This window comes from Helianthus annuus, chromosome 4 (assembly GCF_002127325.2).
Source record: "Helianthus annuus cultivar XRQ/B chromosome 4, HanXRQr2.0-SUNRISE, whole genome shotgun sequence".
NCBI classification, from domain to species: domain Eukaryota; kingdom Viridiplantae; phylum Streptophyta; class Magnoliopsida; order Asterales; family Asteraceae; genus Helianthus; species Helianthus annuus.
Window position 1 is genome coordinate 2,907,045 of NC_035436.2, and position 144,179 is coordinate 3,051,223.

The 144,179-nt window shown below is 37.3% G+C and overlaps 4 protein-coding genes and 1 non-coding gene across 7 annotated transcripts; all 5 read right to left on the reverse strand.

Annotated features, from left to right (window-relative positions):
* Nucleotides 1-33,226: 33,226 nt before the first annotated feature.
* On the reverse strand, nt 33,227-35,441 carry LOC110935530 (cysteine protease Amb a 11.0101). Of its 2 annotated transcripts, none has more exons than XM_022177911.2 (4): nt 34,908-35,441; nt 34,070-34,308; nt 33,575-33,715; nt 33,227-33,497 (listed from the first exon to the last, which is right to left on the reverse strand). In XM_022177911.2, exons 1-4 carry the CDS (start codon nt 35,350-35,352, stop codon nt 33,435-33,437), a joined length of 888 nt encoding a protein of 295 aa, XP_022033603.1. In that variant the 5' UTR covers nt 35,353-35,441; the 3' UTR covers nt 33,227-33,434. The 2 variants fall into 2 exon arrangements, with proteins under 2 accessions (XP_022033603.1, XP_022033602.1); XM_022177910.2 differs by having other exon boundaries at nt 33,227-33,508; nt 34,908-35,440.
* A 6,931-nt stretch (nt 35,442-42,372) lies between these two features.
* Nucleotides 42,373-43,215, reverse strand: LOC110935419 (disease resistance protein RUN1-like). Its single transcript, XM_022177802.1, has one exon. It carries the CDS (start codon nt 43,213-43,215, stop codon nt 42,373-42,375), a length of 843 nt encoding a protein of 280 aa, XP_022033494.1.
* Nucleotides 43,216-66,642: 23,427 nt separating this feature from the next.
* Nucleotides 66,643-66,749, reverse strand: LOC118491986. Its single transcript, XR_004892430.1, has one exon. It is a non-coding gene; the product is annotated as a small nucleolar RNA R71 (small nucleolar RNA).
* Nucleotides 66,750-82,727: 15,978 nt separating this feature from the next.
* Nucleotides 82,728-104,397, reverse strand: LOC110935529 (disease resistance protein RUN1). The gene is made up of 4 exons (XM_022177909.2): nt 103,360-104,397; nt 85,039-86,134; nt 84,652-84,948; nt 82,728-84,016 (listed from the first exon to the last, which is right to left on the reverse strand). Exons 1-4 carry the CDS (start codon nt 103,857-103,859, stop codon nt 82,823-82,825), a joined length of 3,087 nt encoding a protein of 1,028 aa, XP_022033601.2. The 5' UTR covers nt 103,860-104,397; the 3' UTR covers nt 82,728-82,822.
* A 14,229-nt stretch (nt 104,398-118,626) lies between these two features.
* Nucleotides 118,627-128,836, reverse strand: LOC110935528 (disease resistance protein RUN1). Of its 2 annotated transcripts, XM_022177908.2 has the most exons (6): nt 128,290-128,836; nt 125,960-127,064; nt 125,652-125,864; nt 120,143-120,304; nt 119,438-119,644; nt 118,627-119,252 (listed from the first exon to the last, which is right to left on the reverse strand). In XM_022177908.2, exons 1-6 carry the CDS (start codon nt 128,763-128,765, stop codon nt 118,965-118,967), a joined length of 2,451 nt encoding a protein of 816 aa, XP_022033600.1. In that variant the 5' UTR covers nt 128,766-128,836; the 3' UTR covers nt 118,627-118,964. The 2 variants fall into 2 exon arrangements, with proteins under 2 accessions (XP_022033600.1, XP_022033599.1); XM_022177907.2 differs by having other exon boundaries at nt 119,438-120,304.
* Nucleotides 128,837-144,179: the final 15,343 nt, after the last annotated feature.

The following is a 144,179-nucleotide window of genomic DNA, read 5'->3' on the forward strand; positions in this document are numbered from 1 at the left end:
CCGTGAAATCACCAAGATCTAAGTATTCTTGGGTGATGTCATCATGGTGTGCTTGAAGAACACCAAACTTTGGCCTCATTCAACCATGAATAGCTTAGATCTGACCGATTTCCATATAAACAAACTAAGATTCTTACAAATCTTAACATTTTATGAATAATTTCCAACTTTCTTCAACCTTTTACACTCAAAACCTTAAAGCCGTTAGAAACGGAGCTTGAACCGGCTAACTAATCATTCTAACAGTTAAGAGGTTCAAGATTCGGATTCTATATACTAGGTTCACCGACGATGGGTTAAACTCTAAACCGACGTTCCGAACCGTTCACCGGCCGGACTTGGGTGATTCCTGTCCGAGTCGAAGAAACGAGTGGGAACGGAGGATATCATAGTTCAACTCGTTATCAAAACTACCTCGATATGACGACAAGTAATTAAACAGCCAAGAGTTAGACGAAAGGCCGACCAGGTCAGACTTGCTGGCCGAACGGCTAGGCTGTTCGAACAGCCCAGCCGATCGGACATGCCAGCCGATCGACCGGGCCAGCCGATCGGCTAGCACATGGTTCCACACTTTTCGAATTTATGAAGTATGCTATTGACGAAGTGATGTTCGATCGAATACGTTGCTCGATTGATAAACATTACTCTTCAGATCATGAGATACTATGCTTCAACACTTAATCATTTTTACAACTCGTTCGTAGTATGGAATGCCAGCCGATCGAATAGTCCGTTCGATCGAGCGACATCCTGTTGAGCATCACTCTAAGGTTCCCAGCCGATCGGTTAAGCCGGCCGATCGAATCGATCGACCTGAAAGGTAAGGACATTTTTGTGTTCTCATATACTACAACGAAAACTTCAAAAGTTCAAATCCTCAAACACAAACACACCAGAGGAAGAAACAATCCACTCGAATGGCCCAGCCGATCGAGCCTACCGGCCGATCGAACCGGACTGTCCAAACGGACATACTAGCCGACCGAACAGCCCGTTCGATCGAACCTGCAGTTTGATCGACCAGCCCATTCGATCCATTCACACTTGTTTTATTTTCCACGTTACTCATTGTTGTGCTATCGAACTATTCAGGCTAACCCTACTCTCAGTGCTCCCTTCAATCCATAATCAATCACTGTGAGTATACTCGATCCCTTTTTGCTTTTAGCACTTTTGGGTGTTACATACGTTGCTTATATCAAAACACAAATGATCACACTACTCAAACTATTGAACGCTAACCAATATGCATGTATTACGTGACTTAATGAATGCTTGTTGATTGTGTTTACACGTGGAATGCTGTCTACCTGCCTTAACGACGTAGTACTATAGTTTGGACTCAGCATCCGTTCACACGGGGGTTGTTAAGGACAATTCCTTGCATGGATTACGGTGGTAATCATGTATTGAGAACCGTCTCGGACGGTCAACCCTCAGTCATTGGTATCGATAGGTCCATGTCGATAATTAACATGCTTCGTTTTCCTCTGTGTACGTGCTGGTTATGCGTAAACTATTCGAACTCTATATGCTATTATCAAACTTGTATGCTCACCTTTACATTTTATGTATTAACTTTATTTTAACGTATGTGACAGGTAATTAGGATGCTTATTTGCTAGGAAAGCGAGGCTAGAATAAGTTTCTAGAAGCCCCCAACAAATAGTTGTCTGCCGAGAACAAGCGTCTAGGGCATAGTTGTCTGTAGATCTTGTCCTCTGGCATTACAGCCAGAAAGTCAACAGAATAGGGGTCTAGAAGCAGATAAACAATTGCTGTAATAATATTTGAATCTGAGTTGTCGGAACTGAAATTCTTGTTTGGATGATTATCTATAATGACATGTTTGTTTATTCGGGATACAGTATTGGACGTATCTTTAACTGGATTATATAAATAGTTGTTATGGAAGCTTCTAAACAATCTGTTTCGCTCAGTGCCGCGCCCCGATGATTCCGCCATCGGTTGGGGTGTGACAGATTGGTATCAGAGCCATAACTATAGGGAATTAGATTAGACACGACCTAGTCCGGGTCGCTGTCTTAGAGACCTAGACTATAGTTAGGAACCATCAGACCAAGTTTATGTGCCTTATTCTGCAATTCTTCACTATCACTGCACCCGAATTTCCAATTAAAGTTAAGTGATTTGGTTGGGAATAGGTGTGAAAGCCGCAAAACTCCTGACCAAATTGCCTGACTGATGCTGATTTCATCTATTTATTCATGCTTATCACATTGTTTTCCAAAATGAACGAGGAGAATTTTCATCAAGACTAGGTGTGAAAACCTTGAACTCTCGACGAAATTATCTGCTCAACCTCCTTAAATTTTCTTAAAACAAGGAAGAAATTGCTAAGCCAAGGGGTGAAACCCTAAACTTGGCAGTTTGTTCTGGACTTTATTTATCTCACCAAGGCCTCGACGGACTCCAACGACCTGAACTCACAAGTATGACCTAGGGAACGCGTGTGGAATGCCCAAGAATCGAGGCAGAAACACGACCTCTAGAGTCGAAAATGATGACAAGTCTACTGTGAATAGTCGAGTTGCCTAGGGTAGTCGATGTCTAGTAGCCGCAGACAATCTACCTCTCGATTTTATGTGTTTCAATTCTGAGAACCGCAGTCGCGTACTCGGATGACTCGTTGATTTTACGTGTTCCTGTGTGCTTTACGTGTTTACGTGTTTATATTTTGGATATTATTCGATTTTACTGCCATTTCAATTAACACACACGACTCGTACTGTTATTCTATCCCCATTCGATCTCCAGTTGCTGCAATCCAGACAATGTTATGCTATGTTATACTATGCTATACGAACAAGTTAGGCTAATACGATGCTATTCGATATGCTATACGAACGACACACGAGCTTTGAATGATAGGATCTTGAGGCAGTCAGAATGCTATATGTGCTTATAGGGGAATTACGTGACATTACCTGCCTCTGTGATTTAGTGCGTATGTGCCCTCCGTGACTATGTGCTTCTGTGCTCTACTTGCATATGTGCTTCTGTGGTATGTGTCTGTGTGTTTATGTGATACGTGTTTCGACGTGTTCCTAAGCTTTAGTAATCTAGACGTGTGAGGTGAGAATCGATTACGTTGTGTTGAGTCCTGTGACGATGTCTATTGCAGACCATGTCGTCGTCTGGATCCCGACACCAACTGACTCGCCAAGAAAAGAGAGACCGACATCTCGCTGCTATCATCTCCAAACAAGTGGCGAAAGCCGTGAGTGAGGTGTATGAGAATGCCAGCAAAACGACTGAAGAATCCCGAGCTGAGAACCCTAAGGATACAAGCAAGACTGCTTTTAGCTTCAAGCAGTTTAAAGCATGCGGACCGAAGGAGTTCACCGGTGAGGATGGCCCTACCGCCATGTTTCATTGGTTCGACTCAGTCGAAGTCACTCTGCGACAAAGCGGATGCCCCGAAAATCTCCGCACTCTCAATGCTACTGGCGTCTTCCAGTCCCGTGCTCTAGACTGGTGGATTGCTGAACGAAACAAGCGTGGGAATAATGCAGCTTACGAGCTGACATGGGAGGAACTGAAGGCAATTATGATCGATGAATTCTGCCCTCCTCATGAACGCCAAAAGCTGGAGGATGAATTTTGGGTCATCAAGCAGAAAGACGGAGACAACGCTGCTCTCACTGCTCGCTTCAAGCAGCTCAGTAACATCTGTCCCGATCAAGTCAAGACTCCAGAAATGACCATCAAGAAGTATATCCGAGCTCTGCCAGACTGTGTAGCAGATTTTGTTCACGCCTCCAAGCCAGGAACGATCGAGGAAACCTACCTACTAGCCGCTGAGATTAACGACAAGCGGATAAAGGCCGGTTTCTGGGATAAGCAAACCAAGTCTCTGCACCAAGCTACAACAGCATCCACCGACAACACCGCTGCTCAACCCTCCAAGACATCAGAAAGGAAGAAGAAGCACAACAACAACAGCTCCAGTAACAAGAGCTGTGCTGCCGCAACCACTGCTGCTCCTCTACAAGCTGTACCAGCTCAACAGCAGCAACAGCACCGCTCAGCTCTAGTGATCAATGCACCGCCAGCAAAGCGTGCATACACAGGCCCTCACCCACTCTGCCCAACGTGTTTGTATCATCACCCGGTGGGTCTAGCCTGTTGTTTTTGCGCTCACTGTAACCTTTACGGTCATTTCACTGCGAACTGTCGCTATGGTCCCCGTCAAGCCCCAATTCAAGCTACTGTCAACCAAGCCCTACTTCCCGCCCCCAAGGCCAACAAGCAGCTCAAGCACCTGCAGCCAACGCTCGAGTCTGCTTTGCATGTGGTGACCCTAACCACTTTGCAAACAGGTGCCCGAACAGGGTGGTTAAGCAAGAGCCCCAGCAGCAACAACCACAACAGCAGCCTCAGCAACAGCAGCAAGCAGCCCATGCCCGAACCTTCAACATCAATGCCCGTCAGGCTCAGGCGGATAACAACGTGGTTAATGGTACGTTCCTTGTGAATGGTATTTATGCATCATGTTTGTTTGATACTGGAGCCGATAACTGCTTTGTGTCGTTTGAATTCGAGAAGCTCCTTAGTCGTAAGCGCTCTTATCTGTCCTCGTCATTCGAAGTCGAAGTCGCTATGGGAAGAACTATTGCCGTTAATTCAGTACTCCGTGATTGTACTCTCGAACTCAACCATCACATTTTCCCAATCGACCTTATTCCAATGCAACTCGGAAGCTTTGACGTCATAATAGGCATGGACTTTCTTCGCGAAAACCATGCTGAAGTTGTGTGCTTCGAAAAGATGATTCGATTCTCGCTCGCGAATGGTGATCTATTGTGTGTGTACGGTGAAACGGCGTCAAAAGGTCTCAAGCTCATGTCTTGTATTCAAGCCAGCAAGTATCTCCGCAAGGAATACCGAGCCTTCTTGGCCAACATTGTAGTAGCGGAGAAGGAAAAGAAAAAGAAAGTTGAAGTCAAAGACGTTCCAGTGGTTCGTGAATTTCCTCAGGTGTTCCTTGACGATCTTCCGGACTACCACCAAGTCGTGATATCGACTTCCGCATTGACCTCATTCCTGGAGCTAACCCCTTTGCCAAAGCCCCTTACCGACTCGCGCCTTCCGAAATGAGGGAACTCTCGAACCAACTCCAGGAATTACTCGAAAAAGGCTTTATTCGCCCAAGCACCTCTCCTTGGGGCGCGCAAGTCCTTTTCGTCAAAAAGAAGGATGGATCGTTCCGGATGTGCATCGATTATCGGGAATTGAATAAGCTAACCATCAAGAACCGATACCCCTTGCCCCGAATCGACGATTTGTTTGATCAGCTACAAGGTGCAGCATGCTTCTCTAAGATCGATCTGCGTTCAGGATATCATCAGCTACGGATTCAAGAGGAAGACATCCCCAAAACCGCTTTTCGAACCCGTTATGGCCATTACGAATTTGTTGTTATGCCCTTTGGCCTAACCAACGCACCCGCGGTCTTTATGGACCTGATGAATCGCGTGTGTAAGCCTTATCTTAACCGCTTCGTCATCGTGTTTATCGACGATGTCTTGATTTATTCCAAAACGAAAGCCGAACACGCGCAACATCTACGTTTGGTTCTCGAGTTTCTCCAGGGGAACCAACTCTATGCCAAGTTCTCCAAGTGCGAATTCTGGTTGGAGGAGGTTCAGTTTCTGGGTCACATTGTGAATAGCCAGGGTATCCATGTCGATCCCGCGAAGATTGAAGCCGTCAAAAGCTGGATTACGCCTAAGAACCCGTCAGAAGTTCGTTCTTTTCTTAGACTAGCGGGCTATTATCGACGATTCATTGAAGGATTCTCCAAGATCGCTGTGCCACTTACCGCTCTTACGCATAAGGACAAGCCTTTTGTGTGGGGAAACGCACAAGAGACTGCCTTCCAAACCCTCAAGCATATGCTGTGCAACGCTCCGATTCTTACGCTGCCCGACGGAAGCGACAATTTCATTGTCTACTGTGATGCTTCTAACCTTGGTCTCGGCTGTGTCCTCATGCAGCGAGACAAGGTTATAGCCTACGCATCTCGTCAGCTCAAGATCCACGAGAAGAACTATACAACCCATGACCTCGAGCTAGGCGCGGTTGTCTTTGCATTGAAGATTTGGCGACACTACCTTTATGGCACTAGGTGTACAATCTACACTGATCACAGGAGTTTACAACACATCTTTAATCAGAGAGAGCTTAATATGCATCAACGCCGATGGGTAGAACTTCTCAACGATTACAACTGTGAGATCCGTTATCACCCAGGCAAGGCGAATGTGGTTGCCGACGCACTCAGCAGAAAGAGTTACGTGCTCAGTATCCGAAACATCCAAGCCCAGCACAACCTCGAGACCCTTATCCGCGAAGCTCAACATGCTTGCTTTAACGAGCGTAAATTGAAGAAAGAAAGGATCTTTCACGATGGAGCTCAGTTGGTAAGCAAATCCGATGGGATATTCTATTTTCTGGACCGAATTTGGATCCCAAGGCGGACCGATTTGTGAAAGATTATCATGAATGAAGCCCACAAATCCCGGTATTCTATTCATCCCGGCGCAGATAAGATGTACCAGGACCTACGCTATAAGTACTGGTGGCCGGGCATGAAACGAGATATCGCCCTCTACGTTGGAAGTTGTTTAACTTGCGCAAGAGTCAAGGCTGAACATCAAAGACCTTCTAGCTTACTCGAACAACCGCCGATACCTATATGGAAGTGGGAGAGTATAGCTATGGATTTCATAACAAAACTCCCGCCCACGCCATCAGGTCACGACAGTATTTGGGTTATAGTCGATCCTCTAACGAAATCAGCCCACTTTTTGCCTATACGAGAAGACTACAAGGTGGAGCGACTAGCCCAAATCTACACCGACGAGATCATTCGTAATCATGGTACGCCTCGTGACATCATTTCAGACCGTGACGCTCGGTTCACTTCACGATTGTGGGAAACGTTTCAAGCGGCCATTGGTACGTCGCTTAATCGGAGTACTGCATTCCATCCTCAAACCGTCGGACAGACTGAAAGAACGATCCGTACTCTTGAAGATATGCTCCGAGCGTGTGTCATAGATTTTGGTGGTAGTTGGAACAAACACCTGCCACTGGTGGAATTCTCGTACAATAACAGCTATCATGCCAGCATCCAAATGGCACCTTTCGAGGCTTTGTATGGTAGAAGATGTCGATCGCCTACTGTGTGGCACGAGATCGGTCACTCGCAACTAACCGGTCCCGAGATTCTACAAGAAACGACTGACAAAATACACCAGATTCAAGACAACTTGGTGAAAGCTCGGAATAGACAAAAAAGTTACGCCGATAAAAGACGCAAGCCCCTGGAATTTGAAGTTGGTGACTACGTACTCCTAAAGGTATCACCTTGGAAGGGTGTAGTCCGATTCGGCAAGAAAGGGAAACTCGCGCCTCGATATGTTGGACCTTTTAGGATTCTGGAAAGAATCGGAAAAGTTGCCTACAGACTTGAACTACCTGAAGAACTCAGTAACGTCCACCCGACTTTCCACGTCTCTAACCTCCGAAAATGCCTTGCTGATCATGATCTAATTGTACCACTCAACGAACTTCAGGTCAACGAAACGTTACACTTCATGGAAAAGCCTGTCGAAATCATGGATCGCCAAACCAAGCAACTCAGGCGCTCTCGCATCCCGATCGTAAAGGTCCGATGGGAAGGCAAACGAGGCGCGGAGTTCACTTGGGAACTCGAAAGCGACATGAAGGCCAAGTACCCGCAGTTGTTTAAATAAATAGATCTGAAGCATCAAATTGGTAAATCACGGTGTTGTGTAGCCTTCGACCTAATTTCGGGACGAAATTTCCCTAAACAAGGGGAGGCTGTAACACCCCGTGTTTTCGAATGTCAAAGTCAAAGTCCAAGTCAACTTTGACTTCTTTGACTGTTAATGTTTCTCTTTACTTTTTGTATTATGTGGAGTAAGTGTTGTCTAAATGAAATGATCGAATGTTCAATCAATACGACCGATTTACGACTGTGAATAGTAGGAAGTAACAATGCGATAAAGTTAATCAATCAATAATCAAGCTAATCGATTCATCAATCAAACTCGAGACTCGAATTATGTGAACCCTGGTATTGTATTACGTGTGTGTGTGCCTTACGTGTTACTTGTGCGTGTTTATTTATATGTTTGGTGTGGTATTCAAGCGAATCAATCGAAAATCGAATCGAACTCGAAAAGCAATCGAACTCAATCGAAACCGACATCGAAACATGAAATGTAGATGCTTGTATGTAGATATAGTGATTGGGACTGAAAGTAATTTGACTAGGAACTCTATCGTATTCGTATCATCGTCCATCGAAATCGAAACATCGAAAATCGTCGCGAAATACTCAAAGTGGGTCGCGGATCGAACAGGAGGCATCCTGATCGAACAGGCCAGCCGATCGGCTAGCATCTTCCTAGCCGATCGAGCAGCCCATTCGATCGGAGCTCCTGGCCGATCGGCTGCCACTTTCCTCTTTTGGAGCCTATAAATAGGGCTGTCATTGTCACACTTTCCGTTTTTGGAAAGCTCTGACCGAACTAGCCTTCTTCTTCACTTTTCCTCAGATTTCTCTCAACTCCGGTAAGTTTTTACTCTAATTCTTGTATGATTTTGATCATTGCATGATTCTACACCTTTCTATCTTTCAAAACTCGATTTCTAACCGTGAAATCACCAAGATCCAAGTGTTCTTGGGTGATGTCATCATGGTGTGGTTGAAGAACACCAAACTTTGGCCTCATTCAACCATGAATAGCTTATATTTGACCGATTTCCATATAAACAAACTAAGATTTTTACAAATCTTAACATTTTATGAATAATTTCCAACTTTCTTCAACCTTTTACACTCAGAACCTTAAAACCGGTAGAAACGGAGCTTGAACCGGCTAACTAATCATTCTAACAGTTAAGAGGTTCAAGATTCGGATTCTATATACTAGGTTCACCGACGATGGGTTAAACTCTAAACCGACGTTCCGAACCGTTCACCGGCCGGACTTGGGTGATTCCTGTCCGAGTCGAAGAAACGAGTGGGAACAGAGGATATCATAGTTCAACTCGTTATCAAAACTACCTCGATATGACGACAAGTAATTAAACAGCCAAGAGTTAGACGAAAGGCCGACCAGGTCAGACTTGCTGGCCGAACGGCTAGGCTGTTCGAACAGCCCAGCCGATCGGACATGCCAGCCGATCGACCGGGCCAGCCGATCGGCTAGCACATGGTTCCACACTTTTCGAATTTATGAAGTATGCTATTGACGAAGTGATGTTCGATCGAATACGCTGCTCGATTGATAAACATTACTCTTCGGATCATGAGATACTATGCTTCAACACTTAATCATTTTTACAACTCGTTCGTAGTATGGAATGCCAGCCGATCGAACAGTCCGTTCGATCGAGCGACATCCTGTTGAGCATCACTCTAAGGTTCCCAGCCGATCGGTTAAGTCGGCCGATCGAACGGACCGTTCGATCGATCGACCTGAAAGGTAAGGACATTTTTGTGTTCTCATATACTACAACGAAAACTTCAAAAGTTCAAATCCTCAAACACAAACACACCAGAGGAAGAAACAATCCACTCGAATGGCCCAGCCGATCGAGCCTACCGGCCGATCGAACCGGACTGTCCAAACGGACATACTAGCCGACCGAACAGCCCGTTCGATCGAACCTGCCGTTCGATCGACCAGCCAATTCGATCCATTCACACTTGTCTTATTTTCCACGTTACTCATTGTTGTGCTGTCGAACTATTCAGGCTAACCCTACTCTCAGCGCTCCCTTCAATCCATAATCAATCACTGTGAGTATACTCGATCCCTTTTTGCTTTTAGCACTTTTGGGTGTTACATACGTTGCTTATATCAAAACACAAATGATCACACTACTCAAACTATTGAACGCTAACCAATATGCATGTATTACGTGACTTAATGAATGCTTGTTGATTGTGTTTACACGTGGAATGCTGTCTACCTGCCTTAACGACGTAGTACTATAGTTTGGACTCAGCACCCGTTCACACGGGGTTGTTAAGGACAATTCCTTGCATGGATTACGGTGGTAATCATGTATTGCGAAGCGTCTCGGACGGTCAACCCGCAGTCATTGGTATCAATAGGTCCATGTCGATAATTAACGTGCTTCGTTTTCCTCTGTGTACGTGCTGGTTATGCGTAAACTATTCGAACTCTATATGCTATTATCAAACTTGTATGCTGACCTTTACATTTTATGTATTGACTTTATTTTAACGTATGTGACAGGTAATTAGGATGCTTATTTGCTAGGAAAGCGAGGCTAGAATAAGTTTCTTGAAGCCCCCAACAAATAGTTGTCTGCCGAGAACAAGCGTCTGGGGCATTACAGCCAGAAAGTCAACAGAATAGGGGTCTAGAAGCAGATAAACAATTGCTGTAATAATATTTGAATCTAAGTTGTCGGAACGGAAATTCTTGTTTGGATGATTATCTGTAATGACATGTTTGTTTATTCGGGATACGGTATGGGACGTATCTTTAACTGGATTATATAAATAGTTGTTATGGAAGCTTCTGAACAATCTGTTTCACTCAGTGCCGCGCCCCGATGATTCCGCCATCGGTTGGGGTGTGGCATCTGATCTCCCCCTCAATGTAAGAACCCCTATTTCGAGAATCCGACCAGTCACTAACTTGGAAGAGGTACCAAGAAGACAAATCTTCTCTACTCTAACCGGCATACGATATAGGCATGACCTTCAACTAGTTGCCAAACGAACAATTTGCTTCATCACGTCAACACTTGATTAAACCTCGAACAAACTTGACAAAACTCAATCATACACTAGCTCTAACTTGCTTGATGTTACACTTCGCCACCGGTAAGATTAATACTAAGTTAATCTCAAAGATAGTAAACATGAACTTGTTTCGATATAGCACCACGAGCTTTTGGTTTACAAAGAAAACAGGAATTTCAAAATTTTTACTCCCCCTTTATCTTTGTAAACTATACAAAAATTCAAGCAAGTCTTATTCTCTTCACCTCCTCACTTGATCCGGACAACATAAGTACCATAAAACTTTTCGATAATCCGAAACCGACTTCAAGTTTCCAAACTACACATAATTCCGACTCTTAGTTCGTTATCCGGTACCCCAGGTAACCCGAAATAACTAGAAAAACTCGGAACATGCACAACTCGAAACTTCCGAACAACACAAACTTCTAAATTTAGCTAAAAATCCGGTACCCTAGGTAACCCGAAATTCTTACCAAATTTGGAACCCATAAAACCCAGAAGCTCTTGAAACCTTGGATCAGATCATCAGAACAGTATGTAAAATACAAAGGAAACTTCTTCACTATGTTTAAAAACTCCGAACAAACACAAAGTTTGTTGATTTTATAAAACTCGGAAACTCTTTACTATGCTTAAAAACTCGGAATAAACAGAAGATTTAAAACGCAGACTGTTAAACCATTAACGAGTATCAAACCTCAGATCTTCAAAAATTGAAAACTCAGAATATAAGAAACTCTGAATATAAGAAACTCTGAATATAAGAAACTCTGACCTCATAAGGGTGTAAAGAAAAACTCGGATAGAAAGAATAGGCTTAAAACTCGGACTCAAAGGAAACTCGGACCAATTAAATGGAAACTAAAACTCACAGTTAACCACAAAGGTCAAACCTCAGAACAATTTTCTGTTTTAAAAACTCTGAAAACCAAACAGTTAAGAAACTCGGAACAGAAGACTCTGTTCAAACTGTTCAAAAACTCCTCTTAAACTGTTCAAAAACTCGGATCAGTTAAGAAACTCGGAACAGAAGAGCGTTTGAACAAAAATCGGAGCTGAAAAGTGGTTTCAACAAAACTCGGAACTGAAGAGTTTGTTTAACTTTTGAACAGTGTTAACAACACTGAACTGTAGAAAACTCGGACGGACACCCTTTTAATAAGACTCGGAAGTGAAACCTTTTGAACAAAAAAAACTCAGAAGTGAAATTATAGGCAGTTCAACAACAAACTCGGAACAAGGAACTATATAAAAAGTCGGACCATTAACTCAAAAGTCGGACCATTAATAAGACTCGGAACAACAAACATGAATTTGTTTCAAAAGTCGGACCATTAACTCAAAACCCGGAACTGTTGAACTATATAAAAATCTCAGAACAGTTGACACAAAGGTCAGACTTAAACCTCAGACTTAAACTATATCAAAAGTCAGACTTAAACCTCAGACTTGAAAAACTCGGAACAGTTGACACAACTGCCAAACCTCGGAATGTTAACTAAGCCAAAAATCAGACAAGTTGAACTTGTTAAAAACCTCGGAACACAGTTTGAACCTCGGAAACGTGAACCTGTTTAAAACTCGGACATACAAACTTGACCTGTTTAAAACTCGGAAAAACTCGGAACATCTGTTTAAAAAACTCGGAACTGAAGAATGTAATACTCAGACTCCATGAGGTGGAAAGAAACTCGGATAAAAGGGCATAAACTCAAACTCGGACAAGCTTCAGTAACTAGTCTCCGGACTATCTTCCCAGTGTGACTTCACACTGGTTCACCAAAAACCCCGGAAACACAAACACAGAGTTTTAAACTCAGACAAACCTTTTTGGATCAAAACCCTAGATCTCCAAAAACCCAGCAGTTCTCTTCAACACACAGCTCGAATATCTTCATATCTGGACCAAAATCTTCACGTCTTCAAGATGTTTGGCGGAAACAAACATCAAATCAAGAGCAATGGTGATTCGAAAGGCGGTTAGACCATTCCGAATCGGTAACCATGCTCTGATACCACTGTTAAAGCACCGGATCGATGACGAACATCAAACATTGCACTTGATTAGAGACATGAAGAACAAAAGATGAACAAGATAGAAATATGTAGAAGATGAATCTCTTTATTGATGAATCAGTCATCACAGATTACACAAACCAAAGGAGTATACATCATCTACAAGCTGGTTTAGATCACAAAGATCTAAACCTAGCTTTCTCTCACTAACACATAGTCTCACTCTCTCTCTAGAATACACACAGTGATGGAGAATGGATGGGATCTTGTGAGAGGTGCACCAAGCACTCAAGGGTTGTTGTTGTTATGTCTGTATTGTGTATCGTTTGCCCTAATCCAATACAACACATATATATAGACTAGGGACTAAAACTCAGACAAACCAATCTACACAAAAACCCTGACTTTTGTCCTAAACAAAAACTCAGACAAAAGTCTAGCCTTAAACTTGGACAAAATGTCCAAGGATAAACCTTGGACTAAGTTTCAAGACATGTACAATAAAGACCCTAACAATTGGAAGGCATGCACTTTTCACCCAAAGTGCATTAACAAACTCCCCCTTGATCAGTGCATGGTCTTCATGTGGTCTTGAATTCTTCATTATCGTTGACTTTAACTTGGACTTCTGCTTTGGTTGACCAGAACTGATAAGCGACAGTTACCCTGCAGGAACTACACTTACAATCTCCCCCTTAACTGTTGCTATCAGTTCTATCTGACATTGATATCTTCAGTCACCACCGGATACTGCACTTACACCGTGAAGAGCAATGAAGTGGCCACCCTTCGAGTCAGCATGGGTTTTCCTAAACTCATGGTGAGTCATGGTAGCAAACTCGTTTATTTGCAACTTGTATCCCAGGTTCATCTTGTTTTTCTTGTGAATATTTCGTACGTTGTGCTTGAATACATTGAACCGTTGGGGGCTTCTATCGGTCACTTTGTGGTGTTCTCGCCACCTGTCGTACAACCCTTGGAATCCCTCCTCCGATTCGAGTTCTTGCTAATGGTAATTGAAGCTTTCCACAACTCCTAGTATCAAGACCAAAGAAAGTGAAAAAATTATAAAATTGTTGATCTTCATTTGGAGGAAAATGGTGTATGAAATGAGATTGTTATGATCCAAGTAGTACGCATTTAAAAGTGCATAGTCTTGCTTGTTTTTAGGATTTATATGTGGAGGTTTTTTTATGGTGTCAAGGGAATGTATGGATGGATGGTTAAGCTGATTTGAATGTAAAAACTAACTAAATTTAAATAAAGGACACCTAGATACCTTTTGAAAAAGCAAATATTAAAAACTAATGCATTTATTTATAAAAATAAACAGTAAAAGTTGTGTATGCCACCAACTTTGCATAATGTATGTATACATAATTTGTTTACATATGCATTAATAAAAAAAGCAAGTAAAGTTACACCTATATAGGTTTAATACATTATGATTTTATAATTCCAATTATGTTAGTTATATAAAAGTTGTAACATTATCTTAACAACCTGAAAACAAAGTTAAATGATTAATTATATATTATTATTCATTTTCGTCTTAACTATATGTATATTATTCTTCATCTTCATCTTCATCTTAACTATATGCAAATGCAAATTCTCTTGACTTTTTTATTCAACTTTATTTTCGAGGGTTTGGTTTGTATTCATGTAACAACTCAACTTTTTAGGTAATTTTTAGGAATATTTTGTTCTAATTTTTTTAAGAGAGTGTATGATGCCCTTACAAGGATTCAATAAGTTTACAAACCTTTGTTTAGGTTGGGTGGTGTGGGATAAAACCCTTAGGGTCTTTGTCACGCCACATCCGCACCACATAAATGAGGGGCTTTATCATTAACTTGTATGGTTTAAGATAACACTTTTGTACCTTTGTTCGTCAAACCAAGCGTCTCTAGATACGATAATAGTGTTAACCGATATGAGTACATTCGGTTCTGTTACCATGAACTTAATTAAGGTTTTGCTCTGTTGACCATAACGCAATAATATGCATCCAATACCTTTGTCGCCTAGTTTCCTTTTCTTAGATTCGCGATGTCGAAGTATTGTTCGACAAACCCATACCCGAAGATAATGTAATGCTGTGGTCGTTCCATAATTCATAAGAAATTTTGTCTGGTATGTAGTTTTCGTATAGAATTTTTTTAGGTATATACGTTTTCGACCCCCGGTTTTATATTTTTTTAGGTATATATGTTTTCGACCACACAGTCAAAAATCTCAAGCTTCGCCACTACATATTAAAAATGTGTTTAGTCTCATATATTTGGTCCAAAAGGGATGTGAGTCAGTCTATTTAAAACAAAAACATTTAGGGACTACAAATTTCTTACAGGTTACCTTTTTTTTGCTGCATCTCACCTCGAAATTACTCCATAGGTTCCGTAATCTTTATTGTGTCAATCTTTTGGACCGGATAACGAGTGAAAATTAGAGATCATGGGCCTAAAAGCCTATGTATGTACTCATATAAACTTTTTAGAATTTTTAGATTAGATTATCAAGTTTCACTATTTGGGACGATAGTTCTAATGTCACTTGTTGTAGTTAGATAATTATAATATTGATAAGTATGAAAATTCGAATGTTAATTTATTTTGTCATGTTTATAAATCGTTTATCACAAGTTTTACCCCAAGTATTAACATGAAAATACGTTAACAAATTTCACATATCTACATTATTTTCATATACAGACAATTCACATCCAAAAAGACAAATGGGTCACTTCTCCTTAAAATTAGATACGAGGCGTGATTTAAAAGTGCATAGGTCTAATTTTGTATGTTTTAATACATCTATGATGATTCACAAGTAAGCAAGAATATTCAAGTATTTCATGGAAATAAATGTAACCACTTATTTGAATAGACAGTAGTGTTTTAAACATGCCTTAAAGTAGACACCTTTATGATATTTCGTTAACAAAATGATTAAACTTGAAAGTAGTTATGTTGTTTTATATGCACTCATACATAGTTATATAATTTTGTTGTCTGCAAGAACCCCTCATATATTAATGATTACAAATATTGTTCTGTATTCACTAGTTATTATGATCATTGCATAAGACAACATTAGAAGTAAACTTTGTCAGATGGATAAGGTCCCATGCATAATGGAAATCATTAAGCCAACCAAGCAAATTAAACTAGGGCAAATTATGAGTCACATAGGAAGACAAAGATCCAATCCAAGACCTAGGTGCATGTGACCCGAACAAACCAACCCGAATAAGTCTGTTTATGTATTTCCATCAAGGATAATAACTCGAATATGGACACACGTAAATCCATGTAACTATAATACGACATATGTAGCACGTCTATTTAAAGGATCAAACAAGTTGGCAAGTCATAATGAACAACATTGAAATAAAACCTGTCGTAAACGTACATGTTGGATTTTAATAATTATAAACTTTTCAGTTTTTAATTCTAATTTTTTAACAAGTTAATATATCTAGTGTTGGCTCACACGAATACGACTCAGTTTTTTTTCAATAACTCAATCCACTCACGCCATGGTATGTGTTAAATTTGATGTCATACACCTATCAAATTACTTTATTTCATACTCCTACCAAATTACTTGTAGGTATAATAGATAGCTATTAGTAATTGTTTTTTGTTGGGGTGTTCAAAACCGGATATCCAAAAATTTAGATATCCAAAATTTTTGGATACCTGATTTCACTATCCACGTCCATATCCAAAATTTCGGATATCCGGTCCAATAGTGAATGAGAAATCTGAATATCCAATTTTTTTATTCAATTCTTATTTTTTATTATTCGGAATCAGATATTTCGGTTAGTTTTGGATATCCTATAAAATAAAAATTAATTTTTCAAAAATTTCGGATTGGATTTATGGATACAATACAAGTATTTTTGAACACCCCTAGTTATTTGGCTTAAAAATTTAAATTGTGAAAAATAGAAATATATTTTGTTGTTTCTCATAAGAAATCAAAACACAAGAAATATGAGAATAATTGTTATTTTATATTAAAGAAACTGTTAAACCGAATTAAGATAAATTACTATTATACTTATTTTTCCACATTAAATTGGATAACTTGTGACACAAAAGTTATAATAAACCAATAGAGTGGTCAATTTTGATAAAATGGGTTTCCCTTGGAAAGTCCAACATCCCATTTTCTTAGATAATTGTTTTGTAGGATTGCATAAGGTACAATGGTCTCATGTCTCCCATGCCCTCTTTACATCACATCATATATTTTGGCTCATGTATTCTAATTTCTAAGATAATGGTCTTCTCACATGTCATTTAGTGAAACTAACTCACATTATTTGTTAGTCTTTTATATTGTAATTTGTTATATAATAAGTTCTTTTAATATATTATACATAAAGAAAATAAGAATATCATATTCGAGCTTCGAGTGGATCGGTGTCATCCAACCATGGCAGCATTGTTATAAAGTCAAAAACTAATTACGTTACCAAACTATAAATAATCAACATGTTTATGCATAAGGTAGTTGTATTGTTAGCCTTGGGATTTTTTAAAAAAAAAAAAATTCATTTCTAACCTTAAAATTCCAATCTTTGACAATTTAAGTCTAAATATTCAATCTTTAGTAATTTAACCCCTTTAATTAATTTGATTTTTCACTTCTAATTCAAAAGTGTTCACCTTTTGCAATTTAACCCCTTGATTATTTTACTTTTAACCCAAAGTTTTTCATCTTTTACAATTTAACCCAACACTTTTTACCTTCAGTTTTGATCCCTTATACTTTGCATCTTTCGCAAATTTTTCGTACGTTTCGTTCTAAATTTTTCAAGTTAACACCACAACGCGCATGTGGAGTTCAACATTTTTTCATCTACTTTTCCCATTTGACAGGTCCATCGCAGCGTGTATATTTTTTCTTTTGATAGGTCTGTCACAACGCGCAGGTTAGGGATCCCGATTTAATTATTATTTTCTATATATGTTTTACACATGCTCGCGGTCATGTAAAAAACATTTGCATTTCATCTAATCTATATACTTAATAAAGTAAACCATTGGGGGACACATGTCACCCCATGGTTTCACCTCAGACGAATTTCCCGCCTAAATGAAAGCAACTAAATGTATCACCGGAATTCTAATGGATAGTCCACAAATCTCATTTCCAACTTTCCAAATATACCTTATTTTACAACATATGCTTCAAAAGAAAACCCTAATTCCCTGTCACGGCGATTAAGATCCCTCCAACACTTTCGATCAACAAACATCGGATTGAAAGACATTAAATCGACGGTAATGTCTAGTATGTGCTTCGATTATTCTTCTTTGTTAAATGAGAACGCTAAATATTGTGAGAACCGTAGAACAAATACTAAACCCTAAACCCTAATTCTAAACCCTAATGCTAAAACCTAAAGCTAAAGCTAAACCCTTAATGCTAAACCCTATGCAAACCCTAAAGCTAAAGTTAAACCCAAAAGTTAAAACTAAACCTTAATGGTAAACCCAAAAGCTAAACCCTAAATACTATTGCTAAACCCTAATGCTAAACCCTAAAGCTAAACCCTAAGGCTAAACCCTAATGTTAAACCCTAAATACTAATGCTAAACCCTAAATAACACTTATTTTTCAATTTTAAACATGTATATACATATATGTATATTTGACAATATACACATATATATAGTTAAAAGATTAACAATATACACATGTGTATAAATCTCAAAAAATAAAAATTAAAAACAAAATTTAAAAAAAATAAAAATTAAAACCTTAAAGAAAAACCTCTGATTTTCCAAAAAAAAAAATTTGCATTTTTTTACATTTTTTTGCTTAGGGAAAATGTGTGGTCCGGAATGCTTCTCAAGTTTCTCAATTAGCCTAGTACTTCTCACATGATCCCTATCCTACATATATATATATATATATGTATATCTATATACGGTTTCATCCAATTTTGGTTAATAATCCATGCTCAGAGTATGATATTGAAGCAACCAGAGATCTTCTTGATGACGTAGCTGCTTCTGAAATGCATTATGAGGAATTTTAATTAAATCTTTATTTCCCGTCTTGTAGCTTGCATTATGTTATGTTTTTGTATACTTTTATTTTCTCCTAATCAGTTAGTCTGTTTTGTATGATTTGTTCTCGAAGATGTTAACAGGAAGACGTTGAGAAAACATGTATTTTAGGTATTGAAACATGGTTTAATGATATTATTGTTGAGACGTTAAGATATATTATACACATGCTTCATGTGGCTGATGGATCGAATAATAGCTTTAGTCATTAAAAACTCTGTTACAATCAGAATTTTGACCTTAGTATGTTTTGATATATTATATCTTAAAGTAAACCTTAGTGAGGCCATTCGATCTTCTAGCTCTACTTAATGTATTTAGAACTGGGGTTGCGTTTTGCAGGATGATGTGCAACTCGAAGATGTTGGAATTCAGCTCGAACCCTTCAATCTTGAACAAGAAAGGAATGAAGGTTATTTTGACCAGACAGGAATGAAGGTTATTTTTACCCTCATTCTTCAAGTATCTTTGTAGGATGCATGGCTTGATAGCATCGATTCTAATCCAAATCTTGCACAAAGACAATCTATGGACACATACATTAAAGTTGAAGCTGCTGACCTTACAAGTCATTCTATAGGGAAGATTAAGAGACGGATTGTTGATGTGCTTGAACCAGGGGAAACGCTAAGTTTCTTGAGATGACACAATCACGTTAAATTCATATTATCATTATGCCAGTAATCTCATCTCAAGGATAATTCTCTTTTTAGGTTCTGCAAGCTTTAAGAAGGCTGAAAGGAGTTCTGGTAGTAGAAAGGAAAAGATGTCAGTTGTAACAAAAGTTGTGTTTGATCAACTAACTGAAGATGCCACGAAACTGATGGAGGATTCTGATTACAGTTGAGATGGTTTTCTTTCAAGATTTATTTTACAAACTTATTATATGAATCTGTTAACATTCTGATTAATGGTAATTTCTTGCTGCAAATATATACCATGAAAAACAGGAGGTCTTCCAGAGGGAAGCAGGTTAGAACTATACTTAGCCTGAATCAAGTGTTCATAAAAAAATTGATTAGCACAATAACAGTCTTATTGTTGATTTATTTTTTGTCTTAAAAAGAGGGATTTGAGAAGCTAGCACGGGCTAGATGGGAAGGCTCTTCTTCAAGTTCAGCAAACGTGCAATCCGATTACTCCATGGCCAGTGACTTCAATCTTAATGGAATACAAGCAACAGAAAATACTTCGAACAATATGAGGTCATGAAAGAAGTTACATGTTAAATAATGGTCCTTTAAAGGCAACATTAAACTTATACTATTTCACTACAAGAAAGGGACACCTTTAGCGGCGACAGGTGTCACCGGTATTGGTCCAATTTGTCGCCGCTATTGACCTTTACCGGCGACCTGTCGTCGCTAAAGGGTCGCCGGTATTGATAGGCCGCTATTGGCCACCTGTCGTCGCTAAAGGTTGGCGTCGCCGGTATTGCTTTTGAACCTTTAGCGACGACAGTTGTCGCCCCTAAAAGTCTTTTTTTTAATACAGCTGCTGTATAGCCATTTTTTCGGCCGAAAAAACAGAACCTGCCTATTTCAAACAACCTAAACATACGCCACGAACATATACTAAAGGTAATATAATTAAAACAACGCAAACATACGCAAACTACGTTTTAGTCGTAAATTATAATCCTACAACGTTTAATTAAATCAAAATCATACATTAAAACAAGTCAATCTTCCTCGGATTCTCTATCGTATAAGTCGTCAGAATCGTAGTCATTTGACTTTCCTTTTTCTTTCCCTTGTGAAGCAAGATAGTTGTTAAGTTGGCTCAAAAATGACGGAGTTTGGAACAAGCTGTTAACAAAATCCTACAATAATAGATATCAAAACATATATTAGCATATTAATTAACGCTACCAACATATATTTAACAAGGAAACATGCGTTCGTTTGTCATTTTATAAATTGCGTAGTTTACCTCGGAAAAGGGTTCTTGCATCCAAGCTTGCGAAGACGACATGTTCGAGGACGTGTTGGAAGAAGGTTTAGGACCCATCCTGCGGTACCATCCTCGCCGCTCTCCCAACGCTTCTTGATACGGGGCAATTGGAGGACCATCGCCGCTCCATTCATTTGTGGCCTGTTGTATGTTCCGCTGTATTTTACGAAGATGATGATTAAATATATATGTGTGTATATATATATATATATATATTTGTTATAGAAAATAATACTTAAAAGAAATACTTACGTAATTTTGTTCAGCAACCGGATCAACCTAATTCCCTTGATTGTCCGTGTGGGTTTTAGCATACGTAGGTACCCAATCCAAATTCTGTTAAACATTATACTTAGATTAGACATTAAATAAACAAAAGCTTACACACACGCACACATACATAAAACATTACATTTTTATAGGCGGTGCTACCGTACGAAGATGTCCCCCCACGGTATGGGAATTGTTGTTTCTCGCGTACTTGTTTACAGGCCTTGCTTTTTTTAATATATTTTTCTTGCCGGAAACCTTCGATGGTTCTCAACCAGTTTTCATAGGGCATATCCACGGGATGGTATGCCCTTGCCCTCTCAAGATTATCGTAACCTCCTTGGTATCAAATAATTGTCGAGCTTCATACTTGCGGTCAAAGTACCGCTTCATAAGCACAGTCCTCATACCACCCTTCAAGTTTTTTGCCTCATAATCACGTTCCACTTCATCAAGATTGAAATTTTCCTACAAATTAAATAAAAAAGTTAAAATATCATATATAAATTAGATTTGCATGTGCTATAACATTTTATGCATATAACTTATTTACCCGTAAGTGGTTCATGACGGCATCCTTGTAATGTTGTTCAACATTATCCCATCCAATTTTATCAAACGGGACGGTCCGCCACATATACAGGCCGGCGTACCATGAAAACATGTCTCTTTATTTACCAACAGGGGTAAACGTGACCTGTCGATCAAACGTAAGCGACACAGCCCCCCCCCCCCCCCCCCCCCCGCTTTTACTAGACGTCGTAGTTTCTTGTTTTTAGCTTTCCCCCTAACCTTCTTTGGGGGAACCGCTGTAATTAAAACAAAAATAATTAGTAACAACATTTATAATATATAAAATATAAGGACTACAAAATAATTTAGTAAAAGACTTACCGTCTGTCTCGTGTGTGCCACGAATCCCACCAGGAGGAAGCGGTGGATCACCAGCGCCGTCACCCCCATGTCCCCAGGGGGCCACATCCGCCATTAAATAAGCGAATATCAGCAATATCAAAAACATAATCCCTATAAAGTTACAAATGTTACAGCATGTGTATCTAATAGAAATTAAGGGAAAATACAACAAGTGTAACTCAAATTCAAATAAATATTTCAAAGAAGTGTTTATCAATTATAAATCAATATAAATTACAATAACTTTTCTTTTAGTCAGACTCCACATAATCGGGATCATCCTCATCACAATCAGCCTCGACCTCATCACAATCAGTCTCGACCTCAAACACTTCATCGACAGTAGCCGTTGGGGGATCAACTTCAATTGAAGGCTCACCCGCAGTAACATGAGAAGATCCAATTTGAAAGTATTGGGTCAAGTCAATGACAAGTGGGCAGTCAGATGAAGAGTTGTTATCGACAACGTCATTATCTTCTAAGCCTTTGTCAACATTTTGAACCTTATTGACGCGGTCATCATCACTTAATGGCCAATCCCAAGTTCTTCGATGATTAACATTTTTGACTACCCACCTATGTTTGTTTTTTTTGGTTTCGGGACGTTTCTTGGATGAAGAACACTTGTTTGGCTTGCGAAGCAAATATGAGTTGATCGTCTTTGTCCCATTCATGTTCAGTGCTTATACTGGTGATATTATTGTCATGGTTTACACCCCTTCGAGTATCAAACCACTTGCACCGAAATAGGACAGTGGAATAATTATTTGTATAACGCAACTCAATAATTTCTTCTAATTGGCCATTAAATTTCACACCGTTCTCTCCAACCACTTCCACCCAGAGTTTTGCGTTGCGCATTTTGTGTCACGTTCAAGTGTCTTAAACCTAATACCGTTGAGTATGCAAGCAGTGTAAGTGTAAGCAGTCATTTTCGCACAAATTGAAAGAGCATACAACTCCGGGTGGAATTCTGGAGAATTTTGTGTTTTCATCGAATGGACCTAACAAATATAGAGTAATAATGTTTGTTATATGTGTATTACCTAGCAAGTGTAGAGTAATGAGTGTTATATATGTATTATACCTTATGGAGAAACCATCCCGAAAATTTGGTTTTAAGATCATCTTGGGGATGTGTATGTTTGAATTCACTACATTGATGACAAATATAAGAAAGGAATGAAAAATACCAATTAACAGATTATGAAAAGTTAAAGATAGAAGCACTCACTTCATGTACTCCCTAACTTCTGCGCAGTTTTCGAGGACAAACCATTCCATCTTGCTTTTTTCGATGAATGATACATATTTGTCCTTTGTTGGGCCAACCGGACGACATTTGGACTCAAACACCCATAATTTTCTTTTTTCAATAACGACATCATCGTTTCTATCTGGGCGATTGAACTTAGTCTAAACATCTTTAAGGTACATTGAACAAAATGTTAGAGCTTCTTCAAACACATAACCTTCAGCTATACAACCTTCAGGCCTTGCCGGGTTTTTGAGATAGTTCTTTAGTTTTTTCATGTACCTTTCAAATGGATACATCCATCTAAAAGCTACTGGACCTCCCGCAATCGCTTCATCAGGTAAATGCACAAGTAAATGAACCATAATGTCAAAAAAAGCAGGTGGATAGATCATCTCTAACTTGCATAAGATGGTAACAATGTCATCCTTTGCTTTCTTCATATCATCCACCGATAGTGTTCTAGAGCAAAGTGGCTTAAAGAACATATAAAGGTCTACTATTGGTGTAGATGTATCTTTAGTCAAAAGCCCTCTAACCCCAATCGGTATCAAACGTTGCATGAGGATATGACAGTTGTTTTGGTCAAAAATTACCGAAGCAATTAAGTGATCAAATTAGTTAAGTGAGGTAGTGTGTTAAAAAGTGTGTTGAAAATGTGTTGGTTAAGTTGTTTAGAAAAACAGTATTCAGGATACGGCTCAGGATATTGAGCTGTATCTGCAATCAAACAATGAGCAAAAAGTAAAGGGGTTGACACGAGATGTACGAGGAAAGCCCTTGATCAATCTAGATCTCCGGCATAAAACCTCGGGAGCTGACAATCGCAGCTGCCTTGTTCTTCTTATTGCTTTCCACTTCAGGATATAGCGCAAGATATGATGCAGATCAACTAGGTGTTACAATGAAATTCGATTACAAGTGTTTGTGTTTAGTGATTGCTAGGAGCTAGAGAGTAAAGTGTGCGAGTGAAAGTGTGTGGAAAAAGTTGTGTCTACCTATGATCCGATCAATCCCTTTTATAGTAAAAGAAACTAACAAACTATCATATTATTCCGGTATACTTTGGAATATTCCATTCTGAACGTTGGGGGCTGCTTCTACTCGTTTTCCACGCGCATATTAACCATAATTCCGGGATTTAAGCCTCCATGACCGTTGGAACATTAATATCTTTGACCAGCTCCCATGAAACATGCCTCTCTTCAATGACGACCGTTACAAGAGCTATTCTTCCGCCATCAACGTCCTTATCCTGACTAACTTGAGCGGGTCTTCAGGATAACTTGGTCCTCATGAACGTTAGTCCCTTGTAATCAACGTTTATAAGCAAATCATTAGTAATAGTCAGCATACTGCCCCAGGATGTTACCAATATCCTGGCCTGGTATCCTGATCCGGTATCCTGATCCGGTATCCTGATCATATACAACTAATAAAAAATCAAGATACAAAGTCAGGATATGGGCTCAGAATTTCACCCATAACAACAGTCATGAGATTTCAACCCGGTAATGTTAGCATTGTTTTCTGTCACCCTCTTACTGATATTAGATCCAAACCCATCTGGCAATTTAACATTTTTTATAAACTGACAAAAAAGTTTTTGATCATCGGACTTGAATGAGTACTTTGGGTGGGGACTTAAGAACTTGCCACCCGATTGTTTCAGCCATTGTGTCGGCCGAATGTTTAGTTTTTCCAAGTCGGACCACGCATTTGGCGTGTCTTTGCTCTTATCGTTCATTAGAAGAGTATCGAGCAAGCTGTTGCACACATTTTTCTCTATATGCATTACATCTAAGTTATGTTTCAGCTGCAGAGAAGACCAATACTCAAGGTCAAAAAATATGCTTCTTTTGGACCAGTTCAACTCGAAATCTGACTGGGTTATCCTCCCACCTCCAAAATCTAGATCCTTGCTTGGTAGACGATTAATTAAACGACCGAGTTGAGCTTCTATGTCAGCTGGGCTAAACTGTCTCGGAGGGTCTCGTGTCTCGGGTCTCCCGTTAAAGTCGAGACTTGTTCTCCAAGGATGGTTGGCATCTAAGAACCGGCAATGACCAACATAAGCACATTTACCAGTTACACGTATTGAAGGAATGTCTTGGTTACAAGTTGGGCATGCCATATAGCCTTGTCCGCTCCAACCTGATAGACTACTACGGGCTGGAAAGTCATTTATGGTCCATAACAACGCCGCCTTCATTGTGAAGTATGTGTTTGTTGCTGCGTCTTTAGTACGTACACCTGTCTGCCACAATTGCTTATGCTCATCCACTAACGGTCTAAGGAAAACGTCCATGTCTTTCCCCGGTGATTTAGGGCCAGGAATCAACAAGGTCAACATGAATGTGGACTCTCGCATGCATAGCCAGGGAGGCAGATTATATGTGGTGAGTATAACCGATCACGTGCTATGAGTCGAGGATCCACTACCGTTGTTAAAGGTATTAAAACTGTCAGCTGCAAGCCCTAAGCGAACATTTCGTGGCTCAATCACGAAGTTTGGGTACTTTTTATCAAAGTCTTGCCATGCAGATCCATCAACTGGATGACGCATAGTCCCATCTTCCGATCGTCCGGTACTATGCCATATCATATCTTTCGCTGTGTGCCTTGAACAATACAAACGTTGTAGTCTAGGTGTCAAAGGAAAGTATCGTAACACCTTACGAGCCACCTTCGTGCCTTTTGTGTCTTTATCGACCCATCGACTCTCATTACAAACGGGACAATTTTGCATGGACTCGGTTTCTTTCCAAAAGAGAGCACAATCATTTGTGCACACATCTATCATCTCATATGCCAAACCAATCTTCTTAAATGTCTTCTTAGCTACATAATACGAAGGGGGAATCTTGTTGCCTTCTGGCATTGACTCTCGCAACAACGAGAGGAGTCGATCTACTGCTTCATTTTGCAAATGGTACGTATCCTTTATATTCAAAAGCTTTGCTAAAAAGTTGATAGAAGAAAACTTGGTACAACCAGGATATAATTCTGTTTCAACTTCCTTTACCAGGTCTTCAAAATCATCAACAACACCGCTACTATCTCCATTCGAGTTCTCTTGGTTAAGGTGTGTATCTTCTTCCATACGCTCCCCCTTAATGTCTTCAATAACGTTTACCATACCGTCTTGTGGCGCAACATCGTTTACTTCTGCAATTGGGGTCGTGTCCCCGTGATAGGTCCACTTCGTGTATTCCTTCCAAAAACTGTTAATTACCAAATGGTATTTCATTTCTGCTATAGTTTTTAAGCCGGAATTTTTACATTTGGTACACAGACATCTAACTTCATTGTGGTTTTTTATCACTTTTTCACACATCTCGATAAATGACTTGAGTCCTTGCTTGTAGTGAGGTGAATGACGTGGGGAATCAATCCAACTTTTATCGATAGGCATTATGCAACTGAAATAAAATCTAATTTAGGATTAACAAGACAAGAGTAGGCTGCTAAACCCACTTTTTGAACACTTTATCTCATATGTGAATGTGTATTACATGATTGTTTGTTTAAGAAAAATTCGGCAACATTTCCTCTTAGCTCCCAAGTAAATAAGTAATGATATATATACCCGAGGAGCAAAGAGAAAATGATAACCGAATCCTTCTTAAACAAACAATCATGTAATACACATTCACATCCTAAATGAGATAAAGTATTCAAAAAGCAGTCCCAAGATAAACGGGGACAACCCGAAATTAATTTCTAAATCAATTTCGGGCGGGTATTTCTAAGCTCGTTATGTTTAAAATGATTAATTCAAACACAGGCACAATTTTTTAAGCTTGTTATGTTCTTAATGATTGTTTTAAATTTTGGGCAGAACCTTAAGTTTTAAATCATGATTTCAGTTTTGATTGGGTATTTTCCTAGCTCGTTATGTTTGTAATGATGAATTCAATATCAGACACGACTTTTAAGCTCGTAATGTTCTTCATAATGGTTTATATTTCGGGCGGGTATTTTCATAGCTCCTTTTGTTTTAAATGATGATTTCAATATTGGCGGGTATTTTCTATGTCCGTTATGTTTTAAATGATGATTTTAATATAAAGAGGGTATTTCCTAACTAATATATATTTGTCAAATTTAAATATAAATGTTTTAAAACCTAAACACAAATATACAAATTATCAAACTTTAACATTTTTTTCAAACCTACACATTTGCATCCTTACACACACATTTGCATACTTTAGACAAACATACATACTAACATACACATTTTTCACCAACATACTAACATACACCTACATACATATATTCACTCATACACTTACATACCCACATACATGCTTACATACACCTACATACACAAATACATAGATTTTCATATACACATTTTCCCCAAATACACTTACATTATACATTTGACATACTAACATATACCTACACTATACATTTACATACCTAAACAAACAATAATTCATTTACATACAAATATACGTCTTTACATACACCTACATACATATACATACACCTACATACACAAATACATACACCTACATATACTCATTTTCACCAAATACACCTACATTATACATTTTCTCAAACATTTACATACAAATATACATCCTTACATACACCTACATACACATACATACACCTACATACACAAATAAATACACCTACATATACTCATTTTCACCAAATACACCTACAATATACATTTTCACAAACATTTACATACAAACATATAGTCTTACATATACATTTACATAACTAAACAAAAAATTATACAATTTCTAAACTTTGAAAAAACTCATATAAAACTAACTGTAATTTCAAGTTTACAAGTAGATGTAGACCGCAGAGACGAGGTGGTGACCGGAGAGGTGATGGTGGTGATCCGAATTTTCTTCCATAAACATAAATATACACAAAAACGAGCAAAAATTAAAGTCTATAACATGTAAATAACAAAATATAGAAGAGATTTAACAAAAAAATTACTTAAACTAAACGATTTGGTGAAGAAGCTCGGTTCTCCGGCGGTAAGATGAAGAGTTTGGGGGGAAAAGTGAAGGAGGACGGAAGAAATGGCGCTGTACAGTCTTTTTACGGAAACACTTTTACCGGCGACGGTCTGTCGCCGGTACTGGTTCCTTCGTCGCCGCTATTAGGTTAACCAGGATAAGATATGTGTGGCTAAGATATGTGTGGTTGGGGATTAAAGTGGGACACCTACCTTTAGCGGAGAAAGGATGTCGCCGCTATTGACCCTAATTTATCGCCGGTATTACCTCTTTAATCCCCAACCGTTAGATCAAAATAATGATCAACGGCTGGTGTATGGGTTTGACGCGGATCGGCCAATAGCGGCGATAGCTGGCCTGTCGCCGCTAAAGGTGTCGCCGCTAATAGTGGTCCTTTCTTGTAGTGTTTGTGTTTTTGATGCTTAGGAGCAACAACAAGATAGTGTGCATAAAGAAGGTGGGCATGAAAGAGGTACTTTAGTCGTTGGGTAAGCAACCTCTGTTCTGATTATTTATAAATACAATTTTTAACCTGATTCAAGGTTTTTGTTCTCATCTAAAATTTTGTATCTCATTTTTCACTAGAATTGTCATTTTTGGTCATTTTATATGTTAAAGTCTTTAATAATCAAAGTTTGTGGTGGAAAAATGGCCGGTTGATAACGGGTCAAAACGTACTTAGGCATATTTGTTAATGAAATAATGTTAGAAAGACAAACCTATAGTAATATCAATATTTTTGTATTTTCTTCTAGATAGTCTTTTTGAGTATGCATTATTTGAGCAAGTTCACTAATTATTTGTTATACATGACTAGATAGAGAATTCACTAAATCAACAATGAATGGAGAACCTTGATTGTCCGGGAAATTAGCTCTCAGTTGTATGATTTGAGCTAGAAGTCGGGCAAATGCTACATTTCGAGTAGGTAAAAGACTCGCATGTGACCACCTTGAGGATACGTCAATTAAGACCAACAAATAACGTAATGGACCACACGGAGGGTGAATAGGCCCACAAATATCCCCTTGGATTATTTCTAAAAATGATGGGGTTTCATGTATCAATTTAGTTTGTGAGGGCCGAGTAATAAATTTGCCCAGAGAGCATGCTGCACATGATAAGTCTTGTGGTAGCAAAACTTTTAAGTTTTTAAGAGGGTGCCCGGTTGCACTTTTGATTATTCGTCTCATCATTATGCTACTAGGGTGACCTAAACGGTCATGCCATATATTGAATGTGTTTTTATCTAACAACTTTTGGTTACTCAACATGTATGATTCGATACACGATTGATATTAGTACAATATAATCCAGAGGATAAGGCTTCTAATTGTTCAACAATGGTTTCTTGACCATTTTGGCTTGAAGTAATTTGAAGATATTCAATTTTATTTTCAACTATTGTTTTTAGGTGGTAACCGTTTTTTCGAATATCTTTAAAGCTGAGCAAATTTCTTCTGGATTTACTAGAATATAATGTGTTATCAATACTTAATTGGGTACCCGAAGATAATTTTATTTGTGCTCTACCGGAGCCTTTGATAAGGTTACTGACACTAGATATAGTACCAATCGGTGTCTCTACCGGAGACAACTCAGAGAAAAATCTCATATCTTTGAAAATATTATTAGAACTACCGCTATATACCAGACATTCATCACCAGTAATACCTCCACTGGAGCTAGCATACATATTTCTTTAGGAAATAAAAATAAATAAAAGTTAGTGCAAAGCAGTAAAATGAAACATTGCAAGAGTTTCAAATCAAAACCAAATACAATGGTCACAATGTGAAAAGTAAAACATAAAAGGTACATTAAATATGTTTAAACATCACGAACATTTTCAATGAAATCGCATGCATCCAAATGAACGTCTGGTATCAACAATCATATTAGTTTCAACATTCTTTCCTTTTTCTTTCATCATGCGTTGATATGCCTCAACGAGGTGTTTAGGGGTGCGACATGTGCAGGACCAATGATTTGACATCCCACATTTATAACAAACGTTGCTTTGGTTCCCGCTACTTTTCCCTTTTGAAGGTCGCCCCATATTATGTCGACTCGATTCACCATCGCTATTTTAGTGTTCTAGGACTCTCGATGCCATGTATATCCTAGTCCTCGACCACGACCACGACCTCTGCTGGTGCCGTGGCCTCTACCTCGTCCGCTTTGATAATTGGCCACATTCGCTTCAGGGAATGGGCTTGCACCGGCGGGTTACGATTAATGGATTTGTAGTAGGAGCTTGTTAGAAGACATGATATCAATTCAGAATATTTAGTAAATTTACGTTCCCGGTATTGTTGCGACAGGAGCATGTTTGTGGCATATAACATTGAGAAAGTTTTTTCAAGCATGTTTTCATTGGTTATTTTTTCACCACATAATTTTAACTTAGAATTATATTCACTAACAGTCTTAAAATCATGTATTCGTAAATGAACCCATTCATAGCGGGCTTTGGGGAGTAAGACCAACTTCTGGTGATCAAAACGTTCTTTGATGTTTGTCCATAATTCAAGGGGGTTCTCAACAGTTAGATATTCCCGCTTTAAATCTTGGTGAAGATGATCGCGGAGGAATATCATAGCTTTCGCTTGATCTTGAGGTGAAGTTTGATTACCATCAATAATTGTCTCCCCCAAATTATTTGCTGTCAAATGAATTTTAGCATCAAGAGTCCATGGGAGGTAGTTGTTACCCGAGATGTTAAGTGCGGTGAATTCAAGCTTTGATAAGTTCGACATTTTATCTACAAAAGAAAGAGACATGCATTTAATAACAAGCATGTGTATATAATGGATAGTCTAGGAGAACTTCGGGTTCTTTATAATTAGAACTTCGGGTTCTATACAAGAAGACAATTTTCATATGTAGTGATGAGTTTGTGTATAATAAAATGAGAGAAATATGAGAGGTGTATTCTTATTCATCGAACTCTATCTTTATATACATGTACATATGTAGTGGAAGATGTAACAGAAAATACAACCGGAGAAAAACCAGGACATATTATCTGTATTCATAACGTCCGTATTAATCTTGACAGCAGGAAGTTGAAAGTTGGTGTTAGTTTTTTAGGGATATTGTATATGGAAGCCACACATGTACTAAAACTACTTTATAGGTGTTACATGTCAAAACAAGTAGAGGGTCTTATGTGTAATTGTTGTATTCTTAGAGGGTATATTATTAGAAAAAAAAAGTAACGAACTGAATCAGATCGTTATAAGCTGTTGTAATCAGTTGTAAAGATCTTATCTCGATAATGAATTGACTCTTGTTCCTCTTATGATTCTTCTCAATTTCTTATTGCAACGTTGGTATAGAGCTGTTCGATTCTCTGGACGTCCTTGAACTTAAACCCTAATTCATCAAATTCGGCATTCAAATCGATCAATCAGCTTTCGTACAATTCACTGAAATTGAACACTCTTCCGATCAATTTCAACTCAACTTCATTTCAATTCACCGAAATTGATCACTCTTTCGATCAATTTCACTTCGAACTCATGGATTTTGTTCATCGTTTTCGTTTCAATTCAAGGTTACGGCAATCTACAATTGCGTGTTTTTTCTATAATCGAATTGGGAAAATTAGGGTTAACTCAAGACAGCGCAACAGTAATTGAAGGGCAACAAGCAATTTTAGACCAGAGCATTATTGCAGATTAGTATGACAACATTAGTTACTCAAATGGCGGAGATTAACAGCAAATTGGGTAATGATAGGGGTACAGGACACCAAGATCAACGGCCGTTCGCACGGTCGGCTTGATTTCCCAAAATTTAATGGTGAGGAAGTTTAAGGATGGATTATTCATTACAACCATTTCTTTGTAGTAGACGACCCCTGAAAACGCTAAGGTTCATTAAGCTGTTATCAATTTCGAACTGATGTTTTAGGGCATTTGATTAGAACATGATACAAGTTGATTGATGTAAAACTTATCTCGAAATGGTGCTCCAAACGACTTAAATTTTAGGCAAATTGGATTTAAATAATCCCAACTCACTGTTATTGGCCAATAATAATCCCAACTCATTTAATCACCAATAATAATCCGAACTATTCACTTTTGTTTGTAAAATACTCCCAGTTAAAAAAACACTAACAAGGTTAAAAAATTGCTGATGTGGGCCACATCACCTGCCACATCAGTTGCCACGTCATCAAAAATGCCACGTAGATAGCCACATCATGAAAAATGCCACATCAACTGCCACGTCAGCAAATTTGCTGATGTGGCATGCCACGTCACCTGCCACATCAGCAATTTTTTAACCTAGTTAGTGTTTTTTTAACTGGGAGTATTTTACAAACAAAAGTGAATAGTTCGGATTATTATTGGTGATTAAATGAGTTGGGATTATTATTGGCCAATAACAGTGATTTGAGATTATTTAAATCCAATTTGCCTAAATTTTATCAATTGGAAGTTTAAACACCCGAATTGAAGCACCGTTTCCGTCATTTGGAACACCGTTTCGAGGTAAGTTTTACATCAATCAACTCATATCCTCGAAATTCAGAAAAAATTTTTGTTAAATTTGTTTATATTGGAGATGTAGTGAGAAAAAAATACTTAAAGGGTGGGACTGCTAGTGGTAATATTCAAAGGTGATTATGCCATTGGCCAACCACCTCTTGGTGAGATTATTAAAATCCAATTTCCTCTTTTTTTAATTGGTGCTCGTTTGTTTTTGTTTACGCTTATTCACTTATATTCATGCGTGTTCGTTCGTTTATGCTTGTGAACCGTCTGTTATGTGTATTCTTTGATGTTATATAATCTCTCAAGAAAATAAATCTCATAATCGAAACATAAAGTAACAAAAAAAAATCTCATTAGACATATGTTTTATCTCTCGGATGGTTACATATAAAATGAAAAGTGAACATAATTAAAATTGTATTCTAGAGTTCAACATTTTTAGTTTCGGGAGATTTAAGAGGGAAATTACTATGCCCATACATGTTGCAAACCCCTTGGATACTCGTACCGCGCAGCATACGAACGTATCCCTTCTCGCCCCATCCTTCGCCCCACGAGTTCTTAACAATCCAGTACTTGGTTCCGTCAGGATCCTGATCGTATCCAACTATCAACATCGCGTGCATCAGCTCCATTCCACATGGTCCACTAAAAATTCCCTAAACACCATGAACTATTAAACAACATATCGATAACAAATGAATGATGCGTGATTGAAATGTTACCTCTTTGTAGAACATGAAACCGTCACCGCCAGGATCCATTTGAAAAGTTACAGGCTGATGTGCCACTGCTTTCAATAGCGCTTCTTCATCGTGTTCTGGCAAATACTCGGTTCCATCAACAGTTACCGAGTGATGACCATACTAGTTTCAAAACACAGATTGTTAGAATCAAATACAAATAGCTTTTAACATGCGAATGATACAAAAAACTAAAGTACGTATGTTCAACTAGAAGAATTATTATTACGGTACAGTTTTAAAATAGCGTTAATATTACTCTAGTTCATCTGTTGTAGACTAATAAGTATTACACTTCAACAAAATGAACTATGGCATTTATTATTACGCATTTACGCAGTGTAATAATACTTATAGTGGTTCGAACATAATTGCTATGATTATTTGTAAAATTCGTACGTTAAAAGTTGTTTGTACTTGATATAACAAGCATTGTAATCTAGTTATCTACACTATATTCATTAGTTTTGTTTGTACCTTAGATGTATCGCATATTTCCCTTTTACCTACATAAGGGTAAAATTCATCTGTAGCTATACCTCCATGCTCTTTGACGAAAGTAAATACGCCACAGACCTGCCCTCCATCGCAATGGAAGGTTCTGTCGCTCGAATCACAATCAAGAAGTTGTTGTTCTGATAATGATAAGAGTTGACCTGTTCTGATGGCGTTTATTCCTTCAATTGCACCCACCGCAGCAAATGCGAAACAACTTCCTGTAAACTCCTCGACACCAAAGTTATTTGTAACTATGTGTGCTAAATATGGTTACAAAAATATAACATCATTGTTTTGAATATAGATAATTGTTTGTGTTATATATGGTTAAAAAAATATATATATAACATTATCAATTTGAGTATAATTGTTTATGGTTACAAAAATATAACATTATTGAATATATAGATAATTGTTTGTGTTAAATATGGTTACAAAAATATTTGTTTTTGAACAGCAATTTTTTAATCTCTGTTTTGGGACTTGAATCCAATACTTTCCCTTTCTAAACACATGTGTTTAAAGGCTTTGTCTTTGTCAATGGACCATCACCCCATTGGTTGATTAGAAGAATATAACGTTAGTGTTTTGAATATATAGATAATTGTTTGTGTTAAATATGGTTACAGGATCATATCATTACAAGGGTAATCTAAAGTTACTATTTTATGTATTAATTTCAATATAAATATGTAATTAACCAACCTTAGTTATAGAGACAAAGGGTGATGTTAAATTTACCCTCTTCTCTCACAAACTTGGGAGAGGGCCCACCCCAAAAGACTAACTTGTATGTAAATGAGACAAAACGTGTTACCGCACTGTCCTTGATTTTTCACAGGGGTGACAGCGTTATGTTCCCTCCAATCCATCCTCGGTGGAATAGCGTTTATATCGATGTCATTATAACTGGAACTCAAGTTGGTCTTACGAATCCCGTGAAGAGCAATGAAATGGCCACCCTTCGAGTCGGCATGGGTTTTCCTAAACTCATGGTGAGTCATGGTAGCAAACTCGTTTATTTGCAACTTGTATCCCAGGTTCATCTTGTTTTTCTTGTGAATATTTCGAACATTGTGCTTGAATACATTGAACCGTTGGGAGCTTCTATCGGTCACTTTGTGGTGTTCTCGCCACCTGTCGTACAACCCTTGGAATCCCTCCTCCGATTCGAGTTCTTGCTCATGGTAATTGAAGCTTTCCACAACTCCTAGTATCAAGACCAAAGAAAGTGAAAAAATGATAAAAATGTTGATCTTCATTTGGAGGAAAATGGTGTATGAAATGAGATTGTTATGATCCAAGTAGTACGCATTTAAAAGTGCTTATTCTTGCTTGTTTTTAGGATTTATATGTGGAGGTTTTTTTTATGGTGTGAAGGGAATGTATGGATGGATGGTTAAGCTGATTTGATGTAAAAACTAACTAAATTTAAATAAAGGACACCTTGATACCTTTTGAAAAAGCAAATATTAAAAACTAATGCATTTATTTATAAAAATAAACAGTAAAAGTTGTGCATGCCACCAACTTTGCATAATGTATGTATACATAATTTGTTTACATATGCATTAATAAAAAAAGCAAGTAAAGTTACACCTATATAGGTTTAATACATTATGATTTTATAATTCCAATTATGTTAGTTATATAAAAGTTGTAACATTATCTTAACAACCTCAAAACAAAGTTAAATGATTAAATATATATTATTATTATTCATTTTCGTCTTAACTATATGTATATTATTCTTCATCTTCATCTTAACTATATGCAAATGCAAATTCTCTTGACTTTTTTATTCAACTTTATTTTCTTGGAGGGTTTGGTTTGTATTCATGTAACAACTCAACTTTTTAGGTAATTTTTAGGAATATTTTGTTCTAATTTTTTTAAGAGAGAGTATGATGCCCTTACAAGGATTCAATAAGTTTACAAACTTTCGTTTAGGTTGGGTGGTGTGGGATAAAACCCTTAGGGTCATTGTCACGCCACATCCGCACCACATAAATGAGGGACTTTATCATTAACTTGTATGGTTTAAGATAACACTTTTGTACCTTTGTTCGTCAAACCAAGCGTCTCTAGATACGATAATAGTGTTAACCGATATGAGTATTGCCATGAACCTAATTAAGGTTTTGCTCTGTTGACCATAACGCAATAATATGCATCCAATACCTTTGTCGCCTAGTTTCCTTTTCTTAGATTCGCGATGTCGAAGTATTGTTCGAAAAACCCATACCCGAAGATAATGTAATGCTGGGGTCGTTCCATAATTCGTAAGAAATTTTGTCCGGTATGTAGTTTTCGTATGGAATTTTTTTTAGGTATATAAGTTTTCGACCCCCGGTTTTATATTTTTTTGAGTTAATTACTATTTTCGTCCCTGTGGTTTGTCAAAAATCACTATTTCAGTCCATTAGTTTAAAAATTGTGATTTCAGTCCCTGTGCTTTCACTTTCGTAACCATTTCAGTCCCTGTGGTTTCACTTTCGTAACCATTTCAGTCCATTTATTCTGTTAGTACAGGGACTGAAATGGTTACGGTGTGGATTGAAATGGTTACAAAAGTGAAACCACAGGGACTGAAATCGTAATTTTTAAACTAATGGACTAAAATAGTGATTTTTGACAAACCACAGGGACGAAAACAGTAATTAACTCTATTTTTTAGGTATATATGTTTTCGACCACACGGTCAAAAATCTCAAGCTTCGCCACTACATATTAAGAATGTGTTTAATCTTATATATTTGGTCCAAAAAGGGATGTGAGTCGGTCTATTTATTTAAAACAAAAATATTTTGGAACTACAAATTTCTTACAGGTTACGTTTTTTTTTTTTTTTTTGCGGCATCTCACCTCGAAATTACTCCATAGGTTCCGTAATCTTTATTGTGTCAATCTTTTGGACTGGATAACGAGTGAAACTTAGAGATCATGGGCCTAAAAGCCTATGTATGTACTCATATAAACTTTTTAGAATTTTTAGATTAGATTATCAAGTTTCACTATTTGGGACGATAGTTCTAATGTCACTTGTTGTAGTTAGATAATTATAATATTGATAAATATGAAAATTCGAATGTTAATTTATTTTGTCATGTTTATAAATCCTTTATCACAAGTTTTACCCCAAGTATTAACATGAAAATACGTTAACAAATTTCACATATCTACATTATTTTCATATATAGACAATTCACATCCAAAAAGACAAATGGGTCACTTCTCCTTAAAATTAGATACGAGGCGTGATTTAAAAGTGCATAGGTCTAATTTATATGTTTTAATACATCTATGATGATTCACAAGTAAGCAAGAATATTCAAGTATTTTAAACATGCCTTAAAGTAAGACAACTTTATGATATTTCGTTAACAAAATGATTAAACTTGAAAACAGTTATGTTGTTTTATATGCACTCATACATAGTTATATAATTTTATTGTCTGCAAGAACCCCTCATATATTAATGATTACAAATATTGTTCTATATTCAATAGTTATTATGATCATTGCATAAGACAACATTAGAAGTAAACTTTGTCAGATGGATTAGGTCCCATGCATAATGGAAATCATTAAGCCAACCAAGCAAATTAAACTAGGGCTAGTTATGAGTCACATAGGAAGACAAAGATCCAATCCAAGACCTAGGTGCATGTGACCCGAACAAACCAACCCGAATAAGACTGCTTATGTATTTCCATCAAGGATAATAACTCGAATATGGACACACGTAAATCCATGTAACTATAATACGACATATGTAGCACGTCTATTTAAAGGATCAAACAAGTTGGCAAGTCATAATGAACAACATTGAAATAAAACCTGCCGTAAATGTACATGTTGGATTTTAATAATTATAAACCTTTTAGTTTTTAATTATAATTTTTAAACAAGTTAATATATCTAGTGTTGGCTCACACGAATACGACTCATTTTTGTTCAATAACTCAATCCACTCACGCCATGGTATGTGTTAAATTTGATGTCACACTCCTATCAAATTACTTTATATCATACTCCTACCAAATTACTTGTAGGTATAATAGATAGCTATAAGTAATTGTTTTTTGTAGGGGTGTTCAACGCGCAGGTCAGGGATCCCGATTTAGTTATTATTTTCTATATATGTTTTACACATGCTAGCGGTCATGTAAAAAACATTTGCATTTCATCTAATCTATATCTATATCTATATCTATATACTTAATAAAGTAAACCATTGGGGGACACATGTCACCCCATGGTTTCACCTCAGATGAATTTCCCGCCTAAATGAAAGCAACTAAATGTATCACCGGAATTCTAATGGATAGTCCACAAATCTCATTTCCAACTTTCCAAATATACCTTATTTTACAACATATGCTTCAAAAGAAAACCCTAATTCCCTGTCGAACACGGCGATTAAGATCCCTCCAACACTTTCGATCAACAAACATCGGATTGAAAGACATTAAATCGTCGGTAATGTCTAGTATGTGCTTCAATTATTCTTCTTTGTTGTTACATTCGCCTAATTTCGTTAACGTTCTGATTTTTTTCGATTGTTCTTATTTTGTTAGCAGTTCAATGATTGTTAGTTGATGATTGATTAATGTATTCGATTTAGTATTCTCTGATTTACTTTTGTTTTGGTACTGATTTTGGATATATATATATATATATATATATATATATATATATATATATATATATATATATATATATATATATAGGGAAGGATTTAAATGAGAACGCTAAATATTGTGAGAACCGTGAGAACAAATACTAAACCCTAAACCCTAAACCCTAAAGCTAAACCCTAATTCTAAACCCTAAAGCTAAACCCTAATGCTAAAACCTAAAGCTAAAGGTAAAGCTAAACACTTAATGCTAAACCCTATGCAAACCCTAAAGCTAAAGTTAAACCCAAAAGTTAAAACTAAACCTTAATGCTAAACCCAAAAGCTAAACCCTAAATACTATTGCTAAACCCTAATGCTAAACCCTAAAGCTAAACCCTAAACCCTAAGGCTAAACCCTAGTCTAAACCCTAAATACTAATGCTAAACCCTAAATAACACATATTATACATATATGTATATTTGACAATATACACACATATATAGTTAAAAGATTAACAATATACACATGTGTATAAATCTCAAAAAATAAAAATTAAAAACAAAATTTTAAAAAAATTAAAAATTAGAACCTTAAAGAAAAACCTATGATTTTCCAAAAAAAAAAAAAAAAAAATTCATTTTGTACATTTTTTTGCATTTTTTGCTTAGGGAAAATGTGTGGTCCAGAATGCTTCTCAAGTTTCTCAATTAGCCTAATACTTCTCACATATGATCCTTATCTTACATATATATGTATATGTATATATATGTATATATATACGGTTTCATCCGATTTTGGTTAATAATCCATGAAGCAACCGGAGATCTTCTTGATGACGTAGCTGCTTCTGAAATGCATTATGAGGAATTTTGATTAAATCTTTATTTCCCGTCTTGTAGCTTGCATTATGTTATGTTTTTCTATACTTTTATTTTCTCCAAATCAGTTAGTCTGTTTTGTATGATTTGTTCTCGAAGATGTTAACAGGAAGACGTTGAGAAAACATGTATTTTAGGTATTGAAACATGGTTTAATGATATTATTGTTGAGACGTTAAGATCTATTATACACATGCTTCGTGTGGCTGATGGATCGAATAATAGCTTTAGTCATTAAAAAATCCGTTACAATCAGAATTTTGACCTTAGTATGTTTTGATCTATTATATCTTAAAGTAAACCTTAGTGAGGCCATTCGATCTTCTAGCTCTACTTAATGTATTTAGAACTGGGGTTGCGTTTTGCAGGATGATGTGCAACTCAAAGATGTTGGAATTCAGCTCGAACCCTTCAATCTTGAACAAGAAAGGAATGAAGGTTATTTTGACCAGACATGAATTGAATGAAGGTTATTTTTACCCTCATTCTTCAAGTATCTTTGTAGGATGCATGGCTTGATAGGATCAATTCTAATCCAAATCTTGCACAAAGACAATCTATGGCCACATACATTAAAGTTGAAGTTGCTGACCTTACAAGTCATTCTATAGGGAAAATTAAGAGACGGATTGCTGATGTGCTTGAACCAGGGGAAACGCTAAGTTTCTTGTGATGACACAATCACGTTAAATTCATATTATCATTGTGCCAGTAATCTCATCTCAAGGATAATTCTCTTTTTAGGTTCTGCAAGCTTTAAGAACGCTGAAAGGAGTTCTGGTAGTAGAAAGGAAAAGATGTCAGTTGTAACAAAAGTTGTGTTTGATCAACCAACTGAAGATGCCATGAAACTGATGGAGGATTCTGATTACAGTTGAGATGGTTTTCTTTCAAGATTTATTTTACAAACTTATTATATGAATCTGTTAACATTCTGATTAATGCTAATTTCTTGCTGCAAATATATACGATGAAAAACAGGAGGTCTTCCAAAGGAAAGTGTAAGTGCAGTTCCTGCAGGGTAACTATCGCTTATCAGTTCTGGTCAACCAAAGCAGAAGTCCAAGTTAAAGTCAACAATAATGAAGAATTCAAGACCACATGAGGACCATGCACTGATCAAGGGGGAGTTTGTTAATGCACTTTGGGTGAAAAGTGCATGCCTTCCAATTGTTAGGGTCTTTATTGTACATGTCTTGAAACTTAGTCCAAGGTTTATCCTTGGACATTTTGTCCAAGTTTTAGGCTAGACTTTTGTCTGAGTTTTTGTTTAGGACAAAAGTCAGGGTTTTGTGTAGATTGGTTTGTCTGAGTTTTAGTCCCTAGTCTATATATATGTGTTGTATTGGATTAGGGCAAACGACACACAATACAGACACAACAACAACAACCCTTGAGTGCTTGGTGCACCTCACACAAGATCCCATCCATTCTCCATCACTGTGTGTATTCTAGAGAGAGAGGGAGACTATGTGTTAGTGAGAGAAAGCCAGGTTTAGATCTTTGTGATCTAAACCAGCTTGTAGATGATGTATACTCCTTTGGTTTGTGTAATCTGTGATGACTGATTCATCAACAAAGAGATTCATCTTCTACATATTTCTATCTTGTTCATATTTTGTTCTTCATGTCTTGAATCAAGTGCAATGTTTGATGTTCGTCATCGATCCGGTTAGACCATTCCGGATCGATGACGAACATCAAACATTGCACTTGATTCAAGACATGAAGAACAAAATATGAACAAGATATAAATATGTAGAAGATGAATCTCTTTATTGATGAATCAGATGTTTCATGTCTTGTAAAAGCACCGGATCGATGACGAACATCAAACATTGCACTTGATTCAAGACATGAAGAACAAAATATGAACAAGATAGAAATATGTAGAAGATGAATCTCTTTATTGATGAATCAGTCATCACAGATTACACAAACCAAAGGAGTATACATCATCTACAAGTTGGTTTAGATCACAAAGATCTAAACCTAGCTTTCTCCCACTAACACATAGTCTCCCTCTCTCTCTAGAATACACACAGTGATGGAGAATGGATGGGATCTTGTGTGAGGTGCACCAAGCACTCAAGGGTTGTTGTTGTTGTTGTTGTGTCTGTATTGTGTGTCGTTTGCCCTAATCCAATACAACACATATATATAGACTAGGGACTAAAACTCAGACAAACCAATCTACACAAAAACCCTGACTTTTGTCCTAAACAAAAACTCAGACAAAAGTCTAGCCTAAAACTTGGACAAAATGTCCAAGGATAAACCTTGGACTAAGTTTCAAGACATGTACAATAAAGACCCTAACAATTGGAAGGCATGCAATTTTCACCCAAAGTGCATTAACAAACTCCCCCTTGATCAGTGCATGGTCTTGAATTCTCCATTATCGTTGACTTTAACTTGGACTTCTGCTTTGGTTGACCAGAACTGATAAGCGACAGTTACCCTACAGGAACTACACTTACAGTCTCCCCCTTAACTGTTGCTATCAGTTCTATCTGACATTGATATCTTCAGTCACCGGATACTGCACTTACACAAGATCATGACTGTGTTGCCAATGGTATTTTATGACTTCAATCTTGTCATTTTCCTACAACAAAGAAGGAAATAAAGTATGGATTGTGTATAATTCAGTTTACATATAATATAATGTATTTGAGAAGCTTAACATTTACCATTGTTGCGTCCCCCAAACACATGTTATTGATATCTTCACTTTTCCAAATTCTGCTACGTTTGTTCGGATTGTTAGGATGTTTCACTCTAAATGTAATGTCCCATTTCTTGAACTAGATCATGCATATCAAGCCTACCATCCACAATACTTACGAGAGCTTTTTGTCTCAACACCTCTATCCCTATTTCGGGGTGAAAATCACAAGCTTCAAGTATTTCCATTGCCTCATCTTTCTCCCACTTTCTGAAGAAACATGCAATATCTAAAAATATTTCTTTTTCCATATCTTTAAGTCCATCATAGCTAATTTTTAGCATTTCCACAATCTTAGTATCTGGAATATCTTTTAGTCTATCCAAGGAACTCATCCACCCCTTCTTCTTTTTGTCATATAAAAAAGAACCTAAAACCTTAAGTGCCAATGGGAGCCCAGCAGCATAAGAAATCACACGTAACGAAAGTGTCTCATAATCTTCCACCGGGTCTTTTTTGTTATATGCATGTTTATTAAAGAGCTGCATTGCCTCGTCATCTGATAATAATCTGACATGAGAGACCTCATCTACCTTGTGGGTTCTCAGCAAATGTGCATCTCTAGTTGTGATTAGTACTCGGCTCCCACTACCAAACCAACTATGTGATCCGGCTAACGCTTCCAGTTGGCTAAGGTCATTGACATCATCAAGAAGTAGCAACACTTTTCTACGACATAACATACTTTTTATCATGTGTTTTCCTTGCACGATACTGTTTACTTTCACATCTGTTTTGGAAAAAGCTGACAAAATATTTTCTTGCAATTTTTTTAAACCATGTTTGCTTGTTTCCTCCTGAACATTCTCAATAATGTGATGAACTTCAAAATAGCAAGAGACTCCCATATAAAGCGAAGATGCAATAGTAGTCTTACCACCTCCACCAACCCCCATATCCCAACCATGGACACACCATCTAACCCAATTTCTAATTGTGATTTCAAATATTGTACGCGGGTCGTCATCCCAACAAGATCTTCATTAGCTTCTGAATTTAAGGGGGACAATCTGTGAACAATAGTTTCAACAATTTCTTTGATGATTCTCGACTCATGCCTGCAAATTAGATATATATGGATGTTAAGTCACATAGAGGTAACTTAACCCATAAATGTGAAAGGATACTCCTAAACCATCTTAACGTAAAAGAAAAAATCAAATTAAGAAAATTCTATTTCGTAACCTTTTTTATTATTGAAACGTACACTCATTATCAAGGATCAAACAATTATAACCGGTTCAAATATTCATTACTTCACAAGCCTAGCTCAAGCAGAGTGTTGCCTCATTTAGGTTCGTCTAGCAAATAAGGCAAGACCGAAACGATATAACCTATAAAACTAGCAAAAGGAGTGAAGTTCTAATGATACTAATGCTTCACATTGAAGTCTAAGGTAGGGCTGTCTAAACTGCTCGACGATCGAAGATCGCTCGACGATTGCTCGAAAAATGCTCGAAAAATGCTCGTTCGATTCCCGCTCAGTTTGTAAATGAGCCGCTCGGATCGGTTCGATTCAAATTCAATCCAAGCATGAGCAAAGCTCCGCTCGCTCGTCGATCGCTCGGTTTCGCTCGAATTATTTTTATTAATAATTAATATATCATTATATTATAGATTTTATAGATTAAAAACCAAAAAAAATATAATAGCCCAAATAAAATTAAAAGCCCAAAAAATATTCAGCCCAACTTAATATTTAATATGAAAATCTAACCTTAAATCCTATTCCTAAAACAATATTCAGTCATATCATAATTCATATTGTTAAGAACATTTTTAGAATTATGATTTGAGTTATGTATTGCTTTTGTTAGTAAAGTGTTGGACATATTTTAATTAAGTTAGAATTTGTTTTTGTTGAACAAAGCCTTATAATTCAATCGGGTGAAACCGAGCGAAAACGATCCGCTCGATTTCTTTTTAGGATTTGATAAAAACCGAGCAAAACCGAGCGAAACCGAGCCGATCGATTCAAATTCAATCCGAGCATGAGCATCACTTTTGCGCTCGGTTTTGCAAATTCGATCCGCTCAGATCGGATCGGTTGTAATTCAATCCGAGCATGAGCAGACCCTCGATCGGATTGGATCGGCTCATGAACACCCCTAGTCTAAGGTCACTTTGTAATTAGTAAATAGTAACTTTAGTTTGTAGTTGTAACTTATGTAATTATCTAGGGATCAATTGTGTTAAGTTTAAAACCTAAGAGCGTTCACATCCCTTCTATTAGTTTTTGTGAGGGTGTTCTTTATATTATAAAAAGTGGTTGTGAGTGGAGGAGTGATAAAAGTTACAGTACATTTGTATATTTGAGAGCATTCACATCCAACACTCTAAAAATATACATACATTCCACTAAAAAACAACTCATATATCAATATATTTCCAATAAAATAAAATAGTTTTTCTCTCTCCTTTTCAATTAAATAATTTTTTTATACATTTATCATTACATTTTTCTCTCTCCTTCACTCACAACCACTTTCAATATATATTAAAAAAATATAGTGGGTGAATAGTGTCCCCCCAAATATACAGATGAACAATAACATTTTCTCTCTTCTCCACTCACAACCACTTTTTATACTCTTTGTATTTTAAAAACCCTACACACAGATTTTGATTCCAAGGATGTGAATGCTCCGAGGGTACATTATTCCGCCTCTATAGATTTTTAATATATTTTGAAAGTAGTTGTGAGTGGAGAAGAGAGAAAAAATAATGATAAAATGTAACAAACGTATTACTTAATTGAAATGAGAGAGAAAACTTAGCTGTCTTTAGTGTAATTATATGGAAAAATGGTAGAAGAGATGTGAATGCTCTAATAGACTAATACCCATCAAAGTGAGAAGCTATGTATAGATGCATCCGTCCACCATAGTCACATCGATTCAGAATGGGTGCCAAGACATCTGAATTCCAAAACGTTGCGACGATTAGAATGTGTAGTTACAATGTATATATATTGGGTTTAGTATTTCAATTGTAAACGTTAGGTTGACACATTCTACGCAATTAAATTCAAGTTAATGTCAAATTCATTCTTATTTCATCTTGTTTTCAATATTAATTGTAAGATTTGGGCCAACAACTGGTATGAGAGCATTAGGCTCTTGATATTTATTCATCAACTGATCAAATTCGCTAATCATAATGTAGGAGGCAAATCGCAATTAGGGTTTCATTGTAAGGGTTGTTATGTCATTTTATGGCAACGATCGGGTTTTTGATTTGTGGGTATAATGAACCAGGGAGAAGAATAAAGGGTAAGGGTTGTCACGTTTTTTCGTTCTCAAAGATTCGTGAATTCAGGCTTTGTTTCGGTTAGTTTTTAAACGAAATTATTATGATTTTATTTTAATTCGCTGTCATATTACTGTGATATTCTGTTTCCTTTTTCATGTTTCCTTTTTCATGTATTTAACCTCTTGTACGAGGTCTTTGTTCTTGAATAGGCCTGTAAACGAACTGAACGAACACCAACATGGGTATGTTCATGTTCATTCATTTAGCTTTAACCGAACATGAACACGAACACGAACACATAATCAAACACATTTTTTTGTCCATGTTCGTAAATTAAGAAATCGGGCATGTTCGTGTTCGTTTATGTTCGTTCGTTTAAATCCTAAACGAACAGTTCACCAACATTATCGAACACAAACGAATAAAAAAAAGATAACTGAACATATTTGAATAAACATAAACAAACATTAATTAACATGAATGAACAAACATTAACGAACAAAAATGAACATTTGAACAAATATAAACAAACACAATTTAACATTAGTGAACACAAACAAACAAGTCTAATATATTATAGTTCACCCGAAATCTAAGCTAGGGTTCATAGATGCTAAAATTAAGTTTTTTTTATAAATATTAAGTAAATGATCAGCTACAATCTAAGAAAAATTTTAAAAGTTCATTTTTATTACTAGAGAACTCAATCACCAATTAGTTATATTTATATAAGTAATTAAAAAACCTAATATTCAATTAAGTATAACTATTTATGTATACTAAAATTTAAACGAACATAAACGAACGTTTACGGACATAAATGAACGAACGTTCACGAACATAAATGAATGAACATATGATGTGTTCATGTTATTTCATTTAATTAAACGAACAAATTTTGTTCGTGTTTGTTCGTTTATTAAATAAACGAACATAAACGAACTTCCCGCCAAACAAGTTCACGAACAGTTCATGAACGTTCGGTTCGTTTACAGGCCTATTCTTGAATGAAAAGAAACCCTAAATTGAATACCAGATTTTATATGGTATCAGAGCAGCAGGCTACTATCTTGCTCGACAAACAAATCCGAAACTCTACTATCTCACTTTGATCGACATCCATGGGAGACGAATCATCCAACGATTGGATAGTTGATTCGGGTTGTACCGAATACATAACGTACCAAGCTGAATGGTTAGAAGACATGATGGTTTCCACTTGTGAACCTCCTGATTCTATACCTGTCATGGGTAAAGGAAGTTGCTATTTACCAAGTGGAAGGAAAATTAAGGAGGTGTTGCATGTTCCAAAGTTTAAGTGTAACCTTTTATCAGTGAGTCCTTTAACGAATGATCATCAATGTGCGGTAATTTTCCTTCCCGAATTTTGTTTCATACAAGACTTGCGTTCAAGGGAATTGTTGGTGCATATGTCTGTGGACTTCGTCTTGTATCGAGTCTTGTGTCTAGATTGTATAGTATGGAGCTCAGTAGGCTAGTTTATAGGATTTTAGAGATGTTGGACCAGTTCGCACGAAATGGAAGAGGCCAGTTCGTACGAAATGGACATTGTCCATTTCGCACGAAATGGGTCTTGTCCATTCCATGCGAATTGGTAATCCCTATAAATACCCGAGCTTGGTTGTCATTTGCAACAGTTGTGATTCCAGAGCCGAAGTGCTGCTGAAGTGTCATTTTATCTGTAACGCTTTCAAATCATTAATCAAGACAGTTAAAGTGAATCCTAGTGTGAATCAAGTCCAAATCACTGAATTCCGCCTTTGATCTGGATTAGAACTCTTCTGATAGACTCATATAGATCGAATCTCGATCCTACATGAATTGATTGGAATGGGTAAATGTGAACGTGGACTATACCGGATCAAGATGGTGGAGAATAGAAGAAAGGGTATGATGGCTTCGGTGGAGGTATAGCATAAAAGGCTTGGTCATACTTCTAGTAATAAACTTTCTCATTTTGATTTTGCCAAGAATGCTTCTTTTAAAACTGTTGATTGTGATTCGTGTGCTAAAGCTAAACACACCCGATTGCCTTTTCCTATAAGTTCTATCAAAAGCAAAGAATGTTTTGAATTGTTGCATTGTGATATTTGGGGAAGATATAGAATTCCCTCGCTTTTGGATGTTCAACAGTGTTGCCATTTGTGTTACATTAAAATTTGTTTAATATCACAAAAGCAGATCTGCAATTGATATTCTGTTAAAGGCAACTGGATACCATAATTGTGCAATAAGGCAGATGCTTCCTCAATTTCCTTCTGAACACAGGTTCATACTTCGTTAATTTGGGCCTTTAATCAGTAATGATGCATGTGTTTTATGGTAAATAATTTTACAAAATATTTGATTTTCGTTTAGGCGAGACATGCCAGTGGACCTTGCTAAAGGGGTTTTGAGAGCAATTTGCCTTGGGTAGATATTGTCTCACTTTGCTTTTCTACTTATAGAGCTTTTGACATCTTTCAAATCTTCTATTGTAGTTTTTCAAGAGGTTGTGCTTTTCGACCCATTTACTTATGCATGAGTGATGGAAAAAGTCTCTCTTGCATCATAAACAAATGATTACTTTTGTAATTCTACAGATGGGTGGCAGATATTGCAGCGCTGACATGAACACGATTTTGTGAGTTTTCATTTTTCATCTCATATACAAAAACCCTAGATCTGATTATGTATTTCAATTCTTCTCTCAAACGATTCCGGCCAGCTAGGGTTTCCTCCGCAACTGGTGGAGATGGCTGATGATAATAGAGATGACAGTGGTGGTGGTTCTGGCTACGTTTATGATGACTGTCGGTACAATGTTAAAGGTTAGGATGTTTTGATTTAAAACAAATATTTTTTATGACTCTAATTTAGAATTGTGAAATCGGAGTTCCATTGCATTAAAGTTTTGATTCAAACCAGGGGTTTTTTAGAATGGGAAATACGATGAATATTTTATGTTTGATAATTTTATTGGAATCTGTTTATACAATGTTTGTGCAAGTAATTAGTGGTTGTATTATATATTTTATATTTGAATCTATATATACAAGCCACATTCACAAACCCTAAAACAGAAGGTTGTGAATAGAGGTTTAAGCAAGAAATTACAAAGGTGAGAGTCGGAGATGCCGATTTGGGCAAGAGAGTCATAGCGAGAGAGATATGACTGTTACACAGACTAATCAGATTCACCAATGATTTGCGAGTGTCGAGATCGAGGGGTACGAAGTTCTGAAACTCATTGGTGGAAAGAAGATCGTTTGGGTGTCAGGGACCTCAAAGCCTAGCGCGACGACAAGGGTTTCGGTGAGATTCTTGCTACTCTTTTTACAAAACACATTCCATAACAGTGAAGACCAGCGACATTAAGGTATGTGTTAACCATCTGACCCGTTTCCGATTAAGGTTTTGCATTCTTCGGCGGTTCGTTTGCTTTCGAGTATGAGACCATCTGTTTTATTTTCTTTGATTTCCATTTTGTTTTAGTTACATGATAGTTCGATTTCATTCCCCCGGACATGTATGTATTGGTGTAAAACTGCAATTGAAAATCGTATTTGGTATTAGTGTTTGATACTGATTAGAAAAAACCTAGGTTAACGTTTGGATTAGGAATGTGTTTTGGAAATACGGAATGATACCTTGACTGATGAAAATTGACATGATATTGTTGCTAATGCATTGATAAAAATTGAAAAGCTCTTTGTGTGAGTGTGTAGATAACTTTAGCATGCTACAGAGAATTTGCCTACGTTGCAGCCTAGCTCAAGCTATAGTGTTGCAAGTAGTGGAATGAGATATGTCTTTACCAAATTTCTTAGGAATCTATGGAAATGGTAGTCAAATGCTTGGATTTGTGGGATGAAATGGGACATTTAGTAATGCAAATGGTGGTGTGAGTAAGAGTGGCCATGTGGGAGGGATGGGTAATGGTGGCAGTTTGACGGTCGGTTAGATTATAAAGATCCCACATTTGCTTCTTCGTTTATTTTAAAATTGATTGTGAACTTGCCTTCTTATTTTTCATAGATTAGTTATATCATTCTAAAACATAAATAAGTTGTCTACTTGCACAAATTTGACTTAATTTTGTTAAAAAAGGAACATGACATTTAGAAAAGGAAAGACTTTCTTAGACGGCTCGCGACAGTTGGCTAACTAATTTGGACACATCGAGTCGTCTATGGGTTTATGATACTAATTGAGATACTAATTGAAACGGTAATGACATACTACATGTGTATAAAAAAGTATGCTATGATTAAAGGATTATTGGTGTATAAAAAGTTATTTAGAATTATTGGTGTAAAGTAGAGTAGGTGTAACTTTTGTCGTTTGAAAAAGTTTGAAGGATTTTGGGCGGCATTTTTTTTATCAAAACCAGCTATTTATGCGTTCTGAATTAGTATTCTATTCTAATATTAATTATTAGAGTTACCCAATGTTGTTGGCTGAATTAACCAATACCAGCAAGCATTACCTTCTAGCATATTTGTCTCAGCTATAAGTTACATAAACCATTTACATTTCTTCCAATTAATGCAGCAAGTAGGTATTGACTTGAACACTGAATGTATATGTGTGTTGATCAGTCTCTGGTTTAAATGAAGAAGTTTCATGTTTTTTCAAACCTAAGTGACAAGCATGACAAAATTGAAAGTGACTGTATGTTTTTTTTTAATTTCGATGCTGCATGTTTTAACTTAAAGAATATTGTTAGATTTTGCATGATGATGAGAAGTTCTAATCTAAAGAGTACTATTTCTGCTTATATGTCACACATGTTCGAGTTGTAATATTTGTAATAATTCTCCCTCTTTCATTCTTTGATCTAAATCTACTTTAGATCACATCTGTTAGAAGTGTATGTAGTAGTGTTTGTTTGTATGTATATCCATATAGTTACACAGAGATCTCACTTTCAATGATTTTGGTGGAGATATGCCAGATCTTAGCAGACTAAAATAAGCTGGAAAAAATGCAAGAAATATTAGAATATAAGCTAGATAAATATATATTAGATAGTATAAGTTTTATTATTAGGATATAATTATTATGTTATTATTGGTTATTATAAGTTTTGGCAGTTACTCTTTTATTATGCCATGTATATATATCTCATGTATTAACATTATTGATTACAAATTTCGAATACAATCATATCATTTTCTCTCAAAAGATTCGAAACCCTAATTCATAGTTTACGTGATCTGCAACTTTCAATCAACAAAGTGGTATCAGAGCCACAAAGATTCACACATAAGATTTCTTCTCTTTCGATCTGTTCTTATTTATCCTTTGTTTGTCTTCATCCCATTAAACCACCGTCATCATGACAACATCCAATGGAGGAATTCAATCTCAAATTCCAAAATTGCTAGGGCAAAATTACTATCATTGGCATATCCAAATGAAAGTTTTATTAGAATCACAAGACCTCTGGTCAATCATCGAGGATGGATATAGTGAAATCCCTGCCAATGCTTCAGAAAACGATCAGAACACATATAGAGAGAAAGTCAGAAAGGATAAGAAGGCGTTACATGTAATTTTTCAGGCAGTAAATGAAACTGTGTTCGAACGTGTGGCAACAAGTAAAACATCTAAAGAAGCGTGGAACATTCTTCATAAAGCATATAGAGGAGAACGCAGGGTTAAAACGGTAAGGCTTCAAACTTTACGATGTGAATTTGATGCATTACGGATGAAAGATAGTGAGTCAATAGAAGAATATATCAATCGGACCACAATTATAGTAAATCAATTAAGACTAAATGAAGAGGAAGTCCCAGAACAACGAATAATAGAGAAAATACTTAGAAGTCTTACTCGAAAATATGAATCAGTTGTGGTCGCAATTGAAGAATCTAAAGATCTGAATACCATTACAACAGAAGAATTATTAGGAATTCTGCAGTCTTATGAATTAAGATTAAAGCAATATGATGATTCACCAATGGAACAAGCGTTTCAAGTTCAAAGTCAAGGACTGGAACATTCAAGATCACTTAGATCTGAGAATACAGAAAGAGGAAGGGGTAGAGGAAGAGGCAGATATAATGGACATATTAGATGTTTTAACTGTCAACGGTTAGGACATATAGCGAAATTCTGCCAAAGGAGAGACGATACGGAAAAGATCAACAATGTACTTATGCATGAAAAGGAGGAGGATGAGGAAACTATGTTTATGATCTTTAACATAGAAGAAACAACGAAGGACGGTTGCTGGTATTTAGATAGCGGATGTAGCAACCATATGACAGGCGACAAAAGTTTATTCGTCACACTAGACGAGTCGGAGAGAAGGGAAGTTAGGACTAGGGACAACAAAAAATTAGAAGTGTTGGGTTGTGGAGATGTTTCGATCAGATTCAAGGGAGTAGAGAAAAGGGTACCGAATGTATTTTTTGTTGAAGGGTTGAAACATAATCTTCTAAGTGTTGGCCAATTAGTGCAGAAAGGATATGAAGTTAAATTTCATAATCATGAATGCACTATAAAGGATCAAAAGGGCATGAGTATAGGGAAAGTTCAAATGACCGGAAACAAAATGTTTCCGTTAAATTTAGAATATGATGATATACCAAGGGCCTATAGCATGATGATACAAGATACCTCTGTATTATGGCACCGAAGATATGGCCATGTTAACTTCGAAACCTTACATATGATGAGTAAATGCAATACTGTAAAGGGTTTACCAAAGATATCGAACTTCTCAAGTAATATATGCGAAGGATGTCTATTTGGAAAACACACAAGGAAGCCATTTCCCAAAACAGCAAGATGGCATGCAACAAAACCTCTACAGCTGGTACATTCAGACATATGTGGGCCCATGAGAACACATTCGATAGGCGGCTGTAGATATTTTATTACGTTTATAGATGATTACTCGAGGAGGACTTGGGTATATTTCTTGAAACTGAAGTCTGAGGCTCTTACACATTTCAAGAATTTTAAAAGATTAGTTGAAAATCAAATAGAGTACAAAATAAAATCGCTTCGAACTGATAGAGGTGGAGAATTTTGTAGCTATGATTTTCAGAACTTTCTCAAAGAAAGCGGAATCCATCATCAACTAACCACAAGCTACACACCCCAGCAAAATGGGGTTGCTGAGCGTAAAAATAGAACGCTGATGGAACTTAGCCAAAGCATGATAAAAATGAAACAACTGCCTCACTCGTTTTGGGCTGAAGCCGTAGCCTGTGCAACATATATATTAAATTGAACTACAACGAAAAACGTTCAAGATATAACTCCTCAAGAAGCATGGAGCGGAACGAAACCGAGTGTGGATCATCTCAGAATCTTTGGGAGTATAGCCTATGCTCATATACCGAAGCAACAGCGAGGGAAGTTGGATGACAAAGTAGAAAGAACCATTTTTGTCGGGTATAGCGAAAATAGTAAAGCCTATAGACTTTATAATCCAATCACAAATAAGACTATCATTAGTAGAGATGTTACATTTGATGAAAGTCAAGATTGGGGGTCTGTAACTACAAATGTGGATTCTAACATCATTCAAGTGAATCAAGAACATGATTTGGATCCAGAAATGGAACAGGCAACTCAAGAACCAACTGCTGCAAACATGCCACAACATATCGCTCCTCTAGGTCAAAGTCAATCGGAGATACATCCACATAATGAAATAAACAATGAACAGGATAATGCCATGGAAGATGACACATCTTCTACTACATCAGAAAATGAAGAATTAAGGACATGTGATATCAGAGATATATATCAGCATTCATCACAATTGACTGATGCCCAAGTGAAACAACTATACGAACAGAATCCGACGATGTCAACTAATGTCGCCAACTTTGCCCTCTACACAGACGCTGACCCAACTACTTATGCAGAAGCCGTAAAAGATATCAAATGGCAGGAGGCAATGGATAAAGAAATAGAATCTATACATAAAAATGGTACTTGGGAACTGGTGGAACCAAAAGACAATCAAAAGGCAATCGGAGTCAAATGGATATTTAAGACAAAGTACAATGAACACAGAAAAGTTGACAAGTATAAGGCTCGTTTGGTAGTGAAAGGCTATAACCAGAAATATGGAGTGGACTATCAAGAAGTTTTCGCCCCGGTAATCAAATTTGACACTATAAGACTCGTTCTTGCCTTGGCTGCTCGTCACGGTTGGCATCTACATCAGATGGACATTAAAACAGCATTTCTTAATGGAAAATTAAATGAGCAAGTTTATATAGAACAACCAGAGGGGTATGTCAAGAAAGGAGAAGAACGAAAGGTTTGTCTTCTTAAAAAGGCGTTATACGGACTAAAACAGGCCCCTAGGGCTTGGTACAGCAGGATTGATGAGTATTTCAGATCCAATGGTTTTAAAAGAAGTATATACGACCATACGTTATTTATAAAAATATCAAATAACTCGAGAATGGTGATATGCCTATATGTTGACGACTTAATCATTGCAAGTGACTCGCTGGACATGATAGATCAGTTAAAGAGCTCTATGAAAAGGGAATTTGAAATGACTGATCTCGGGAATTTACATTACTTCTTGGGTATGGAGGTGCAACAAGAAAATGGAAATATTTTCATATCACAACAGAGATATGCAAATAACTTATTAGATAAGTTCAATATGAAACAGTGCAATGCAATTTCTACCCCTATGGAATATGGTCAACGATTATCCAAAGAAGATCCAGAAGAAGAAGTAAACGAAAATATATATCGAAGTTTGGTCGGAAGTTTAATGTATTTAACCAATACACGACCAGATATTATGTTTGCCGTCAGAAAGTCAGTTGGTTTATGGAGAGGCCCAAAAGAAGTTACTAGGAAGCGGCAAAACGAATACTAAGATACATAAAAGGAACAGTAAATGAAGGTATAACATACTCAAAAGGAAGCAAAGGAAAATTATTCGGCTTTAGCGATAGTGACTACGCAGGAAATGTGGATGACAGTAAGAGCACGTCAGGATATATTTTCAATCTAGGATCTGGAGCTATAGCTTGGCAATCAAAGAAACAAAAGGTCGTGGCACTTTCTTCTACAGAAGCTGAATACATCGCTTTATCTATGGCCGGTTGTCAAGCTCTTTGGATGAAGGGGATACTAAATGATCTATGTTTTAATATGGACTGTCCACCTACTGTCTATTGTGACAATAAATCCACCATATGCTTGGCTAAAGATCCTGTTTATCATGGTAAGAGCAAGCATATAAGAGTCAAGTATCATTTCATTAGAGATCTTATAAAGAATGATGAGATAGAAGTCTGTTTTTCTCAACGAAAGATCAAGTGGCCGACATTCTCACCAAAGCTTTGCAACCCAAAGATTTCTACCACTTCAAAGAACTCCTTCATGTTGCAGTTATCTAGCTTACAGGAGGGTATTAGAATATAAGCTAGATAAATATATATTAGATAGTATAAGTTTTATTATTAGGATATAATTATTATGTTATTATTGGTTATTATAAGTTTTGGCAGTTACTCTTTTATTATGCCATGTATATATATCTCATGTATTAACATTATTGATTACAAATTTCGAATACAATCATATCATTTTCTCTCAAAAGATTCGAAAACCTAATTCATAGTTTACGTGATCTGCAACTTTCAATCAACAAGAAAGATATCCTTTTTATGACTTTTACATGTTTTCAGCCCTTTTCTACTCTGAAATATATGGCATCCCCTTTTTCTTTACAAAATTACAAAATAAAAAAAAAGGAAAATGAAAGAAAGGAGAAAATCATAAACGATAACGTTCCAGGCTTGCTCACAAGTGAATATAATAATAAATAGTGTACTTTATAAAGCTTCCTTTAATATTTGGTGTTCATAAAACCGGATTTCAGACACACACATGCTAAATGCTGTAAACTTTTTTGTATTATTGAATTTAAATTTGACTTTTAAGGCTATATATTATTGGAAAATTGGTTTTTAATAAACCAACCTTTGTCGCGTTGGTAAATAATAATCTTACCTACGTAATTGGTATACAATAATCATATCTATCAACATGTTGGTACTCAATGAACTTTCGTTAATTTTTTTTTAACTGAAGTTAGTTTTTAAGTTTTATTTATTACCAAAACAGTCACTGTAGTTGTAATTTACTAGTTTTAACTATTTTATAAAATTTAATTACATGGCCCTTGACGTTTTTTTGTTTTACAAAATAGTTAAAACTAGTAAATTATAACTACAGGGACTGTTTGTGTAATAAATAAAACTTAAAAACTAACTTCAGTTAAAAAAATTAACGGAAGTTCATTAAGAACCAACATGTTGATAGGTAGGATTATTGTATACCAATTACGTAGATAGGATTATTATTTACCAATGGGGCAAAGATTGGTTTATTAAAAACCAATTTCCCTATATTATTGTTAGGTTTCTAATTTGATTGTTTTTCTTTTTCAGTCTAGAGGTGGTCAAATATCGTCCAACATCGGTTGCTGAGTTCATGGAGGAATACCTGATAAATCTGAAGGCTGGTTTCTTATATCCATGGGGTGCAAAAGGTGGCTTTATAACCTCTCCTGAAGTAAGCCAAATGTTTTCAATTAAATTTTGAAATGCTAAACTTCCCATTATTGTAGATCCTTAAGTTTCTTTGGCAAAGTGAAGATTAAAAATACATAATTATTCACATTAAGAGAAGCTAAATAGTCTTTTTTATAAACTATGAGTTGTACCATCTATCTAACTGTGACTAATGATGTCTTTTAGGTTCTTGAATTTCTTGAGTTGTGTAGATGTCTTTATGAGTACTTGGTCGTTTATGATGTGAAAGCGAAAATGGGTGAGATGAGGAAGTTTGCTGGTCAGCCCTCTTCTTTTTAGTATTGAAGTACTTATAAGATATTACAAGTGGCAATTTTGAACCTTTTACTTATGACTACACTAAGCAAATGATATTCCGTGCAACTCAAGGATCAATGGAATGACATCTATAATTTTTATTTCAATATCATTATAGGTTTATATTGAAAAATTCTTTCATTACAAAGTTTATCTCAATGCCAATAGATATTAGGGTACTCGGGGTACCCACCGATTTCCCATCGGTGACCCCTCTTGCCGAGCTAGGTGAGCACCGCCAACATAGCGGTAAGGTAGAGAGAGGGAGTGAAACCGGTGAGGCTTCACCGAAGAGAGGGGGAGGAGAGAGGGATGAGGGGACCAATCAAAAGTTTCCTTTTTTTTGTTTTAAAAAAAAAAAAAACCAATTCACCTAAGAGGGGAGTGCCGCCATCAATTTAGGGTGTTAGGGGAGTTTAAGAGGGGACTTGACGTGGCACACGAGGATTGGTTTGGCGTAAGAGAGGGGACTCACCTCTTAGGTGAGCACCCCTTACACCCTTAGATTTTTATGTTAAGCCACCCGCGAAACTCGCGAGATCTTAAACTAGTTATAAATAATGTTGCACTATTAATTTACAATTATAAATAATAAATAGGACGAAAAAGAAAATCAAAGCCTTCTGGTGAAATCAATATACTTCATGCTACAGCCATAACAGATTTGTTGGTAAAAGTACAAAACACGAGGAAGTAAAATGTGGATAATGATACACTTTGTTTATATTACATCTTTCAAAGTATGGGGGATAGAAAAGTACATACTTAGAGCCGACCTTGATTCATGTTGAATATTTAAGGTAGGTGTATAACCAGAAGAATAAATTGTTGGTGTTTCATTTATACCACTTCTACTTTTCTTGTCAACGAGCCTAACTCCAAAACCTTCACACTCCTCCTCTTCTTCAGTGTCAAATGAAAGAGCTTTGTATGTTTGATCCCACCATACACTTTGTCTCAATGAACCAAATGAAACATACACCATCCATGTACATTTATCAACACTGTTACCATCACTCTCCTCCCAAAACACATCACTTTGAGAATCCGTATCATTCGTCTCGTCACTCATAGTTATCCTTACAGTTAGACCAATGTAAGAATTGGGCAAAATGGCACACATTAAGAAACCAGAATAGTCATTGCACCAGTTCTCTAGTAGTTGCAGGGTACATTTACTCCCTCTAAGTAGAGGGGTGTTCCCCATTGCAATCTGTTGGTCCCGTTTTTCCGGTGGATCGATAACGTAAACCTATCCTTGTTTATCACAAACACGGTAACGGGTGCGGAATCCCCGTGACGGTGCAAACCAAACAAAATGTACAACACACGCGTAACCAAAAGATTCAATATCTATTGATTAGGGATGAGTACAACCAGAAACATATACAAAAAATGTTTAAAGACTCTCTCTCTCAAAGTCTCGGCTCTCGTCACTCGTCCAAGTTTCACACAGAAACTATGAGAGCTATTTATACTAAACAGACACAGACAATGACGAAACAGAAAATGACTCGGCGAAACACCTTTGGACCAAAACTTGGGTCTGAAGAAGCCCAACAGGCGACGAAACACAAAAGTGTTTCGTCGACAATGCACAAACAAAAGGAATATTTGCATGCATTTTCTACAACTATGACATCATCATGACATCACAGTGATGATGTCATGGTGATGTGTCATGGGACTTTGGTTTGCGGCGCTCCGTGCTTCGCGTGTCGAACTCTGGGGCGCACGATGGAGGAATGTCATGGCGTCGGGCTTGAGCCGGACCTAACCGTGTCGAAACCAAGTTGAACCGAACCGAGTCGAACCGAGCCGAGTCGCGTCCACACAAAGTGTATCAACAAACTCCCCCTTGGACGCTACTTGTGATGGTTCGTCTTCTGTGATGGTTCGTCTTCTGTGTCTTTCATGTCGGAGGATCTTCAAAGTCTTCACGCGTCGTAAGAAGAAAGTGTATCAACAAACTCCATTTTCATTTAGGAAGTGTGTTAACCAACTCCCCCTTAGATTGAACTCTCCATTGAGTCATGCTCGTGAATCTTTTGACTTGTCAAATCTTCAGATCCTTGTGGTGTTGATGAGGGGTCATCGGCAACTCTATCATCATTATCTTTTGAGTGCCTCCACGTTGTGTCTTCATTCCAAAGCTTGTCATCGAACATGTTCTCCTCGCCTTTAGCATCTGCACATGCAAGAAATCTAAACGCATAATGAGAACAATTGCTTGGAATATAGTTTCCATAAACAAACGACACATGTGTGACCATATCTCAATCAAACACCAACCGACAACAGTTTGAAAGTTTAGAAAATGATCAATTTTAGTCCTTTAACTTTCAAAACTTGTTAACTTCGACTGTTTATGAAGATGCAATTGTTTTCCAGCTTACGATCAGGATTTTGGGTAGGATAGACTCGAGTTCCAACATCGGTCAATCAAAAATAAACTAGAAGCAAAATCTTTTTGGCTTTTATAAAGTTTAAATTAAAACACACCTAAAATCTTTTTGGTATTTTTTATTTTTCAAATGTAAAGACGGAAAACAATAAATAACTATATACAAAGATTCTTTTTGCGAGTTTCGAGGGTAAGAGAATCATATCAGTGTATATGGTCATGCCAAAACGCTCTTTTTGTTCAATTAGTTAACATTTAGATAAGCATCCTATAACAATTATCGGTATTGTTGTCCACATAAGCTCAACTTATCAGATGTAATCATGGTTAGGGGATACGTTAAGGTATGATTTATACTTACCGACCGGTGTTCATCCACACACGACACATTCCCGTATCAAGGTATGCACGAGAGTTCATCTTACCGGTGAGTGTACCGTTTATCATCTGTTTGACCGTATATGATGTGAGAAACTCACTTATTTTGATTGAAAACAAGCCCTATGTGATATAATCACTTATTGATGAGGAACTTGATTTTCGATGCATGAGGGCACAGGAGCAAGTCCATGAACAGGTCAGTACTTTCATACAGCAAAGAGACGAACTTGACTCCCGGATAAATGTGATATATTATCACTTATTTTGTTTGGACATGTGATTGTTGATCACTTTTTGAGGTCGAATGCAATATGTACACGTATGTATAGTATCATGGAAGATCTAGACTTGCGTCCCCGTTTTTTTTTGGTAAAAGATAGAACTATGATACCTAGATGATAAGCAGCATAAAGACCGAATATCTCAGAACCTCGGCAATCTCTCAAACGAAATTTCGGTACTAAGACCATATGCCAATTTGTGGTTCCCACCTGGTCTTCAGTCGATTTAAGACTTATACCACCCTGCACACTTAAAATGATTGTGAGCCTACCGATACATCTTATATAGGGCTGCTTATCATTTTTCATTTTAGGTTGAAAAGAGATTTGGACAGACCACTGATGTACTATCATTTTCTCTTTTTCTCGCCAGGAAACTCATTTTTGTTTTTCTATTGTTTTTGTGTTTTTGAAATTTTTCGATGTTTTTGGATTTTTCAAATTTGGATTTACTCCCCCTAAAATCAATAAACTAAGATAAATTTAAAAGACACAAATATATTTACAAAAACGATTTCCCGATGTCGGTTAACTCATGTTTTACCTCAATGTCGTTTACCAAAATTAATTTTAATCAGAAATGATTTTATCGAATTTTGGGAAAATGAGTTGGCACGTTGGTAAGCGGTGCGAACCATGACAACATTGACGAGTTTCATAATGAAACAATCACGTGTGAGGTGATATTTGAGATCAACATGCCTGGCCAAAGAGTGCTGTACGAGATTATAATAATTCATGAAGCAGCTTAAATATCGACAAGAATAGGAGAGATTAGAAATTCAAAACAGTATCCTACAACTGCTTCGTGCATTGCAAGGAATCTGAGTGCTCTCCCAAACTGGATATCCACCCGGTGTGGATTTCAAAGTCGATTTTGTAGCTACTGAAAAATCTCTTCACAACAACACGATCAAAAACCTTTGGTTCCGGCTGGTCTTCCACATTGCACCAGCGAAGGTCTTTGTCTTTCTCTTGAGAAGTAGTGTGCGGTTGTTCAATCCACGCCAAGGCATCCGCACACCCGGTTGGTTTGTTCAACAAACACATTTTCTTCAATCACACCGCGAAGAAATGTACACCGCACGTTCATCTTGTTAATTGTGAATTTCAGACGTGCTGCAGGTGCGTACATTTTGATTGAATCTATCCCGGGGACCCGATCAAAGCCTTTAACAATCACACTTTTGGAATGATTTTTCATTTTGTCGAAGCTTTCAATATCTTTCATCAGACAACTCTGTTTCCCCTTTCTTTTTCTCTCCATCAAAGGCAACAATTTCTTCTGTCGCCTATCTTATGCAAGGACGTTCCACTATCAACAATCCTATGACTATCGATAGTTCCTCCCGGAACTTCCTGCACACTCTCTCAGAGATTAGTTGGAGAGGGGGACCCAAGCCTTCATAGACTTGGGTTGCCCCTGAGAATCAAGAAATGTAATTTCAATTTCTTGAAGGTTTTCAAACACAGCACCTCCCCCTGAACTTTCACCCGATTTAGGTTTCCAAGTTTGTTTTTGTTTACCAGATTGTGTATTATGTACAGTTTCTGGTTTTAATGGTTGTGACAAACTAGGTTTCCTTTTAACGGTTTTGACTTCAGATTTTAAAGCCTTTTCAACAGCCTTGGCGTTTTGACGTCATTGTTTTGTTTCTTGTTCTTTAACAGTTCGTTTATCATGTTTTGGTGAAACAGGACGACGTTGTGGGTGAACCTTTTCAGGTGGTGCTCTTTCAACAAAATTTGGTTTGGGCGAGTTTGTGCAGTCTTTAATGATGTGCCCAAACTTCCCACATTTGAAACACGTTCTCCTTTCAACAAACTTAGGAGAATTTGATCGACGAGCTGACGTAGAAGTTGTAGACACAGAGGTACTAGCTTCACACCCGTTTGTGTGTTGGGTGTAATTGTTATCACTATTGCGTTTCAAGATGTTGACCTTTTGAACAAAATCGGTATTTGACTTATTTTCAAAAGTCTCCACTTTATCAGTACCTTTGGAGGCCACAAACTTAACGTCTTTTATTTTCTTCTTGTAACGAGCTCCTTTTGAATCAACCTTAGCCTTTGGCTTTGGAGCTCGTTGTTGTTGTTTACCCTTAAAAGCAATTGGTTGTTGCTTTGTCGGTGATTTCTGTTTTCCAAATTGTTTTCTGATTTTAGCCTTTGGAATTGGATCACATTGAGTTACAGTAACTCCCGGGATCGTCTTTCCCAAAAACTTGCTTGTGTTATCTTCAAAAACTTTATCAATCAAAGATGGATTGACATTTGGAAAATCTTTTTCTGAATAAATTTTAACATCTCCGACCAAAGTGTACAACAAGTTATTGCTTTTAACAGCAGACACACTTTCCTTGTCATTCTTGACAGCTTTGACAGGATCTATCACTTGCTTGGCAACTGGTTGCACGGCAGGAGTAGGAGGATCACAAAGAATATGATTCTCTATTAGAATTTCTACTCCTTTCGTCTCATCAAGTGATTCATCTTGGTCACTTACATCTGATTCATCATCTGAAGAATCATAGTCCTCAATGGTTGGAGGACTTTGATTTGAAGCACATGATGACTTTTCTTTGTTATCAGATGAGCCCTCCGATGAATTGTCCGTTTTGAAACCTAAACCAGTTGTAATATCCTCATAATCGAGAGGTACAGATGGTTCAAAACGAGGCATATCCTCTTTATCGGGCATTTTGGTATAGTTGTGTCTCAAAGGAGGCGGACACGACTTATACCCAACGCCTTTCACATTACCTTCCAATTTTTGAATGTCTATAATGTGATCGAGCACAAATCGGGAGTCAGAATAACTCTCCAACTTTTGCTTGATAGCATCATGCTCGCATTTGGCAATGGCTAACTCCTTTTTGGTTTCCTCAACAATGTTAATATAATCGTTAATACTAACTTGTTTATGATAAACAACTTTGTTCAATTCGGAAACACTTTTCTTTAGGGTTTCAATTGCAGATTTAAAATCCTTTTCGTTTCGAGTTAACGCCACGTTTGCCTCTTTGCACTTAGACAATTCAATAACCAAACTTTGATTGTGACTATGAACCGTTTCAGATTCACGTTTCAATTCGGCACATTCATGTTTCATCTTAGCACAATCACTACATATGCTAGGAGTTTCAGATTTTTTACCTGACTTGTAGAAGCTGTGACATTAGCCCTGACGGCAGTCTGAGAAGAGAAAGATCCATCTTTAGTGAGAATCTTCTCCATTTCTTCTGATGTAGCAACAGCTTTCTTGATCAAGTCAGATTTCTTGTTAGCATCATTCGGCAAATTATCAGCTTTAGAATCAGTTCTTTTAGTCAAATTCGATTCTTCATCCGAACTGCCACTGTATCCTGACGTGATGTCGTGGTCACAATCAAATTTAATCCCAATAACAACTATATAGATAGTGGCAAGTGGGTATCGAACACAGGGAGTTTGTGGAAAATGTGCTATTTCAATTGTTTCTCTAAATTAACTAAGTTAACTAATTGTAATAAAAATAAATTTAAGAGTTGGTTTGATTGGATTGTTTTTTTTTAAACTAAGAATGCTAATTAATTTGCGAAATGAGAGTTGGGTTTATAAACAATTTGGAAACGAATGACCATCCTAGGGTTCCAGTTTGCTTCAACAATTGTAATATCATCCACTAGAAAGAACTACATAGACATAGTTCGTGTGTAATTACTTATTGTGATAAAAGGGAACGAAGTACTCAGATTCCTAGAACGTGAGGTTGTTACCCGATGACCAATCCACCCTTACCCAATCCTAATTCTACCCATGATATCTCAATTGCCAACGGCACCAAGAACGTATGGTTTCAAACTAGAACATCATAAGAATTAACAACTTACAAATAAGCAATCACACACCATGATAAACAAGACATAGATAAAGTTCACCATTCTAAGAATATGGAATCAAAACTCAATTGTTTCATACAAACCTTCACCCTAAGATGACCATAAAGAACTTAGCTACTCATGGCTTGAACAAACATTGTAGCAAAATGGAAGGAAATTATTGTTCACAAGATTCACCAACAAGAACTAGATAGAGATTAAGTGAAAGATAGTTCAAAAGATGTGTTTTCATGACTCCAAGTCCCTAGAAATAGTCCCCAATCTCGTTCCTAGCAGCTTGTAACCGAAAAACCCATGATAAGGGTCATAAAACTCGATCAAAATGGCAATAAATGCCATAAGTTACAAATGCACTCCAGTCGGTGCCGTAAGCTACGCCACCGGGCCGTAGCTTACGGCAGTCAGTGTATGTTTGCATCGCCTTGAGGCGCCGTAGCCTACGGCTGGCGCTGTAGGTTATGGCACTTAATGTTCTTTACGGTACTTCCTTCCTGTTTTATGGAAGCTTCTTTTGGCATGAGATGGGGGCCGTAAGCTACGGCCTGGTGGCGTAGCTTACGGCGCTGAGCTTGCTTTCTTTTCCATTACTTCGCCAACTCTTCATTCTTTCGCTCTTTGACTCCAACAACTTCTAGCATTCCTTCTGATGTGTGTAAAATGCAACATATAAAACACATCAATTAAGGCATAAAACTAACCCTTTTTAAGTACTAATGTTGGAAAAAGAGTGTTTTTGTCTTCTTTTTGTATTTTCAGGATGAAATGAGCTCAAAATCACAAAAGAAGCAAAAAGACCACTAATTCTACCATAAATACAAGAAAAGGAACAAAAGTAGACTGCCCGGACCCTCAACGGCACCTCCCAAAGCAAAAAGGAAGAAACAGAGTCTGAACACGCCCCGTGTCCAGCGAACACGGGGGCGTGCCCAGGAAGCAGCAGAAAAGACAAACCAGTAGAAGCTTCCATTGCCCACCACGGGGCCGTGTCCAGCGAGCACGGGGGCGTGGTGAAAGTACAGCAGGCGCATTAATTGTAATTCGCAATTACAATTAATGAGGAGAGAGAGTGTCAGGCGGGCACGGGGCCGTGTCCAGCGGACACGGGGCCGTGTCCAGCCTTCTGTTCAGCCTATAAATAGAGGAGCTTGGCTTCATTCTCTCTCATCCCTTGGCACACCACCTCTCTCACACCTCATCCACCACCCACCACCACCATAACACCATCATCCACCACCATCATCCATTGTCCATCGTAGAGTGTGTGAGTCGTCTCGGGATCCAAGATTGATCGTAAGAGTTCTTGACAATCAAGGCCATGTTTGCCTAAGTCTCTTACATCACTTGGTGAAGACAAGTGTTTAGTATAATACTTTTTATTTTTAATCTTTTGTACTTTTTATTTGGTTTTGTATTAATGACTTTAATAACTAGTTACTTATGTTGAAGGTGATCTTTCCTTATCATTTGTCCGTGGTGTCTTGGCGTTATTTTACTGTCTATATAAAATAAAAGATTTTCACCATTCATATCTCCACGGTCTATATGGAGGTATGTTGGCTACCTGGTCGGGGGTTAAGGGAACGGTTTGGTAAAGGTCTTGCCCTTGTTCAGCGTTTAGAGGTCCTGCTTGGGACCTGGGTCAAATTTAGTAGGATCTCCTTCAATGCCCATAGGTATTGGATGGCGGGGATCCAAACTCTTTGACCCCCTCATAAGTTAACTACTATTAATACTATAACCCGGCTATTTAGGACTGTATCCCTGCTGACTCAGACTACTTAGCCGAGGGTAACGTCACCGCCAGAAGCGGGGCCTACCATAATTTGCATTAATAACTTAATTCATTATCTTTCAATAATCTGACCCTTTAGGATTGTATCCTTGCTGACTCAAACTACTGGGTTGAGGGTAACGTCGCCTTCAAAAGAGGGGCCTACTACAATAACTAAGATAATCTCTTAAACAAGTGCAAAAGTGCGAAAATAATCAAAGGTTATACTAATACACGTGTCGGATCCAAGTGATTCATCTTGTCTATCTGTTTTTATTTTATTTTTATTTTCAGCATTTAGTTAGTTTTTATTTTTCTTAGTATAAAATATTTTTCTAACCTTTTTGATTTGATTAGACGTTGAGGATAAACCGGTACTAAAAGCTCTTGTGTCCTTGGACGACCTCGGTATCTTACCAACACTATACTACGTCCACGATGGGTGCACTTGCCCATATGTGTGTTTAGTGTTAGTGAATATCGTGTTTTATAAATTTAAAACTTGGCTAAAAGTGTAAAAAGGGCTTAAATACTCATCAAACTAATATTACACCTAACGCACATCAAGTTTTTGGCGCCGTTGCCGGGGACACAAGGATTTTAAGAAAGTTAGGAATCAACGGCCTAATCGTATTTTTATTTTTCTTTAATTTTTTAGGATTTTTTTTTAGATTTTTAGCTTCTGCAGAGCTCAGCACGGGGCCGTGCCTGGTCGGACACGGGCCGTGCTCAGCAAAGTTACTGGCAGTTTTTGTTTTTTCAAGTTACAGAAGGCTGACCACGGGGCCGTGCCGGTGCAACACGGGGCCGTGTCCAACTTCCAGTAACTGGGATCTGGAAAACAATCACTGTATTTCCGACCACGGGGCCGTGTTCGCTCAACACGGGGCCGTGGTGAACCTTCTGACCGACATTCTTTTTTTGTTTTTATTGCAGGACTTGGAACCCGACACCATCCTCACGTAGTGTATGAGCTCCAGTTCCAATAAAGACATAAAAGAACCGCTAGAAGAACCCGAACGCTTTCTCAGAAAAAGGTTAAAAGCCAAAAACCAAGAGAAGGTTTCGGGTGATCCACCCCCAATGGCGGACCAACGTACCCTTATGGATTATCTACGGCCCACCGTAGGTAATCTAGGCGCCGCTATCAATGCTCCGAATGTCGAAGCCAATAACTTCGAGCTTCGACCGCATTTGATACAAATGCTCCAAAACTCCGCAACCTTCCACGGGCTTGCGGACGAGGATCCTCATCTACATATAACTAATTTCTTAGAAATATGTGATACCTTTCGGATCAATGGAGCATCAAACGACGCCATACGCCTCCGTATGTTTCCGTTCTCACTAAAAGACCGAGCGAAAGCTTGGCTCAACACCCTCCCAGCTGGATCGGTAAACACCTGGGATGAACTAGCCCAAAAGTTTCTATATAAGTATTTCCCTCCTTCTAAAACTGCTAAATTAATGGCTGAAATTAACACATACTCACAAGAGGACGGGGAATCCTTATATGAAACATGGGAAAGGTTCAAGGAGCTATTACGCAAGTGTGCCCATCATGGCCTCGCAATATGGCAACAAGTATCCACTTTCTACAATGGATTGTTGCCACACACTAGGCAGACACTTGATTCTAGCTCCGGGGGACTTTTAGGTAATCGACGCCCACACGAAATATATAATCAAATTGAGGAAATTGCTCAAACCAATTTTCAATGGCACACTCCCCGGGGAAATAAGTCTATCGCCCCGGGCGCCCATAAGGTCGACGAAAGCACCTCTTTACAAGCCCAAATCGAGGCCCTTTCTTCAAAAATAAAAAAATTAGAAATGACAAAAACAGTCTCGGTTATGGCTTGTGAAGGGTGTGGTGGGTCACATGAAAATTGGAGTTGCATGAAAGAAACGGACGATCAACAAGAAATGGTAAACTACATTGATAATAGACCTAGGCCGTCGGGTCCTCCAACGGGAACTTACAACCAAGGATGGCGAAACCACCCAAACCTTGGTTGGAGGGAAACCGGCAATAGTAGTAACCAACAAACCCAACGAACAAACTTTCAGCAATCAAGAAATGAGTCACAAAATTTCACTCAACAACAAGGTGGACGAGAAAGGCTCGAAGATACTATATCTCGCCTCGTCTCCGACACTGATAAGAAAAACTCGGAAAGATTTCTACAATTAGAATCTAATTTTAGGAATCAACAAGCTAGCATTCAAAACATAGAAAAACAAATAAATCAACTAGCACAAAATTTTTCCGAGAGACCGCAAGGCGCATTACCTAGCAATACCGAAACAAACCCAAAGGCGCAAGTTCACCTCATCACACTACGAAACCGCACCGTAGGGCCTGCAGAAGTACCTCCACCAACGGAAGAAACAATGCCAACACATCTGCAGGAAAAGAACTCTCCCCCATCACCAGAACCTACCAAGGCTCCTCGAGTTCCATACCCCGGTAGGTTAATTCGTCAAAAAACCAATGAGCAATTCGCAAAATTCGAAAGTTTGTTAAAACAATTGCATGTCAATATTCCTTTTATTGAAGTCCTAACCCAAATGCCCAAATACTCTAAATTTATGAGGGACTTCCTTACACATAAAAAGAAAATTGAAAATTTGCAATTAGTTAATTTAGGCGAAGAATGCTCTGCCCTCGTACTCAATAAACTACCCTAAAAGAAAATCGATCCCGGAAGTTTCACGATTCCATGTTCAATAGGGGAATCACCCGTTCGCAATGCCTTGGCCGACTTAGGGGCTAGCATTAACCTCATGCCCTCATCAATGTTCAAAAGGCTTGGCTTGGGAACCACGAGCCCTACAAAAATAAGCATACAACTCGCTGATCGATCAGTCATGTTCCCACAAGGTGTCATCGAGAATGTCTTGGTAAGGGTAAGCAAATTCGTTTATCCCGTTGACTTTGTCATACTCGACATGGAGGAAGACACCGAGGTCCCCCTTATCCTAGGGAGACCCTTCCTTGCCACAGCACAAGCAGTGGTAGACATGAATGAAGGGACACTGACTTTGAGGTATGGGGACGATGAGGTGAAGTTCGGAGTTGGGAAGAAAATAGAGGACGACGACCCAGTCAATTACATGAAGGTTATTGATTCAAGCTTGGATGCCGCTCTCCGACGGTGTAACTTGGGAAGCAAGGCACTCCACTCAGAAGATATATGACCAGAAATCGGGTCTAGCCAAGGACCCTTATAAACGTGGCGCACCACGGAGGCATTCCGCGGATCTATCCTTAGTTTAGTTTAGTTTAATCTTTTAATTTTTGCAGAATAAAACACACTCATGGTGGTAATGGATGAAAAAGGGAACGAGAAAAAATGGAACCATGCACGAAGAACAGAGCAACCCGACAAAAATCTCCATTACAGAAGGCTCAACACGGGCCGTGCCCAACCAACACGGCCCCGTGCTGAGCCCCTGCAGAAAAATCACCCAGTTCAGGTAACTGGACACGGGCCATGTTCAGCGGACACGCCCCCGTGTCCAGGCTTCTGTTTCAATTCTGTAATTTTTGTTACTGGCACTTGACCACGGGGCCGTGCCCGGTGAACACGGGGCCGTGTCCAGGATGCCAGTAACAAAAATCTTTGCTTTTTAACATACTTTTATGCATTCTAATCAACCAAAAATATTATTTTTGGACACATTGAGGACAATGTGTAATTTAAGTGTGGGGGGATGCTAAAACCTTGAAATTTTGCAAAATCCTAAACACAAGCCTTACACAAAACTCTATTGGAACCGCTAAACACCCCAAATTTTTTCAAAAACTTTTTCATTTTTTTTTATTTACTTGTCTTAGTTTAAGTTGGGAAGAACAAGTTCTAAAAAAGGTTATATTTTTACAAGTTTACAACCGATAGCGTCGTGATAAAAAAGGAACCAACATAAGAAAATTATGAAACGGCATAACAAGTCTAGTTTAAAATTCGATTATATATGCTTGGTCACATTAAAAACCCATTCCCACAAAAGTGAGTTTTGAGCCTTTATTGAGCATAAAAATACACATATTTAGATCAAATGCTCATTTTTCGTTTCTTGTGTGAATAGCCGCTCGGTCCTTACAAATCTAGAACTTGCCACGACGATACATTCCCGGTCCTTACCAACTTAAACCCAAGTAAGTAAATGATGGAGGCATTAGGACTAACTATTTTTCTTTCAAAACCATTATTTTTCAATTTTTTTTACCTACCCAAAATCCCCCTAGATAGCCCCTTTGAGCCTAAACCTTTCATTTCATTACCCCAAAACCCTTTCTACCCACCAAAAACCTTTTTATTTATTTTTTTTAGTAACAAGTTCGCTTTTTCGTAAACTCACCTTTCTATGTGACTATCAAAAAAAAAATGATGATGAAGTCAAAAACAAACAAAAGCTATAAAAGCTTGTTTGGAGAAATACTTCAAAATAAAAAGTCACTAAAAATAAGGTACTTCACGAAAACTGACGCTTGTTACGATTTTCGCCCTTTTTACTAACCACTAACCAACCACCCACCTTTAAACCCAAGCCTTCACCCAAAAAAAAAGTCCTCTTGATATTTACAAAGGTAAAAAGTTAAAAAGGAGGAGGATTGATTGCTTGGCAAGCCTATGGAAAGACGTAAGCTCCGTGCCGCTCTCGAGCGATTCACTAAAATATACACCTTCGGCCGAGTGTTGAGTGATCTCCCGTGAGGTATGTGAACTTGTATATAAATGGAATTTTAATAAGGCATGCTATGCCCAAATAAGTAATTTATCTTATGAAAAGTTCAAAATAAATCATAACGAATAGGATTGTAAATAAATAAAAATAAAGCCTATAAAAAACCTTGGATTCCCGACACTCTAGGACAAGCTAAAAAAAACTTCTCTTCTACCTATTCCATTTGGGAGTGTAAGCCACATTTAAAGAGTTTTGCTTGAGAACAAGCAAAAGTTCAAGTGTGGGGGTATTTGATGTGTGTAAAATGCAACATATAAAACACATCAATTAAGGCATAAAACTAACCCTTTTTAAGTACTAATGTTGGAAAAAGAGTGTTTTTGTCTTCCTTTTGTATTTTCAGGATGAAATGAGCTCAAAATCACAAAAGAAGCAAAAAGACCACTAATTCTACCATAAATACAAGAAAAGGAACAAAAGTAGACTGCCCGGACCCTCAACGGCACCTCCCAAAGCAAAAAGGAAGAAACAGAGTCTGAACACGCCCCGTGTCCAGCTAACACGGGGGCGTGCCCAGGAAGCAGCAGAAAAGACAAACCAGTAGAAGCTTCCATTGCCCACCACGGGGCCGTGTCCAGCGAGCACGGGGGCGTGGTGAAAGTACAGCAGGCGCATTAATTGTAATTCGCAATTACAATTAATGAGGAGAGAGAGTGTCAGGTGGGCACGGGGCCGTGTCCAGCGGACACGGGGCCGTGTCCAGCCTTCTGTTCAGCCTATAAATAGAGGAGCTTGGCTTCATTCTCTCTCATCCCTTGGCACACCACCTCTCTCACACCTCATCCACCACCCACCACCACCATAACACCATCATCCACCACCATCATCCATTGTCCATCGTAGAGTGTGTGAGTCGTCTCGGGATCCAAGATTGATCGTAAGAGTTCTTGACAATCAAGGCCATGTTTGCTAAGTCTCTTACATCACTTGGTGAAGACAAGTGTTTAGTATAATACTTTTTATTTTTAATCTTTTGCACTTTTTATTTGGTTTTGTATTAATGACTTTAATAACTAGTTACTTATGTTGAAGGTGATCTTTCCTTATCGTTTGTCCGTGGTGTCTTGGCGTTATTTTACTGTCTATATAAAATAAAAGATTTTCACCATTCATATCTCCACGGTCTATATGGAGGTATGTTGGCTACCTGGTCGGGGGTTAAGGGAACGGTTTGGTAAAGGTCTTGCCCTTGTTCAGCGTTTAGAGGTCCTGCTTGGGACCTGGGTCAAATTTAGTAGGATCTCCTTCAATGCCCATAGGTATTGGATGGAGGGGATCCAAACTCTTTGACCCCCTCATAAGTTAACTACTATTAATACTATAACCCGGCTATTTAGGACTGTATCCCTGCTGACTCAGACTACTTAGCCGAGGGTAACGTCACCGCCAGAAGCGGGGCCTACCATAATTTGCATTAATAACTTAATTCATTATCTTTCAATAATCCGACCCTTTAGGATTGTATCCTTGCTGACTCAAACTACTGGGTTGAGGGTAACGTCGCCTTCAAAAGAGGGGCCTACTACAATAACTAAGATAATCTCTTAAACAAGTGCAAAAGTGCGAAAATAATCAAAGGTTATACTAATACACGTGTCGGATCCAAGTGATTCATCTTGTCTATCTGTTTTTATTTTATTTTTATTTTCAGCATTTAGTTAGTTTTTATTTTTCTTAGTTTAAAATATTTTTCTAACCTTTTTGATTTGATTAGACGTTGAGGATAAACCGGTACTAAAAGCTCTTGTGTCCTTGGACGACCTCGGTATCTTACCAACACTATACTACGTCCACGATGGGTGCACTTGCCCATATGTGTGTTTAGTGTTAGTGAATATCGTGTTTTATAAATTTAAAACTTGGCTAAAAGTGTAAAAAGGGCTTAAATACTCATCAAAATAATATTACACCTAACGCACATCACCTTCATACCTCCTAAAATCTACATCTTGGTAGCTTTAACACCTGCACATCAAATCATCTAGTGGTTACCAAGTTCAAGCGATTAACCGAATAAAGCATGGAATGTGCATATATTTAGACCTTTTAAGGGTTGTCCTATGGACCACCCGTCACATCCCCACACTTACCTGTTGCTTGTCCCAAGCAACCCATTCGAAAACCATTCTCAACCACAAACAACTAATCACACAAACCCAAGCTAAAATGTGCCGACCTTTTACTAACTTTCAATCGTACCACAAGACACACCCCTCACAAGAACCTCTCGATTACAAGAATTACTAGCATGTAATGCAAAACCACTCAATGCGTGTGTGTGTGTGCGACAATAAGCTTGTATAAGAATCAAGTTTCCTCCTAACAAATATCTAGCATGCTTATGAATCAAAGGGACTTACGGGTTGTAACGGGGCTAGGTGCAAAGGTAGGAAAATGGGAGAATATATATGCGAGAGCTAATTGATTTGACCCGGTTTTTATTTCTACTACAAAACAAAGCAAACATCAATTATATACACAACTTCTTCAACATTGTCAACTACTATTGCAACTAAATACTTTTTTTTCATATTTTTCTCTTTCTCTCTTTTTTTTTTAACATAAACTCAACAATATATACAAGAACATCAACACTACCAACTAAATTCCTAAACCGGGTCGTCTCAATAGGTATAGTTTTGTAAGAAGTAGGTTTGGGTCGCAACCGAATGGTTTAAGGCTCAAACATGGCTTTCTAAAGACCAAACCCCCACCCCTCGCAATACCAAGCTCATATTTGTAAGGAATGAGGTCCAACCCACCAATCCCGCACTCTCACACTCATGGTTGTAGAAATCGCTAGTCGCTAGTCGGTCGGTGAGGTGGGGACTAGCGATTAGTCGGGATTAACCGGGGATTAATCGGATATAATCGGAACTAATTGTAATTAATCGAAAATTAATCAAGATTAATCGGTGATTAATCGAGGATTAATCGGTGCCTAGTTGGGATTTTTACAACCATGCTCACACTTCTAGACAAGGCTTCCTAAAAGTCCCCTATCATTTTCAAAAGCATACTAACTCTAGGATTTAACAAGAATTCACACACAAGTTCTATTAACACACAACACACACCGCCACTCAAACAAAGAAATAACTCTCATATGTGGCTCAATTCCTCACCAAGAAAAAACTAGGAATGGGTGTCGGTGTGTCAAGTGGAACCATATCAAGTTTTCAAATTTTTGACAATTTTTCGCTTGGATTTACAAAAATTTTAATTTTCTCAAAAATTTCCCCCATCCCCACACTTGGGATACATTGTCCCAATGTATGGTTTTGAGGAAAAAATCGCTTTAACCAAAAACATCAACGATTTGCTTATACTCTCAAACCCCAAATTTCTTTTTGTATTTTTATATTTTATTTATTTTTTATTCTAATTACTAGAAACACCACCAATCCTTCACAACCCATAAACTAAACACATCAAAACACCACCCAACAGCCCAACCAAAAACTTAAACATGAATATATACAAAGGTGCACAAGATGAGAACAAGACATGACCTGATTAGTAAATTAGCAGTGTTGGTAGTTATGAAGCTGCGGTAATTGGACCGGTTCAAAAACATCTTTTAGAATCGCCGATATCTCAACAGGGATGTTGCCAAACATCCCCACACTTGAATTATTGCATCCGCGAGGGTTGAAACGTAATAACCTGCCAAAACACAAACACAACACCAAAACAAAACCAAACAAAGCAAAGCAAAACAAAACAAAACACAAATACAATACTCTACATCCTCGGGCTACCTCCCGAGAGCGCTTTTAAAGGTCTTCAGCCAGACCATACCTGATATTCGTTATGGTGGTCTTAATGCACATTTACCTTTTTCGTTGTTGATGTAAGCACGGTGTTTGATTCTTCTATCGTGTGTGTGCTTTGTCACGTCCCATCTTTCTTTGCAAAATTCTTTAAATCCACATTTTCCTACCGAATTTCCAACAAATGCTCGGTAGTTTACTCTCCACTTCACTACTTCGTTTTCTGTGCCCAACAAATCCAAACTCTCCCATAAACATAACTTATGAATGAAATCTCCCACATCATGAAGTGCCACCTTCCTAATTTCTAAACATGCATCCTTAACACTCTTGGTTTCCATAACCACCGCAGCCGGAGAGTTGTAATCAACTTTGATTGGTTCATCAAGTAAAAGGCCCTCAACTTTGCTCTCCATAGGTGGTTCCTCCACAATAATTTCAATTGTATATTCCTCATTTGGCCCTAATAATTCAGTTTCAAGTTCGGGAGGACTCACAACCTTTTCTTCTACATCACCCATAGGTGTCATTTGTTCAATCTGCACATATATCCAGTGTTGTTTTGCTTGACGTTTTTCCAATATCGACATCCCTGGCCTCATCTCTTTCACCTCTTTTGGTAACAAATCATATTTCCATTCCAAAAGTTCTACTCGTTCTTCCATTGACAAATGAGGTTTTATTAATTCTTTTTCAACATGAACCATGTGTCTCTTTCTCATCATCGCGTCAAGACTTTTAGATTTATGTGACTGATAGTGCAAAGTAGGTTGTTGGGTTACCCATTGATAACCATACTGATCAAATGTATACTGAGCATGATAATAGTCTTGATCGTACATCTGAGGGCCTTCATATGAAAGTTGGGAATATTCATAATAATCACCGTAATCGTACTTCTCTTGGTAACTCATTTTTTTTAATCCCCTTAATGTTCGCTCAATTTCCGGATCAAACTCCAATGGTGATAGCTTGTGAGAGCTCCTAGTACGCATGCACCTGTCAATACCTGCACACTAACACACCCAGCGTAAACCAGAAAAATAACAAACTTAAAAAGAAGAGCAAAAATAACACACGTTGCGCACTACTCCCCGGCAGCGGCACCAAAATTTGACGTGCTGTCGTAGGTACACGCAAATTTAATCCTAATACCAACTATATAGATAGTGGCAAGTGGGTATCGAACACAGGGAGTTTGTGGAAAATGTGCTATTTCAATTGTTTCTCTAAATTAACTAAGTTAACTAATTGTAATAAAAATAAATTTAAGTGTTGGTTTGATTGGATTGGTTTTTTTTTTTTTAAACTAAGAATGCTAATTAATTTGCGAAATGAGAGTTGGGTTTGTAAACAATTTGGAGACGAATGACCATCCTAGGGTTCCAGTTTGCTTGAACAATTGTGATATCATCCACTAGAAAGAACTACATAGACATAGTTCGTGTGTAATTACTTATTGTGATAAAAGGGAACGAAGTACTCAGATTCCTAGAATGTGAGGTTGTTACCCGATGACCAATCAACCCTTACCCAATCCTAATTCTACCCATGATATCTCAATTGCCAACGGCACCAAGAACGTATGGTTTCAAACTAGAACATCATAAGAATTAACAACTTACAAATAAGCAATCACACACCATGATAAACAAGACATAGATAAAGTTCACCATTCTAGAAATATGGAATAAAAACTCAATTGTTTCATACAAACCTTCACCCTAAGATGACCATAAAGAACTTAGCCACTCATGGCTTGAACAAACATTGTAGCAAAATGGACGAAAATTATTGTTCACAAGATTCACCAACAAGAACTAGATAGAGATTAAGTGAAAGATAGTTCAAAAGATGTGTTTTCATGACTCCAAGTCCCTAGAAATAGTCCCCAATCTCGTTCCTAGCAGCTTGTAACCGAAAAACCCATGATAAGGGTCATAAAACTCCATTAAAATGGCAATAAGTGCCATAAGTTACAAATGCACACCAGTCGGTGCCGTAAGCTACGCCACCGGGCCGTAGCTTACGGCAGTCAGTGTATGTTTGCATCGCCTTGAGGCGCCGTAGCCTACGGCTGGCGCCGTAGGTTACGGCACTTAATGTTCTTTACGGTACTCCCTTCCTGTTTTACGGCAGCTTCTTTTGGCATGAGATGGGGGCCGTAAGCTACGGCCTGGTGGCGTAGCTTACGGAGCTGAGCTTGCTTTCTTTTCCATTACTTCGCCAACTCTTCATTCTTTCGCTCTTTGACCCCAACATCTTCTAGCATTCCTTCATACCTCCTAAAATCTACATCTTGGTAGCTTTAACACCTGCACATCAAATCATCTAGTGGTTACCAAGTTCAAGCGATTAACCGAATAAAGCATGGAATGTGCATATATATATAGACCTTTTAAGGGTTGTCCTATGGACCACCCGTCATATCCCGAACTATCATCTTTTCCTGAAGATTCACCATCATTGACATTCTTGATAATTTCAGCATAAAATGCAGTCCTTGTCTGATCACCGTTTCCCAACTGTATGGCTGGACCACAATTGACACTTGGATTGAATTGAGATTGTGTTGTGGAAACTTGAGGTTGTGATGGAACAGGAATATAAGCCCTCGGATCGAACTGAGGTTGAGTAGTATTAACTTGAGGTGGAGGTTGAGGTGTTGGAATAGGAATATAAGGACTACTCAAATGAGGTGCAGAATAAGCCTGAGCTTGAGCACTCATATGCGCTGGCGGATAATAGGCACTCGGATCGAAAACCGGAGGAGGAGCTGATTGTGGAAACGGAAACGAACTCGACATTGAATTGTTGTTTACAAATAATAACTTGAAACACAAAATGTGAAGCCCAAATGAACGACAAGGCCCAAACAACCTTCAATTGTTGAGGCCCACACTTAGTGAGATATAATCCAAAATGAAATTACCAGCTTATAATCTTAATCAGCCGACAACCTTATAAATTTTGCGAACACCAACTTCTAACAAATTTTGTTGATCTAGACCAATGTTCACAAAGCCCCAACTTCTAATTCTTTTGATGCACTCAGGTGGGCTTTAAAGAAAATAATAACCCACTCACTTGGAATTTGTTAAAATCCCACAAAGCCCAAAAGAAACAACTATGGCCCAAATAAAAATACCCAACTTTCTCCTTTTCTGCGATACACACATCCAAAAGTCAAAACCCTTAAAAAATATCCAGCTTCATTTCCCCAAATACTCCTCTCTCTCTCTCTTCTTTAATTCAATTGAATCTCACCTTTAACAGCCCCTATCAGTTTCATACTCTTGTCTCTCTTCAATACACAACTTCAACAATCAAAAACCCCAAACATCATCTTCTCCACATAACCCTAAACATAACAACAAAACTGAAATTCAACAATGTATGTGTTACGAAGATGGGTGACGAAATCCAATGTATGTGTGACGAAGTTGGTTTTGGATTGAAGTTGACTCGACGAAACAGAATGATATGTGGTGAACGACGAATAGTAGAGATATCACTACACAAACACAATGATGTAATGTTGTATAGTGGTTCGGGTGGATGTTAACAAATCTATCTTACGTTCACTCATTGTTGTTTCACTAGTGGGTAGAGCATTGTAAAGTATTAGCTACAGTGTCGTAGATTATTGTTGTGTTGCCGGTTATTGCTCTTCTGGGTCTTTGGAAAATTGTTCACGTCGGTAATTTTTACATTTGACTATTTTCCAAATATCTAAGACCCCGTTGAAAAATCGAAATTGTTTATTTTGGCACAAGTAAAAAATAAAATATCTTAGATCACGATGGGTTGATCCTTGACTAAAACTGTTAACCATGGAAACCGTCAAACCGCGGAAGACAAAAATACCGAAGCCCATGATGCTGCCCTAATTATTTCATCGCTTTAGTTTCTTCATCACGGTGTCACCGGAGGTTGGTTGTTGCAAGAAAGGTGGTCGAGACTCGAGAGGTTGTTGTAGCAAAGGACGTCTTAAATTTAGGTGTTGGTTCACGGTAGTGGTTAATAACACCCTAAATTTACATTGTAATTAACTAAATTACAAACCAAACATGTTATGCCAATAAATCAAAGTTGCATTTCACTTTGACACACTCCAGCGATTTATTCAAACATGTCTTGCAAACCAAATGCTTATTTTTTTAGAGTTAAGTCCCATTTTAGTCCCTGCAGTTTGAGCAATTTTGACAGTTTAGTTCGAAGGTTTCATTTTTCGCCCGTGGGTCCTAAAAGGTTTCACCATTGCCATTTTAGTCTACTGGGTTAACTTCACAATTGCCAATAAATCAAAGTTGCATTTCACTTTGACACACTCCAGCGATTTATTGAAACATGTTTTGCAAACCAAATGCTTATTTTTTAAGAGTTAAGTCCCATTTTAGTCCCTGCAGTTTGAGCAATTTTGACAGTTTAGTCCGAATGTTTCATTTTTCGCCTGTGGGTCCTAAAAGGTTTCACCATTGCCATTTTATCCACTGGGTTAACTTCATCAAATTTTTTTGTTAACGAGAAGGGCAATTCGGTCCTTTTTGTATGACCGAATTGCCCTTGTAGTTAACAGAATTACATATAAAATGATCGAATTACCCTTAACAGAAAAATGGATGAAGTTAACCCAGTGGACTAAAATGAAAACGGTGAAACCTATTTGGACCCATATGCGAAAAATGAAACACTTGGAGTAAACTAGTAGAATGGCCCAAACCACAAGGACTAAAATAACATTTAACTCTTTTTTTTATATAAATAAAGCTAAACTGAAGTATGGTTACAAAACAAAACAAATTTGCTAATAGTCTAGTTTTTTTGAATGAAAGGATACAAAAGGTTTTAACTTCTATGCGTTAAGAAGAGGACTTAGGTGATTTATACTGTTCGTCCTGTTTGCCTCGTATATTTTTAGCCAATTTTCTTTGGTTTACAAGTGCATTATACAGTTCTTAACGTATTATTGGTTCTGAAGCAAGAATATTCACCAATTTGGGTTTTAATCCAAGTCAACCCGGACCCAAATTTGAATCTCAAAATTAGGTTTCCGTTAATCCGTTTTTTTGGGTTAGAAAACAAATATTGAATCACGCATATGGCAGGTATCACGATCAACTTTTTTTTGGGAGCAAATGGGGTCTACACGGCTAACCACGGGTGAACCAGACTCATCTCATGTACGAACCAGGGCCAAGTCAATGTTGACTTGGCCCCGCTCAAACTGCACCACAATCGAGCGCTCTTCAAACTGTTCGTACACTAATAAGAAAACTGAAAGATTTTTGTCACTACAGCTGTCTCGATTTAGATGAACTAAAGATCCGAAGAGCTCGACTCTCCAGCTACAGTGAACCGGTGAAAGTTATAGGAGGGGTTTACAAAAGAATCACATGTAGGAAACGGTAGTGTTTTTTAAAGGGGCTATTGAAAGATAGTGTTGTTGCCGTGAAACGTGTACCTCTTTCACCTGATATTAAGAAAAACTTTATGTAGCAATGTTTAATATGATTGCAAAGATGTAATGATTGTGATACAAACCCAAATCAATGTTGGGTCAAAAGTGATTCGTATTATGAGTTGTCAGTAATATAATATAATGATCGGTTTAACGCAATCGTTTTATGAGTTGTAACGTAAGGGTGAACGGGGCGTCTTCGGTGGGTGGTTGCGGTGATAGGTTTCCCCGATCGGGAACACCGCCACCATCAAAGCGGGGTCCCGATTCGGGGTGTATATTGGGCGTGGGTTCACCGATGGAGGAGAGGGGAAAGGTGTGGGGCCAGCCCACTTTCAACCAATCAAAGCTTTTCTTTGTTTTTTTTTTTTTTTTTTGAATAAAAAAATAAGGGGAGTTAAGAGGGGAGTGGCGCCATCAAATGGGGGTGTTAGGGGAGTTTAAGAGGGGAGTTGACGTGGCACACGGGGATTGGTTTGGCGTAAGAGAGGGGACTCACCTATTAGGTGAGCACCCCCTTCACCCTAAATCGTACATGTTATCATACCAAGAATTATTTGGTTTAGCGTGCCGCAACGCACGCGCTGTATTTTTGCATTTCTCCGAGAGTAACCCGAGTCCACCACCAATCCGGGGAAAACCCGGTAATCCATATGCCCGTAGGCACAACGGTGAAATTATCGATAAAACCTGTTTGGCTCAAGGATCAAACCCAGGTTTCACTGGGTCTCCTATCATTGCCCACCAATACCTCACTCTTCACCAAATGGGAGTTGAACTTACATCTCAAGAGAAATGTAAGCCTTTCACCATTTGATCTAGAGATTATTGGTTAGTCTCTTTCCTTTTCCATTTTATCTTTTTTCTATTTTTTCTTTTTCTCTGTTTTTCCTTTACCATTTTATCTTTTTTTACTATTTTTTCTTTTTCTCTGTTTTCATTTAATTTTAAATGTTTATTGTTTTTTTTTTTTTTAACTTAAACTTATATCTCTCAACCAAAATACCGCCTATAAAACCTATTTGAGAACGAAATATTTAATACCATGAATTTTGTTTTCAGTTTTATCTTGCAGTTTGTCAGATTATAGATTATGACTTTATTTTTTGGGTTTAATCTTTCGGTTTATATTTCTCAACCAAACTACCGACTAAAAGGAGATTTAAGAACAAATTATTTAATACCATGATTTTTTTTTTCAGTTTTATCTTTCAGTTGGTCATATTATCACTTTATTTTTTAGGTTTGAGAAAAATGCAATTTGCGTCCCTGTAGTATGTCCCAAGCATCAACCTGAGCCCCTAAATTAAATTTTTGGTTTTTTGAGCCACTGACCTTATGAATTCATAACACTTTGAGTCCCTGCTGTCAGTTTGACTGTTTGAGGCAGGGGTAAGATCGTCTTTTGACATATATTTATAACACTTTGCGTCCCTATGGTATGAGTGAAATATCAACCTGAGCCCCTAAATTCATTTTTTGTTTTTTTCTTAAGAAATCTAATAATTCAAATTAACTCTTTTATTTTTAAATAAATGCAATCTAATAATTAACTCTTTTTAAATAAATGCAATCTAATAATTAAATGTATACTATATATAACAAATTATTAAAGCCTAAATTCTCTTTTATTTTTAAATAAATGCAATCTAATAATTAACTCTTTTTAAATAAATGCAATCTAATAATTAAATTTATACTATATATAACAATTTATTAAAGCCTAAACTGTATATTAAATGTAAACTTTTAATACATACAATACAGAGACAAAACGTCATACCAACTTCGTAGACTTGACGGAACTTAAAGACTCGATAACAAAAGACCGTAACATACAATACAGAGACAAAACGTCAAAGATCCACAAGCAATTGTGGATCTTTCCAGACGGGTGCACTTCGGAATGTAGTAGATATGAATGAATATAACCTCAGTGTAGGTAATTACATATCTGCCACTGGGGTTATATTCATTCATATGAATGAATATAACCCAAGTGGTAGATATGTAATTAGCGAGCTCTGGAATTTAAAGGAAAATCAAAGAGCTACACTGGGGTTATGTTCATTCATATCAATCACTTCCTTATGTGCACCACACCATATTCTAGGAGGTTGTCAAGTGTTCTCGCCTTCGTAGTTGGTGTTTTGCGTATCTTTACATCCGCAGCCATTTTGTACAACAAAACACATTCAAATGAGGAATACATTCAATCCGAAACTGATCCGATCAGTTCTTAATATGAGGAACCCAAATCATCGAATCAAACCAAAAATCAATATGATGAACACACAAGAATCAAAACCAAAACACATTGAAAACCACTGATCCGATCAGTTCTTAATATGAGGAACCCAAATCATGGAATCAAATAAAAAATCAAAACCAAAACACATTCAAACCCACATTCAAACCCTCTGTTTTGATACCCTAACACATTCAAACCAAAAATCAAAACCAAAACACATTCAAACCCACATTCAAACCCCCTGTTTTGATACCCTAAACCCACAAGAATCAAAACCAAAACAGATTCAAAACCTCTGTTTTGATGCATTTTGAACAATATACTCAGTTGATACATCAAACCCAAAATCAACCCACTGTTTTTCAAAATAAACCCAAAATCATCGAATGGAACCCAAAATCAACCCTCTGTTTTTTTTCAAAATCAACCCAAAATCATCGAATGGAACCCAAAATCAACCCTCTGTTTTTTTCAAAATCAACCCAAAATCATCGAATGGAACCCAAAATCATCGAATGGAACCCAAAATCAACCCTCTGTTTTTTTCAAAATCAACCCAAAATCATCGAATGGAACCCAAAATCAAACCCAGAATCAACCCTCTGTCTTTTCACAATATAAACACATTCAAATCATTGAATCAAAAAATCAATTTGAGGATGAAGATGAACCTGATCTGTTCGATGAAGATGATGAAGATGATCTGTTGATCTATTCGATGAAGATGATGATGATGATCTTGGGAGTTGGGAGATATATTGGGAGTTGGGAGAGCTGTTGATGATGATAATGAAACTTGTTGTCTGCTATTAAGTGTAGATATTAAGGGTGGGGGGGTGTATTATGGACTTTTCACAACTGTGAAACGGTAAAACTGACGGAACACTGACGGCAGAGACTCATACTGTTATGAATTTATAAAGTCAGGGGCTCAAAAAACCAAAAATTTAATTTAGGGGCTCAGGTTGATGTTTGGGACATACCACAGGGACGCAAATTGCATTTTTCTTTTCTTTTCTTTTTTCACAACGTGATACATGTAAAGTTTTATTATTATTATTATTATTATTATTATTATTATTATTATTATATTACAAAGTTGATACTATATCGTAATGATTCGAATCGGTAACAACCATATACCCGACGCAACGTGCGAGAAATTCCACTAGTATAAAATTATAAGTGGGGTGAAATTAATGGCCACCTTTAGACTTACGTTGCACTATTAATATACATTTATAAATAATGTTGCACTATTAATTTACATTTATAACTAATAAATAAGACGAAAAAGAAAATCAAAGCCTTAAATCAATATACTTCATGCTAAAGCCATAACAGATTTGTTGGTAAAAAGTATAAAACACGAGGAAGTAAAATGTGGACATTGATACACTTTGTTTATTTTACATCTTTCAAAGAATAGGGCACGGAAAAGTACATCATTAGGGCCGACGATGAGTCATGTTGAATATTTAAGGTAGGTGTATAACCAGAAGAATAAATTGTTGGTGTTTCCTTTATACCACTTCTCCTTTTCTTGTCAACGAGCCTAACTCCAAAACCTAAACACCCACTAATGTTAAAGGAAAGAGCTTTGTATGTTTGATCCCACCATACACTTTGTCTCAATGAACCAAATGAAACATACACCATCCATGTACATTTATCAACACTGTTACCATCACTCTCCTCCCAAAACACATCATTTTGAGAATCCATACCATTCGTCTCGTCACTCCTACTTATCGTTAGAGTTAGACCATTGTAAAAACTGGGCAAAATGGCACACATTAAGAAACCAGAATAGTCATTGCACCAGTTCTCTGGTAGTTGCAGGGTACATTTATTCTCTCTAAGTAGAGGGGTAAACCCCTTTGCAATCTTTGCACCTGTAAGTTGCAGAACCATATAGTGGTTTTCAATAGCCAAACATACCTCAAGCATGGATTCTAGTAATTTCTGACTATCACTTATGATGCTCCCATGCTTAAGTGACACTTGACATAAGCATCTACAGTTCTTGTGACAATCTCCAAAAGTTGTAATTGACTTGCAGTTCTCTGCTTTGAGAATAGTTAAACTTGATGGGAGCTCGGGCAATTCAAGAAGCTTTTCACAATGATACAGGTTGAGGAGTTTGAGTCGAGTAAGTTGTGAGAGGCTGAAATCTAACCGTGAAAAATCATTGAACACCAGACTAAGCTCTTGTAAGTTTGATAACCCAGCAATACTAGATGGGATTTCTGCATATTTGAAATGACATGTATAGAGATCCAGCTTTGGTAAGCTCCGTAGAAACTGACGCCTTGTCTTCACAATCTTCGGGAACACAACAATATTATGACAACTACTTATTTCTAGAGTTTTGAGGTTTTCCATGTGGACAATTGTTGGAAACATTCTAAGCTTGGAACAACCACGTACATTTACGTGCTGAAGACTTTTATGACTTCCAAGTGATTGGTGAATCTCTTCTAACTTAGGACAGTCGAAGAGTGTCAACTTTTGAAGACACGGGAGTCCATCAAAATCCGGTGTTCTGAATAGCTTCTTCATCCCAACGAGTTCAAGAACTTTCAAATGTGGTAGATGCTATAAATTACACAAAAGTTGATGTCAGATTTTACAGTTAGACCATACGTAGTGGGGCGTGATTTTTAAAAAAAATTGAAAAAAAACGCCCCATAATGCCCCCCACCCCATTACACTAGGCGTTATGGGGCGTTATTTTTTGAAAATTTGCATGTGGGCGTTTAAATTAAAACGCTGAAGAGAGAAGGTGGTGGCCAATGAGATTTGGACTTGTGGTCAATGGTACTGTTGGCTTTTTGACTAGCCAATCAGCATCAACTCTTTTCTTTTTTTCTTTTTTTTTTTGTTTAATGATTGGTAGGGGCATTATACCCACTACACCACTTTTGCTATAATGCCCCATCGCTGACTAGGACGCCACGTGTCGGATAATGCCCCATGGTGGGGACATTATAACCCACTACCACTACACATGGTCTTAGTATGATTTAATAAGTTGTATTTTCTGCTGGAAAATTTTAATTAGCAAGAAATGGGGCAATTGCTTTATTTTTTTAAACTTTTTTTCTTGCTGCCATTTTCATTCTCTTATATAATTAAAAATAATCCATCTATCGGTTACCTTTTATTTTCAATTTGTATAACGTTCACTCAATACAGTCTACTATTTTTAAATGTTCAATCAAATGCATTACCTTACAACCCTTCCAAACTTCTTTTTGAAAGTTGTCTTTCAGACATAGAACAACAAGTTTCATTGGTTGGAAACTGGCGGGAAATGGACTTAGAGGATACCCACGACAAGCAATATACCGCAACTCATTTGAAAGAAAAGTAGGCCCTTTGACATACTCATCCGTAGCGGTCATCGACACCGTAAGGTACCTTAGTTTCTTTAAGTTTGAAACTATTTTACAAAATTGTAATCTATGCCGAAGATCATGTCTATGTTCAGAATCATGATATTGTATGGCTTCAATCTGGTCATTTTCCTACAACAAAGAAGAAAATTACATATGTACGGATTGTGTATAATCTGTTCACATACAATATAATGTATATTTGAGAAGCTTAACATTTACCATTGGTGCGTCCCCCAAACACATGTTATTGATATCTTCACTTTTCCAAATTCTGCTATGTTTGTTCGGATTGTTAGGATGTTTCCCTCTAACAATGTAATGTCCCATTTCTTGAACTAGATCATGCATATCAAGCGTACCATCCACAATATTTATGAGAGCTTTTTGTCTCAACACCTCTATCCCTATTTCAGGGTGCAAATCACAAGCTTCAAGTATTTCCATTGCTATATCTTTCTTACACCTTCTGAAGAAACATGCAATATCTAAAAATAATACTTTTTCCACAACTTTAAGTCCATCATAGCTAATTTTTAGCTTATCCACAATCTCCGTTTCTGGAATATCTTTTAGTCTATCCAAGGTACTCATCCACGCCTTCGTATCTTTGTCGAATAGAAAAGAACCTAAAACTTTAAGTGCCAATGGGAGCCCAGCAGCATAAGAAACCACACGTAACGAAAGTGTCTCATAATCTTCCACCGGTTCTTTTTTGTTATATGCATGTTTATTAAAGAGCTGCATTGCCTCGTCATCTGATAATAATCTAACATGACACACCTCGTCTACCTTGTGAGTTCTTAGCAAATGTGCATCTCTAGTTGTGATTAGTACTCGGCTCCCACTACCAAACCAACTATGTGATCCGGCTAACGCTTCCAGTTGGCTAAGGTCATCGACATCATCAAGAACTAGCAACACTTTTCTACAACATAACATACTTTTTATCATGGTTTTTCCTAGATCGATACTGTGTACTTTCACATCTGTTTTGGAAAAAGCTGACAAAATATTTTCTTGCAATTTTTTTAAACCATCTTTGCTTGTTTCCTCCCGAACATTCTCAATAATGTGATGACCTTCAAAATAGGAAGAGATTCCCATATAGAGCGAAGATGCAAGAGTAGTCTTACCACCTCCACCAACCCCCCATATCCCAACCATGCGCACACCATCTGACCCAATTTCTAATTGTGATTTCAAATATTGTACGCGGGTCGTCATCCCAACAAGATCTTCATTAGCTTCTGAATTTAAGGGGGACAATCTGTGAACAATAGTTTCAACAATTTCTTTGATGATTCTCGACTCATGCCTGCAAATTAGATTTATATGGATGTTAAGTCACATAGAGGTAACTTAACCCATAAATGTGAAAGGATACTCCTAAACCATCTTAACGTAAAAGAAAAAAGCAAAATAAAAAAATATCTACCAATCTAATAAAGTGACCACAATACAGATAACAATGCTTAACTAAAAGAACATGAGACTAGCTAGTAGTGTTTTTAGTTAAACTATTTATTAATAAAATATAAGACAGTACAAAAAAATTCTATTTATAACTTTTTTTATTATTGAAACGTACACTCATTATCGAGGATCAAACAATTATAACCAGTTCAAATATTCATAACTTCACAAGCCTAGCTCAAGCAGAGTGTTGCCTCATTTAGGTTCGTCTAGCAAATAAGGCAAGACCGAAACGATATAACCTATAAAACTAGCAAAAGGAGTGAAGATCTAATGATACTAATGCTTCACAGTGAACTCTAAGGGTCACTTTGTAATTAGTAAATAGTAACTTAAGTTTGTAGTTGTAACTTATGTAATTATCTAGGGATCAATTGTGTTAAGTTTAAAACCTAAGAGCGTTCACATCCCTTCCGTTAGTTTTTGTGAGGGTGTTCTTTATATTATAAAAAGTGGTTGTGAGTGGAGGAGTGATAAAAAGTTATTGTCCATTTGTATATTTGAGGGTACATTATTCAGCCTCTATAATTTTTTAATATATGTTAAAAGTAGTTGTCAGCAGGAGAGAAAAAAAGTAATGACAAAATGTAACAAACGTGTTACTTAATTGAAATGAGAGAGAAAATTTAGTTGTCTTTAGTGTAATTATATAGAAAAAATAGTCGAAGAGATGTGAATGCTCTTATACCCATCAAAGTGAGAAGTTGTGTACAGTTGCATGCGTCCACAATAGTCACATCGATTCAGAATGCGCGCCAAGACATCTGAATTCCAAAACGTTGCGATGATTAGAAGGTGTAGTTTCAATGTATATATATTGAGTTTAGTATTTCAATTGTAAACGTTAGATCGACACATCCTATGCAATTAAATTGTAGTTAATGTCAAATTCATTCTTATTTCATCTTGTTTTCAATATTAATTGTAAGATTTGGGCCAACAACTGGTAGGAGAGCATTAGGCTCTTCATATTTATTCATCAACTGATCAAATTCACAAATCATAAGGATTGTAGGAGGTAAATCACAATTAGGGTTTCATTGCAAGGGTTGTTATGTCATTTTATGGCAACGATCGGGTTTTTGATTTGTGGGTATAATGAACCAGGGAGAAGAATAAAGAGTAAGGGTTGTCACGTTTTTTTCGTTCTCAAGGATTCGTGAATCCAGGCTTTGTTTCGGTTAGTTTTTAAAGGAAATTATTATGATTTTATTTTAATTGGCTGTCATATTACTGTGATATTCTATTTCCTTTTTCATGTTTCCTTTTTCATGTATTTAACCTCTTGTACGAGGCCTTTGTTCTTGAATAAAAAGAAACCCTAAATTGAATACCAGTTTTTATATGGTATCATAGCAGGCTACTATCCTGCTCGACAAACAAATCCGAAACTCTACTATCTCTCACTCTGATCGACATCCATGGGAGACGACTCATCCAACGATTGGATAGTTGATTCAGGTTGTACCGAATACATAACATACCAAGCTGAATGGTTAGAAGACATGATGGTTTCCACTTGTGAACCTCCTGTTATGATCCCGAACGTTGATTCTATACCTGTCATGAGTAAAGGAAGTTGCTATATACCAAGTGGAAGGAAAATTAAGGAGGTGTTGCATGTTCCAAAATTTAAGTGTAACCTTTTATCGGTGAGTCGTTTAACGAAGGATCATCAATGTGCGGTAATTTTCCTTCCCTAATTCTGTTTCATGCAAGATTTGCATTCAAGGGAATTGATTGGAATGGGTAAATGTGAACGTGGACTATACTGGATCAAGATGGTGGATAATAGAAGAAAGGCTATGATGGCTTCGGTGCAGGTATAACATAAAAGGCTTAGTCATACTTCTAGTAATAAACTTTCTCATTTTGATTTTGCAAAGAATGCTTCTTTCAAAACTGTTGATTGTGATTAGTGTGCTAAAGCTAAACACACCCGATTGCCTTTTCTTATAAGTTCTATCAAAAGTAAAGAATGTTTTGAATTGTTGCATTGTGATATTTGGGGAGGATATAGAATTCCCTCGCTTTCGGGGCAAACTATTTTTTAACAATCGTGGATGACTATAGTCGATCCGTTTGGGTTTTCCTACTAAAACACAAATCTGAGGCGGGTAACCGTCCTAACATTTTTCAACAAAATGATCAAAAACAATTTGGAAAATTGATTAAAAGAATCCGTTGTGACAACGGGGAGAATTTTTTTAAAACCGAATGCATAGCTTTTATGCCTAACGAGGCACAATTCTCGAGACCACTTGCCCACACACACTGCAACAAAATGGTGTTGTGGAACGCAAGCACAAACACTTACTCGAGACTAGCCCTAAGATTTGAGGCAAATCTGCCAACAAGGTTTTGGGGGGATTGTGTCATGACAGCTGCCTATATAATCAACCGTCTCCCGTCGAAAACCATCGACAACAAAATACTATTTGAAATTTTATTTGAGCAAAAACCTGACTATGAACATATGAGGGTCTTTGGTTGCCTCGCCTATTTTAGAAATACCGACACGAATGGGGACAAATTCGAATGGAGGGGGAAACCCGGAGTGTTTTTGGGTTATCCACCAGGAACGAAAGGATACAAAATATATGATATTACCCGCAACAAAGTGGTGGTGTCAAGAGATGTAAAATTTGTAGCAAACGTCTTCCCTTTCGGGAACTCAAACCGTATTGACAAAGAGAAAAATAAGAAGTTTTTTTATTTCTCGATATATTAGGGGTCTAAGGGTTCAAATCATGGAGTCTGTGAATCTTTTTGACCCGTTAACCATTCCAGAGGCGCACCAACAGGCGTTGGCCTTTGAGAAACAAAACCGTCGGGTGAACAATTCATTTACCCCTGCCGGAGGGAATGTTGGGTCGGGCAGTGGGGCACCTCGTGGCGGGCCTAGTCATCAAAGGCCGGGGGTTAACAATACCGGGCCTACTTCTAAGGGGGCTAGTAGTAGTGGCCCGAGATGTTTCAATTGTGGTGAAACGGGCCATTGTCAAGCTGAGGCAGATGTGGATGACTGGCTTAAGCATAACATCTTCCACTCAACATGTACCATTTTGGGAAAGGTTTGCACGTTTGTTATTGATTCGGGAGGTTGTGATAATTTGATATCTGAAGAGGCACTCCAGAAGTTGGCTTCGAAGACAGAGAGTCACCCCAAGCCTTATAAGCTTCAATGGCTTAAAAAGGGAGGTGAAGTAACGGTATCTAAAAGAGCCCTTGTTTCTATTTCTATTGGGTCCACATATAAAGATGATGTTGTGCGTGATGTGGTCCCTATGGACGCATGTCACTTATTGTTGGGTAGACCTTGGGAGTATGAGTGTAATATAGAGCATCATGGGCGGTCCAATACTTATAGCTTTTTGTTTGGTGGTGTGAAGATAACTCTTGTTCCTAGCAAGTCTAAGCAGTTAGCCACAAAACATTCGTGTACTTTGTTGACCATTAGTCAGTTTCAAGATGAGCTGGAGGAAGCAGATAATGTGTTTATTTTGATAGGGAAAGCTGTGCCCGAGGAAGTCGAAATTCCTGAATGTATGGTTCCATTATTTGAGTTTGTTGACGTTTTCCTTGATGGTTTACCTGCCGGATTGCCACCCTTACGAGACATCCAACATCACATTGATTTGGAACCGGGAGCCCAGCTACCCAATAAGCCCCATTGCAGAATGAGCTCAAAAGAGCATGAGGAATTGCGTCGGTAGGTTGAAGACTTAATTTCTAAGGGGTATGTTCGGGAAAGCATGAGTCCTTGTGCTGTTCCTGCTCTGTTGACTCCAAAGAAGGATGGGACATGGCGTATCTGTGTTGACAGTCGTGCAGTCAACAAGATCACTGTGAGGTATAGATTTCCAATTCCCCGACTTGATGATTTACTTGACCAAATTAGCGGTGCCACTATTTTCACAAAACTAGACTTGAAGAGTGGGTACTACCAAATTCGACTCAGGGCTGGTGATGAGTGGAAAACCGCCTTGAAAACTCGTGAAGGGCTGTAGGAATGGTTAGTGATACCTTTTGGTTTATCCAATGCCCCTAGTATGTTTATGCGGGTCATGAACCAGTTGTTTAGGCCCTTTATTGGTAATTTGTGGTGGTCTATTTTGATGGTTCTTATTTATAGCCCTAATTTTGATGAGCATGCGAAGCATGTCCGACAGGTTTTGGCCTTGCTCCGTAGGGATAACTTGTATACAGCCAAAAAGAAGTGTGTCTTCATGGTCCCCAAGGTCCTGTTTTTGGGGTAGGTTGTTTCTGGTGACGGCATACAGGTGGATGAATCGAAGGTAGCGGCTCTTAAGCAATGGCCAACTCCTACTATGATAACTGAAGTACGTAGTTTCCGTGGTCTTGCTTCATTTTATAGACGGTTCATTCGAAATTTCAGTTCCCTTATGGCGCCAGTGGCTGACTGTAAGAAGGGGAAGACTTTTATATGGACTGAGGAGGCAGAATTGGCTTTTCAGTTAATCAAGGAAAAACTTACAACAACGCTAATTCTAGTATTGCCAGATTTCTCTCAGGTTTTTGAGTTGCACACAGATACCTCGTAGGGTGGTATTGGGACAGTCCTAAGTCAAGGGGGGCGTCCAGTTTCCTATTTCAGTGAGAAGTTAACTGGGCCAAAGTTGCATTATAGCACTTACGATCTTGAATTTTATGCAGTGGTCCAGGCTGTGAAACATTGGCGTCATTATTTGTTTCACAAGGAGTTTGTTTTATTCACAGACCATGATTTGTTGAGGCATATCCGCAATCAAGATAAAGTATCACATAAGCATGCCCGGTGGATGGCTTTCTTGGAAAAGTTTACTTTTGTTGTGAAGCATAAGTCTGGAATTTCGAATCGGGTGGCGGATGCCTTGAGTAGAAGGAGTGACCTGCTTGTTTCTATGAGATTTGTTGTACCCGGGCTAGACAGTCTCATTGAACAACTCACAACAGATCCATATTTTTCTATTATTTTGCAGGACGTGCAATTTGGGAAGAGGACATATTTTCTTATGCATGACGGTTTTCTTTTTAAGGAAAATCAGTTATGTATTCCTAATTCCAGCCTCCGCCTTCAAATAATTAAAGAATTGCATGGTGAAGGGCATGTGGGGAGAGACCGTACTTTACGATTGGTGCAGTCTTCTTATTTTTGGCCTACTATGCGCAGGGATGTTGATCGGTTTGTTAGACGTTGCAGGATCTGTCAAGTTTCAAAAGGCACAACTACCAATGCGGGGCTTTATATGCCTCTACCCATTCCTCTGCATCCTTGGGTAGATATTAGCATGGATTTTGTGTTAGGATTACCCCGTACTGAGCGCGGTAATGATTCGATCTTTGTATTAGTGGACCAGCTTTCAAAAATGGTGCACTTTATTCCTTGCAAAAAGACTACAGATGCAGTTAATGTGGCTCAGTTGTTCTTTCGGGATATCTATCATTTGCATGGTTTGCCATCCTCTATTGTTTCTGATCGGGACACCCGTTTCTTGGGTCATTTTTGGCGCAGTCTATGGAAAATGGTGAACACTCAGCTTAATTTTAGTAGTGCCTACCACCCACAAACTGATGGGCAGGCGGAGGTTGTTAACCGGTCACTTGGTAATCTTTTGCGGTGTCTTGTGAGTGATCATGTGAATTCTTGGGATCAAAAGCTGTGTCAGGCTGAGTTTGCTCATAATTATGCTATTAATCGGAGTACTGGGTTTAGCCCGTTTGAAGTGGTCTATTCTGCTAAGCCTCGTGGTCCTCTTGATTTGATGTCACTTCCTACCCCAGGTTCTGTCCCCAAAAAGGTGCACGATTTTGTGGTGGGGTTACATAAAGTTCATAAAGCTGTGTAGGACAACTTGGCCCACGCTAATTCAAAGTACAAGCAAGCTATAGACCAAAAGCGTAGGCAAGTTGATTTTGAGGAGGGTAACTTTGTGTGGGCCATTTTGACAAAGGATCGTTTTTCAGTTGGAGAGTATAATAAGTTGTCAGCCAAGAAGATTGGGCCAGTGGAGATTGTGCAGAAGATAAATTCTAATGCCTACCGTCTGAAGTTACAAAGCCACATTCATTGTTCTGATGCTTTCAATGTCAAACATTTGCTTCCTTTTCATGGGGATTCGTCTGATGATGAGGTTGCTACAGATTCAAGGTCGAATTTTGTCTACCCAGGAGGGACTGATGCGGGTTCAAGTGTGGAGGAGCGGATCATTTTGTATTTGGAGGCCCAAGATCGTGTGACAAAAGGTGTTTCACTAAAATGGCTCTAACTTGGGCTACGGGAGTCCATTTTAGGCGTGCGGCCAGGCGAATCGATCGTGAGAACGAGCTCCATCTTGTTGCAAACGCTTATGGCGGTTTGGGTCATCGTCCGGGCCAAAAACGTTTATTTCTATTTGTTATTTACCTTTTTATGTTTTTTTCAAGGTTGGAGAACTCGCTAGTCGCTAGTCGGCCGGTGAAGTGGGGACTAGCGACTACTCGGGATTACTCGGGATTAATCAGGATTAATCGGATCGGGTCTTTTATATGTAATTTTCAGTTTTATGTATAAATATATACATTTTTATAGGTAAATATTTTAAGTAGCTAGGTTTTAAATCTTACTCAACTCATTTATTTAAGTATACATGATTAATTGTTGGAATTCAAATGATTTGGTTGGAAACTGACCGGAATTTAGAGGTTTTGGCTGGAATATACAGGTTTTTTGCTGGAATCGTCGACTTTTGGCTTGCCTAGTCGGACCTAGTCGTGCCTAGTCGGACCTAGTCGGGTAATGGACCGATTTAAGAAAAATTACTCAGTAACTGGACGACTAGCGATTAATCGCCGACTAATCGTCGCCTAGTCGCGATTTTTACAACACTGGTTTTTTTCGGTGTTTTGGGCATTTTGTTTTTGGGTTTGTGTTTGGCCCATGGGACTTTTTGTGGCCCATTTCGAATTTCTTTCATTATTTATATTTTTCTCTTATAAGTTGAAAGATCAGACTTGAATTTTGAAATTACTCAATTTTCACTTCAAATGTTGTGCCCTTTGGGTTATATTTTGGGGGTTGGGGAAGATCAACACGGGTATTCGCAGAATCAACGTGTTTTGCTCTTCGTTATCATAACACACGCTACATCAAAATCTTAGGCCATAATACACATATGAGTGGGCCTGAACCACTGATTTCGGATAATACAACCCGGGTTGAAAGTACAAAGGGAATAAATGATAATGGGCCGACTGTCTGTTTCTGATGAAGACCAGGTCCAACAAAGTAACCAAATAGTGGATGATCAGGTTGAAGCCAATATTGAATAAAATTACCATACTAAAAACCAAATAGAAGATGAAACAATCCATATAGAACCACAACCAATCAGATAGCAAAGAGTCAGAACTCAACCAAAACGACTTGGTGATTTTGTTGTTGATCTCCCACCATCCATAGATCACACCTTGTCCACTTCCAGTCAGGAATTCTCGACGGTTCACCCTTTTTCCAATTATGTCTCTTACAAAAAATTTTCTAGCTCTCATAAGGCCTTTTTGGCGGCCATCAATTCCCACGATGAGCCAAAAACTTTCAAACAAGCGGTGCAAGACGAAAGATGGAAAAAGGCCACGCAAAAGGAAATACGAGCTCTTGAACAGAATGGAACATGGACTTTGGAAACTTTGCCAAAGGGAAACGAGCCATAGACTCCAAATGGGTCTACAAAATCAAGTACAAACCAAATGGAGAAGTTGAGAGATACAAGGCTCGGCTAGTAGCAAAATGTTTTACCCAACAGGAAGGAGTGGATTTTCATGATACTTTCGCACCGGTGGCAAAACTGGTTACTGTTAGAACTCTATTAGTAGTAGCGGCAAAGAAAGATTGGATTGTTTACCAACTGGATGTAAATAATGCCTTCCTACACGGAGATCTCCATGAAGAAGTATACATGAAGATTCCTCAAGGCTTTTCTAAGGAAAACGAATATCGTGTTTGTCGGCTCAAAAAGTCTCTTTACGGGTTGAAACAGGCCTCCTGCAACTGGTATGAAAAGTTTACATCTACGCTTCTTAGTCAAAGGTTCAAGTAATCTAAGGCCGATTATTCCTTATTCACATACAAAGAAGAGAACTCTTTTGTTGCAGTCCTCATTTATGTTGATAACGTCATCCTGGTAGGAAACGATCCCATGAAAATTCAACAAACAAAGAAGTACCTTGATAAACAATTCAACATCAAGGACTTGGGAAGATTAAAATATTTCCTTGGAATCGAAGTCGCTAAAACATCTGAAGGGTTGGTTCTAAGTCAGCGAAAATTCACTCTGGACATATTAGAAGATAGCGGGGATGATGGGTTGTCGACCAAGCTCCTATCCTATTGAATCAAATCTAAAACTCGACAAAGGTGAAAAGGAGAATCGAGTAGATGCCACCTCGTATCGACGCTTGATTGGCAGAATGTTATATCTATAGGTTACAAGACCAGACATTGCCTATGTTGTTAACGTGTTAAGTCAGTTTGTGGCTGACCCAAGGAAAAATCATATGGATGCTGCAAATCGGGTACTGCGTTACTTAAAAGGAACAGTAGGAAAGGGTATTTTACTCCCACGAGCTGGCGAACCCGTCTTAACTGCTTACTGTGACGCAGACTGGCTTGGATGCCCCTATTCTAGACGATCGAGAACCGGATATCTTCTCCTTTTGGGTGGTGCTCCTATTTCTTGGAAGTCCAAGAAACAATCTCTAGTCTCTCGTTCCTCTGCAGAGGCTGAATATAGAGCCATGGCATCCACCGTTAGTGAAATCTTATGGGTCCGATGGTTACTTAAGGATCTATAGATCATCCAACAACTCTCTTCTGCGATAATCAAGCAGCTCGTCACATTGCTAACAACCCAGTTTTTCATCAACGAACCAAACATGTTGAGATGGACTGTTACTTTGTTCGAGAGAGAGTTGAATCCAAAGAAATTATGACAATTCAAATAAACAGCAAAGATCAGATTGCAGATTTACTCACAAAAGGTTTGGGATCTCAGCAACTCCAAACATTACTTGTCAAGATGGGCATTCGAAACTTACATGCTCCATCTTGAGGGGGAGTAAAGGAAAATATTATGTTTTTATTTTATTTAGCTGTCATATTACTGTGATATTTTGTTTCCCTTTTCATGTTTCCTTTTCCCTGTATTTAACCTCTTGTACGAGGTCTTTGTTCTTGAACGAAAAGAAATCCTAGATTGAATACCAGTTTTTATAGTTTTTACAATTAGGTGTGGGCCATGAAGGAAGATTTGAAACCAAAGGGTGTACCGAAAGAATCATGGTTTTCCAATACAAGGTTTAGTTCAGGTTTGCAACTCCAATCTTAATTTAGATTTTTTTTTGTATTGGGTAGTCACAATTTAGAAACAAAATGTATATAGGGTTTTGGAATTATATATTGTCAAAGTGAAACACCGAGTGGTTCGAATCAACAAATTGTACTTCATAAGGAACTAGGGTCTTTGTCTCAATGCTAATGTCCAATTTTAAAGCCTACAAATTATAAAGTATGAGTTATACGCATCAAAACCATATTGGAAGCAAACTAACTATGGGAAATGACTGAACCTACGAAAGGAACACAACTAGACGTAAAGAAAGACATGGCAACAATCGTTTATTTATTACAAGCAATACTGGACTATGTTTTATTGAAAGTGCCTACCCCCCATATCCCAACCATGCGCACACCACTTGACTCAATGTCTAATTGTGATTTCAAATCATGCAAGCGGGTAGTTATGCTGACAAGACCATCATCAACATTTGTATTCAAGAGGCCTAATCTATTCAAAGTTGTATCAACAATTTTTTAATGAATTCTGCTTCATTAGTTCACAAAGAGATAGTCTAACCCATAAAGAGATAGTTTAACGTATAACAACATTGATTCACAAAACTGAAAGTGTGCTCAAGATCCATTTTTAATGTACCAAGAAATTAAAATAAAAAAACCTTGATGGATTCATCAATTAATTATGGTTGGAATTCGTTAAGTTGCTTTGAGTTCATGATCTCTTGGGTCTATTGGTGTCTTTTATTTGTAGAAATTTGCCTAGACAGGAAGGGGATGGGTATGGGATTTTAGTGCGCTTATATTATATTTAGAGTTAACTTGGTTTTTGCTTCATGTGGTTTGATAATTCTAACGCTTTTGTCTCAATAGTTTAAAAAGCGTCATTTTCGTCCGTGTGTTGATTCTTTTGGCAGAAAAACTAACGGGCGTGATTCAGGGATACCTAAATTGAATTAAATATTAACCATATCTTTTATTTATTCAGATTTTCATTTTCCTAATCTTTTTTATTTTGTCTCCTATTTGATAAGTCTTGTGGTTGAACTATAAATAGGGGAATTAAGGTTTATTGTTATGGGAGTTTTTTATTGAATTTTATTGAAAAGGACATTGTTCTTGGAACCTTTGGTTCATATTATCCTCTTTGATTATCAATAGTTTCTTGAGCCATTTGATAGCACATGAAACTGCATCAGGTGGTATCAGAGCTATGGTTTGTCAAATGGCTCGACGTGGAGATGAATACTTTCTTGATCATAGATTCCCCGACAGAGGAAACGACAGAAGTATGTTTGTTTCACGTGCTCGTGGAGAAGATCGACACCCTGTTCGTAGAACCGCCGACCGAGGCGACAATAGAGTTGATTCAGATTCACGGGATCTCAAGATCAAACGACTCTGACAACGAGTCTAAGATCTTGAAGAGATCAAACGACTCAGACAACGAGTCCGAGATCTTGAAGAGATCAAACGGCTCCGCCAAAGAGTCTGAGATCTGGAGTTACGATGGGAGATGCGTGTTAAGGAAACTGAATCGGGAACCATCGTCCGGGACGATGTGAACAAGGAAGAGGAGCATCCTTTCTGCCATCCCCACCCCTGGTTCTTCGAACCTATATATCAGAAGAGTTTGACGGGTGACGAAATAGATTCGAGTAAGATCCTTTGGGACGAAAACGATGGCGAAGAAGAGATTGGTTCTCTTCAACTGACGAAAGATGAATCAGGTAAGTTTGTTACTGATGAGATAAATATTAGTTATATTGAAAAGAATGTTGGTAGTGATTAATCGCTAAACATTCTTGCTTCGGGTAGTGCGGCGGTGGTTAAGGGTGGTAATAGGGTTGCTAATAATGGTTGTTGCATCGCCGGCTAAAGATACAACATTTCCATTTATTGAGCCGCGAATCATGGATGAATTGAATGTTTTTTTGATAAACACGGAAATTAATTATATGGCATCTCCATCTTTTGATTCGAAAATTCAAATTATCAATATTAAGGATGATGACCACAATGTGGATAAACCAATGGAAAAGATGGAGTCTTTTTCAATTATGGGCGATAATCAAAAGTTTGTGGTGGGCCCCATTGCTGGTCGTGGACAAGAAGGTTGCAACTGGATGGGGCATGCATGGTTTATCCAAAGTGGCTAATGGCGAACACATGAAAAAAAATAGAGATGCATTGCATGTGAACGAGCTGAATAAGAAGAGTCAACAGGATAAACAAAATGGCTTTGGGTCAAGGAATTTAAGTGGTATAGTTGATGGGCCACAAATGGGTGGATCCGTTTCTGAATCGCTAGTGAACAAGAAACGGTTAAGTGCTCTTTTTGACCTAGGTGGTACATGCCTAGAGTCATGCGAGACAACTGGTGAAGTTGAGTTGTTAAGGCGGGTCGTTATGATATAAATCGGAATTTGGTTGATGTTCCTTTTGATCCAGGTGGCTTTGGTCCGAAGGCAAAACTCGAGGACGAGTTTTTTTTGAAGACGGGGAGTATGATGCAGGGATGCCTAAATTGAATTAAATATTAACGATATCTTTTATTTATTCAAATTTTAATTTCCTATTCTTTTATATTTTGTTTCCTATTTGATAAGTCTTGTGGTTGAACTATAAATAGGGGATTTAGGGTTTATTGTTATGGGTGTTTTTGATGGAATTTCATTGAAAATGACATTGTTCTTGCAACCTTTGGTTCATATTATCGTCTTTAATTATCAATAGTTTCTTGAGCCATTTGATCGCACGTGAAACTGCATCAGGGCGTGTCGTGGAAAATGGAAGAGCAAGAGGCTTAGGATTCGTTTGAAGATCGTGGGACGGATCAACAGGTGGCTATTGTCTTTGTTGGTGGATGATATTATCGGTGTAGGTTGTTCCTATTGGCATAAGTATCCCCTCGGACTTGCTCCTAGACGGACGGAAGAAGATTCATCAAAGCGGAAGGATTTGAATCTAGTCGTGTCTAGCAAGAAAATAATAAAGCGATAGAAACGGGAAGCTTGTTTTTTCTTTGATCGGTGGTCAAGAATGGTGTAGTTTGGGTGACCTGGGAAGAGGGATATTGAGATTAATCAAGGGATTGTAGTTGTCAATAATAGTGCAAATGTGAAGAAACTGGTCTTATTATTTATTTAATTTAGGAGATAAGGATTAAAGACGGGTTATAGATAATTCTTGGTGAATTATTTATTGAGTAAGTGTAGGTTTATTAGATATGTTTATCAGGTTACTTATTTTATTATTTAAAATAGAGTTTGAGTTTGGTTAGAATTAGGATAAGTCTAATATAAATAGAAAGTTATTATTGTAATTTGTGTGCTTCATTGATAAATAGATAAAAGAGTGGAAGGATTTGTTCAATCTCGTGTTTGTGTGTTCGATCAAAGGGCTTGATTTCCAACATACGTTTCAGTCAATAATCACAAAAAAAGACGTCATGGGCGAGTCCTTCCCACAAAAGATTCCGAGTTCTTGTTTTACGTTTGTTCTGATTGATTACTGATTGTCCCTAACAGTAGCTTGAGTTTGCTACACTGTTTTCTGCAAATCACAGTTCTCATGCTTTTCTTCATATCCGTGTGCATCACCTATTGCTGGCGAAACCCCTGCAACATCGAATGAGATACAAGAGATCGTCTACTACGAGCCACCGGAGGAAGAGATCCAAATCTACTTAGGGAAGTCAGAACATAGTGTTGTTTTTTTCCTGATGGGAAAAGAGTGGTAAAAGTAGGGTACAAGTAATGATACAACGTCGCATTGCAGGGGCGAGGGTAATCATCCGGGGTCACATCAAGATTCTAGGGTGGAAGTGGCGACGAATGGAATGGTCAATGACAATGTGATCAGAGAAGGATGGTACAATATAGTGTATGGTAGGGATGAACATTTGATACCTTATTTCCCGTACCAAAATACTTTTGGTACCAAATTTTTGGTATTTTGGTACGGTACCGGTAAAATATCGAGTTTTACCTTAAAATACAAGTACCGGTACCTAATTTTGGTGATTTTCGGTACTGGTACCAGAACCATGCTCATCCTTAGTGTATAGTAGTATTTTTTTCGTGGGGGGTTAATATTGTGTGACATAGGTGAGGCAAAATTGAGAACAAATAGAAATATGAAATGGCATGGAAAAAATAGGGGTGCCCAAAGGAACAAGTAAGAATTGTTTGAAGGGAATGAATCTAGGCGGAATAACTGATTTCATTCTGTTAAGCAACCAAACACTCTCATTTTCATCACCCTTAAATGGCTTATGGCATTACAAACTTTATTACCTCATACCATATACTACCTACTTTTTTTTGTTTTAGTGAAATTTTACTAATACACATTAAGTCAGGCTCTAAAAAGACCTCAAGTCTAGAAAGCTTCACAAAGGAAGTTCAAACATTTGTTTAGGTAGTGTATGATATGTATGAAATGACAGGTGTAATGATAAGGAAATGAAGAAAATAGTGTTTGGTTGGTCAAGAGAATGGAATCACCCATTACACAAACCATTCCATTCCCTCAAAATCATTTCGTCTGCCCCCTTTTTTTTCCATTCCATTCCCTCTTTCACGCTTCATTAACAAAACCACAACCCACCACCGCCACCACCACCCACCAACATTGCCGTCGCTATCACCCACCACCACCACCACCTCCGCCGCCACCACTACCATTGCCACCGCCACCGATGTGACTACTGACGTCGCCACCATTGCCACCACCACCGCCATTGTTGTCGCCACCTCCGCCACCCACCACCACCGTCGCCGACACCCACCCTCGCCTCAGCCGTCACCCGCCACCACCCACCACCGCCGCCATCACCCGCCACCAACTTTGACGCCACCCACCGTCACCCACCTCTGTCGTCGCCTCGACTACCGTCGCCGCCACCCACCTCCGATGTCACCAGCCACCGTTGTCGCCGCCACTTATTCCGTCCCCGCTGTCACCCATCACTATCGCTGCCACCACCCACTTCCTGCCTCCAGCGTCACCTGCCACCACCAACCGTCACCCACCTCCGCCCCCGCCATCACTCGCTACCACCCCCCGCTGCCACCCATCACCGCCACCTCCGACCACTACCACTGCCACCTATCACCACCCACCTCTACCGATTTTATTCCTTCTCTTTTCTTGCCTACCAAACAACACAAAGTAATGACTCATTTCATTCTCACATGGTAACTAAACACGACATGAAATGGTAATGATCCATTCCATTACCTCGTCGATTCCATTACTCCGTCCATTCCATTACGTGATACCAAACAAACCCTTAGGCCATACGGAGTGGGCGGCAAACTGGTGCGGCAAAAGGTGTTTGCTGCTCGGGAACACCGCCCCCAACCAAGTTTGCCGCGTGGGGTGATTATCGATCGGGGACAGAACGTCGCTCGGGAAAGGTTGTTTCAAACGGCTATATAGCCGTTAACATTAATAAAAAAAATTGAATTTTAAACTTTATAAATTAATATAAATCCATTTCCATCTTCACCAAACAAACTCAATCTCCATATTCAATACAATTCTCACTCAATTTTTCAAATCTTTTCAAATAAATGTAAGGCCCAAACAAAGGTGAAGGCAAGAAAAAAAATGTAGGGTCCGGTTCGAAGGTGAGGGCTCAAGATAAACGCGGTGGTTCGGGTGGTTCTAGTATGCCGTTTCATCCCCAACTTGGCTTTGCGAATCAAACCCAACCTCCATCTTTTTTAACCAACCCATGCATCCAAATTTCGGTTATGATAGCCAACCCCTCCAAAATTGGAAGCAACACGGTCCGACGATGGTTCGACCTGGTTTTTATGATTACTCCCTAGACGCCCAAAATGCTTTTGACCCGTTTGCTTTTCAAACCCCAAGCTTACAATCACCGAGAGACATACAGGATGACTCCGATGAAGAGTTCGTGCCAGATACCCAAGAGCAACATTATGATGAGGATGAAGATGTTGTGGTTCAAGAAAATCCCGTGAACCAAAATGAAGCTGCACCGGAAAGAAGAGGAAAAGCGAAATGGGAAAATTGGACGCCTAAACAAGAAGAGGCGTTGGCAAAGGCTTATGTTCATTGCACTTTGAATAAAAAGAAAGGCAATCAACAAAAGGCGGATGTTTTTGGAGGCAAGTTCTAAACCACTTCAATCAAACGGTCAGAGGAAGTAACCGAACCCACCATGCAAACAAAATTGAACACATTCAACGGTTTATATCATCAAGCTATATACTTTATTATTTATATACGGTTTATTTTTTCAATGAAGTATTTGGATTAAGTTGTTGTTAATTTATTATTTTAGGATCGTTTACCTCCTAGCGGGAGTGACGATGCTTTTGTAATGAAGCAAGCGCTAACGGAGTACAAAAGTAAAGAAGGATATGACTTTGCTCATATTGCGGCTTGGGAGGTTGTTAGAACAAATCAAAAGTGGTCGCCGATACCCTTGTTGGGTGAACAAAGCTCCGGCTCGAGTCAAAAAAGAAAATCGTCGGATTCGGGAAATTATAGAGCGGATACACCGAATGCCGAAGTCTCGAGCGGTATTCCCAACATAAACGAGGATCCCTCGCCAAGACGACAAAAGAGAAAGGAGAAAAAGGACAAAGGTCCATCTTCAAGAAACGAAGATCCAAGAGATATAACCGGTAGATTCGAAGAATACAAGACATTGAAAAAAGAGTTGATGGATATTAAACGTATGTGAGAAGAAAAATACTTGACCTTGGCGGATGAGCAACGAGAGGCGTTGCGACAAACAATGTACGACAAGGACTTGGAGACGTTTAATCGGCCTCACGACAGTGTTCACCCTTCGATGTCGGAAATCACACTCGCTAGAAAACGTGAGATCACAAAAAAATATGGATGGCCTTGTAATTTTTAGTTTTTTTTTTTAAACTTAGATTTTAATGTAATGTTTTTTTTTATTTATAAAGTTTGATGTTTTATCCATTTTATCTTAAATTAAAAAAAATACAAAATACAAAAAAAAAAGTTTACCACTTTAGCAAGTTTCTAACCATTGCCAACACTTTTCAGTATAGTTTAAACACTTTTCACTGATTGACGTGATTGGTTGATTTTTAGATTTACCACTCTCAAGTGATTAACCACTCTTTATACCCTTAGGTTCAATTAGAAAACAAGTCTAGAGAGAAATAACCTAGCCTATAAAACCAATCACAAGTCCGGTTCCTATATTATACAAAAAAGTCTTAAAGGAACCAAGCTCTATTTCGAACTTTCTTAATTTAAAATTTTAAACAATTCAATCTCAAGAAAGATTAGGCTCAGCTCATAAATACATACAATAGAAAATAAACGTCGCCGAAAACTTATATAAAGCAAGTATATTTAAGTTGTAAAAACATATATACAGAATTCAAAGAAGAAGAAAAAGAAAAGAGTTAATTATTGATTTCGTTCCTATGGTTTGTCAAAAATCACTATTTCAGTTCATTAGTTTAAAAATTGCGATTTCAGTCCCTGTAGTTTCACTTTCGTAACCATTTCAGTCCACCTCGTAACCATTTCAGTCCCTGTACTTACAGAATAATGGATTGAAATGGTTACGAAAGTGAAACCACAGGGACTGAAATGGTTACGAAAGTGAAACAGCAGGGACTGAAATCGCAATTTTTAAACTGATGGACTGAAATAGTGATTTTTGACAAACCACATAAACGAAAAAAGTAATTAACTCAAAAGAAAAATACCCGTTGGCAACATGTTTGGGTTCCCATCCAGCAAGGTTACTTGCATCAATAAGTGCGTTTCTCCACAACAGAGCTTTGTTAATGTTCTGTGCTTCTTGTTGGGCAAATGCCATTCCGAAATCCCCCTGTTGTTTTCTCACATCTGAGGGATCCACGTCATAGAAAATGGGAATCACGACTAGCTCGTCATCTTCTTTGCATTTCATAATATGTGCAAGCTCGTCCAAACACCATGAAGAATCAGCATAGTGTTTGGAAAATATTATGATGGCAATCCGTGATTCTTCGATAGCGTTGAAGAGGGATGGACGGATGAACTCACCCCGAGGAAGGGCTTCATCGTCCTTGTAAACGCTTATTAATCGAAGTTTAAGAGCTGAATACAGATGATCTACAAATGTTCTGCGAGTGTCTTCTCCTCTAAAACTAAGAAATACGTCATGTTTACATGATCGAGAAGAGGATGTGGGTTCTGAGTGAATAACTGATGAAGAGGCCATTTCAAATTTGTATGATAAGTGGAATTCAACCAACAGAAAAGCAAGATTTATGTGATCTGTTTTGGGTATCTAATGGAATGAGTAGTACATAAAGAGATGTGAGAGACAAGATGTGGTTCCCTGCAATATCATCACATTTAAGAAATTTCCATCTAATTTATTTATAACCAAATAAAATAATCAGAAAATGATATAAACCAATAAGACTAAAGGATATGGAGAGGATGGGCTTGGAGGGGATGAGCCGTCACGTAGGCGCCACGTAGGAGTGGCTTGGAGAGGATGGACCTAGGGGGTGGGGGATGAACCCCTTTGTGTATATATGTATGTATGTATAGGTATGTGAGAGAAGGAAGGAGGAGAGAGGACCGGCTACCCCGGCTGTGGGGTGCCGGTTGTGCCGAGCCGAGCCCCGGGGGGCGGTGTGGGGGACCGGCGCCGGTCCTAGCCGGGCCTCAGCCGGCCCCCATACCTTCTAGTCTAATAAAAACGTTAAAATGGTAAATTCACTCTTTGACCGCTTGTTCACTGCGTTCTTGTTTGCTACTGTTCTTTGGCAGCAAGTATATACTTTGGTGTAGAGTCTCCAACTTCTTTGCCTTTTCCTTTAGAGACATTCTTTGCATGCATCACTGTGGCTTCAAGGATCCAGAGAAGACGGTGTTCCCAGTAATTCTCATAATTGGTTGTTGGTGTTCGTGGAAAGCTCGGAATGGTCTAAAGTTCTGTAACAAACAGATTAAGATCGAGGATATTATCTACGAAGTGAAGTTGGTAGGGTTGTTATGGTTTCAGAGTAGTTCCAAGTTTAAGTCCGTTTCTTGAATAGATTGGTGTAAATTTGTAATTATGTAATCTTGTTTTTGTGGTTTGCTGGCCCGGTTTGGGTTGGCGTGTCCAACCCATTTGGACCCCTTAGAGGTTCTAAGGAGCGTGCAAATCCCAAAAACGCATAGTTTCTCCACCAAAAATGACTTCTCCCGTTAGGAATGCATTAAATATTTACCTAAGCCGGTAGACCCTTGAGCGGATCATACGTAGCTCTGAGATGCATCTTTTTTTTATGCAGTTTGCCTTTCAAAAAAAAAAAAAAAAAAATCTAAAATCTCATTTTGGTGAAGAGAGGCGGCGAATGAGACATTGGATTACAAAAGGCCACGTCTAATTATGAAGACTTTTGCTAGCCATATAAATATTTGATTGTCGTCTTTTAAAAATAAATGCGAAAAACTTAAAAGCTTGACATTTAACATGCTGTCCGTTTTAATTATTATAACGCGTTTTCTCAATGGTCCCTTAAGAATCAGTCGCAATAGATTTTAATAAACTCATCTTTTAATAGTTGTCAATAACAATACCGCCTTCAAAAATCTTCACTCACAGTCTCATCTTTTAAAAAAATTCTCGATTGACAATTTATATACAAGTTGATTTATAAATTAGGGTGGAGATACAATAGGAAGTTTATTTGGCTAGAAAGGCTAGGAAGTGATCTTGACCATTCATTAAGTTAATCAAGAGCTAAGATTAAATCAGGGAAATTGAAAGGAAGAAAAGAGGCGCGTGAGTTTGTTTAGGGGCATTCTAGTCAATCCAAGCCAATAATTTCTCTCTCCTCCAATTCCCCCCATTTTTTAAACGTTAATAACTCTTTCATACGACATTATTTTTTTATAAAAATTGCACCAAAAAAACGAGCGTTTTTTAATCTTTAAAACGAGTATACTATTGCTATATTTAAAAAAAAAATTAAAACCCAGTTGCGTAAAACGCAATAGAAAAACCACCAGTTACGTAAAACGCAATGAAAAAAAACCTAAAAATGACATTTTTCTAAAACGCAATGCACCAAAAACAAAAAGAAATGACTTATTTGTAAAACGCAATGGCCAGAAAACACAAAGAAATGTCTTATTTGTAAAACGCAATGGCCAGAAAACACATAAAAATGTGTTTTACCTAAAACGCAATGCACCAAAAACACATAAAAAGGTGTTTTACCTAAAACGCAATGCACCAAAAACACAAAGAAATGTCTTATTTGTAAAACGCAATAGCCAGAAAACACTTAAAAATGACTCATTCTAAAACGCAATGGACTGAAAACACCTAAAAAATGTGTTTTACCTAAAACGCAATGACTAAAAACACTTAAAAATGTGCTTTTTTTTTCTAAAACGCAATAGCCAGAAACCACATAAAACTCTCTTATTTCTAAAACGCAATGGACACATAAAACTGTCTGTCACTGTGAACTGTCTGAATTGTCTACGAATTACTGTCTTCGAAATGAGCCAATTTCTGAAAAATTAATTTTTCTAATGCGTTTTTAGTAATTGCTAACTAGTGATGATTAATATAACACATACATAACCTTTTAAAAATGATTATGAATATGATACACATCTATAACTATATAATTCAAAAACTAAAAGAAAAGTTAACAAAAAAGTTTAAATGGCCGATTCCAAGATCAAACAGACCATAAGGCTGCTATATCTTCAGAACCGAGAACCAAACTATATGAATCCTTAATGCTTTTATCACTTCTTAGAACAATAGTTTTTGCATACCTCTTTTTTAAATTTGGATTGATTCTTAGCCATCATCATTGCTGCTGTTGTTGCTCTTTTATTTCTTTTCAGCAATTAACTGGAAGATCTAATTTAAATAGAGAACGGGGTGCCTTCCCCGGACCCCGCCAAGATCGTAAAACGCAATAACTAAATAAAAAACCCAGATCGTGAAAATGAAATTAAAGAATTTCTTACATGGATCGAAGCCGATTTCTTCATCAATTGACGAAATTTGAATGATAGAAACACTTATCAACGCTCGAATCGAACGAACCGAGTGATTATCTCCAAAATCACCGGAAAAACCGAGATTTTTTTATGAAATTAAACTGGGTTTTCTTCAAAAAATGCTAAAGAACACGTTGATCGGGTTTTGAATCATTGATTGGTAATGAAAATCGCACTATAATGTAGTGATTATTGAGATAGAAAGTGAAGAAATGGTTGAAGATGGTTGGTTTTGAAAATAGTGGGTTTTGAAGTTACTGGGTTTTGAAAAAGGAAAAAGAAGGAGTTGGATTGACTAAAATACCATTTTTCTTTATTTTAAATATTGCCACATGTCATAATCCTATGGCTTCCTATCCTTCCTAGCGAAAATTAACTTCCTATTTGATTTTTTCCCTATAAATTATGTAATAAAATTGATATATTTTTTTTTTAATAATGAAAAAATAAATTTTAAATTTAAACTAAATAACAATTATCTATAATTTAGTAGGAGAGTTATATATAATAGATTAAACTAAATAATTATTATCAATAATTAAGGATGAGAAAAATAACAATTATCTATAATTTAGTATGAGATTATCTATAATTAAAATTAGATAGCCTAATATGATGAGAAGTGTCTCTTTAATGGTTTCTTTTATGAGTTTTTTCCTAGAAAGGTGTTGAGGGAAAAACTATTTACTATTTTGGTGTTCCCTACAAACTGTTTATCAAAATAGTGTGTTCATTACTTTTTATTGACTTATTCATTGTCACATTTATTTATTGGATTGCTATTTCAAAAAAAAAAAGTTGGATTAATAAATTAATAAAAAGACACATTCTTCAAATTTTCGTTGGTTCAAATTAAGTTTATTCAATTAATCATATAGTATTTTATTTATTTTTTCCATCAACTAATTACGGTGCTTTTTATCTTTGTTTTATTTTCTTACAAACTCATTATATTTCATTTTCTTTTTTTATCAACTAAACTCATTATGTTTCATTTTCTTAGCAATGTTTCAACCTTTTACAATCAACTAATGTTAAATACATAAAATATAAATCATCTCAAATAAATTTGAAGAATGAAATATGAAGTATAATAAAAATAATCGAACATTACAAATATCAAATACAAACAAAAATAAAAATGTCAAATAAAGACTATTGATCTCAATGCTAAAAAATTAAAAGAAAACATGTAAAAAATCAACTCGTTTAGTGACCCCGACATGATAAGCTAAAGCTTTTAGTTGTGACTTGCGAAACTTATCATTAAAGTTGTTGATAAAATGCCTTAAGCAATACCTAGAAGAATGAATAATAATCATTAAGCGGGTTGATTTTTTTTTTTTTTTTGACATTTTTGCTTTTAATTTGTTTGCCATTGAGATCAATAGTGACTCGACTTTTTTTAACATTTCTATTTTCATTTGTATTTGACATTTTTAATATTCGATTATCTTTGTTATGAGTCGTGTTTCATTCTTCAAATTTATTTGAGATGCTTTATATTTTCTGTATTTGAAATCAGTTGATCTTAAAAAAGTTTAAATATAATGAGTTGCTAAGAAAATAAAATAAAAATAAAAAGCATCACTTGATTAAAAAATGAAATATAATAAGTTTAGCCGTAACAAAAAAGAAAACGAAATCTAATGAGTTTGTAAGAAAAAAAACATAAAAATAAAAAGTAACATGCGTTGATGGAAAAAATATAAATAAATATGTGATTAATTGAATAAAAAGTAAAAAGATTGAAGCAACTGAGAGGGAACGTGCCTTTTATTAAATTCATTAATGTAATAAATAAATAAGACAATGAAAAAGTAATAAAAACATTATTTTGGTAAATAGTTTATTGGGAACATCAAAATGGTAAATAGTTTTTCTCTCAACACCACTTTTTAAAAAAAAAAAAAAAAAACTCTTCTTTTATTATATAGTATAGATATAGAGTTCCATGAATTAATCATAATCATTTAATGATGTAAACAATCGCAATTATTTCAACGCTTTTTTGTAATTCCAATTTGTATTTGATTATTCTTCTCCATGTTAAAAGTTAATAAAAATCATTTTTAATTAAATTTTTAAACACTGATTGAAAAAGCATATTGCTGACTCTATATACCTACAATCTTCTTCAAGTAATTGAATCGATCTACGAACCTTTCCAATGTTTGAAATTTATTCCATAGGGAAAAGATCAAATATGAAGTTAATTTTTGCTAGGAAGGATAGGAAGCTATAGGATTATGACATGTAGCAAATTTTAAAATAAAGAGAAAGGGTATTTTAGTCAATCCAACTCCTTCTTCTTCCTTTTTCAAAACCCAGTAAATTCAAAAACCCACCATCTTCAACTATTTCTTCACTTTCTATCTCAATAATCACTACATTATAGTGCGATTTTCATCACCAATCAATGATTCAGAACCCGATCAACGTGTTCTTCAGCTTTTTTTTTTGAAGAAAACCCAGTTTAATTTCATAAAAAAAATCTCATTTTTCCGATGATTTTGGAGATAATCACTCGATTTCGGTCGATTCGAGTGTTGATAAGTGTTTCTATCATTCAAATTTCGTCAATTAATGAAGAAATCGGCTTCAATCCATGTAAGAAATTCTTTAATTTCATTTTCATGATTTGGGTTTTTGATTTATTCATTGCGTTTTACGATCTTTGCGGGGGTCCGGGGGCGGCAGCCCCTGGCGGGTCCAAGGGGCAGAGCCTCTGGCTGGGGTTGATTTCGAAGACAGTAATTCGTAGACAATTCAGACAGTTCACAGTGACAAACAGTTTTATGTATCTATTGCGTTTTAGAAATAAGAGAGTTTTATGTGGTTTCTGACTATTGCGTTTTAGAAAAAAACACATTTTTAAGTGTTTTTAGTCATTGCGTTTTAGGTAAAACACATTTTTTAGGTGTTTTCAGTCCATTGCGTTTTAGAATGAGTCATTTTTAAGTGTTTTCTGGCCATTGCGTTTTACATATAAGACATTTCTTTGTGTTTTTGGTGCATTGCGTTTTAGGTAAAACACTTTTTTATGTGTTTTCAGTCCATTGCGTTTTAGAAAACAGACATTTTAAGTGTATTCTGGCCATTGCGTTTTACAAATAAGTCATTTCTTTGTGTTTTTGGTGCATTGCGTTTTAGGTAAAACACTTTTTTATGTGTTTTATGGCCATTGCGTTTTACAAATAAGACATTTCTATGTGTTTTCTGGCCATTGCGTTTTACAAATAAGTCATTTCTTTGTGTTTTGGTGCATTGCGTTTTAGAAAAATGTCATTTTTAGGTTTTTTTTTTCATTGCGTTTTACGTGGTCTTTCTATTGTGTTTTACGCAACTGGGTTTAAATTTTTTTTTTAAATATAGCAATAGTATACTCGTTTTAAAGATAAAAAAACGCTCGTTTTTTTGGTGCAATTTTTATAAAAAAAATAATGTCGTATGAAAGAGTTATTAACGTTTAAAAAATGGGGGGGAATTGGAGTAGAGAGAAACTATTGGCTTGGATTGACTAGAATGCCCTTGAACAAACTCACGCGCCTATTTTCTTCCTTTCAATTTCCCTGATTTAATCTTAGCCCTTGATTAACTTAATGGATGGTCAAGATCACTTCCTATACTTCCTAGCCAAATAAACTTCCTATTGTATCTCCACCCTTATTCCATAATAAAACAGAATTGCTCCACTTGTGATAGTTCTTGTTTTGTAGTTTTATACATTTATTATTTATGAGACGTTATTTTCTTAAGATATAAATAAAAATCAATGTATAAGCTTTAACTTTTTTGAAATTACTACTATCTCATCTATATCTATCTATATATTATAGAATAAAAGAAACCAATAAAGGGATACTTGTTATTATTCTAGACCATCCTTATTTATAGTATTTGTTTTTTTTAATTTAAATTCTTAATGACTCTGGGCAGTCTTTTAAACTTTTGGTCTGTAATAAATTAAATATGAGTTGTTGAAACAGTACTATTTGTTTAGTTGTATTCTATGATAACTTGTTTATTTATTTGGGATACGGTATGGGACGTATCACTTAACTGAATTTGTAATAATAGTTGTTGTGGAAACTTCTGGACAATCTGTTTCGCTCAGTGCCGCGCCCCGATGATTCCGCTATCGGTTGGGGTGTGACAAGTTCAGTGTCAACTGGTACTGAAAATCTCAAGAATGGGCACTGATACCAAAAATATCGGGTACGGTACCTGTATTTAAGTGGTAAAACCGATAAATACCGGTACCGTACCAAACCAGCACCAAAAAACGTCAACTCTATGCTTAATTTAGTATGTATTATTTATATGAGATAGCTATATTAAATGTATTTATGTTTACATCAGTACGTGTAAAATTGATTTTTATTTAACTATTTTTAAGTAACTAATATTTTTGCTTTTGATTTTTCTATTGTTTATATTATTAATTATTTTTAATATTTTTTTGTCCATTTTTGCTTATTGATTTTTTTACGCGTCTTTTTTGTTGTTTTCTGAATATTTATTTTGTTAGTTTTGCTATGGATTTTGCTACCACTATTATTAATTAATTTTAATTTTTGTTTTGTTTTGTTATTGCAACGTATTTTGCTATAAATGTTGCGATAGATATTAGTAAATTATAATCTGAATACTTTCTTTTTCTTGTTTTTTAATGAATTTTTCTCTGCATCTGCTACAGATTTTGCTAGTTTTTAAGAATTTTTCTAGATTTTGCTACCAATTTCTCTACGGACTCTATTTACTTACCGATTTTGCTACCGTTTTTTTAAACCTCGGTTAGTTAGTTTTTAAACACTTATTTTTATGATTTACTTAAGGACTTTGCTACCAATTTTACTAAGTTTTTTTATTATATTTATTTTCACAATTTTGCTATCGATTTTGCTACAGATTTTATTTTACTTTTTTTAGTTTATTTCTAAATACTTATTTTCATGGTTTTGCTATGGATTTTTCTACCGGTTTTGCTACATTATATGTTTTATATTAATTTCATCAATTTTGCTACGGATTTGCTATGAGTTTTGCTACAAAATTCATTTGCGACGGAAGTTCGTAGCTAATCCGTAGCTAATTCGTAGCAAAATGTGTTCGTAGCTAATCCGTAGCTAACTCGTAGCAAAATTTGCCACCATTTTTTTCTGTAGCAAAATTTCATAACAAATGCCTCTTTTTGTAGTAGTGTTAATCATATATAATACCAATAGAAAAAAATCATCATACTCGGTATGTTTTTTGCTTGCATAATAACACACATGGTTAAATAATAATAAACTATATCTAGATATTCAAAATAGATGTAATTCGATTTAAAAAATAAGTTATAAGACGTTTGAAAGTAAGTACTACTAAATGTACAAAAAATGTTAAAAGTTAAAGGATAAAAGTATAAGAAAAAACAAAAACTAAAAAAAAGAAAAAGAAAACTCAAGAAAGATTAAAAAAAAGAGATAAAAGTTGAAATCGTTTTTGATAATTGTATTATAGTTAGTTAATATTCTAATACATGGAAAATTTTGCTATGGTTGCACTGATCACATGATAGAAATAAACACTATTATCTTAAAAAAATTTACTAGCTTAATTTAATTACTCGTATGATGTTTACCATATGTGACCTTTCTTGAAATGAGTAGAAAATATGACTTAGTATTTCAAATTAATAAAATTAAAAAACTATTTAAAATGCAAGAAGAAGAATAACTACATTTATCGTACTAATAAATTCATCCAAAAACAAGTATTCTTTAAAGATGCAACTTACGTTCAGATATTTAAATTTTAAAGTTATATAATTTAATAATTACCGATAATTTATACTTATCTAATTAATTTGGAGTTAATTACTGTTTTCGTTTTTCCTGTGGTTTGTCAAAAATCACTATTTCAGTCCATTAATTTAAAAATTACGATTTCAGTCCATGTGGTTTCACTTTCGTAACCATTTCAGTCCTTTGGTTTCACTTTTGTAACCATTTCAATCCATTATTCGTTAAGTACAGGGACTGAAATGGTTACGAGGTGGATTGAAATGTTACGAAAGTAAAATCACAGGGACTGAAATCAAAAGTTTTAAACTAATGAATTGAAATAGTGATTTTTGACAAACCACGGGGACAAAAACAGTAATTAACTCTATTAATTTGTACATATAAGTTTATCTAATTGGCTAATTGTTATATGCCTAATCTGGACATTTCAACATTTTTTCGAACTAATAAATCAAGACCACTATTATGTAAATAAAACTTGGGTTATTAAATGTATGTTCACATTACTGTTAAAACTCATGAGAAATTCGATAATACAGTTTGTCTTCTAATCGATGGTTCAAATGCTTTGATATTTATAAACATGACAAACATCACAAGTTTTGATCATACATGACACAAAATTTTGTTTGGATATCAGAGAACCGTCTTAAAAATATCGTTTTATCATTGGTAAATCATCATTTTTAACTATTTGATTTTTTATTTACTTTACCTGTGTAATACACGGGGTTATAATCTATTTTATTATAAACTAATACAAGGATTAGGAAAACATTTGACTGTATAAAGAAATTCACGTCCCATCCATCAACTCATTTCCTATCTTTAAAATTTTAAAAAATCTATTAAAGAGTCAATGTATCTAATACACCAAATCTCTAATCCACCCCTATATTTCAAAAAATCGCTACAGTGGCATCACAGAGAATCCACGCAATAGCTGCGATTTTTGTGATTCGGGAGGGAATGGGTGAATCTCCAGCCCGCCAATGATTTTGATAACCTTTTAGCAAGTGACATGCTTTAATATAACACCAACCCTTAGATTGCCTTATGATCAAACAGTTAGGAATGGATTAAAAGGAGAGGACACGAATAGGACTTTTAGCGGTGACTTTTCGGATGTCGCTGCTAAAGAGGTTGCCACCATTGCTAGTTTTTCTTGTAGTGTGGCTTTTTATATTTGAAAAAAAAAATACTATTCATTCTCTATGAAATAAGTGTGAGTGTATAAAAATGAGAAATACGAAAAAAATAAGTGTTTGTGAGTAGAGCAAGATAAAAATGGTGGACGGGATGTGGGAGATTTTTAAAAGTGGGATATAAATTTTGAAAAACATATAAATAGTTAAAATGGCACACGTAATCAACTTTTAAACATGCATAAACCGACAAAAGATCGTGCAATAACCATTTTTAAAACCAACCCATTCTGACTCGAAACCGCTCTAGCCAGAAACCCATTCTGAGCCAAACCCGTTTCAACCCGACCCGAACCCATTTAGACCCTAACCCGTTTGCGAGGCATACATGTAGCCAATGGGTTGCGCTCAAGTTTGACCAATCTCACTATTCATCTCTTTGCGATATATGTTATTTATCTTATAGATAGTAACTTTTTTTGCGAACGGCAAAACTTCTGTATAAAATATAGAAAACGAGCCAACAACTAGCTGAAAAACTTGACAACTACAAGATTACATCGCGGATATTAAAGTCATACTACCTGTCCCAATCGATATTACAATATTCAGATCTATTTGTTATCTAGATGAAAGAATTTTCTTAATAGTGTCCGTCGTTCGATTGTAATAGATATTCCAATTATCAAAGGTTTTTTCGTTACTCACCTTCCAAATTTTCCACGCCTCTGACTTGAAGAATAGCCCCCACTATCTTTTTGCAAGCTTTTGACCCATTCATATCCATTGCCAAAGAAAAAATTTGCTGAACCGAATCAATGTTCTCTGAAAAAGGAATTTTAATCCATGTGAAAATGGCCCACCATATAGACTTAGCATAAAGACAATCCCACAAAATATGAAAGGTAGATACCTCACAAATGCCACACCTTAGAACACAAATAGGGATGTCAAAAATACTCAAGCCTGATGGGTATGTCAGAAACCCAAAACATTTGAGAATGGTATACTCGAAACCTGACGGGTATGGGGCCGGATATGGGATTAGTTTTATAAATTGGGGAATTGGCCTGTAATAATCTCAACTAAACGTCATTGCCATTGTTAGTTCCATCTTTGAATATGGGATTAGTTTTCGTGGTATGGGTCAGGTAAAACTCTAAACAATAAATGTCAATAAATTTTTCTTACAATTGTCCTCTACGTGATTTCATCTTTTGGAAATGATCAATTACAACTTCATTTGTAACACTTTCAAGTGCTTCTTTTTCTACTACACAAACTACACAAGCATTCAGAAAATCTTCACCTATCTGATTACGCAAATTTGTCTTTACAATCTTCATTGCTGAAAAGCACTTGGTAAAACCAATTTTAGCTTTAATAACCGATACACTAGCGGAAATGATATATGTTTTCTTGTTTCCACCCTAACTCTAGCAAGATCGGCAATCCCACTCAAGTTAGAAAACTGTTTATCTTTTTGCACTCTGTCAATGTACAAGTCAAGTTGATGTTCAAGAACAACTTTCTCCCCATTATCAAAATCATATGGATAAAACTCACACTATCTCATTAACATTGATACATCAAACTTGGAAAATGAGTCAAACAGGTTGAAAGCCGTCATGTTTTGAAGTAATTCTGTGTTAATCTCAGTAAAACGATCACCAAAATCTTGAGTTTCCATATCCACAACAATGTTAAAACAATGAAATTTATAATAATGTTGATTAGTTATGTCGTACCTTTGTCTTTTGGCTCTAGGACCTTCACCATCGATATAGTTTTCTGTCATGTCCATGATTTCAATATCATGTTTTTCACAAAACAAATGGATTCTCTCTAAAAGTGGATCAAATCCACTTTCTCTAAACTCTTGCAACTTTCCTTTAGTCGTTTCCACCAATAAAACGTGTTAAAATAATACTATATTTGTTCCGGTTTTTTACCAAACATTTTATTGATATTAATATTATTTGTTTTTTTTTTTATTTATTTTGTATGTTCGTTGGGCTTGCTGGATTATTATACAATTGTTGTGGGCTTACAAAAATAAAGACATAAAAGGCTAAGTGTGAGATGGGCTTTTAAAAAAGAAACATATTTATTATGTGTAGCTTTGTGCAAAGTCATAAAATCCAAAAACAAATCATATAATTTTGTTTCATCGACATGTCATAACTCATAACTTTTTTTTTCACGACTAGATCACCCGGTTAGGCTTTTGGCCTTTGATCACCCAAGTAACGAGTAGGAACCCCGCGGTTGGCATATTATGGCTAGTTTGAACTGGTGACACAGTTCGCCCCTTGCAAGATTCTGTTGGGACTAATCTTGTCATAACTCAAAAATTGGAGGGTGCTAAGTGTTTTAGTTTATTTTATTTAGGTTTCCTAATTCTAGTCTAGGGATGTTTTCTTGGGCATCAAGGTTTATTAGATAGGTTTATCTAGTTTGTTTATTTATTTTATTAATAGAGTTTGAGTCAGATTAGGACTAGAATAAGTTTAGTATAAATAGATGGTTAGGGTCATTGTAATTAGTGTGCTTTCATTGATAAATCAATAAAAGAGTCGAACAAGTTTGTTCATATTGCGTGTTTGTTTATTTGATCAAGGGCCTGATTTCCAACAATTGGTATCAGAGCTAGTTGGCGGTTTTGAGAGTCGTTTTCCGAGTAGGGGGAAGCCGCCCCTCAAGGGTTGCAAGGCGGCAACGGTGCGGGAGATCGATAGTTGGAGTTCACAGCAAAGAGGTAACCATAATTATTTTTTGTGAGGAAAAATATTGTTTTCGCATGTGGAAACAATCTCATGTCACCGCACCAGTTTTCTATATTGGTCAAATCTGGGGTTAATTACAATACATGGATTTTCTATGGGAATGTATTGAAGGAGTGAAGGTATATCATGAAGTATTAAATTCAATATAAATTGAATTTTGGAGACACTATGGGTTTAAATACCTGTGTGGATTAATGCAAGAAGATTGAACCATATGTATGTGACGGTGGTGATATTTGCATAGGCTTATTTAAGTAAAAAGTCATGGGTCGGTGAATTTTTGGATTACATGGTTCGATGATTCTAGTGTTCACAGATGAATTGGGAACATTTGAGAAGAAGCGATCGGTGAATTTTGGGCGTCAGTCAATGGTAGAATGACATCGAACAACAGGTTTCGTAGGTGCCTTGATAGTCTTGTTCGTGATAAAAGAAGACCGGCGTGTTGCGTGAAAAACGGGCAGAAAAGTCTGTCAAAGCAGGTGGGCTTTGGATTTGCTTCGTTTGGAAAGGTGAGAAAATGTTAAAAGCAGGTGGCTTTGTTTTCTTGGTCGGTGGAGAGGCCTCTTGAATAAGGTTGATCGGAAAAATGTATGGTTAGAGAAAATAATAACACGGGGTGACATTATGGCGTTGGAGTTCAATCGGGTGGCTTTGGATGTGGCCGGGGTAGGTCGTTGATCTGTGATAAGTCAAGATGTGAGTGACCGGTGTTCCAACGTTATGCCATGTGAAATGTTACAAGTGTGGTCGGTTTTATTCTGGTTGAACGGAGACTTTGGACGTGATCGAGGTGAAGATCGGGTGTCCGGTAGAAGTCAAGATGGTTCGATAGGGGAAGATGAACCGGCTCTAATGTGAAGAAAGTTATTGACAAGATTAGGGGGTGATTGTTGGGACTAATCTTGTCATAACTCAAAAATTGGAGGGTGCTAAGTGTTTTAGTTTATTTTATTTAGGTTTCCTAATTCTAGTCTAGGGATGTTTTCTTGGGCATCAAGTTTTATTAGATAGGTTTATCTAGTTTGTTTATTTATTTTATTAATAGGGTTTGAGTCAGATTATGACTAGAATAAGTTTAGTATAAATAGATGGTTAGGGGATGAGGGGTGGTTCACTAGTGATAGTTTCTATCACTCCCACTATCCAATCAAATCATGCCATGTCATCACCCAATATTCTATCACTAGTGATAGAAATGTAGGGGGGGGGGGGGGGATGGTATCACTAGTGATAAAAAAAAGCCAACTTCAATTAAATATGCAATATTTTTTCATTGATTTCTAGAAAAAAGCCAACTTCAATTTAAATATGCAATATTCTTTCATTGATTTCTGGAAAGTATACAGGTGTCAAACATTCAAACATACAACATTTCTCAACATTTGAAGTTTCACGCGTTATGGGAAAAACGCGTTGATAATATAACGAGTTATATTTAGGCAGGCGGCGGTGTTCCGTTTTTGTTTAACGAGTGATGGGGGTGGTATAACGGACCACCCCGTGTGCCCTTAGGGTCATTGTAATTAGTGTGCTTTCATTGATAAATCAATAAAAGAGTCGAACAAGTTTGTTCATATTGCGTGTTTGTTTAATTGATCAAGGGCCTGATTTCCAACAGATTCGACCCTAAGACCTCCCGAGCAGGAACCCCACGACGGCGTGATAGTAGCCCTGCTACCCCCTGTCAGCTCCCCCAACGCTTCTCGTGACCATAACGACCAACCTTATCGCTTTTGTTGTAAAAAAAAACGAAAAAGAAAAAAAAAAGCCCAGGGGGCGGTGCTGGGGAGTTTTTGGGCGTGGATTAAGGAAAAAACGCCTAATCCTCTTCCCACTACACATGGTCTAATTACAACCTTCACCGAGCTTTTGTAACTGGAGTCATGTAAGTTATTTTCATGCAATGACCGTGGGTATATAAAGGCTAAATCGAGTGAAACCAACTCGAAACTAGTCAACTACTGAGACAAGTCAAACTGAGTTCAAAAGTATAAATTCTAGTAATACTAGCCTTTTGTGTTGTTTACAGTATTGTTTGATGTTTTTATCATTCGAGTAGAACCGAACTTGAAAGTATAGTTAATCCTGCTCTATAATGGAGTCAAGCTTTAGCTTACAGGTATTCTACACCCCTATTTTCTATTAACACATTCTATAATCTTTTTTATATGTCACTTCCAAGTTATTTTTTTATTCCTTACGCTGTAATATTAACTTACATTTACAAATGATAAAAAGAAAAAAAAAACAAGATCTTTTGAACTAATATCATTTTTTTCTTGTATGCTTTAACAGTAAAAAAAATTATTGGTAAAAACTATAAAGAAATGCTAGGAAGTAAAATTTGTGGATGTTACCAATGAGATCACTAAAGCGGACGAGGAGTCATCTTCAATCATGAACTTAGGTGTAATACCAGACGAATGTGTTGATGTTTCCGTTAGACCACTTCTACTTTTCCTAGCAACGAGCCTAACTGCTATACCACTGCACTCCTTAGTCGTTTCCCTATCATACTTATCTCTAATTTGAAACGAAATAGCTTTGCATGTTTGATCCCACCATGTAGTGTGTCTCAATGAGCCAAATGAAACATACCACACCAACGAACGTTTAGAAGCACTATCATCCTCCAAACCACGTTGTCTTGAGAATCCATATCACCCATTGTCCGCCTCATACATACCATTGGGTCGAGGTAATTTGTTATAGCACACATTAAGAAACCACAAAAGTCATTGCACCAGTTCTCTGGAAGTTGTAGTCTAAATCTTTTCCCTCGAAGTGGACGAGGTGTAAACCCCTTTGCAACCTCGAGACCTTGAAGTTGAAGAACCATGGAGTCATTCTCAATAGGCTTGCCCTAATTAAGTAACATAAACTTATTAGATTCTGAATATTATTAATACAAATAAACAAATATAGGTACCTAGTAAAACTCTCACCCATAAAGGTAAGGTGAGATAAGGAGAAACATTTTCTTTAATTATCCTTAATATGTGAACCTTAGTTAAGTACATATTATAAAAAGAAAGAAAAGATATATACCTCAAGCATGGATTGTAGTAATCTCTTACCATCATTTATGATGCCAGCTCCAAAAAGTGAGACTTGACATAACCATTTACAATTTTTGTGACAATCTCCAAAGGTTGTAAGTAGCTTGCAGTGTGATGCTTTGAGAGTAGTTAAACTTGATGGGAGCTCGGGCAGTTCAAGTAGCTTTTCACAACGCGATAGGTTGAGGAATTTGAGCTGAGTAAGTTGCGAAATGTTAAAATCTAATCGTGAAAAATCATTGTTACTTAGATTTAGCACTTGTAAGTTGGGTAAGTCAACAATAGTAATGGGGAAGTCTGAATCTTTCAAACGGCATGAGCCTAGATCCAACTTTCGTAAGCTACGTAGAAGTTGATGAAATGATTGATGCCTTGTCTTCTCAAGTTGTATTAATCCTTCTAACTCCAACTCTTTCAAATGCTTTAAGGCATCAAAGTTGAATTCTATACTCTTTAAGTGGTCTAAGTAAGACAAGTATAGGGAAATTAGGTTGGCACAATGGTCTCCAATTGTTGACGGTAGAACTTCTATCCCAATGTATTCTAGACACAACTTTACCAAGCTTTTCATGTTTGCTTTAATCTCTGGAAACTCACAAATCTTTGGGCAAGACTTTATTTCTAGAGTCTTGAGGTTTTCCATGTGAACAATCGTTGGAAACATTTTAAGCTTGTAACAACATGATACACTTACGTATTTAAGACTTGTATGATTTCCAAGTGACGGATGAATCTCTTTTAACTTTGAACAAGATGAGAGTGTCAAATTTTGAAGACATGGAAGTCCAGCAAAATCTGGTGTATTGAGTAGCTCCCACATGTATTCGAGGTGAAGCACTTTCAAATGTGGTAGATGCTAAAATATAAACAAGCTTATGATCACAATTAATACAGTGGTAGATACTAAAATATAAACAAGCTTATGATCACAATTAATACATACACATTAATATAAAGAGGCTTATGGTCACAATTAAATCTTCTAGCAGGAAAACAACAAAAAAGGGTAAGTGAGACTACGTATCAAATTAGCATGACCATTAATATATGCACATAAGTTGCATAATTTCTGTTTTTTAAGAAAAATTTAACATGTTGCAGGTAATCTTAAGTAAAATAACTGTATATGCAACATTATTTTTCAGTGGGTGTCCTATTTTTTTAAGGCTCACTGTTGGCACACCCAAATTACCTATTTGCACACTTTAGGTTTTATGTACACCTCGTATACGAGGCATATAACGTCGCATCAAACTCAGCGTTTGACTGGTGCCAGTTCTAGCCTGACTGCTCCTATGTGGCGCGTATAGGACCCCTGGTATAGGTCTCGTATAAGACCCAGCCCGGTATATGCCTCGTATAGGCCTATATGAGGCATGTATAAGGCTTTTTTTACAAATGTTTTATACAATATTAATCGGTTTAGAAAAGTTTTATACAAAAATAAGTTTTCTTTTCTAAATAAAAAAAGTATTCTTTGACAAACATTTTTATACAATATTAATCATTTTATATGATACTACATCTATCGTATCGTATAGGTCCCGTATTAGCCTCATATAAGCCTATAAGTCTGCTCTCCTATCGTATCGTATACTGTAGTATAAGTCCCGTATAGGCTTCATATAGGTCTATAGTTGTAGTATCATATAGTATTGTATTATATTGTGTGGTCAGGGGCGGACCTACACAAAACAGGTCGGGGTATAAGTCCCGTATATGTGACAACTCGAGTTTCCAAGATTCCAATTTCGCATTTATTGCACGTTCATTGTTTGTTTAGTTATTTATTTGCACAAATAATTTACTATGGAACTGTAACGTTTTGGTACAATGAAGTGTATTGTGTGATTGTGCATGATTATGTGTTAATTATGAAAGATTTGTCAAATGCATGAACTTGGTGGTGAAACTGTGAAATGGTTTGAGATGGTGTACTATTGTAAAAGTTGATACTTGAGGATGTAGAGAGTAATTAGTGAAATTTTAGTGATACTTAACCCTAATCCCTTTTCACTAATCATTACACAAAAACAAAGCACGTACTTTCATTCTTTGATTCTCTGGCAATCATCACCTCCATCACAAGCACAAGTCTCCTGCATCAATCTTAATCTTGCAATCTAGTTAGAATCAATTCAAGGTAATTATTAATGATTGTTTGTTGATTATTTGATTTTCATCAATACTTGATTCTTGTGAATTCTTGTAAACCCTAGTTATTCACATGCTAAGTTCTGTAATTGTTAATGTGATTCTGATTATTGTGATTATGACAATTGACTAGTTGTATAATCGATTACTTGATGATTTTGATGCATGATATGAAGAGTTATTGATTGTTGTGTTGATTACTACCAAACAGATATGAATTAGGGTTTTCTTAATCGTTAGAACTGATAACGTAACTGATACAATCCTAAGGAACTGGAACATTCATACGTATGATTGATTATAGTCAGAGTTTTGTTTTGATACACTGTCCGACTTTTAATGGATGCGTGATGTCCGAGTTTTAATTATATTGCATAGTGTCTGAGCTTCTTAAATGATAAGGGGTCCGAGTTTTGGCCTTGTAAGGTTGTCCGAGTTTTAGATGATGTAAATGGTCTGACCTTTTGTTTTGGATGGTCCGACCTTTAATGATCAGGAGCATAGTCCGACTTTTGGGCAAAGGACTATGTGTCCGGGTTTTATATAATGCCTAAGGGTCCGACTTTGGTTTGTTTTATGCATGTCCGACCTTTGTGACCCCACCTTTTTGGTCCGAGTTTCTTGCCCTTCCCATGTCGGACTTTTAAACAGACTTCTTGTCTGAGTTTCATAAGGCTTGAAGCCTATCCGACTTCTAAAGCCTACATTGGTCCGAGTTTTTGGATAACATGTGAGGTCCGACTTCTTTTGAATGATGAAAGGGAAGTCCGAAGTTCATAGCTTTGTCTGAACTTTATATATGCACAAACAAGGGTTTGACTCTTAGAATAATGTATATGGGTCAGTAATATAGACACACACATGATAGGATCTAATATGTTGTAATGGGTCATGCTCACTATGCGATTCTGATGATTCTGCTTATGCATGAATATCATGTTGGATGTGTATCGTCTAGAACAAAACAAAAGTGGTTAGGGTTGTTGATAATCAATGGTAGGACTTTGTTATAACAGATTCATGTGATAACTGTGTCATTGTGTGATATGTACATCTGAGATGTGAACTGCTGTGTTAAATTGGTGTAACTCCGTTAAACATGTAACCCTAACGGGTTGTGAACGTTGTTAGCTAACTAACTCTGTTAATTTATTATTCCCGTTACGTATGTTAACCCTGTCAAGTATGTTACGAATAACCATGATAGGGCAAACTGTAAATGACACTTACATGGAACATGAGTTTGCACGACTTTGTTTATCTGCTTACGTGATACGTGATAATTGCTTAAGTACATGATATGACATAGATTGCATGTAAATCGTTACGAACATGAACTGATTTATTACACGTGCATACAATAGGACTTGACTGATCACTTGTGAGTGCATAACCTAGCATACCGAGCAAACCAAGGTGAGTTCACACAGCCAAGGCATGGGGTTCCCAGGGTGGGAATGGGGTTGATTTATTTATTTGCACTTCTCTAGATAATGGAACGTAGTGATATGATCCTCGGGTGAGGAAGGTGATTTGGTTAAGATACTGCTAGACTAGTGATGCTTATAGAACTAATCTTCGCACACATGCCTAGGGAGGCTGCGAACTATACACTAAAACTTCGCACAGGTGCCGGGTGGCCGCGATACAAACATACCTAGTCTAGAATACTTGAGAACTTTCCCTAATCTTCGCATACAAGCCTAGGAGGGCTGCGATACGAACTATTACGATACATGACTTAATGAACGAATACAAGGCTTACTATACTATTACAATTACTGAACTATAAACTGTGAACTCGCTCAACTAGTTGTTGATCCTCTGTTACATGCCTTGCAGGTCGTTAGATATATGGAGCTTGCACAGGGAGGAGCAGGTCGTTGTGGAGCATGGATCGTGGATGCCATGTTAAAACATTTAAACATTTGAACTTATGTTACACATTGGGTTTTCATACTTATGCTTCCGCTACACTTTGAAACTATAATTATGTTTTGAACACCTATCGTATTGAATGACTGGTTTGCATTTATTTTATTTGATATTAATTACATGTTCAATATGATTGGTGGCTTGATCCTGGTCAGTCACGCTCCCAGGCGGTGATATTCCGCAGGTGGATTTTGGGGGTGTGACAGTATAGGCTTCATATAGGTCTATAGTTGTAGTATCATATAGTATTGTATTATATTGTGTGGTCAGGGGAGGACCTACACAAAACAGGTCGGGGTCCCCAGACCGCAATGTTTTTTAAAAAAATTAGTAGATCCGGTATATTAAACTTTATAAGAATCCCATAAATACAATTAGGTGGACACCACAAAAAGAAAAGGAAAGCTGATGTAGTGGTAAAACTCCCTCGGTCATGGGTTCAATCCTTGTATGCCCTGTTTTTTCTGTTTTTTTAAACCTAATTCAAACCTAGCTCTGACTGACCCGAAAATTTTAACGTTTTTTTATGAAAATTTTGAACACCGAAAAGATGAACCCCATTGGAATAAAATTTTGGGTCCGCCACTGTGTGTCGTATAATATAGGTCTCATATAGGCCTATAGATGTAGTATCGTATCGTATAGTATAATATAACTTAAGTCTCATATAGGTGTGGTGTAGGTCTCATATTGGCCTCGTATAAGTCTATAGGTGTAACATAGTTTCCGCATAGACCTATATTATACGATACTACACATATATGACTATACGAGACTTACACTACACCACACTATACGGTATGATACTACACCTATATGCATACACAGTACATATACAACACCTATAGGCCTATACAAGACATATACTACACCTATGGGGACCTAAACTACACCCATAGGCCTATACGGGACCTAAACTACACATATAGGCCTATACGGGACCAAACTACACCTATCGGCCTATACGGGACCTACAGTACACCTATAGGCCTATACGAGACTTATACTACACCTATAGGCCTATGTGGGACCAATACTACAACTATACGATACTATAATATAGTACACCTAAAGGCATATACATGACCTATACTACACCTATACGATACGATACTACATATTACGAAAATATACGATACGATATGATATGATACTATACTACGCCTGTAGGCCTATACCAGACCTATACTACACCTATAAGCCTATACGAGACCAATACTACAACTATACTATTATTCAATACATCTATAGGCATATACAAGACCTATACTACACCTATACGATACTAGATTATACAATATGATACTATACTACACCTATACATCTATACGAGACTTATACTACACTATATGATATGATACTACATCCATAGGCCCATACAAGGCCTATACGGGACGGGACCTATACGATACGATGTTTAAGTATGTTATTTATTTATTTCTTTATTTTCTTAAAAAAGTACTTATTACAAAACTTTACTAAAACAATAACTATTGTATAGAAATGTTAAAAAAACACACATTTATGTATGCCCCATTTATGCATATACGAAGGGCCAATTATACCATTTTACCCCTGGTTTGGGCTGCGTATAGGCCCCAAACTAGGGGTAAAATGGTCTTTTTCTATATGCCTTGTATAGGTCTATACGAGTTGTATATAAGGGGTATGTTAGTTTAAAAATACCATTTTACCCCTGATTTGGGCTGCGCATAGCCCCCAAACCATATACTACACATATAGGCCTATACGGGACCTATACTACACTATACGATATAATGCTATAGTATACCATATTATAATACAGCTATAGGCATATACGAGACCTACACTACACCTATACGATATGATATTGCACTATACGATACCATAAGACCTATAGGCTTATACGAAACTTATACTACAATATATGATACAATACTACATCCATAGGCTCATACGTGTGTCCTATACGGGACCTATACAAGACTTATACTATACTATAAGTCTCACTAATCAATTGTATTTTGACGCCTAAGATAAACTTTAAGGAACTGTATTCGTACAACCTATGATAAAGTTAAGGTGTAAATTTGTCTACTAGTTTCATATTTTCAATGAATTAAATGAATTACCTTGTCGCCATTCCAAAGGTCTTTTTGCATGCTAAAACTCAACTTTAGAACAACAAGATTCGTTGGTTGGAAACTCTTTGGGAATGGACTTGCAGGATACCCGTCCCAATCAACATACCTTAGTTTCTTCATGTTTGAAACAATCTTGCAAATGCGTGATGAATGATTATATGAGTCACCCTTGTATCTTAACGCTTCAATATTGTCATTTTCCTGCAATAAAGGACAAATGAAAGGTTTGAGCATCATTTAGAGACACATATTACACATAATATAATGTATATTCCTAACATGCTAGTTAGCTTAACCTTCATACTTGCCGCATGCCCAAAACATATGTTTCTAATTTCTTCATTTTTCCAAACTCTACTATGCTTTTCAGGATTCTTTGGATGTTTCCCTCTAACAATGTATTGTCCCATTTCTTGAACCAAATCATGCATATCAAACATACCATTCACAATAGTTATGAGAGCTTTTTGTCTAAGCACCTTTATCCCTATTTTAGGATAAAAATTGCAAGCTTCAAGTATCTCCATTGCTACACCTATGAATCTCCCCCTAAAAAAACATGCAATATCCAAGAATAACTCTTTCTGATAAGGTTCAAGTCCATCATAACTAATTTTGAGTATATCCATGACCTTAGAATCTGGGAAATCTTTTAACTTGTCCAAGGCACTTATCCACTCCAGCTTGTCTTTATCATATAGAAACGTACCTAATACTTTAAGTGCCAATGGGAGTCCATTAGCATAAGACACCACACTTAATGAAAGTGTTTCAAACTCTTCTACAGGGTGGTTCTTTTCATTATACGCGTGTCTCTTGAAGAGTCTCATCGCCTCATCTGGCGATAATAATGTGATAGGATAGACCCAGTCTACTTTGTGGGTTTTTAGCAAATGTTCGTCTCTTGTTGTAATTATCACTCGGCTCCCACTACCAAACCAATTATGTGATCCAGCTAATGCCTCTAGCGGCTCAAGATCACTAACATCATCAAGAAGTAATAGCACATTAGTATGACATAACCTATTTTTTATCATGCCCTTTCCTTCTTCAACACTTTGCACTTCCCGTTTCGTATTCAAAACACGTAATAAAATTTTTTGTTGTAGAGCTTCTAAACCATGTTTGCTTGATTCCACCCGAATATTATCAACAATGCATTTACTTTGAAAATGGCAAGAAATTTCCTTATAAAGAGAAGATGCAAGAGTAGTCTTACCACTACCCCCGACCCCCCATATCCCAACCATAAGCACACCACTTGGCCCAATTTCTAACCGTGATTTCAGTTCTTGCAAGCGGGTCGTCAACCCAACAAGATGTTCGTCGTTGTATGAATGTGAGGAGAACAACCTATCCAAAATTCTATCAGCAATTTCTTTGATGGCTTTTGATTCATGCCTACAAGTTATAATTAAGATACACTCGTATTAATTCACAAAGATATAATGTAACCCACAATATAAGGGCCCAGGGGGCGGTACGTGATTCTATCACGAAAAGCACTTATAACGCGTGATGGAATATTTTTTCCACCCCCACAACAAAGTTCCACGCATGATATTTTCCACGAAATCAATTTTCGTTATTTTCTTCACACGTTATTGTTTTTTTTTTTTTTTTTGTGAGTGTAATTGTTGGTTGGGGGAAATTGTTGGGTGTGGTGGTGAGTGATGACCACCCCCACTAAAAAAGGTTGTGAGTGATAGAAAAATGGTTGCTGACATGGCGGAACATGATTGGATATTGTGAGTGATGAAATTTTATCACTAGTGACCACCCCCTCCCCTAAGGGGAAGGGATTATGAATAAATATGAGTTTCTTTTTTAGCTAAAATAGAATCACAACATTAATTACAAACTGAATATCAAAATACTATTATAATATAAAGAGTTAATTACATAGTTAGTCCCTGTGGTTTGCACAAAATAACATACTTAGGTACTAACAGTTTAAAATCACATTCTAGGGTATTAACTTTTCATTTTGTAACGTTTGGAGGTATTAACGTTATTTGTAGGTTTAAAATCACATTCTATTACTACCTAAGTATGTTATTTTGTGCAAACCACAGGGACTAACTATGCTAATACCTTATAAGTTAATACCTCCAAGCGTTACAAAATGAAAAGTTAATACCCTAGAAGGTAATTTTAAACTATTAGTACCTAAGTATGTTATTTTGTACAAACCACAGGGACTAACTATGTAATTAACTCTAATATAAAATACTATGTTTTTAACGAAATTTTGACTAATTAAGACTATCATTAAAAGGGTTCATGCTATGAACAAGCTCAAGCCTTCTTAGGTTCACGAGCCGAGCTTTGACTCGTTAAGGATTGTCTAGAAAATGAGTATAGTCGTGCCGAGCTAAATTTTGCAATTCTCAAACTGATTTTGAGTTTACGTATGACAAGAATCTCTTAACATTTCAAGTTAAAAAGTTGAGCCCGAGCTTGAAAAAGATTACACTCGCATGGCTCGTTTACACCTACAAATAAGTGTATTAAATAGCACAAAAAGCTTAAACAATACATGTTACATGTATGGTTGAGTTTTAAAAATACGTAACTAAGCATGCATAGAGCCTTCAAATCATAAATAAAGAAAAATGAAAAGTACCCGTTGGCAATATTCTTGGGTTCCCATCCAGAAATTTTACTTGCATCAACAAGTTTGTTTCTCCATAGTTGAACTTTGTTGTTATTCTCTTCTTCTTGTTGGGCAAATGCTTTTCCGAAATCTCCTCTTTGTTTTCTCACATCAGAAGGATCCACGCCATAGAAAATGGGTATAACGGTTAGTTCTTTCTCATCCTTACATTTCATAATATGCATAAGTTCTTCCAAACACCATGAAGAATTTGCATAGTTTTTGGAGAATATTACCACGGCGATCCTTGATTCTTCGATAGCCTTGAAGAGGGATGGACTAATGAATTCACCCCGGAGAAATGTTTCGTCGTCCTTGAAGGTACGGATTTGTCGATCTACAAGAGCCGAGTAGAGATGATCTACAAAGGTCTTGCGGGTGTCTTCTCCTCTAAAACTTAGAAATACATCATGTTTATATGATCTAGAAGATGATGAAGATGCCATGTGTAGGCTCTCAAGTGTATGATAACCGGAGACCTAATGAACAGAAGAATCCCCTTAACACATATAAAAATAACATAAACGAATAACTTTATTAGAAAATGATATACGATAATAATTAATAAATGCAATTTTAGAAAATGTCATTAACCGCCCCACATGCATATCGATCTCCAAGGTCAACATTCAACAACGTGTTTTCAACGTTTTATATTCATATTACATTTTATTATTTAGACATTTTGTTGAGATAATTTTGATTGTAAGTTACATTTAATTTTTTTTTTTACGGCGGAAGATTCTATGATATATAGAACGGGGCTAGCATCATTGTAAAAACCCAACGAAATATAAAGGAAACGAACTAACGACAACAAAAACCAACAAAAGGAAACAAAATTACATGGTTGCATCTCTTATATTAAAGTCGCGTCATCTCTCCTATACTAGATTCTTTATTTTGGATCGTTCCCTAAGCCAAAGAAACGAGCTCGCCGTAATCTCTTCCTATCAGTTTAGTAAGATGTGTGCCCCGTTCATTAAATTCACATTCATTCCGCGCTTTGGATCATGATTTGTATTATAAAGAATTCAATTTGTTGTTTATGCGTTTTTACTTAATATATTTTTTATTTATCCAACATGTACATATTTGTTGATATTGAAGATGCAAAAATTTAACATAAACTACTATAAATAAACTAATGCAAAAATTTAACATAAACTACTATAAATAAAATAGAATCAGTATATTAATCAGATAGAGAGTGTATATGGTACAGTTGAAAAAAAAATCGTAATGTAAATATAAAAATTAAAAATTTCTGGAAGATAGTGACTTAATGTGTTGGTCAACAAATGTGGCGAAGGTGTATATTAAACCTAAAAAGTCAGACCTTAGATCTCGTATCTGCTTTAAACTAGCAACACGCAAAAGGTTTGAATAAGAAAAATTCTTTGGTAAGACTGAAAAACGTTTTGAAAACCAGATTGATTATCAAATCGATGATTTATCCTACCGGTCCTAACGCTATTTAGTGCGTTATATGATTTGTTTATATGGAGCTAAGATATCTATATATTATTGCTCAAGTAATACAAGTATTTATTATTTAAGGTGTAACTAGAATTACGACCCGCCGCAATGCGGCAGGGATTCTTTAGTTATAACTAAGTCGATTTAGGACCCGCACATTATGTTGAACCTGTCAAACGGGAAAAAATAGACGATGTAAAAACGTTCACCCACAAACGCACGTTGCGTCGTGTTAACTCGCAAAATTTAGAACGAAACGTAAAAACGTTAAACCAAAGACGCACGTTGCGATATGTTAAGTCAGAAAATTTAGAACGAAGCATAAAGCGAAAAATTTGCAGAAAATGAAAACTATAAAGGACCAAAGTTGAAAGTAAAAAAAGTTGTGAGAAAAAATTGCAAAAGATAAAAAGTTTTGTGTTAAAAGTAAAAAAAACAAATTGTTTTGGGTTAAAAGTAATTTATGAAATATTTTTGGGTCAATAGTAAAAATAATCAAGTTTTTTTTGTAAAATCAAGTTTTTTTTGTAAAACCCCCAAAGCGAAGGTTACAACAACCATATGCATAACCATTTTTTCTTTGAAAACAAAGCCAAGATTACAACACATAAGTAAAAAAAATCAAAGTGGTTAAATCGCAAAAGATGGAAACTTTTGAATTAGAAGTGAAAAATCAAATTAATCAAAGGGGTTAAATTATCAAAGATTAAAACCTTAAACTCAAATTGTCAAAGATTAAAACTTTAGGGTTAAAAAGGAAGCAAAGATTAATACTTTAGGGTTAAAAAGGAAATAAAGATTAAAACTTTAAACTTAATTTGTCAAAAATTGAAACTTTAGGGTTAGAAACGAAAAATCCAATTTTTTTTTGAAAAACTTCCAAAACCACTTGTACAACTACTATATGCATAAAATTGTTGCTTATTAATAAGGTTTTAATTTTAATACTTAATGTATGTATTAATTAATTTATTATTGGTAAATTTTCAATAATTACACTTTATCAGCTTTTGTTTATTTAAATAAGGGGATACGGAGTGGCATGCGGCAATCAACGGCAAACTAGTTTGCCGAGCGGTAAACACCGCCGCCGGCAAACTTGGGACGCGGCAAAGGAGCAAAATCGGTGATGGATTACCGATTCGAGAAGAGGGAGAAGGAGAGAGAGGGAGGGTATTGTGGGTGGGGTCCATTCCTATCTCAACCAATCACACATTTTTCCTTTTTTTTTAAAAAATAGTTTACCACTTCACCAAGTGTTTAAACCATTGCCAACATTTTTCACCAAAGTTTAAACACTTTTGCCTAATTGACATGGCGCGCTCTCATTGGTCGGTTTTTTGGTTTGCCACTTTAAAGTGTTTAACCACTCCTTATACCCTAAGTAGGTTATAGTCCGTTTGTTACACGGTATTGAATAATAGAAATGTAATTTTATAATACGTGAAAAACTGTAATCACTGCCAATCTCTTTTCATCCATATCATCATGCCAAATAAATTTGCTCGTAACATAAAAGGATCCATCAATTTCCTTATTTTCCTAATCTTGGACTATTGTAAACAAATCCATCAATTGCGGAAAGAAATTTTGTTCTTCACAATCATTGATTTATTCATTAGAATTAATCAAATAAATAACAGGTTGTGGTGTATGCATATGATTATACATCCGTGCCAACTGATTTGATCAAAGCATAAACTTCTAGTTCATTGACGGGTGGTCCGTAGGACAACCCTTAAAATGTCTAAATACATATACATTCCATGCTTAATTCGGCTTATTGTTTGAACTTGGTAACTATTAGTTGTTTGGACGTGCAGGTGCAAATGGAGCATAAAAGAGAAAGAATTTGGAGCATCAATAAAAAATTAATTTTTGGAATTGAAGAATTAAGAGGATAGCATGATAGAGGACGAAATTACGAGAACGTAGGCGAAAACGGTGAAGAAAACGGAGTTGAAACGAAAAAGTTATGCTGAAAACAAGTTTTCAACGTTGCCTGCCGTAAAACAGGAGCTCATGGGCGTAAGACTTCAATGACAGCCGTAAGCTACGGCTGGGAGGCGTAGCTTACGGCTCCGACTGATCCAAAAAGTGTAACTCCTCATTTAATGGCCAATTTGAGGGAATTTATGGGGACCTATCATTGCTATTCGGTTATGCTTCACTTGTGAACGAATTTGGTGAGTTCTTGGAGACTTTTTGGTGTGAAGAACACATTGGAATCATAAGTTAATTGTCTTTGATCTTGATGAACAATATTACTTTTGTTATGATGTTGCTTCAAGCCATGTGTGGCTAAATCATACGTGGCCTCCTCCAGACAGATGGTTCAGTTAGGTTTTATTTCTTTCCAGTTTTATTCATGTTTGGAATTACTTTTGGATTGACAAACCTTTATAAGTAATTTGATGTGTTGATTTTGTTTGAACTATTTGCTTGTGTTTTTGAGTCCTTACTTTACAATTTGTTCGGTTGATGACAAAACCTTGTAGCGGATTGGGTGACATAGAGTAGGTTGATTCACGCTAGTGAATAGGGTTAATTGACTTATAAGAGATCTGATGACAAAGACCCGTTTTCAGTAACCAATCAAACTAATCAACTTTTCCACACTATGTCTATGTGGTGTCAATTATGGAATTAAACTGAGATTTTGTAAACCTAGAACCTGAAGTTTGGAGGAGGTTACCTTTACCACTATTGTTTTCTAAATCACATTAGTTTAGATTTTATTTTCTAAAGAACAAAACAACCAAACCAATCAATTACTCATTTTATTTAGTTAATTTAGATAGAAAACCAATTCTGACCACATACTCCTCGTGGACCGACACCCTACTTACCCTAACTAGTTAAGGTATTTAGGAACTTTTTATAAATATTTTTTTGACCGACCAAACGACATCGATCAAAATGGCGCCGTTGCCGGGGAGTTAGTGCGCTTAGTTTTGGTTTTTAGTTTAGTTTAGTTTCTTTCAAAATTAAAAAAAAAAAACCTAAAATATTTTTTTTTTTTGTTCAGTATTACACGAGGTTGTGTTACTTGTGCAGGCTATCATGGACGTGAATTATGATGATGGCCAGTATTATTATGAGCCGTGTTCGTGTTGTGGTGAATTTGGTCATTGGGCTCAAGATTGCCAAAATAAGTACAGGATGAATCAAAACATCCAGTGCAATAATCAACGAGGGGGTTATTCAAACGACTGCCAGTATCAAATCGGTCGACAAGTGGATCAGTCTGAATTGAATGACATCCGGGTAGCTATCAAGGAGCTAACAAGCATAGTCAAAGAGGTCATGTATCGACAAGAGATCCTAGAGGCTAGGCATCAATTGTTGTTGGAACAAACTGAACAGATAGTTACACATGTACGTGGGGTAGTTGCAGTAATCACAGATTCAGGTACGTCATCTAATCATAATCAAGTCGACCCAACACATCAGTTTTCCAGTTCCCAAAACACAGACAGTGCACACATTAATACGGTAAGTTTTCAACCATCATCTGAGCTTTATGTGAATGAACAGATTCCATCACCAAGGGTTGAGAAAGTGGTAGAGCATAGTGTTTATGACGTTGATCAGGATTTGATTTCACAAACTAAATTGGAAACTAAAGATGTGGAAAAATCCTTTAATGTTCCATTTCCTTCGGCGTTAATAGCCCCGGTGTCAACTAAACCAAAAGCGAATTCAACACATGATGAAAAATGGGAAAAATTCGAAAATCGAAATATTAATTTACCCTTTTTGAAAATAATTAAAGAAAATCTTGATAATGTTGAGTGTTTAAAAGAATTAAGTTCCAGAAAACGACGTCACAAAATTCCAAAAGAATTAGATTTAACTAATAATGTGAATGCCGTTTTGTTGGGTACTCTTCCCACGAAACTCCAAGATCTGGGAGCGCCTATTATTTCTATACAAGTTGGTAATTTTAAAATAGACCGGGCTTTATTGGATCTTGGAGCGAGTGTTAGTATTTTACCGGGGAGTTTATTTGATCAGTGTGATTTTGGTTCATTAGAAAAAGCTGACACAACTGTGGTTTTAGCTGATCAAACTCCTACAAGTCCTAGGGGGATTGTGCGGGATGTGATAATTAAAGTTGGTGATTTTTATTATCCGGTAGATTTTCTTGTTCTTGATTGTGTTAAAAATTATCAACCAACAGTTATTTTGGGAAGACCGTTCTTAGCCACCGCTCATGCTAATATTAATTGTGTTGAAAGAACGGTCAAGTTTAGGTTTGGGTCTCAAAAGATGACAATTAAAATATTTTCCAGTTTGACTAAACCTAAAGCTAATGACAAAAGTGGACCTTCTGAAGAGAAGAGTCAGAAAGAGTGTTTTATGGTTAACGGGTTAGGCGAAAATAAAAGGAAGAGACAGAGAAAAAGAACAAAGAAGAGGAAAAGGAAAGGATCATACCCGTCGGATGAGGAGGAGGCATACATGTTATTCCTTGACAAATATTGGGGAATGGGTGCTGATGATAGTGATGATATGATGAAGAAGGCGTGCAAGCATCCCACTCAACCACCATGAGTGCCAGGTTAGGTCTGGCTGAAGACGTTAAACTTAGCGCTCTCGGGAGGCAGCCCGAGGATGTAGAGTATTGTATTTGTGTTTTGTTTTGTTTTGTTTTGCTTTGTTTGGTTTTGCTTTGGTGTTGTGTTTGTGTTTTGGCAGGTTATTACGTTTCAACCCTCGCGGATGCAATGATTCAAGTGTGGGGATGTTTGGCAACATCCCCGTTGAGATATCGGCGAATCCAAGAGATGTTTATGAACCGGTCCGATTACCGCAGCTGCATCACTACCAACACTGCTGATTTACTAATCAGGTTGTGTCTTGTTCTCATTTTGTGCACCTTTGTATATATTCATGTTTAAGTTTTTGGTTGGGTGGTTGGGTGGTGTTTTGATGTGTTTGTTTGTTTGGTGGGATGTGTTAGTTGGTGATGTGTTTTAAAAAAAAATAATAAAAAAAATACAAAAAGAAATTTGAGATTTGAGAGTATTAGCGAAAGCTAATGTTCTTGGTTAAAAGCGATCATCCCTTCAAAACTATACATTGGGACAATGTATCCCAAGTGTGGGGATGGGGGAAATTTTTGAGAAATTAAAAAGTTTTGTAAATCCAAGCGAAAAGTGTAACAATTTGAAAACTTGATATTGTACCATTTGACACACCGACACCCGTTCTTAGCCTTTTCTTGGTGAGAATTGAGCCACATATGAGAGTTAATTCTTTGTTTGAGTGGCGGTGTGTGTAGTGTGTAAATAGAACTTGTGTGTGAATACTTGTTAAATCCTAGAGTTCGCATGCTTTTGAAGATGATAGGGGACTTTTAGTTAGCCTCGTCTAGATGTGTGAGAGTGCGGGATTGGTGGGTTGGACCTCATACGTTACATATATGAGCTTGGTATTGTGAGGGGTGGGGGTTTGGTCCATAGAAAGCTATGTTTGAGCCTTAAGCCATTCGATTGAAACCCAAAGCCTACTTCCTATATAAATTATACCCTATTGAGATGACCCGGTTTAGGAATTTAGTTGTGATTGTGATGTCTTTGTATATATTGTTGAGTTTTATGTGTTATGAAAAAAAAAAAGAAAAAGAAAAAAATATGAGAAAAATACAAAAAGAAGTTATTAGTGCAATAGTAGTTAGAAGTTTATGATGTTTTGGTACATAGTCGTTTGCTTTGGAAATAAAACCGGGTCAAATCAAAATTAGCTCTTATATATATGTTCCACCATTTTCCTACCTTTGCACCTAGCCCCATAACAACCCGTAAGTTTCTTTGATTCAAAAGCATGCTAAATATTTGTTAGAAGGAAACTTGATTCTCATACAAGCTTATTGTCGCACACACACATACATGCGTTGAGTGGTTTAGCATAACATGCTAATTTTTCTTGTCACCGAGAGTTGTGTGAGGGGTGTGTCTTGCGGTATGATTGAAAGTGAGTAAAAGGACGATACTTTAGCTTGGTTTGCATGATTGATCGCTTGAGGATTGAAAATAGTTTTTGAATAGGTTGCTTGGGACAAGCAACGGGTAAGTGTGGGGATGTGACGGGTGGTCCGTAGGACAACCCTTAAAATGTCTAAATACATATACATTCCATGCTTAATTCGGCTTATTGTTTGAACTTGGTAACTATTAGTTGTTTGGACGTGCAGGTGCAAATGGAGCATAAAAGAGAAAGAATTTGGAGCATCAATAAAAAATTAATTTTTGGAATTGAAGAATTAAGAGGATAGCATGATAGAGGACGAAATTACGAGAACGTAGGCGAAAACGGTGAAGAAAACGGAGTTGAAACGAAAAAGTTATGCTGAAAACAAGTTTTCAACGTTGCCTGCCGTAAAACAGGAGCTCATGGGCGTAAGACTTCAATGACAGCCGTAAGCTACGGCTGGGAGGCGTAGCTTACGGCTCCGACTGATCCAAAAAGTGTAACTCCTCATTTAATGGCCAATTTGAGGGAATTTATGGGGACCTATCATTGCTATTCGGTTATGCTTCACTTGTGAACGAATTTGGTGAGTTCTTGGAGACTTTTTGTCACACCCCGATTTCCACGTGTCTCACCGGTGGGCCCGGTGGGGGATTACCGTGACGATGTTGGCAACAATATAGTCAAACCACACAATTATATAATGCACAGCGGAAGCATAATTTAAATATATAATTTCAACCTCTGATTGTAATATCAAAATGTATTACAGAAGTTGAATATCCACAGTGGATCGTAAATAAAAGTAAAGTATTGTTCCATTAGATACTGCAATCAAGCTTGCGAGGCTTATCCCGACGCTAGGGAGCTAATACCAGCCAATTACGTTTAGGTACCTGCACTTAATCTTTTTGGGGAAAATACGTCAGTTTACACTGGTAAATACATTCAACTGACACATTTGAAAATGTTTATTAAGATTGATTTGAATGCACAAGGCACAAACTCTTTTATAACTTGGGAAAATTCATAATGATCTTGTGAACGTTTTACATGTTCTTTTATGCGTTCAGTAGCCCGGGTCGTGCCGGGTTAAAGATTTATAGACACACCACGTTTGCGTAAAACCGTAGTACAGAAACCAACGGCTACGTCTTTTAGTTTTAATGTCGACACTTTATACCGGGTGTACGCCTACACCGGGATGTCGATGGTCGTGGCCATTTCGTAAAATGATGCCAAGGATATCCGGGACAACGGTCATTAAACCCCCCAAAGGCTTATAAGCAACAAAACTGTTTAAATGAGCCGATCATATTTAATCAATTAACCACCTAAGCGATGGAATTATATAATGCTCAATCAAGCGGTATTAATATACCGTAACCCAAGCCCATATAGGGGAAATAAGTCAAAAGTATTTACCTTTGCAAGTATTAATCCTTAATTTAGATCAAGTCACCGATAGCTTTTACTGGGGCTCCTAATCTGGAACGAAGGTTTTAATTAACCTCTTAGAATCCTAACGGTCCTTATAGTAGCCGTAGCTTAAACCGGTTGATTCCGATATATAGATATGGTTAATTCGCACGAAAAAGGCGAAAACCGAGAATGGAGTATGATTTGGACCCAACAAGTTCAGTGACTTGTTTTATATGGGTTTATAGTTCATACTCTGGATTTTGGGGTTCAAATAATATAATTTGACCCGTATCGGCTATTGCACGAAAACTAGTTCCATGAGCCGTACCGTGTGCGCAAATAGGCGAAACGGTTAACCATAAGAGTCGTACGCTTATTTCCTAAGTCAATATGCCTTAAAAGTATTTTGGTATCAGTAGGATACCTTCCGTAATGCCCGTAACGAGTTTAAGTTAATATTATGCCCCGTAGGGGCTTTTCGGTCATTTTAAAGACTTTAAAAGGGATTTTCGAGTTCTACAGGAAATCTGAGTTTCCCGAACAGTTTATAAAGCTTAAAATACTTTATTTATTATTTAAAATCAGTAGCAACTGGAATCGGGTCAAAAGACCTTGTAGAACTCCCGTCTTGGCCAAAAAGGGCATATTCGGTATTTACCGAACCGTAGCCATAACCGCAGGTTATGAGCAAGGTAAAATTTATTAAAAATCTTTAAAATTCCCAAAATATTATTTTACCACAGTGGGTAAAAGTTTTGGTGACGAAAACTTGGGTTAGATGGGCGTTATGCTAATTGCGCCGTTAATTACAAAACTTTCTTAAAAGTGCGCCTTTTAGCATAACTCTCATTCTAGACCTCGGATTGACGTGAAACTTTAAGGACATGCTTATAATTTAATAAGCAAGGTTTTGGTCCGTTCACGTGTCCGAAATACTCGTTTTAATTTTAAAAGGCCGTTACGGTCAACTTTTAGGCGAATGACGGAAATACGTAAAAGACTTGGATAACTCATGAACCGACCACAGAGGCTTACACCAACATGTGACCTGGTCCTAGGAGAGTCCTAAGGTATATTTATACCTCACTAAAACGGGTCAGAACTGAAGTCAAAGCAAAAGTCAAACTTTTGCGACATTCGGCTCCGAACCGGTTCTATATAGTAAATGATCGATTCAAACGAGCGCAAACATGTTTATATACATATTATCATGTTTTATGATTGTCAAAACAGGTTCCATAACATATATATTACAGATTATGCATAAATCGCCAAAATGGCTTTCTGTTGACTTTTTAACCGCACGTTTGACTCGATATTTGACATAGTTAGAGTGGTGATCAGGGGGAACCATTTTAGAGGTTTAATACCCACATAAATACCAACTCATAACCATTTTTGATTCGTCATAAGACTGAACCGTTTGCAAGATATTGCAATGACAACCGTTAGTTACGACGGTTGCGTTTATAGGCTATAACTATGGAAATGTGAAACCAAAATGGTTATGAACGACTTACAGAAGTTAACTCTTGATGAGAGAACAGAAGGGAAAGCTAGAGAGCTCTTGAATGATCAGATATAAGTGTTTTTGAGTTGTGTGAATTGTTATGCTTAAGGCATGCTATTTATAGCCAATGCCAAGCTTTGTTGATCATTGCAAGCACTACCATCTGACCAGAGGTAATGGTAGGTGTCCCCTAAGTGATATGGGTTGAGCATAGGGTGCCCATGCCCCATAATTATGTGCATGATCGTTCACAAGTTCCAAAAGCCAAGTAGTTACCATATTTCTGCATCTGGGCACTTTACGCGGCCCGCATGGGACTTTCCATGCTTTTTAACGCGGGTCGCCTAAAGTTCAAATAACAGACGCGAATTAGAGGAGGCTCGCGGCCCGCCTCAACTTATGTTGAAACCTTACGCGGGTCGCCTAAGGTTATATTTCAGGATTTTTAAATCTTTTTGTAATTATTACAGAATCTGGCCATTAATAACGAAATCTTTCGTAATGATTTGCCTGACCTTTCGGGTTTGAAGGGGTAACTTTGCGGTTTGGCCCTCGGTTATTTACCGATAGGGGCCTCGTGTTAATTACCCGCATTATTAAGTCCCCGGTTTATTTATTAATTATATTGGAAAGTCTTAACTTTCACTGTTTACGCTTTTAACCCTTCTTTTACGAATTCGATCGTAGCTTTCTCGTTTCATATCGAAACCTCGCGAAATTCATATATATCATTTTAGTGAGGGTATAATACCGTTACAAAGTCTTGGAAACGTTAAAGGGTCACTCAGAGGTATTATTAAACATGTTGACACAGTTAACCCCTGTAGTTTGTAATCTCTCACTTTCTTCCGCGTTTTAGTTTTGTACGATCTATAATTTATTTGTTTGAAGGTTTAAGCATTATTTAGGGATACTATACAGTATATTCACCCTTGTTGACATTTATAACCCTCGAATTTATATACTTTCAAGGTTTGTCAAAATTAGTCCTTTATTTATTATAGATGCCACGTGTAATCAAATGACACGTGTTAACACATCATTGGACACAAAATTTCGAGGTGTTACATCCTCACCCCCTTAAAATAAATCTCGACCCGAGATTTACTTAAATAAATAGGGGTATTTTTCTTTCATTGTAGCTTCGACTTCCCACGTATATTCAGGACCTCTACGAGCATCCCATTTGACTTTTACAATCGGTACGTGCTTTCTGCGAAGCTTCTTCACCTGTCGATCTTCAATCGACAAAGGTTTTTCTATAAACTTTAAGCTCTCATCTATATGCACATCTGTGTGTGGAATCACCAACGATTCGTCGGCGAAGCACTTTTTGAGATTGCAGATGTGGAACACATTGTGAATTCCATTGAGCTCTTCAGGCAAGTTTAGTTTATAGGCAACTGATCCGACTCGTTCAATGACCTCAAAAGGCCCTATGTATCTCGGACTCAGCTTGCCCTTCTTGCCGAAACGCATCACCCCCTTCCAGGGCGATACCTTAAGCAATACTTTTTCACCCACTTCAAAGTGAAAATCCTTACGCTTTGGATCAGCGTAGCTCTTCTGCCTATCGCGGGCAGCCTTGAGACGTTCCCGGATCTGGACAATCTTGTCCGTCGTCTGGAAAACAATCTCTGGTCCCGATAATTGGACCTCTCCTACTTCCGCCCAACAAACAGGCGATCTGCATTTCCTACCATATAATGCCTCAAAAGGCGCAGCCTTTATGCTGGTGTGGTAGCTATTATTGTAGGAGAATTCGATCAGGGGTAGGTTTTTATCCCAGTTACCACCTAAATCGATCGCACATGCACGAAGCATGTCTTCTAGCGTTTGGATAGTACGCTCACTTTGACCGTCCGTCTGTGGATGGTAAGCCGTACTAAAGTTCAAACGCGTGCCCAAAGATTGCTGGAAACTTTTCCAGAAGTGAGATGTGTATCTAGTATCCCTGTCAGAGATAATAGACACAGGTATGCCGTGCAAGGCTACAATCTTATCAACATAAAGTTGGGCTAACATATCGGAGCTATACGTCTCCTTGATGGGTAGAAAATGAGCTGATTTAGTCAGCCTATCGACTATGACCCATATTGTATCGTTTCCTTTCCTGGTCTTGGGTAACTTGGTTATGAAGTCCATAGTTACGCATTCCCACTTCCACTCGGGAAGTTCAGGCTGTTGTAGCAAGCCAGACGGCTTTTGGTGCTCGGCTTTGACTTGAGCACAAGTCAAGCACTTTGCTACATGGGCGGCTACAGACTTTTTCAAGCCTATCCACCAATAATTTGCCTTTAAGTCTTGGTACATTTTATCAGCACCAGGATGGACCGAGTATTTGGAACTATGGGCTTCCTGGAGAACAACATCTCGTAGTCCTCCATAAATCGGAACCCATATACGTCCATTCAGCCTAAGAATTCCATCCTTGCTGAGAGTCAACTGCTCCGCAGTTACTCCCAGCTTTTCATTAGGATAATTAGCTTCCAACACAGCCCCTCGCTGTGCAGCCAAAATCCTTTCAATCAAATTATTTTTAACTTCAATGCTCTTGGCATTGATTCGAATGGGTTTTACCCTTTCTTTCCTGCTCAATGCATCGGCGACCACATTCGCCTTGCCGGGATGGTACCTGATTTCGCAGTCATAATCATTCAGGGTTTCCATCCAACGGCGCTGTCTCATGTTCAACTCCTTCTGGTTGAACAGGTGCTGAAGGCTTTTGTGATCTGAATAAATCACAAATTTAATACCATAAAGGTAGTGCCTCCACAACTTTAGTGCAAATACAACGGCACCCAACTCCAAGTCGTGAGGCAATCACCTTGCCCTTCTGCATAAGCACGCACCCCATGCCCGTGTGTGACGCATCGCAGTAAACTACGAATTCATCTGTACCCTCAGGTAAGGTCAACACAGGTGCGTTGCTCAGCTTCTGCTTCAGTATTTCAAAGGACTCCTGCTGCTTCGGGCCCCAAATGTACTTTTCTTTCTTCTTGGTCAAAGAAGTCAAGGGCGCAGCAATCCTTGAAAAATTTTCAATAAATCTCCGGTAGTATCCTGCTAACCCCAGGAAACTACGAATTTCGGTAGGCGTCTTTGGCTCTTGCCAGTTCATGACTGCCTCTACCTTAGCGGGATCCACTTGGATACCACGCTCACTCACAACGTGTCCTAAAAATTGAACCTCTCTTAGCCAGAATTCACATTTCGAGAATTTGGCGTAGAGTTTCTCACGTTGTAGTAGTTCGAGAATGCAACGGAGATGCTTCTCGTGGTCATCTTGGTTTTTAGAATAGATCAGGATATCGTCTATGAAGACTATGACGAATTTATCTAAATACGGCTTGCACACGCGATTCATGAGGTCCATGAACGCAGCCGGTGCATTTGTGAGCCCAAAAGGCATCACTAGGAACTCGTAATGACCATAGCGAGTCCTAAATGCAGTCTTGTGTACATCTTCATCTCTGACCCTTAGTTGATGATAACCCGACCTTAAGTCGATCTTGGAGAAGTAGCTTGCTCCTTGCAGCTGATCGAACAGATCATCAATCCTTGGCAAAGGATATCTGTTCTTTATGGTAACTTTATTCAGCTCTCTATAGTCGATGCACAACCGCATCGATCCGTCCTTCTTCTTTACAAATAGGACAGGAGCTCCCCAGGGAGATGAACTAGGTCTGATAAAACCTTTCGCCAGCAGTTCATCCAACTGGGTTCTCAGTTCTTTCATTTCCGTTGGAGCCAATCTGTAAGGTGCTCTTGCTATCGGAGCTGCTCCAGGTATGATGTCAATTCTGAACTCCACTTGTCTATCCGGTGGCAAACCAGGTAGTTCTTCAGGAAAAATCTCGGGGTATTCAGAAATGACAGGAAGATCCTCGATCTTCGGCTTTGGTTCTTCAATTATCACCTGAGCCATGTAAATTACACAGCCTCTGTTCAAACACCTTGAAGCTTTCAGCATAGATACGTCTTCGGGCAACCCGTACTGCGTATCCCCTCGAATGGTAAGAGATTCACCATTCGGAGTCTTTAAAACTATTTGCCTCTTGCCGCAAATGATTTGGGCCTGGTTATGGGATAACCAGTCCATGCCTAGCACGATGTCAAAACCCGCAAGTTTGAAAGGAAGTAGAGATAAGGGAAAAGAATGGTTCCTAATGGACATTTCACATCCCTCTAGAATAGTAGAGACGGTTTCTATCGTGCCGTCTGCTAACTCTACTTCGTATTTCACGTCAAGGGTTTTGATTGGCATATTTAGTAGTTGGCAAAATTCCTGGTCTACAAAGGACTTGTCAGCGCCAGAATCGAACAGTACTCTTGCAAATATATTATTTACGAGAAAAGTACCTGTAAGCACATTGTCGTCCTTGACCGCTTCCTTTGCATCCAAGCGAAAAATTCTCGCATTTGATTTATTAGTCTCCTCCGCCTTCTTGGCATACTTCGGGCAATTACTCTTTATGTGCCCCTTCTCATTACAATTATAGCAGGTTGCGTCCTTTATCTTCTTGCACTCCACTGTCTTATGCTCCTTGGACTTGCATAGTCCACAGGGTGGAGTCCTTTGTTGTGACTGCGAACCAGACGCAAACCTACACTTCCCGGAGTGAGGTTTCTTGCAGACCTTGCAGTAAGGTCTTCCATCAGCTTGCCCCTCCTTCTTTGCCTCCGACCCTCTCTTGCCCTCACCGTTTCCACGGTGCTTTTTACCGGACTTTCGTGAGGTATCATCCTCACGTTTTCGCTTTTCAGCCTCCTTGCTCCTTTGCGCCCTCAGACGGACAGCATCAAGTGTAAGAGACAAGGAGAGGTCAGTAACTGACCTGAAGGTCGTTGGCCTAGAGGCCTTTACGCTGGCCTTGATCGCCGGCTCTAAGCCCCCAATGAATCGGGCAATCCTTCGTGGTTCTGGTGTCACAAGATATGGCACCAGTCGTGACATAGTGTTAAAGCTTGTCAAATAAGCTTGACAATCCAGGTTTGTCATCACTAGTGAGACAAAATCAGCCTCAATCTTCTCAACCTCGTGCTGAGGGCAGTAGTTTTCTTTTATGAGGGTAATAAACTCCCCCCATGACATTTTGTACAAGGCAGACTTACCTGAAGCCTGCACCAGAGCTCTCCACCACGCCAGGGCCTCGCCCTTGAATGACTGGGACACAAACTTAACCACGTCCCTCTCAGCGCACCCGCTGATGTCCACAATCGTGTCCATCTCGTCCAGCCAGGTGATACAGTCAACCGCACCTTTTTCCCCTGTAAATTCACGGGGCTTGCATGATACAAAGTATTTGTAGGTGCAACCCTTAGCACTGGACGCATCAGTATATTCTCTATCGCGGTGAACGCTGTGCTCAGTAGACGAATGCTTGTCGTCATCTTTCTTGGGTTCAGAGGGTGGTTTGGAGTGTGTCTTTGGTTTAGAGGGTGGTTTTGACACAGATCTGCCTTGAGACTC

Bases quoted from the DNA above. Each gene is read 5' to 3' on its own strand.
- LOC110935530 (XM_022177910.2), bottom strand. From the start codon at position 35,352: ATGAAGATCAACATTTTTATCATTTTTTCACTTTCTTTGGTCTTGATA. The intron at 34,309-34,907 runs GTAACACGTTTT...AGGAGTTTACAG, and splicing joins GAAAAATCAAGGACAGTGCG to GAAGTTGTTTCGCATTTGCT. The intron at 33,509-33,574 runs GTAACATTTCAA...CATGGTGTTTAG, and splicing joins GTTTCATGTTCTACAAAGAG to GGAATTTTTAGTGGACCATG.
- LOC110935419 (XM_022177802.1), bottom strand. From the start codon at position 43,215: ATGGGGGTTGGTGGAGGTGGTAAGACTACTATTGCATCTTCGCTTTAT.
- LOC110935529 (XM_022177909.2), bottom strand. From the start codon at position 103,859: ATGGCCTCTTCATCAGTTATTCACTCAGAACCCACATCCTCTTCTCGA. The intron at 84,949-85,038 runs GTAAATGTTAAG...TCTTTGTTGTAG, and splicing joins GTTTGGGGGACGCACCAATG to GAAAATGACCAGATTGAAGC. The intron at 84,017-84,651 runs GTAATGCATTTG...TGTAATTTATAG, and splicing joins AAGTTTGGAAGGGTTGTAAG to CATCTACCACATTTGAAAGT.
- LOC110935528 (XM_022177907.2), bottom strand. From the start codon at position 128,765: ATGGCATCTTCATCATCTTCTAGATCATATAAACATGATGTATTTCTA. The intron at 125,865-125,959 runs GTTAAGCTAACT...CCTTTATTGCAG, and splicing joins GGCATGCGGCAAGTATGAAG to GAAAATGACAATATTGAAGC. The intron at 119,253-119,437 runs GTATATATCTTT...TTACTTAATTAG, and splicing joins TACTACAATCCATGCTTGAG to GGCAAGCCTATTGAGAATGA.